The sequence below is a fragment of the Cetorhinus maximus genome, chromosome 11, assembly GCF_964194155.1.
Source record: "Cetorhinus maximus chromosome 11, sCetMax3.hap1.1, whole genome shotgun sequence".
NCBI classification, from domain to species: domain Eukaryota; kingdom Metazoa; phylum Chordata; class Chondrichthyes; order Lamniformes; family Cetorhinidae; genus Cetorhinus; species Cetorhinus maximus.
This window is the reverse complement of record NC_135889.1, coordinates 31,286,055-31,417,112: the sequence shown is the minus strand read 5'-3', so window position 1 is coordinate 31,417,112 and position 131,058 is coordinate 31,286,055. Positions and strand designations below refer to the sequence as shown.

Sequence of the window (131,058 nt, the reverse complement as noted above, 5' to 3'; positions counted from 1 at the left end):
ACAGTTCACACGTCATCTATAGTTGGGAAAATGATAAAAAAAAATAGCTAGACAGTTGGCCACTTAAAGAACACACACGATATCAGGAATAATCAGCATGGATTTCAAAGATTAGTTTAGTTTCACTAAACGGCCAAAATTCTGGTAGAATCTATCCTATGCTTCCTTATGTCATGTTGACCATAGATGATTATTCATGTAAACACTTGTGATCTCACTAGAGAGGGCATAAAGGAGATTTACGAGGCTGCTGCCACGAATGGAGAATTTTAGCTATGAGGAGAGATTGGATAGACTGGCACAGCAGAGGCTGAGGGTAGATTTAATTGAGGTATATAACATTATGAGAGGCCTAGATAGAGTGAATGGGAAAGACCAATTCCATTTAACAGAGAGGCCAATAACCGAGGGGACATGGATTTAAAATAAATGGCAGAAGAATTAGAGGGGAGTTGAGGAGAGTTTCTTTTCACCTAGCAGGCGGTAAGGATCTGGAAACCCTTTTCCTGAATCACCCTTTACAAACCACTTGGACATGCACTTGAGGTCCTGTAACCTACAAGGCTTTGGACCAAGAGCTGGAAAATAGGATTAGGTTAGATAGCAACTTTTCAACTGGCAGTAGCATGATGGGATGAGCAGCCACCTTCAGTGCTGAAAATTTCTATGATTCCATGATGGTGGCCAGGATTTTCTGGTCCCGCCAGCAGCGGGCATCATCGTGGGCAGACGGGAAAATGAAAATTGGCTGTTCTCCAAATTTTCCTGTCCCACCTGTGATGATGCCCACTGCTAGCGGGACTGGAAAATCATTCCATATGTTTCAACATGCAAATATTTGCCTGACATAGCTTACTGATTTACTGAGTGTTGGAAAAATGATCTAGAGACATGAGTTCAAATCCCACCATGGCAGTCAATTCGGTTGATTAATAAATTTGGAATTTAAAAGCCATGAAACTATCGGATTCTCATAAAACCTCAACTAGTTCATTACTGTCCTTTAAGGAAGAGAATCTGCTGTCCTTACCCAACCTGGCCTATGTGTGACTCCAGACCCACAGAAATGTGGCTTACTCTTAGCTACCCTCTGAAATAGCCTAATACTCAATTATATCAAACTGCTACAGAAAATCCCAGTCAGAGTAAAACAAGATAACCCACCCAGGATCAACCTAGATATTGGATACAACAAAGGCACCAACTGCCCAGTTTACCCTGCAAAGTCCTCCTCACTAACATCTGGAAACTTATGTCAAAATTGGGAAACTGTCCCACAGACTAGCTAGAGCTGCTTCAGACCTCATTACAGCCTTGGTCTAAACATGGACAAAAGGGCTGAATTCCAGAGGTGTGATGAGAGTGACTGACCTTCACATTTGACTGAGTGTGGCATCAGGGAGCCCGAGCAAGATTGAAGTCAATAGATATTGATGGGGAAAACCTCTACTGGTTAGAGTCATACCTAGCACAAAGGAAGATGGTTGAGGCTGCTGGAAGCCAATAATCTCTGTCCCTGGACATCACTGCAAGAGTTCCTCAGGGTATTGTCCTAGGCCCAACCATCTTCAGCTACTTCATCAATGACTTTCCATTCAGTAGTGGGGATGTTTGCACATTGTTCAGTGTTATTCACAACTGCAACTCTTCAGAAACTGAGGCAGTCTGTGCCTGCATGCAACAACATTCAGGCTTGGGCTGAAAAGTGGCAAATGAAATTTACACCATACAAGTGCCAGGCAATGACCATCTCCAACAGGAGAGAATCTAACCATCTCCTCTTGACATTCAATTGCTGAATCCTCCACCAACAGCATCCTGAAGGTCACCAACTTAACTGAACCAATCACATAAGTACTGTGGCTACAAGAGCAGGTCAGAGGCTGGGAATTCTGTGTCAAATAACTCAAAAAAGCCTTTCCATCATCTACATGACACAATTCAGGAGTGTGATGGAATGCTTCCCACTTGCCTGGACAAGCACAGTTCCAACAGCACTCAAGAAGCTTGACACCATCCGGTACACAGCAGCCCGCTGATCAGCGCCCCATCCACCACTATGAACATTCACTCCATCCACCACTGGCGCATATTGGCAGCATTGTGTCTCATCTACAAGATGCACTGAGCAACTTGCTAAGGCTCTGACAGCACCTTTGAAACTGAAAAGTATGGGAAAACCGAATTAACCTCTCCCTCACCAATCTACCTGTTGCAATGCATCTGTCAATGAAATTTATTGGTGGGAGTGACCACCAACAGTCCTTATGGAGAGTAAGGACAAAGCAGCCCAATTGATTGGCATCCCAGTCACCACCTTAAGTATTCATTCCCTCCACCATCAATGCACAGTGGCAGAAGTGCGTATCATATGGAAGAATTACTGCAGCAACTTGCATGTGAACACCACCATCTGCAATTTCCCCTCTAAGTCATGTACCATCCTGACTTGGAACTATGTCGCTGTTTCTTCACCGTCACTGGACCAAAATCCTGGAACTCCCTTCCTAACAGGATTATAGATGTACTGGATGAGTGACGCTCACATCCCATGATAGAATATTAAAAAAACACCTGCAATCTCTACCACCTTGAAACGCCATGCAAATTCCCCTCCATGGCACATACCATCCCAGCTTGGAACTATTTTGTCATTCCTTCACTGTCGTTGGTTTAAAATCTGGAACTCCCTTCCAGGGAGGTAGTCTGGGAACACTTGCACCACATAGACTACTGCAGTCTGAGAAGGTACCTCAAGAGCAATTAGGAATGACAATAAATGCTGGCCTCAAGATTTTCAATTTCAAACCAAGTAAAAACAACAGTGGGCAAAGAGTCTGCAAAAAAGAGATTTAACTCTCTTTATGTAAACTACAAGGGTAAGAAGATCGAGCACATGGAAAAAGAGAAAAATTGGCTGCCGATTTGCTTTGAGCCCATTTTGGTCTGTTGGCATAAATTAATTTCAAACCCTTTATATTCCAAGTAATATTTTAAACTAAATTTTTTAAAATGTTAAAATCTGACAACATCATGATATTTATCAATAATATTTGTTGGCTGAATATCACTGGGATGGCAGGAGTCTCACTAACAGGGCAGAAAGAGGGGAGCAACCCTGCCTCAGCCAGGGCTGAGACCTGGTGAGGCACATTCCAAACAGTGGCCAATTAAGTGGCTCCCGCAGCAGCCACAGTCCAATTAAAGATAGGGCCCGCCCACAAGAGCTGCTAGTGCAATCAGAGGGCTGGTAGCTCAGCAGTCTCAGCCATGCCACTGCTAAACAGTGACCACTACTGAGGCTGTAGTTGCAGGGATAGGAGGCATTAATGGCTTGGGCCCTTGAAGGAGAGTAATCATAATGAAATGGCAGGGCCTGGCAGGCAGGCAGGCCCAGAAATAAGGGGAGGGATCATTAAGTACTGGCAGAACCCATGCTGTCTTCCTCACAACTTACTCTTCTACCCATTTTTGTATTGTCAGAAAACTGAGATACATTACTCTCTGATTCTGCATCTAACTCATTAATTATAGATTGTATATAGCTCAGACCCCAGCACTGACCCTTACAGCACTCCACTAGTCACAGCCTGCCAACTTGAAAATACCTCATTTATGCCTACTCATTGCTTCCTGTCCATTAACCAATCCTCTATCCATACTAATAAATCACCCCGAACTCCATGAGCCCTTGTCTTCCCTATTAACTTTTTGTATGGCAGCTTATCGAATGCTTTGCTGAAATCCACCATCTACTGGTTCCCCTTTATCTGACCTACTGGTTGCATCCTCAAAAACAATAAGTTTGTCAAACAGGATTTCCCTTTCATAGCACCATGGGGCTGAATTTTGTGTCCCGCAGCTGACTCAATCAAGCGTAAAATCACTCGAGAAGACACCAGGCGAGCGTCCCAATGTCATCGCGCACTCACGCAATAATTTGCTCAGCAGGGGTACTTCCGACTTCTGCGCGTGCCTGCCAAGCAAAATATCACACAATTAAGAGGGCAATTAAGCCCATTAATGGCACAATTGTCTCCAATTTTTCATGGTCCGTCCAACCTTACATTTGGCACACGGGCGAATTGGCCAGGGGGACTTTATATTTTTCATCAAACCTCATCCAAGGACAGGATGAAATTTCCGTTATGAAATAAAATTAAAATAAATATCTGTGCACAACTTTTTCATCAGCTATATTTTCAGGTGATTGATTGTAATGCAAGGACTTTTTTTGCAGCTTTTTAAACCTTTATTTGAGCATTTTCAGATCTGCAGCTCCCTGAGGCAGCTGTCTGCCTTCAGGGAGCTCTCTCACAGCGCTCACTCGCGCCCACAGAAACGTCATCATCCGCTCTCTTCCTGCCCCCACCCCAGCAGCGCTGAGCTTTTCAGTGCGCGTTTCACACTGGCTGGCCATTAATTGGCCAGCCAGTGTGAAGTCGCGGTCATGGGCCTGTTTCCCGACCTCTCCCGGGCCTGCCGATAGCGTGTGCCCGCCAAAGATAAATTCGGGCCCATGTTGACTTATTGCCATCGTACTATGCTTTTCTAAGTACATTGTTAAGACTTCCATAATAATAGATTCGAGCATTTTCCCAACGACTGATGTCAGGTTAACTGGTCTGTAGTTCCCTGTTTCCTCTCTCCCTCCTTTTTTGAAAAGCAGTGTTACATTTGCTAACTCTCAATCTGATGGAACCATTCCTACATCTAAGGAATTTTGGAAAATCATAGCTAATGCATCCATTATCTCTATAGCTATCTTTTTCAGAACCCTAGGTTGTAAACCGTCAGGTCCTGAGGATTTGTCACATTTTAGTTCCATAAGTTTCTTGAATACTTTTTCTCAGTTGACATTAACTACCTTAATTTTTTCACTGCTTTTAGCCCCTAGGTTACCCTCTATTTCTGGCATGCAATTTGTGTCTTCTACTGTGAGGTCGGACACAATTGTTTAATTCCTCTGCCATTTCATCATTCCTCATGATAATTTCTCTTGTCTCTGGTTCTAAGGGACAAACATTTACTTTAGCTACTCTCTTCCTTTTAATAAACGTATAAAAGTTCATAATCTGTTTTTCTATTCCTGACTACTCTCATTCTATTTTTTCCTGTTTTATCAACTTTTTGGTGGCCCTTTGTTGGCTTCTAAAACATTCCCAATCCTCAGACTTGCTACTGTTCTTTGCATCATTATAAATCTCTTCTTTTAATCTAGCCCACAGCCCTTCAAGATTTCTGTACAGCTCTAATTCTGTTCTTTTGAGCATCTCCAATTTTAATGTCTCCAACATTGGTGGCCATGCATTCAGTTACCTAGGTCCCAAGCTCTGGCATTCCCTCCGTACATCTCTCTGCCTTTCCATCTCCTTTTCTCCTTTAAGAAACTCCTTAAAACCTCACTCTGACAAACTTTTGGTCATTTGACCTGATGGCTGGGATTTTATGGGCTCTAGAGGAGCATGCTGGGATGTGTGGGAGGGCTTAAAAACTGGGAGGGAGCGTTGGGAGGGGAAGTAGGGGGATGGGCACAGAGTGCCCATTGTCTTCCCACCATCATGGCACTTTGCCAGCAATGGGGAAGATAGAGGATGGCCCTCTTGCAATTAAGGGCCTGTTCCTGGTGCTGTTGGCATTTTGCCAGAGACAGGTGAGCCCTTTGCCAACTGAAGAGACTGCATGGTAAACCTTAGTGGCCTCCTTGTGGGGTAGAGGCAGGGGCCCCTCCAAATTGGGAACTCTGTGGCCCAAAGAGCAGCCCTGCAACAACACACACCCTACCCTCACCAACCGGCCTCCCCACATCTTGGGGCTGCTTGTCTGGCTTGGTGACCCTGGTATCCAGCATTGAGTCTCTTGACTGAGTGCAGTCCCAGCTGTGGCCACCACTCCTAGTGACAGTGCTGGGACTGAAGAACTGTTGGCCCTCTGAATGACCAGTCACTCTTGGAGGTGGGCTCTCATCTCTTAAAGGGACAGCAACCCTGATGGCAGCTCATTAGCTGCAAGATTGACAGAAAATCAAGCTGGGGCTCCCCCAAATGGCCGAGACAGGGTTATCTCCAGCATTCCTGCCTGTTGTGGTGGCCACCACCACTCCGACAAACTCCTGGCCAATATCTCCTTATGTGGCCTGGTGTCATATATTGTTTCCTAATGCTCCTGTGAAGCACCTTGGAATACTTATTACATTGGAACTATATAAGTTGATGTTGCTTCAGGGCGAAACAGGTTCTCACTGCATGTTGCAGATGTCACACATAGCTGACAATGGGCGCAGGTGTTGGATAGATAATGTGGAAGGTAGTTGAAGGTGTGATGACCAAACGTGTAGCATTGCCCTGCACAATGTGTAATTGCTGCAGTACTGTTGGCACATATAGTTATATCCGTAGTTCATGAACCTTAAGTCATACTTCCTATGTGGACTTTGCCATCATGGGCATGGTTTAGCTGGGCACAAGGTGAATTTTTCTCCAGTTCTTTGATAGCCTCATACAGAAATGTGCATGGTCCAAGTTGTAAAGGACTTCTCAAGGTGTATCTGTGGACCATGTTGAGCTCAAGGCTGATGGTGGTGCTGGATTCAGCCATGCTGATGACACTGATTTTCTCTCTTGTTGGGGATGGGCACTCCCTTGAAGATATTTGGCTTCCATGTAAAAGGCCAATTATGTGGCTCCTGCTCACTGGGGACTGACTAGTGGACTTGGTTTGTGATCATCATGTGCCGCTAGGTGAACCTCCTCTGTATTAAGAGGTTTCTAACAATAACCCCCTAGTGCAATGTAACGGCCAGGAATACATGGGTCTGCCCCTCAGATGATCTCCCATTGGCCCCTCCTCCTCCTCCTCCATGTCATCTCCATCGCCTTGAATGGGGGTCTTCTCCAGCACCTTCTCCTCCTCATCCTCCTCCTCCAGTGAGCTAACTCTATCACCAGCTTCTGTCCCCTCTTTATCTAGAACCCTCCATTGAGACATATTGTGGAGCATGCAGTAAACGACTACTATTCTTGAGAGGTTGCAGGTGACTACTGGAGGGTGTTATGATCCCAGCTGATGTTACTGCTGGAGAAGCCTGATCCCAAGGTGGAACCCGGCTTGATAGATCCTAACTTTTACTTTTTTATTTAGCTACGTGGAGAGTGGCTACTGAACAGAGCCACAGGAGTCAGCTGATGAACTTTTAACAAAAGAATAAAACATTTATTTAACAAGGAAAGGTAAACTATATTATAATACTCCTTCACCCACAACTATACCTTTCAGATGTATACAGGTTTGTAAGGATAACGCAAGTTACAAAAGCTATCTTATACTCTAATGTTAACAGTAAATACACAGCCCATGTAAACCTCAAAGTGATCTGTGGTCAGACACACCACACTATGAAACCAAGTGACAGATGCCACACCAAACAGATGCTATGGATCTCTCCTCAACTCCCCCCAGATGCTTGTTACTCCATGAGCTAACCAGTCTATCTGAACTCCGTCTTTCATACGCGGATTTCTAATATCCACTCTTCACGAATTCGCCTTGGAATCTTCTCCCAAACCAATGCTTTCTCTCAGACACCTTCTGCAAAGGTTCACCTCCAGGGTTTCGAACTCTCCTTCCGATGTTCATCTTCCCTGGGTCACCACATGCATTTAAGCTTTGTTCCACGCATTCTCTCTTACCAACTCAGTCGTCAACAGTACACCACTGCTTCACTTTCCCCTAGCAAAGAGTTAAAGACCTTCAGTGGTCTCTTTGGACCTTCTGGCTTCCCACAAGCCTTTATATCACTTTAAATCTGCATCCTGCGGTGTTTGTCTCTTTAAGCTAAGCTTGCGCCTTTCTCTGCTCCTCACTTTTAGCTTCACCCTAACAGGACCTTTTCCAGGTTCCTGTCCTTCCTTTGGCTAGGAGTTTGCTTGGGACTTGCTCCTGTTCAGCTTCTGGATTTGGAGACTTTCTTCTTTAGCTTGGGACTTGCTATCTGTCCCCTTTGCTCCAGGATCTCTCTGACAGCTACTTTCAACCAACTTTAGCTTCGGACTGGCTATCTACCCATTCTAGGTTGCTTCTGCCTGGCAGCTGCTCCCAACTGAACTCAAAACTGCTGTTTCTTTTAGTTTTTTTGTGTGTGTGGGTGGGGTCTGCCTCTCTGGACTCCTGTTGCTAGGCAACAGCGCAATTTCTTTCTACTCTTGTGCTTGTTTAATTTCTCTTTAGGAGTTGTAAAACTCATTAGAAATGCAGGCATCTTTTAAAGTGAAACTAAAACTCAACTTGACCTTTTCTTAACACACAAATACAGAAATACAAATCAAACTAAACTTTAAAGCTAAAACTCATTCCTAACACCCACAAATACAAAAATAACTTACTTAAACTGTCTCTATTTCTAACAAGTGCTCCTCAGGGTGGGCAAGGCATCTTCAGAATGCCAATATCCTGCTCACTGCTGTTCCTGGTTTGCACATGGCTGCTATTCTGCTGTACTTTGGGCCATCTGTGCCCACCATCAGCCACGTCCTTAAAGGGTACATCTTGTCCCCCCAGAAACCAACCATCGACCTGTGTTGGGGAAGGGAACACAAGGGAGCTGTGAATTCCTCAGTATGAATGTGTTATGGCAGCTTCCTGGAAAACATGCAGATACATGCAGGAACATCTTGTTGTGGTCACACACTGACTGGGAAATCAGTGAGTGGAACAATTTCCTGTTTGTAAATGGATCCGGCTGATGAACTGCTATCCTTATAGCAAACCGTGTGTAGTCTGCAATTCCCTGAGCTTGCCAGAAGACTGCTTTGTGAACACAGCCCCTGGCCCCCTGCGATGGCACATCCAAGGGAAAGGTTATGTGCTCCCCCACAGTGAGGCTGTGACAGCTGTTACCTGTGGGCGATTGATTGGGAAATGCCGCAGAGGTCTGTGGCATACCCCAAGAAGGATCTGGCTGCATAAAAATTGAGGGCCACAGTGACCTTTGGTGCAACTGGCAGGGCATGGGGATCTTGCTGCACCATGGAACATATCTCTTCAACCATTTCTCAGAGACTGTAAGCCTTTGTGTATTCTGGGTCTCGGTCATGTTAGGATACGACCTTCTGATTGATAGACCCTTACCTCGGGGTAATATGTAATGATCCTCCTCCTCTTCTTCCTTCCGACTGCACTCTGCAATGACTCCACCAACTCCTGGCCATATCCCCTCGCCCTGGCAGTTCCTCCTACTGCCATGCCTCTATGGCCCGTATGGGATGGCGCCATACCCATTTTAACAAATTGGGCCTTAACCTCCATGCTCCTCAGTGGCGTATTGGGGGGCACCCGAAAGATATGCTGGGGAATGCCTTCGGAGTTCCCAGGTAAGGTTTGCGCAGCAATTATCCAGAAGTGCAAACTTCCACTGCACAATTGCCCTGCACTGGGAACCATCCAAAAACTGTGATTTAAATCGTAAACTTCTGACTGGGTTACACCAATAGTTACCCTGAAAAGGTTAGAAGGATTAAAACCACTTCTAACTTCTGTGTAAATATTGTACAGCCCAGACCAACCCCCCACGAGACTCCCCCCACACCCCCAACCCCATCAACTACTTTCACACGGGAATCCCCCAACCCACCGACCCTTCAGGGATCTTCCCCCACTCACTGACTACCTCCCCTAACGGGATTCGGCCCACCCTCACAGGACTCCTCCCCCACCCCACCCCCCTCCACCCCGGTGGGCCCGATTCTCACCTACACCCCCGCAACACCCAAGGCCTGACCTCTCAATGTGCTGATGGACCTCCTGTGGTATTTCTTTCAATTTCCTGCACTCTGCAAAATAGAAACACACCTTTCCTGAAACCTTCTGGGACCTTTATGGCTCTTTCAGAAATTTGTAAGTCCCACAAGGCAGGGCATTGATGAAAATCGCCTCTGCTTCACCCCAGTTGTTGTTTTAAATGTCTCACTGACAACTCCCAGCCAGTTCCCCTGCTCTTTTATTCAACATTTGCTGTTCAATATTCTTTCCCCTGTTTTAACAAAACTGATTTCACACTGGTTTATAAGAAATCCCAAAAGGGTATTGATGTGTTCCCTGTTCCTTAGGGAATTTCAAAGACTGAATGCATGAACCTTGAAATATTTGAAATATTTAAATATTGATGATTTCTCCCTCCACCTCATTCACCAGAGGAGGCTCTCAATTCTGAACATTAATATCCCTAGAATTCTGCTTTAATACTAAAATAAACACAAACTGTATTTTCAGAAGAAACTTATAGATTTTAATATACTGATAGTTTTCCTCCTTCTTTCTCCAGCAGAGCAGCCAGTGCACCCGAGACGAGTGTCATTCTTGCCCTCATTGCAACACTGCATTTACTACAGCTGATTTTCTTCAGAAGTACATCGGAAGAAATCCTGAACCCTGTGGACAAATTTCAGCAGGACAATCCTCTCCTTCCAGCAGAAAAGATCTTTTGCAACACCAAAATGATCAGGGGTCATTCACATAATCTGTCCAGGGGAGTGAATTTATAAAATCAGGTGATCATCATCTGCATCGGTGCATCCACACAGGAGAGAGGCTGCATCAATGTGCTGAATGTGTAATGAGCTTTGCTTATGTCTGTCAGCTGAAAGCTCACACTTGTTTTGAAAGCTGCTATCATTGTGCTAAAGTCTTCAAGGATTCATCAGCTTTCAAACCCAGAACAAAAAAAACAGGAAAACTATGAAATAAGAACACTGGTCCGAAATGGTCTTTAATACCTTAAAATGGAACACCATTTCCCAGTAAAAATTGGGAAATAAGAGTACTGATCTGAACCTTTTTTTCCTTCTGGGAAGTTCACTTGAGAAAATGTTTTGAAACCTAAGGAAGAGAACGGTAACAAATTTTTAATTTTCTTAAGTTTGAATATTTCTTCTTATTTAATTTGCCTTGAATAATCACTATTTATCTCAAACATTACTATTATTTAAGCTCTTAACATTTCATTCTTGATGATATTTTTATTGGACAACAATGGAATATAATGACTCCTCACTCCCAGTGAGTGCTGGAGATTTGAAGCTATGTTGTGGCAGTCTAATATCAGGCCCTCTCATTCTGAAATTGTATCCTCAGACCGGTTTTTCAAATTGTTTCTTCTGATATAAACTGCAGCATTTGAAGATTGTGTTTGATATCCATGGGCGGAATTTTACACTTAATGGTGGGGTAGGAGAGGCGGAAGAGGAACTTCGCGATCCACTTGCTGCCACCCATGAGACAGCCGGCCATTTAGCAGCCAGTCAGTGAGAAGCTGGCCAATTAGCATGGTGCAGGGGGCTCCGCGACTGATCAAGCACTTTGGGTGGGACATCCTGCGGGAGGGGAATCAGGCCATGAACTGGAAGTCTGTCCCAGCCACCAATTTAGAGATCCACTGCCTTCTCCCTCCCTCCTTAATTGTTCTGTCAGCTGCAGAACCTGGACAAATGAAGTACACTAAGAACTAGCTGTCACCTTAGGCAGCAGACTCTGCTGCTACATTCACCCATGGACCCACTTGCAGGCTTTTTCATGGACCCCTGTGCTGCCCCCACATACCTAGCGTAACTCACTCCCAATGCTTTTCCCATGTGCTTCCCTATAATGGAGTGAGTTAATAATAAACGGATTATTAGGTTTTTAATAAGTTCAATGGCTGGTTAATTGACTTGCTCATAAAGACAGACTGGCTTACAATTTCGGGACCCACTTGCCTTCTGCATTGAGGTGTCAGCTGTGGCTCAGTTCATAGCACCCTCGCCTTTGAATCAGAAGGTTGTGGGTTCATGTCCCACTCCCGGAAACCAAGAACTGTGATTGTACTCAAAAGAGTTGCAATCTGTGACTGTTGATAACTCGAAAGAGTATCAGGGACTGGCAGGATGACATCAGATTGCTGACACAATATCATCATGCCATATTTTGTGTAGTCACGGGAGTTAGGGAACCTGATTTGCCTCAGTAGAATCCATGGTTCTTTGTCACTGACCTGTCGCAACTTTTTTATTCTGATGGTGAAAGGTTGCTGGGATCAGTGATATCTTGATACAGTCTGATGCATCTGCGTCAGTATAGGTGCCTATCACAAAATACACAGTGTTAATAAATATAGCCATGGAAAATGTAAACATTTTTATTGTTGCCACAAGTGCTGGAATCTACTCTGTGCTGCAGACTCATTATCCCAATTACTTCTCTCAGTCAACTGTTCCCTGCGTATACCTCTCACTGTATAACAAGAAATTTCCTCAACAGATAATCAGGAAAATGTTGTTGTTGTAGCATTCAATGTTTAAGAAAATGTCAACAAAAGTTCAAGCAGAAGCAGTATTTAAAAAGTTGAATGTGTTGGCAGGTATAATTTATTTGACCCATGCTGAGCTGGCCAGAATGTGCTTTAATTTATATTATTACATCTTATATTTAAAATATTTCCTTCAAACTGATTGATCAGTGTTTACATTGTCCAAGTAAAATCTATCTCCTCTCACCCATTCTAATCTGTCTCTCTCTGAACTTACTGCACTCCGTTCTCTCAGGTCCAACCCCAACATTGTCATCAAACCCGCTGACAAGGGTGGTGCTGTTGTTGTCTGGCGCACTGACCTCTACCTCGCGGAGGCTGAGTGTCAACTCGCAGACACTTCCTCCTACCTCTCCCTGGACCATGACCCCACAACTGAACATCAAGCCATTGTTTCCAGGACTGTCACTGACCTCATCTCCTCTGGAGATCTTCCTCCCACAGCTTCCAACCTGATAGTCGCCCAACCTCAGACGGCCCGCTTCTACCTCCGACCCAAAATCCACAAACAGAACTGTCCCAGCAGACCGATCGTGTCAGCCTGTTCCTGCCCCACGGAACTCATTTCTTGTTATCTTGACTCCCTTCTCTCTCCCCTTGTCCAGTCCCTTCCCACCTACATCCGTGATTCCTCTGACACCTTACGTCATATCAACAATTTCCAGTTCCCTGGCCCCAACCGCTTCCTCTTCACCATGGACGTTCAATCCCTCTACACCTCCATCCCCCACTGTGATGGTCTGAGGGCCCTTAGCTTCTTCCTTGAACAGAGGCCCGAACAATCCACATCCAACACTACTCTCCTCCGTCTGGCTGAACTTGTTCTCTCACTGAACAATTTCTCCTTTAACTCCTCTCACTTCCTCCAAATAAAAGGTGTGGCTATGGGTACCCGCATGGGCCCCAGCTATGCCTGTCTCTTTATGGGGTATGTGGAACATTCCTTGTTCCAGTCCTACTCCGGCCCACTCCCACAACTCTTTCTCCGGTACATCGATGATTACTTCGGTGCGGCTTCATGCTCTCGTCTGGACTTGGAAAAATTTATTAATTTTGCTTCCAATCTCCACCCCTCCATCATTTTCACATGGTCCATTTCTGACACTTCCCTTCCCGTCCTTGACCTCTCTGTCTCAATTTCTGGTGATAGACTGTCCACCAATATCCATTACAAGCCTACCGACTCCCACAGCTACCTCGACTACAGCTCCTCACACCCCGCCTCCTGTAAGGACTCCATCCCATTCTCTCAGTTCCTTCGCCTCCGTCGCATCTGTTCTGATGACGCTACCTTCAAAAACAGTTCCTCTGACATGTCCTCCTTCTTCCTTAACCGAGGTTTTCCACCCATGGTCGTTGACAGGGCCCTCAACTGTGTCCGGCCCATCTCCCGCGCATCCGCCCTCACGCCTTCTCCTCCCTCCCAGAAACATGATAGGGTCCCCTTGTCCTCACTTATCACCCCACCAGCCTCCGCATTCAAAGGATCATCCTCCGCCATTTCCGCCAACTCCAGCATGATGCCACCACCAAACACATCTTCCCTTCACCCCCCCTGGCAGCATTCCGTAGGGATCGTTCCCTCCAGGACACCCTGGTCCACTCCTCCATCACCCCCTACTCCTCAACCCCCACCTATGGCACCTCTCCATGCCCACACAGAAGATGCAACACCTGCCCCTTCACTTCCTCTCTCCTCACCGTCCAAGGGCCCAGACACTCCTTTCAGGTGAAGCAGCATTTCACTTGCATTTCCCCTAACTTAGTCTACTGCATTCGTTGCTCCCAATGCGGTCTCCTCTACATTGGAGAGACCAAACGCAAACTGGGCGACCGCTTTGCAGAACACCTGCGGTCTGTCTGCAAGAAAGACCCAAATCTCCCTGTCGCTTGCCATTTTAACACTCCACCCTGCTCTCTTGCCCACATGTCTGTCCTTGGCTTGCTGCATTGTTCCAGTGAAGCCCAACGCAAACTGGAGGAACAGCACCTCATCTTCCGACTAGGCACTTTACAGCCTTCCGGGCTGAATATTGAATTCAACAACTTTAGATCTTAAACTCCCTCCCCCCATCCCCACCCCATTTCTTCCCCCTCCCTTTTGTTTTTTTCAATAATTTATATAGATTTTTCTTTTCTCACCTATTTCCATTATTTTTAAATCTACAACTAATACCTTGTCAGTCTTTCCACCCCACCCCCACTGGAGCTGTACCTTGAGTGTCCTGCCATCCATTCTTAATTAGCACATTTTCTTAGATAATATCACCACCTTCAACACCTCTTTGATCCTTTTGTCTGTGACATCTTTTGATTATCTGCTACTATCACTGCTTGCTTGTCCCTACAACCACCCCACCCTCAACTTCTCCCCCCCGCCCCCCACCTTAAACCAGCTTATATTTCACCCCTCTCCTAACTATACTCAGTTCTGTTGAAGGGTCGTGAGAACTCGAAACGTCGACCCTTTTCTTCTCCGCCGATGCTGCCAGACCTGCTGAGTTTTTCCAGGTAATTCTGTTTTTGTCAAGTAAAATCTATGTTGATTCGAACATTATTAGACAAGAACATAAGGATCTGCTTAGGATCAGTGAAATGTCACGGATGATTTAACACTAATGATGTCAGGTGTGATGTGAGGAAGCATTTCATCACGCAAAATGACATGCAAATCAGAAACCGCCCCCAAAAAGCTGTTTTCTTGACCAGCTTAATTGAAAACTTGGAAAAATTAGCATGAAAGATTTATGTGGGATATGAAAGCAAGTGGGCAGATTGAGTTAGATACAGATCAACCATCATCGAATTGAACAGCAGAACAGGCTCAAGGAGCTGAATGGCCTTCCATTGTTCCCATGTTCCTACTTTTATCAAGGATCAGAGACGGGGTAATATATTTCAGGTACTGATCAGCCATGTTCTAAACAAATGGTGAAATATGTTTTTGGAGTGGAATGTCCCACTGTTATTGCGTTTAAATGTATTAAACTACATAATATCAATGGCAGGAGACAAATAATCCCATCATTGTCCATCACCCACCATCCCCGTTCTCTGGAACGTGATCAAATGGAAAACTGTCATTACATTCTAGTGCAATAAGTCATTGTATCCTAAATGAAGCCCAAGGGTTTGGCAAAGACAGTTTCATCAAGATGTGGCCTCTTGAACTGAGGGCTCAAACTGTAACATCAGAGTGCAAGTCTCACCCTCACAATGCATATCACAGCGATATCAGACATCACAATACGTTTGTAAACTGGGTAAATTTGAAGCAGGAGGCCGCACAATCAGTGTGAAGGAAGTGAAGGAAATGAAGCTGTAATTTAAAATTCTAATGATATGTTAAGTTTTCATCTCAAAGTGACTGGAATACAAGTGGTTGGAAACTATACCACAGTTTTACAATGCTTTAGTTTAAACCACACCTGGAGGATTGAGTTCAGTTCTGGGTTCCACGTTCTCACAAAGGATATATTGGTCTGGATGGGGTGCAGTGAAGATTCACAAGGACAATGTGGAGATTAGTGGGTTAAATTAGAGGACATGCTGCCTAGACTAAGCTTGTATTCCCTTGAGTATCAAAGCTTCATGGTTGATGTAGTTGAGGTGTTCAAGATTTAATCATGATATGATAATGATAGATTAGATAAGGAAAAATTATTTTCTCCAGTGATGGAGTTCAGAGCAATGAGCATATTCTTAAAATTAGAGTTAGACTGTTCAAGGGTGATGTCAGGAAGCATTTAATCACAAAAACGCTAGAGGAATTCAGGAACTCTCTACCGATAAAGCTAATTACAAACATACAAACAAGGAGCAGGAGTAGGTCATTCGGCCCCTCAAGCCTGCTCCGCTATTTAATAAGATCATGGCTGATTTGGATAGTAACCTGAAATCTGCAACCCGCCTACCCCTGATAACCTATCACCGCCTTGCTTACCAAGAACCGATCCACCCCTGCCTTAAAAATATTCAAAGAATCTGCTTCCACTGCATTTTCAGGAAGAGAACTCCAAAGATTCACAACCCTCTGAGAAATTTTTTTCTTTTAACCTCATCTCCGTTATAAATTGGCGACCCATTATTTTTAAACAGCAATCCCTAGTTCTATATTCTCCCACAAAAGCAAACACCCTCTCCACATCCACCCTGTCAAGACCCCTCAGGATCTTACACGTTTCAATTAAGTCGCCTCTTAATCTTCTAAACTCCAGCGGATACAAGCCTAACCTGTCCAACCTTTTCTCATAAGACAATCTTCCCATTCCAGGTATTAGTCTGGTAAATCTTCTCTGAACTGCTTCTAACACATTTACATCCTTCCTTAAATAAGATGACCAATGCTGTACACAGTACTCCAGATGTAGTCTCACTAGTGCTCTGTATAACTGAAGCATAACCTCCCTACTTTTGTGTTCAATTCCCCTCACAATCAATGATAACGTTCTATTCACTTTCCTAATTACTTGCTGTACCTGCATACTAGCCTTTGCAATTCATGCACTAGGACACCCAGATCCCTCTTCATTTCAGAGCTCTGCAATCTCTCACCATTTAGATAGTAGGCTTCTCTTTTACTCTTCCTGCCAAAATGGACAATTTCACATTTTCCCACATTATACACCATTTGCCAGATTTTTGCCCACTCTCTTAACCTATCTGTATCATTTTGTAGCCTTCTTTTGTCCTTTTCACAACTTACTTTCCTATCTCTCTTTCTGTCATCAGCAAATTTGGCAACCATCCCTTCACCCAAGTCATTAATATAAATTGTAAACAGTTGAGGTCCCAGCACTGATCCCTGTGGCACACCAGTCATTACACCTTGCCAACCAGAAAAAGACCCATTTATGCCTACTCTCTGCTTCCTGTTAGCCAGCCAGTCTTCTATGCGTGCCAGTATGTTACCCCCATTCCATAAGCTTTTATTTTCTGCAATAACCTTTGATGTGGCACTTTATCAAATGCCTTCTGGAAATCTAAGTAAAGTACACCCACCGGTTCCTATTTATCCACAGCGCATGTTACTTCCTCAAAGAACTCCAATAAGTTGATTAAAATGATTTCCCTCTCACAAAACCATGTTGGCTCTGCCTGATTACCTTGAACTTATCCAAGTGCCTTGCTATAGCTTCTTTAATAATAACCTCTAACATTTTCCCTATGACAGATGTTAAGCTAATTGGCCTGTAGTTTCCTGCTTTCTGTCTCCATCCCTTTTTGAGTTACATTTGCTATCTTCAAATATAATGGAACCTTTCCCAAATCTAGGGAGTTGCGGAAAATTAAAACCAATGCATCAACTATCCCACTTCTTTTAAGACTCTAGAATGAAGTTCATCAAGACCTTGGCACTTGTCAGCCTGCAGCTCTAACAGTCTACTCAGTACCACCTCTCTGGTGATTGTAATTTTCTTGAGTTCCTCCCTCCTTTCCATTTCCTGATCTTTGGCTGCTTCTAGGATGTTACTTGTATCCTCTATAGTGAAGACTGATGCAAAATACCTGTTCAATTCATCTGCCATTTCCTTGTTTTCCATTATCAATTCTCCAGGCTCACTTTCTATAGGACCAACATTCACTTTGTTAACTCGTTTTTTTAAATATTTATAGAAACTCTTGACTATTTGTTTTTATGTTTCTGGCTAGCTTTCTCTCATGCTCTAAGTTTTCCCTCCTTATTAATCTTTTAGTCATCTTTTGGTGTTCCTTATATTCTGTCCAATCTTTTGACCTTCCACTTATCTTTGCACATTTATATGCTTTTTCTTTAAGTTTGTTACTATCTTTAACCTTACTAGTTAACAGCGGATGGTGTGTCCATACCTTGGACATTTTCTTTCTCGTCGGAAGGTGTATTTTGAAACATCCCCTTAAATCTTTGCCATTGCATCTCTATTGACCTATCCATTAACCTAATTTGCCAATTCACTTTAGCCAGCTCTGCTTTCCTGTCCTCATAATTGCCCTTATTTAAGTTTAAAAACATAATCTCAGACCCACAACTCACTCCCTCAAACCTGAAAGTAAAATTTAATCATAATATGGTCGCTGCTATTTAGGGGCCCCATCATATAAGGTCATTAATTAATCCCATCTCATTGCCAGGTCTCATATAGCCTGCTATTTCTTTTTGGCTAGGTTAATTGAAAACTTTAAAAATTATTGTGATAGCTTTAAGTTAGTTAGGACCTTGTGGGATATGAAAGCAAGGCGATTCAATTCAGTTAAGGTACAGATTAGCCATGGTGAAATGCAACAGGAAAACATACACATGGATCTGAATGATCTTGCCTACATGTGTCTTCAGATCCACAGCAATGTGGTTGGTTCTTAACTCCCTCTGAGATGGCCTAGCAAGCCACTCAGTTGTATCAAACTGCTACAAAGTCAAAAAGGAATGAAACCGGACAGATCACCCGGCATCGACTTGGACACTGGAAACAACAACAACAAACTCAGCCCTGCATCTGGAGGATAGTGCCAAAATTTGGAGAGCTGTCTCACAGACAAGTCAAGCAACAGCTTGACATAGTCATACTCACGGAATCATACCTTACAGACAACCACCATCGCCATCCCTGGGTATGTCCTGTCCCACCAGGAGGACAGCCCCAGCAGACGTGGCGGCACAGTCAGATTGGAGTTTCCTGGGAGTCCTCAACATCAACTCTGAACCCAATGAAGTCTCATGGCATCAGGTCAAACATGGCAAGGAAACCTTCTGCTGATTACCATGTACCGCCCTCCCTTGGCTGATGAATCAGTACTCCTCCATGTTGAACACCACTTGGAGGACGCACTGAGGGTGGAAAGGGCACAGAACATTCTGAGTGGGGGGCTTCAATGTTAATCACCAAGAGTGGCTCGGTAGTACCACTATGACCAAACTGGCCAAGTCCTAAAGGACATAGCTGCTAGACTGGGTCTGCGGCAGGTGGTGAGGAAACCAACAAGAGGGAAAAAAATTTTTCATTGATTCATGGGATGTGGGCATTGCAGGCTAGACCAACATTTATTTCCCATCCCTATTGCCCTTCAGAAGATGGTGGTGAGCTGCCTTCTTGATTGCTGCAGTCCATATGGTGTAGGTATACCCAAAGTGCTGTTAGGGAGAGAGTTCCAGGATTTTGACCCAGCGACAGTGAAGGAATAGGGATATATTTTCAAGTCAGGATGGTGTGTGGCTTGGAGGGAAGCTTCCAGGTGGCGGCGTTCCCGTGCATCTGCTGCCCTTGTCCTTTGAGATGGTAGTGGTCGTTGGTTTCGGAAGGTGCTGTCTAAGAAGCCTTGGTGAGTTCATGCAGTGCTTCTTGTAGATGGTACACTTTGCTGCCACTGTGAGTTGGTGCTGGAGGGAGTGAATGTTTGTGGATGTGGTGTCAATCAAGCGGGCTGCTTTGACCTCATCCTCACCAAACTGCCTGAGACGAAGTCCCAACTTCACATTGAGGATACCCTCCATCGTGCTGTGTGGCACTACCACTGTGAAAAATGGGATAGCTTTCAAATAGATTTAGCAACTCAAGACTGGGCAACTATGAGGCGCTGTAGGCCATTAGCAGCAGCAGAATTGTACGCAGCCACATCTGTAACCTCATGGCTCAGCATATCCCCCAGTCTACCATTACCACCAAGCGAGGGGAGCAACCCTGGTTCAATGAAGTGTGCAGGAGGGCATGCCAGGAGCAGTACCAGGCATACCTAAAAATGAGGTGTCAACCTTGTGAAGCTATAACACAGGACTACTTCCATGCCAAACAGCATAAGCAGCAAGTGCTAGACAGACCTAAGCCATTCCACAACCAATGGATTAGGTCCAAGCTCTGCAGTCCTGCCAAAGCCAGTCGTGAATGGAGGTGGACAATTAAACAACTCACTGTAGGAGGAGGCTCCACAAATATCCCCATCCTCAATGATGGAGGAGCCCAGCACATCAGTGCAAAAGAGAAGGCTGAAGCATTTGCAACAACCTTCAGCCAGAAGTGCCGAGTGGATGATCCATCTTGGCCTCCTCCGGAGGTCCCCAGCATCACAGATGTCAGTCTTCAGCCAATTCGATTCACTCCACGTGATATCAAGAAACAGCTGAAGGCACTGGATACTGCAAAGGCTATGGGCTCTGACAATATTCCGGCAATAGTACTAAAGACTTGTGCTCTAGATCTTGCTGTGCCCCTAGCCAAGCTGTTCCAGTACAGCTACAACATGGGCATCTACTCAGCTTTGTGGAAAATTGCCCAGGTATGTCCTGTACTCAGAAAGCAGGACAAATCCAACCCGGCCAATCACCGCCCCGTCAGTCTTCTCTCGATCATCAGTAAAGTGATGGAAGGGGCCATCAACAGTGCTAGCAAGCGGCAATTGCTTAGCAATAATCTGATGCTCAGTTTGATTTTCATCAGGGTCACTCAGCTTTTGAACTCATTACACCCTTGATTCAAACATGGACAAAAAGGCTGGTCAGAGATGATTGTATGGATTATGCCCCAACCTGTGCCATTGCAGTTAGCACCAATCAGTGTCAAATTGAGCCTGGTGTGGGAATAGGATTTTTTTTTGATGCCAATGCAATGACATGAACTCTAGATTTGAAATATCTAGCCTGGAACTGGGGGTGGAATTTTGCAATGAACAATAGAAATTGATGTCAGAATAAAACCTGGCAGTGATGATAATGATGAACATTAATGTGACGTTCGTGTCCAGAATACAACTCACTGCCTATAGGCAGCCTCTGCAAGGCCCTGCAGTCTAACCAACAAGTTTCACTATGTAAAATATTTATCCAACATTCCTATATAGATGCAATAGTCTTTGCCTCAATATTCCCTGTAACAAGGCGTTTGCAAAGTTCTGCCATTGTTAACTATCAACTAAAAAATAAATTAAAGGATGTGGAGCTGGCACTGAGAAATAAATAGGACACAGAGGGATGATGTGAGGAGAATTTCAGTTGGAATATTCCCTCCTTTGTGGTGTCTCTAATGGCACTGATTGGTTTCTGTTTGGGATTTGCTTTTTCTTGTATTAGATCAACTTGCCTTTGTTGTTTTGCTTCTCATATTGAGTGAGTAAGGTGTTTGAAAAAAATCCCAGTTTGTCTCACTCATCCTGACACCAACTGCATACTTAGAGCCATAGAACAGTTATGGCACAGAAAGAGGCCATTCAGCCCATCGTGTCTGCTCCAGAAGAACAAGAAATTAGACACAGAAAATATGGGATTGCAACAAGTTCCCCTCATATAGTAAAACTATTTAACCTATAAGTGCTGAATACAGATTCTGGGGGCAAAACTGATTTGTTTGTTTTCTTTCTCCTAATGTTACTAGTAGCAGCTTAATATTAAAAGCAGAAGACGCCACTGCTTCTGGAATTGGATGACTGAAAACATCTTTGAACCATTTTACCGTTTCTGTATCAATAACCACTAGTTCTAACCATTTGTGTGAAGAATCTCTTTCATTCCCATCCTTCATTCTTCAAGTCTTAACCCTGACCTCTCAGTGCTGGTGGATAATTTGAGAACTTGTTCACTCCCTCCCTCTCAGCCGCTGCCCTTAATTAGAACATAAGAACATAAAAAATAGGGGCAGGAGTAAGCCATTCAGCCCTTCAAGCCTGCCCCACCATTCATAAGATCATGGCTGATCTGCCGCAGGTCTCAACTCTTGATTAGTCATTCATTCTATCCCAAAACTATACTCAACACCAATCAGTGGTCTCAATGGCTCTCAACTACATGTATAAACTAAGCTTTTACAGCACCAACGTTTTGAGGGTCAGCTGGTGAGCAATATTTCCATTGTTCACGCTCCCTTTATCAAGCAAACTTTAGACTTTTTTTTTGTTCATTCGTGGGATGTGGGCATCGCTGGCTAGGCCAGTATTTGTTGTCCACCCCTAATTGCCCTCGAGAAGGTGGTGATGAGCTGCCTTCTTGAACCACTGCAGTCCCTGTGGTGTATGTACACCCACAGTGCTGTTAGGGAGCAGCATTTTGACCCAGCATATCCGCATTCAGTCCTTGAGGGATGAGCCAGAGAGAATAAGAGTCAGTGAGGCACTGAAAGTGATTGTGCAGCCTCCTGTCTCAAATTCTCCCAGTTTGCAAACCTACTGAGATGTCTGATCTCAGTATGATGGTCAGTGTGAGGGTGACACTTCCCTCATGATGTCATGGTTTCCTTCATCCTGTTAAAGGTCTCACCTTGATGAAAGTTTTAGGCAAACACCCTTGGATTTCATTTCAGTCACAATGACAGAATGAGTTAATGTAAAAACAGATTTCCATGTGATTACAAGCCAGAGAACAGGGCCCAGGGACAATGGGCAGTGATAAGAATGTTTGTTTCTTCAGTGCCCCATACTCTTGGTGGAGGATGGTTCCAACACTCCAATGTCCTTCTGAAACAGTGTTTGTCTTTCTTGGTTTTGGGCCGTTGTAGAGCTGAGGGCTCCAGATGTTTGATGGCCGGACACCATTGATCAGGATCCACTGATGCTGGGTTTGTATCAATAAAGTGAGGAATTGATAGGTACAGGCTGGGGCCTTACATGGAGCGGAATCCAATTCCAACTGCTCCAGGCGTATTGTTTAAGTTGAGGCTTTTCAACATGTTGAATGGCTGGGATTGATGAACTTGTTCCGTTAGGCTCCATAATGTATATGCAGGTAGCGGTGATGAGCAGGGCGGGGTGGGGGGGTGTGATGGTGGGGGGGGTTCCTGGGACTTCAGAGTGAGGCCCAGTAAAGTCTGGTAACTACTGCCCACCCTTCAGAACTGACACAAGAAATACCAAGAGGGATCTACCAATGATGTTAAGTAGTTTTATACATTTATAGAACAGGGAGTGAGCACCGAATTCAAGGACAGGTTGCAACCGGGTTGGTAAGAGACAACAGGGAAGTACATGAGAGTGGGGCTGTGTAACCATCGGTAACTAGACTCCAGAACTTAGACTACCTACGTGAACCAAAATTGAAGGTTTATCTCAACAGTAACTTCAACTAAACCACCCGACTCTGCATCAATATTACTGGGTGTGTTATAGCTAATTATATTGCTCGTTATGACATTCACAAATTACAATACAGGATAACCATGTTGAGACAAACTATTCAATGTCTGCAACCTCCTGTCTAATCCACGGATTGATGACATTGCCATTGGTCATAATCTCTTCACAAAGTAAATCTGTTCAGTTCATCCAGCCGATTACATTCACTCCTAGATAGATCAGCCAGTTAGTAACAGTCCAGGTCTTTCACTGAAACTAGTTCTGCAGCCTCCTGTCCCAAATTTACCCAATTAATGATATCTGTGATATCAGTGTGATGGTCAGTGTAAGGGGGAGACTCAATCAGCAATCTCATGGTTTGACTCAACTAGACAAGGGCTTCGTCTGGATGAAAGTTTTGGGCAATCGCCCTTTGGCTTTATTTAGGTCACAGTGACAGAATGAGCTGGAAAATAAAACAGGCTTCCATGGGGTTACAGCCCAGTGCAAATGGCAGGTAGACAATGGTAATGGGATTGTTTGCCTTCTCCATTGTTTATCAATGCTTCAATGTCATTTTAAAGAGTGCTTATGTTTCTTGGATTTGTAGCACTGTAGCACTGGACACTCCAGGCCATCAGTGGTGCCAGACACCATTGATTAGGATTCACTGATGTTGGCTTGGTTCCAGAGGCAGGGAAACCAACCAGTGCTATTGAAGGCCTCAGATGGAGCTGAGTCACTGGGTTATATGTGTTGTTGCAGCTGAAGCTTTTCAATGAGTCCTTGCTGAGTGAAAGGACAGCGGAGATGAACTAGCTCTGTTAAGCTGTATCCTGTGCATGCAGACACAGCAGGGGCTAAATCTCTACCTGGAACTTTAGAGTGGGTCTAGCAAACATTAATACTTTTTTTCCATCCTCTAGAACATTGCAAATAATACCAATGATGTTAGGTACTGTAGTTGAATATAGTGACAGAACAGGGCATGAGACCAAACTCACAGACTGGCAGTGAGATGGTCAGTCAGGGACTCCAAAGAAGGACCAGAGAGTGAGACTGATAAACCATCAAATATCAGGCTTTAGGCACCTGACTGACTACCTATGAGCAATGACATGGAAGATCTATGTTGAACAACAAATATAATGAATCCATCCCACCATGTATTGTAGTATATGCTTACATGCCATTGTAATGTAAAGGTGATCATCAGAGCAAGGGTTAATGTGGGACTGGAGAATAGCATTGCCCACTGTATGATGCATAGAGTCACATGGCAATAGACTGAGAGAACAGTCTAGAATGAACACTCTAGAAGCAACCTACTTACATGGAGTTAGCAGCACCATGCATGACAGTAACCTGGGACCTGTACATAGCTAAATATTAACAATTATTGGTTCATGTTTCAGCATACAAGTCTCAAGACTTCTTCATTGAGCCACCACAACTGGCACCATAATACAACATGGTGAGTAGTGGCAGTGATGTGAAAGGCGGCATTTTAAATGATCAACCCAGAACAGTATCCCAAGATATGAGAAATTAAAAGCAGCTGAAGCTGGGCATCCACCTTGGGACTGCACAAGAATATCTGAAGGAGAGAGATACTCCAGTACCCTGAGCAGGGTCAAGTCCTCTGAGGGTGACAACCCCAAATGAACTGGTGCCAAATGGCCTCTAAAGTTCCAAGACTGTGGTGGTATCACCACAGGGACAGTGGAAGTCTCTGCTGAAAGATTCACCAAGACTAGCAGGCAGTGCCTGGGGAACGTATTCTGGCACCAATTTGTATGGCCACCTCAGAGCCAGATGATGTCAGGGGAGGAGTCTTCCTCTTTATTGTCAACTTCAGTACAGATTGGAATGAGTGCCTCACACAATGGTGTAGACAGGGATGGCAGAAATTGGTTAATGAGGGGCATTAACCAGCCCATCTCATTCTACACCATCAAGGCAACAACCAGGGCACCTCTCTATCACTGAGGTTTTCCAGTTCAGAGTGGAACTTGCCAGGATCAGCAAGGTGAGAAAAGCAGGGAATGCTTACTCAGTGAAACTGTCAGGCAGGGAAGTCTTCAAACAATGACACTGAACAGCTGCAGGCATATCCAGGTGAGAGGCTGCTGCTTATAGCACTTCTTCTGAAAGTGCAATTTCATGGCTTAATAGGTGATTTCCAACTTCTTGGAAGTCAGTTCTCCTGTCCTGAACTTCATTCACCTTGATCTGCATTTCCCTGCTGTCAGCCCTCACCACATCATGGGATCAGCTTAGGTATCTCCATCTTGAACCTCTGATGAGGAGCAAAAGGAGCTGCAACACCATCACCAATAGCACCAGCAGCAGCAGGAGCAAAAAACCAGCAGCAGCAATGCCAGCTGCCTTCTCCTCAGCCACATGCTGCTCCACGCAACAGAGCAGATGGGCACTAAGATCCAGCTGGGAGTAGGTGTGTTCCCCCAAAGCAAGGTCTACAGAGGGTAAGCACTTTCAATATGTGGGAGCTCCAAGCAATTAAGCTTAATCAGGAGACTCGGGCTTTCATAACAGGTCATTGCTTACATCTGCAGCCTCCTGGAAGAAGACTTCCTTACCAGTGGAGCAGGTTGGGCACTGTCATGAAAGTGGATTACTGTCCCAAATTACTTATGGGCATATTGAACTTTTTAAGGAAGACGCGTTTTTTTAAAATGATATACAAGCCAAGACACTGAGCAAAAGCTGGCCAAGAATGTAAAGTAACCAGTTTTGGAAAATTCCTATGTGGATTATACTTGACCGACTAGTCCAGAGAGAACGTGGAATGTCGCACCTAAAAAGTTGTCAAGACAGAGACACTTGAAAGGAAGAGATGAAATGCAAAAGACTGAACTTTTATCTCCTTGCGTGGTTGCGGAGACAATGGAGACTGATTACCACATCTCAGCAGAAACATCTCCTGTTGAGTTATATCTCAGAATGTGAAAATGATCTGAGTTGAAAGAAAATGGGCTCTGGGTGAAAGACTTGTTTGTTAGTTCCCTTCCAGGAATACACAAGGAATTGGGTTAAAAAGCTAGCTGCAGGCCTCATCTGTGTGTTCTTGTTCTTGTGTGCTAGTAAGAGTCACAACAGAAGGAGATCAACTAGGCACCCTTTTGCAGCTCAAAGGCAAAGGCACTCTTTCTCTCTCTGCTGGAGGTAAGTCAGCAAAGCCACAGTCAAAAAAGAAATAGGATAGTTCTTCAGCTAATCTGCTGAAACTAACCTGAAGGACAAGGTGTCTCCAAATCAACAACTAAACAGCCAAAGTCAGCTCTCCCAGCATCATCCAACTTAACAGCCGCAACATTTCGCCATCTACGCCTCACGGACAAGACAAAGACTGATTCGTATAGCTTTTTCAACTTTTATTTTTGGACTCAACTTCACAATTTCTGAATTGTGTGTGCGTGTGTTGCGTTTTTATCATTTTTTTTCTCAGGTTTTTGAACTAATGAACTAACTTTTCCTTTGACTCAAGAAAGTCTGCTTAAATTGGCTCCTTATAAAATCTAAATACATTTGGACTGGGAAAAGGGAGCCACAAGGGAAGGGATTCCTTTTAAATTAACCTTGTTATGACTAACCGAGGTGTTTGAATAAAGAAGGGGAGCCAGCTCATTCGTCCTCACCCGGGAGCATAACAAAATTGGGTCCCTTTGGGAAGTTACAATTTGGGAGACCTCGTCGGGGATCATAACAAATTAGGGGACCTCGCCCGGGGACTGGTCATAACAAATTGGAGGCTCGGTTCCAGAATAGTTACCACAGACAAAACAAAAGAATTAGAGTGGGGAAAGCAAATTGTTCCTTTGAAACCAATTTTAAAAACTGCAAAAAGGTTTTCTTGAATCTGTACTAAGTGTAGAAATGACCACATTTGATGCCAGTGCTTTTGCAGGAGAATTTGGGGAAGTTACTTTTTAGGATTTAAAAGTTCTGTCCCTCGAGCCGTTAAAAGAGCTAGCGAGGCACTGAGGATTAAAATTTCGCCCCAAAGCCAGAAAATCCGAAATTTTAAAAGGGGTGGCCAACAGTTTACTGATGGAAATCAAGGATGATGAAATGGATAAAATAGCAGTGGAGAGGTTAAAATTGGAGCTGTGGAAAATAGTGTTTCGGGAAAGAGAAAGAGAGAAAGAAAAAACAGAGAAGGTAAGAAGAGGAAGCTTTCCAAAAAGAACGGAGAGACAGGAAAGAGAAAGGGAAAGGGAGGCAGCTTTCCAAAGAAGACTGCATGAACTGGAAAGGGAGATAGAGGTCTCCAAGGCATCCTGTAAAATACTACTCCTGAGCAGTTAGGAAAAACCACTTGAGTTAAGAGAAGCTGAAAGGGCTGGAGGAAACCAGCTGGGATCTGTAGGAGTACAGGGAACCCAGAATGGTTCAGAGGTCTTGAAGGGGGCAATAGAGCCTATAAGGGTTGGAGTAGCGAGGCAGGGGCTACTTGCAATCAAAGAGGCGAGGAACACGCAGCCAACGTCTGCAGATCGTTCAGGGGCCCAAAAGGAGGCGATAGAACCAGTGAGGGTTGGAGTAGTTAAGAAACAGCTTCTTGAATTTAAAAAGGCCAAGGTTAGGTCTGTAGAGTTAACAAGGGTCCAGGAAAGACCAGTGGAATTTAAAACAGGCAGAGAGGATGACCTGGAAATTGAGTTATTAGGCACAATTTTGCAGAATTAATCAGGGACCAGGAGAGTTCCAAGACAAGTAAGGCGACAGTGAGAGAGGTGCAACACCTGGCTGCAGAGCCACTGGAAGCTAAAAGGGCCAAAGGGAGACCTGCAGAAGTGCAAAGAAACAATGTAGAACCTGAGCAAGTTTAAAGGATCAAAGCTAGACCAGCAATAATAAAAGAGGTCCATTAGGGACCCGTAAAGGTTAAAAAGGAGGATAGGAATAGGCCAAGGATCTGTTTGGCAAACAGCTTCATGGCAAATTTAAATGGGAACGAGGAGAGTTTCCAAACAGAAAGGCAGATAGTGAGGGGGATGCCTCACCTGGCTGAAGAGCCTCAAGAGAGTATGGCAGGAGCTGAACATCCACTTGGCAGCGGTAATGTTCCAGGAGATGTGGAACAGGTTAGGGGAGCGCAAATTCCCAATGCAACGGAGTGTTATTGAATCAACATTATGTTTGCTCACTAGCTTCATGGCAGATTTAGACAGGGACAAGGGGAGCTCCCAAACACAGAAACTAATAGTGAGGGAGCTGCCTCACACATTCAAAGAGCCACATGACAGAGCAGTAAAAGCTAGCCAGCCCGATGTGAGCTGGGGCGATCCAGAGACAATCGACAGAATAGGGATTGGCCCACCCCTACAGTAACTACATTGGGGAAGTCATTACCCTGTGAGCAAGCCCACGCTTGCCACCACCCAGGAGGCAGAGCAAGTGTTGCAGCTAACTCCCAGGCATCCAAAACAGGTGGACAGAACTCTGTTGAGGAGCCAAGGGGAAGAAAAAAGACTGGGATGGGAGGACCAAGGCTGGAGGAGATGCAGTCAATGAGAGGCTAGCAAAATTTTTCTCTGTGGAGATAAATAGGGGCACAAAAAGTCCCCAGGTCCAGCTAGCAAACTTAAAACGAAAGGAGCCCTGCTGAATGAGCAGGAGGTTGACAGAAATCTTTGTATCCTCACTGGCTATGGGTGAGGTCCCAGAGGACTGGAGAATGGCCAATGTTGTTCCATTGTTTAAGAAAGGTAGCAGGGATAATCCAGGAAATTACAGGCCGGTGAGCCTTACGTCAGTGGTAGGGAAATTATTGGAGAAGATTCTTCATGACAGGATTTACTACCATTTGGAAGCAAATGGGCGTATTAGTGAGAGGCAGCATGGTTTTGTGAAGGGAAGGTCGTGTCTCACTAACTTGATCGAGTTTTTCGAGGAAGTGACAAAGATGATCGATGATGCAAGGACAGTGGATATTGTATACATGGATTTCAGTAAGGCCTTTGACAAGGTCCCTCATGGCAGACTGGTACAGAAGGTAAAGTCGCACAGGATCAGAGGTGAGCTGGCAAGATGGATACAGAATTGGCTTGGTCATAGAAGACAGAGGGTTGCAGTGGAATGGTGCTTTTCTGAATGGAGAGCTGTGACTAGTGGAGTTCCGCAGGGAACAGTGCTGAGACCTTTGCTGTTTGTAGTATACATAAATGATTTGGAGGAAAATGTAACTGGGCTAATTAGTAAGTTTGCAGACGACACAAAGGTTGGAGGAGTTGCAGATAGTGAAGAGGATTGTCAAAGGATACAACCGGATATAAATCGGTTGGAGACTTGGGCGGAGAAATGGCAGATGGAGTTTAATTCAGACAAATGCGAGGTAATGCATTTTGGAAGGTCTAATACAGGCAGGAATTATACAGTAAATGGCAGAACCCTTAAGTGCATAGACAGGCAGAGGGATCTGGGTGTACAGTTCCACAGGTCACTGAAAGTGGCAATGCAGGTGGATAAGGTAGTCAAGAAGGCATATGGCATGCTTGCCTTCATTGGCAGGGGTATTGAGTATAAAAGCTGGGAAGTCATGCTGCAGCTATATAGAACCTTGGTTAGGCCACACTTGGAATATTGCGTGCAATTCTGGTCACCACATTACCAGAAGGATATGGAGGCATTGGAGAGGGTGCAGAGGAGGTTTACCAGGATGCTGCCTGGTCTGGAGGTTATTAGCTATGAGGAGAGGTTGGAGAAACTCGGATTGTTCTCACTAGAGCGACGGAGGTTGAGGAGCTACTTGATAGAAGTTTACAAAATTATGAGTGGCATGGACAGAGTAGATAGTCAGAAGCTTTTTCCCAGGGTGGAAGAGTCAATTACTAGGGGACATAGATTTAAGGTGAGAGGAGAAAACTATAAAGGTGATGTTTGGGGCAAGTTTTTTATGCAGAGGGTAGTGAGTGCCTGGAATTCGTTGCCAGAGGAGATGGTGGAAGCAGGTACGATAGTGGTGTTTAAGAGGCAGCTTGACAAATACAGGAATAGGATGGGAATGGAGGGATACGGACCCCGGAAGTGCAAAATATTTTAGTTGACGGGCAATATGATCGGCGCAGGCTTGGAGGGCCGAAGGGCCTGTTCCTGTGCTGTACTTTTCTTTGTTCTTTGTTCTTTGAGGCCTCGCTAGCCCACACCATTTTTCCAACTTTAGAGGGAGAATAGGGAAGGACCCAAGTAAACATTAAGATGGTGAGGGGCAGTGCCTCACCAAGTTGATGAGCTGCAGGGCACTGCAGCAGATGCTGAACCTCAACCTGAGGGCAGTAGTGTTCCTGGGCACATGAGAGAGGCTAGGGGAGACACCTCCTAAAGCAAAAGAGGAAGAGAGGACAGTATACCCTAAAGTAGGCAAATCATGTGGAAATCGCATGCAGGATAGCAAGGAAACCCATGCAGGAGTCAGCTCTGGTAACCAGATGAAACCAAACAAGCTTTAGACCTCAACCAGAACAGTGTTAATGAAAAACTCACTAAGAGTGAAGTACCGGAACCAGAACCCCTACACGAGGTGGAAGTCACAGCACAACCCACTGACACCCTGACAATTAGACCAATAAAAGTGCCTGCGTCTGAGCCAGTAAATGGGTTACAGAGGTAGGCAAAGAGTTAAATCTGACAAGAGCAGCTCAGCACAGCAGCCAAATGTGCATAGTAACAGCCTCTGTGAAAGACAGTATGAGGCTAGTACCAGAGACTCAGAATCACAGAATTTTTCAGATTTCTAATGGCACAGAAGGAGGCCATTCAGCCCATTGTGTCTGCACCAGCTCGCCAAATGAGCATTCTGACCTAGTGTCATTGCCCTTCCCTTTCCCCGTACCTTGCACATTGTTTCTATTCAGATAATCATCTAATGTCCTGCTGAATGCCTCGATTGAACCTGCCTCCACCACACTTCCAGGCAGTGCAATCCAGACCCGAACCACTCATTGTGTGTAAAAGTTTTTTCTCACGTCACACTTGCTTCTTTTGCAAATCACTTTAAATCTGTACCCTCTCGTTCCTGATCCTTTTACGAGTGGGAACCATATTATAGGAAGGATGTGAACACATTGGAGAGAGTGCAGAAGAGAGACTAGGACCCGAGGGCACAGCCTCAGAGTAAAGGGAAGACCTTTTAGAATAGAGATGAGGAGAAACTTCTTTAGCCAGAGAGTGGTGAATCTATGGAATTCATTGCCACAGAAGGCTGTGGAGGCCAGGTCATTGAGTGTATTTAAGACCGAGATAGATAGGTTCTTGATTGATAAGGGGATCAAAGGTTACGGGGCGAAGGCGGGAGAATGGGGTTGAGAAACTTATCAGCCATGATTGAATGGCAGAACAGATTTGATGGGCCGAATGGCCTAATTTCTGCTCCTATGTCTTATGGTCTTATGGTTTACAAGAATGGTTTCAGGGATGAGAAACTTCAGCTATAAGGATAGATTGGAGAGATCGGGACTGTTCTCTGTCCAGCCCCCTCATGGTTTTGAACATCTCAATCAAATCTCCTCTCATCCGCCTTCTCTCCAAGGAGAACAGTCCTTAAGACCTTTTTTGAACAAGGGCATAATGTTTGCAATTCTCCGGTCCTCTGGCACCACAACCTGAGTCGAGGGAAGATTGAAAGATTATGGCCAGTGCCCCTGCAATTTCTACTCTCAATTCCTTCATATCCTTGGATGCATCTCATCCAGTACTGGTGCCTTGTCAACTTTAAGCACCAACAATCTATTCAACACTTCCTCCTTATCAACTTTGAACTCTTCTAGTGACAGAGTTACCTCATCTGTCACCATGGCCTGGGTAGCATCTACCTCTTTGGTAAAGATGGATGCAAAGTATTCATTTAATACCTCAGCCATGGCCCCTTCACCCATGTGTAAATTCACTACTTTGTCCATCCCCTTTAGCATCTTATATACCTCAATTTGATTTCCTCTCATCCTTCTAAACTCTAGCAAGTATAGGCCTAAACTGCTCAATCGCTCCTCATAATACAAACCCCGCATCCCTGGAATCAATCTAGTGAACTTCCTCTGAACCGCCTCCAATGCAACTACATCCTTCCTCAAGTGAGGGGACCAAAACTGTGCACAGTACTTCATGTGTGGTCTCACCATTGCCTTGTACAGTTGCAATAACACTTCCCTATTTTAATACTCTATTCCTTTAGCAATAAATGCCAAAATTCCATTTGCCTTCCTTATTACCTGCTGTACCTGCATACTAGCTTTCAGTGATTCATGCACGAGGACACCCAGGTCCCTCTGCACTGAAGCATTCTGAAGTTTCTCTCCATTTAAATAATAAGTCGCCTTTTTATTCTTCTGACCAAAATGGATAACCTCACACTTATCCACGTTAAACTCCATCTGCCAAATTTTGGCCCATTCACCTAACCTGTCCATATCCATTTGTAAATTTTTTATTTCTTCATTGCAACTTACTTTCCCACCTATTTTGGTGTCAACTGCAAATTTAGCTATAGTACCTTCTATCCCTGAATCCAAGCCATTAATATAGATTGTAAATAGCTGGGGCCCAAGGACCGAACCCTGTGGCACCCCACTAGTCACAGCTTGCCATCCAGAAAAAAATCCATTTATCCCAACTCTCTGCTTTCTGTTGATTAGCCATTCCTCTATCCAAGCTAATATTAGCTTAACTCCATGTGATCTTATCTTTTGTATTAATCTTTTGTGCAGCACCTTATCAAAGGCCTTCTGGAAGTCCAGATATACTATGTCTACAGGATCCCCATTATCCACTTTGCTTGTCACATCTTCAAAGAAATCTAGCAAATTAGTCAAACATGATTTACTCTTCATAAAACCATGCTGACTCTGATGGATTCCATTTTGGCTTTCCAAATGCCCCATTACTACTTCCTTAATAATGGATTCTAACAATTTCCCAACAACAGACGTTAAACTAATTGGTCTACAGCTTCCTACTTTCTGCCTCTGCCCCTTTTTTGAAGAAGGGCATTATATTAGCATTTTTCCAATCCACTGGAACCTTTTCAGAATCCAGGGAATTTTGGAATATTATAGCTAATGCATCCACTATCTCCACTGCCACTTCCTTTAAGACCCTGGGATGTAGGCCATTAGGTCCTGCGGACTTGTCACCCTTTAATCCCAATAGTTTGCTCAGTACTTTTTCTCTAGTGATAGTGATTGTTCTAAGTTCCTCCTTCTCTATACCCTCTGCACTACCTGTTACTATTAGGGTAGTACTAGTGTCCTCCACCATGAAAACTGAGGCAAAATATTGATTAAGCGTCTCCGCCATTTCTGCGTTCCCCGCTATTAACTCCCCAGTCTCATCCTCCAAGGGACCACCATTCATTTTAGCTACTCTCTTTACTTTTCTATACTTGTAGAAGCTTTTGCTTTCAGTTTTTACATTTTGCACTAGTTTTCTTTCATAATTTATCTTTACTCTTTTTCCCTACAGATTTGTTCTTCTATATCCTTCTTATAATTTGTCGGTCTATAGGCTACGCCAAGCAATGTAATTGCACCCTTTTTGTTCCTTAGCTCCAGCCAAATTGATTCTGTCCTTGAACCATTTGGGACATGCCGTTTCTCCAGAACTGCATTGCTCTTCTTAACCAATACCGCCACTCCTCCTCCTTTCCTTCTTTTCCTATATCTTCTAAACACCTTGTACCTGGGAATATTTAACACCCAGTTCTGCCCTTCCTTGAACCAGGTCTCTTTTATTGTCACAATATCATATGGCAATCTGCACCTGTAACTCCCCAATCTTATTTATTATACTCCATGCTTTCACAGTGGACTCGCTCAATGAGTCAACCTTTTTACTCTGTTAGTTTACGGGCACCAAGTGTGAAGTCTGTTGAAATTAGAGGAGAGGTTTTTAGAGCAGAAGGAGGACGTCTCCATGTTAGACTACGTAACCGTGTTTTGGGAGCAACTCATGAGAGCCTGTGAGCTGGCCCAAGGACACTTAAAATGGTCCCAGAGAAGTTTGGCTATTAGCAATTTGGGAGCTAACAGTCAGGTAAAACACCCAAACCCCATTGATGTTACTTAAGCCAGTGTCACAGCAAGGGTCGGACACAGGGTTACTGACCAGAGATGACTATAAGTTAAAGCAACTTTGAAACCTTGATACCAAGCTAATCCGTAAATGAATGTAACCTATGTGGAAAAGTTTAACACAGACTGCCAGGTTTTTCATTGGAGTTTGTTTCTCCAACAGAACCACCTAAAAATCATTCACATTGCCAAGAAATCAAATGTGATTACAGATGCCCTGTCCAGAACTTAAAGAGAACAAGTTAGGACTGAAGAGATAATATTGACCAAGGCTAGGAGAATGAATATGTGTGTGAGTATGTTTGTTGTTTTAAATTTTTTTTCCTTATGTAATGAAATGAGAATAAATCTAATTTCATTCGTTGTGTCGGCAAAGTATCACTACAGTGGATTACAGCCCCAAATTACTTATGGGCATATGAACTTTTTCGGGAAGACATGGCCAGAATCTTCCGTTCGGTATGCGGGGGCAGGCCTCCGACTCGTAAAATGACGCGCAGTGATGTTGGGCGTGCGTCCCAACGTCACCGCACGTCATTTGGATCTTCAGTTTGGCGGGCACGCACCAGAGTCGGCTGCGCACCTGCTGAACTGTCAAAGGCCTGTTAAGGCTATTAATTACCTGATGAAAGTCATTGTCAGGGCTGCCCGTCCAACCTTAAGGTTGGCGGGCAGGCGAAGAGCCCAGGCGGCCTTCGCATTTCTCATGAAACCTCATCCGTGGGTGGGATGAGGTGTCTTGAAAGGTTTATAAATTAAATTAAAAATGTTATTAAAATTCATAAACATGCCCCAGCTCATGCAACACTGTCACATGAGGGGACATGTCTGCATAATTTTTTTTTATTTTAAACATGTTTTGAGCTGAACTTAATCTCCCTGAGGCAGCTCCGTGTCTCAAGGAGATTTCTGCGCTCTTTCGCGCACATGTGCGAAAGAGCGCAGGCCTCAACTTTCCCTCCTCCCCCCACCTGCACAGGTAGCGCTGAACACTTACGGGTACACATCACGCTGGGTGGGCCTTAATTGGCCCACCCACGTAAAATGGTGGCACGCAGCCGATCGCAGGCAGCAATCGGCTCCGCACCCGCTCCTGACTGGCCCACCCAGCGGGGAGAAAATTCTCCCCCATGTGTTTTTTAAAAAGACATACAAGCAAAGACACTGAGAAAAAGTTGTCTGACGAAGTAAAGTAACCACTTTCTGAAAAATTCCTATGTGGATTATACTTGACCAACTAGTCCAAAGGGAACATGGAATGTCGCACCTAAAAAGGTGTCATGACCTGCTTCAGACAGAGACACTTGAAAGAAAGAGATGAAATGTAAAAGACAGAACTTTAATCTCTTGTGGTTGTGGAGACAATGGAGACTGATTACCACATCTCAGCAGAAACCATTTCCTATTGAGTTCTATCTACAACATGAAGTCACCCTCATATCTCCAGGAGATTTCACTATTCAGACTGGTATTCTTGGTAATACCTTATCAGCTGACTTAAGTCTCAAATCCCATACAAGTGCCTCCTCCATTCTTGTCCTCAGTATCACTTGGTTAGTTCCCAGCATTCCATACAGAATACTTGAATGAGATACAGCTCCCTTGTAAATTGATCCATTGTAAAATTCTGTTCATTCTGCAAGTAATGTAGCATTTTCCAGTCGCCTGTTTGTATCCCTTGCCCTAGTGGGGTTTGTTTGCGAAGTATCCTTTCTTCATTCTAGGTTGTATGTATGTGTCAACAATCCGCATTCTAGGGTGTACTAAAAGTTAACAATCAACAGGAGTCTCTGAGGTTGGGGAAAACATGTGGGCGTGCTCTCCAGAGTTAGGCCATTTAAATAAAATGATCATTGAAACTTAGATCATGCCTGAAGAGAATTTCCCGAAATAAATAGTGCCGTTGCATCCCAGTGTTCAGATCCACATTCTGTTCCTTTCAGCCAGTCTGAAGGCTGTAGAGCTGTAGCCATTTCCACGTGAGAGGTTGCTACTCAGAGCATTTTTTCTGAAAATGTGCTTTCACAGCTTGACAGACGATTTCCAATTTCTTAGAAGTCAGTTCTCCTGTCTTGAATTTCGCTCACTGGATCTGCATTTCCCTGCTGTCAACCTTCACTACTTCTCGGGAGCAGCTTAGGCATCGCCACCTTGAACCTCTGATGAGGAACAAGAGGAACTGCAACACCAACAGCAACAGCAGCAGCTACCTTTCCTCAACCACATGCTGCTCCATAGGGCGGAGTTGATGGACACTGAGATTCATCTGGGAAAGGTGAGACCCTCAAAACAGGGTCTAAGGGCAGAGAGTCACCTCTTTCGACATGTATGAGCTCCAAACAGCCTGGGCCTCCTGAGAAATCCTTCCTTTGACAGATTCAGGGCATCAGCAAACCCAATCCCTCTGATTGGCAGGAAAACAAAGAAGCAGGATATTGATGTCACGTCTGAGTAAAATAGCCTCGGTAAAATCCACTGCTGAATCAAATGGGTTCCTGACCTATTACTGACCTCACTGCTGTGTGCAGGTCCATTAGGATAAGATTCCACCCATTGTTACTTGAACCACGAAGTGAGATTCCTGGTGCCACGTTTAACCAGAGTGGGAACACAACAGTCAGGACAATCAGCTGCCCTGCAATCCACCTTGACCAGTGGATGATCCACACTGAGGTAGTCCAGATGCAGCAGAATGTTGAAGCAGAAGGTGGCTCTAAATAATACTTTACTGGCCCACCAAGCGTCATCCTCAGACACCCCTGGTGTTGAAAGCTGCCAGTCTGAACTCAGGGACACACTGAAGATGCCAAGTCATTTGTAGAGTAAAGATGACCCTCTTTTAATTTAGGGAATCTTTAGTTTCTCAAACATTGTCCAACTGTTAATCAGGATAACAAAGGCTTCTCCTGCTAGGCCAACTTGTTAATCATCTTAATTTTCATTTTCAATTGATGCATAATGTTAAGTTGAATTTCTTGAATTTGGATCTTGTCAGTGTCTGATTAATGGCCTGCAAATTGAGATGGAATTCCTATTAGATTATTGTACGCCTGCAGTGTGATAACTGCCATGGTGAATACACTACATGTGTCCCAAGTACACCTACAACATGGAGTCATCCTCATATCTCCAGGAAATATCACTGCTCAGATATGTATTCATGGCTAATGATCACGCCATCATGTTTGTCCTTGTCATTTATATCTCCATTTCCATACAAATACCTCTACCATTCTTTTCCTAGGTGCTACTTGGTTTGTCCTCAGTACTACTCGGTTTGTCCTCAGTAGTCTGTTCTGACTACACGTTGTAGGACCACCAAGTTGTACTATTAGTGATAGAGTTGATCTGCAGACAATTCTTGTACTCAGCAGCAACTACACATGTGCTTTCAACTCCAACTCTATCTCTAAACTGACTGCTGAGGTAGCCTGTACTAGCCTCCTATTGGTTACAACAGATCATGTGATCTCCCTTAACAAGTATTATTCTTAAAAGTACATTACACACCAACTAAAACAATAATTACTACATTCCTCCCCCTTTAACCCAGCTATACATATTATATTTACCGGTACATATTTTTCAAGACAACGTAATATTTACACTGGTAAGGGATTTACAAGTTCAGTCTTTCAGGTGGTTTCCTGGTACATGTGGAACATCGCAGCTCCACAATTTCAGATTATTTGTCAGGTTACATCCTTTTCCAGAGTTGCCTGAACACCAGGTGCTTCAGTGGGCACTTACAGTTCTGTATCCTCAACTCTTATAGGAACATCGGACATGTCAGTCCTGGTTTGAGTATCCTCAACAGGAAACGCAGACCTGGTCATGATTACTGGCAGAACCAAATCTTAATGATTTATCTCTCTCTTCTTTAAATGGTCCACATGTTTATAGATGATCCAGCCTTCCACCTCCACATACGATAGAGGTCCAGTCTCCGCACTTATTTCATCTGGTAACCACTTTGGCTCTTCCCAGGAATTTTTCATGTATACCGGCTCTCCATGGTAAATTTCCTCTCATGACTATGCTAGCCTGCTATCTTATTTGCCAAGGAATTGCCAGTTAGCTTTTTCATGCCTGCCTTGAGCATTTGAACTATCCTTTCGGCCAGTCCATTTGAGGAAGGGTGGTACGGTGTAGTTTTCACATGAGCGATACCATTGAGGCTGATAAATGGTTGAAACTCAGCACTCGTAAATGCACTTAGTCATCATCGGAAACATTACTTCTGATAGTCCATGAATAGCAAAACTCTGACGCAGTTTCACAATTATAGAAGCCGACATTGGTGACTTCACCTCATATACATCCAGCCATTTTGAATGGGCATCGACAATGAGCAGAAACATTGTTCCCAGGAAAGGTCCAACATAGTCAATGTGTAACTGCACCCAGCGTCTACCTGGCCACTCCCATGGGTGTAATGAGCTGTCACTTGCAACTTTTGTAGTTGCTGACATTGCACACAGTGCTTTACTAAATCGTTTATTTCGCCATCCATCCCAGGCCACCATAGATAGCTGCATGCTATGGTCTTCATTCAGGAAATTCCTGGATGGGCACTGTGTAGTTCAAATAAAAGTGGCTCCCTTCCCTTTGGAGGAACTATCACTCATGCTCCCCACAATAAGATGCCATCCTGGCTGGTTATTTCATGTCTTGTTTCATTTCGTCAGATACAGGCTCCTGTGACAAACCATGTGGCACTTGATCTCGTACTTGAGATAGGACTGTGTCCCGACTTGTCCTGTCTCTGATCTGTCGAGCACATACCAGTGAGGAATCTAAGGAATTTAACAGTAAAACAAGTTCCTGTGGAACTGGGATGTGCTCATCATTTTCTTGTAAAAGCAAATGACTAATCGGCATTTGTGATTGGATTGCCGGGTCTATGTACAAAAGTGTATTCATATGCTGCCCAGAATTAAAGCCCATTTTTGCTGAGGCTTTGGGTGGTATAGCCTTGTCCTCACTAAACAATCCTAGCAATGCTTTGTGGTCTGAAATGATTGTAAAATGGTGGTCGTGCATGTACTGGTGAAATTTCTTGACAGCAAAGATGATGGGCAGGCCTTCTTATTCTGTCTACGAGTATCCCTTTTCCACTGTGGTGAGCATTCGTGGTACATAACCTATTGGCTGTTCTGTGCTGTCGTCCGATGAGAGAGCACAGCTTCCACTCCATAGGGAGGTGTGTCACATGTCAGCACCAATTATTTCGCCTGGTCATAATGCACTACTAGATTGGATGAGTGCAACAATTATTTCACCTTTATGAAAGATTCTTTCTGGGGCGCCTCCCAAGACCAACGCTGGTTCTTTTTGAGTAGAGAATGCAGGGGGGTTAGCACTGTAGACAAATTGGGTAAGAACCACCCATAATAGTTGATCATTCCTAGGAATGATTTGAACTCTAAGCATTCTGTGGCGCAGTGCCTCTCTTATGGCTCTCACTTTCTCACCAACAGGGTGGAGGCCCTGTGAATATACCTGGTGACCCAAATAGATTACTTCTCTCGCTTGGAATGGCACTTATGTTTTTTTTTAAATGCACTCCAACTTGCAAGTTATATTTTAAGACTTCTTCTAAGTTTGCCAAATGCTCTTTTTCAATGAATCCTGTCACCAATTGCCTTAAGCTCCAAGGGAGTGAGGCAAGGCTGGATGGCCTCTACTTTAATGCCAGGAGTATTACAGGTAAAACAGATGAGTTAAGGGTGAGGATTGACACGTGGAATTGTGATACAGTAGCCATCACTGAGACGTGGTTGAGAGAAGGGCAGGATTGGCAGCTCAACATTCTGGGATATGGAATCTTCAGGTGAGACAAGGGAGGGGTAAAAGAGGAGGAGGCGTTGCATTATTAGTTAAGGAGTCAGTTACTGCAGTAAGGAGAGATGATATCTTGGAGGGAGCATCGAATGAAGCTCTATAAGTAGAACTTAGGAATAAAAAAGGGGCAGCCACATTGTTAGGTGTTTATTATAGACCCCCAGATAGTCAGCGAGAAATTGAGGAGCAAATATGTGCACAATTTGTGGAAGTGTGTAAAAATAATAACAGTAGGGTAATTCTATTAGGTGATTTCAACTTTCCCAACATTAATTGGGATAGACATAGTGTTAAGGGCTTGGATGGACTGGATTTCTTGAAATGTGTACAAGAGAACTTTTTAGGTCAAATGTAGAGGGTCCAACAAGGGATGGCGCAGTGCTGGACCTAATTCTGGGGAATGAAGCTGGACAGGTGGCTGAGGTGGTGTTGGGTGAGCATTTTAGCGATAGCGACCACAACATTGTACAGTTTAAGTTTGTTATGGACAAAGAAATCCTCAAGTTGCAAAAAAATGTTTTGGATTGGGGGAGAGTGGATTTTAGTAAAATAAGGCGGGATCTGGCCAAGGTAGACTGGGAACAGTTACTTGTGGGGAAATCTACAGAGGAACAGTGGGGGGTGTTCAAAAAGGAACTGGGGAGGGTACAGGCTCAACATGTTCCCTCTAGGGTGATAGGAAGGAGTAACAAGTCCAGAGAACCATGGATGACCAGAGATATTCAGGTTACGATGAGAAGGAAAGGAGAGGTTTTTAGCAGGTGCAAGGGAAGCAAATCAGCAGAGGCATTAGTGGAATACAGAAAGTGCAGGGTGGAGCTTAAGAAAGCAATTAGGAGAGCAAAGAGGGGATATGAGAAAGCACTGGCTGGTAAAAGTAGGGAAAATATAAGATATTCTATAAGTATATCAATGGGAAGAGGAGGATAACCAGGGAAAGAGTAGGGACCAAGGGGGCAATCTATGGGTGGAGCCAGAGGACATCGCGAGAGTTTGAATGAATACTTCACATTCGTCTTCACCCAAGAGAATGAGGATGAAGGTATCGAACTCGGGGAGAGAGACTGTGAGGTTCTTAAGCAAATTGATATAGGGAGTGACAAGGTGTTGGAGGTGTTGGCAGTCTTAAAAGTGGACAAATCTCCAGGTCTGGATGATTTGTGACCCAGAATGCTGAGGGAGGCAAGGGAGGATTTGGGCTTGACCCAAATTTCTAATTCCTCTCTGGCCACGGGGGAGGTGCCAGAAGACTGGAAAACAGCTCATGTGGTTCTGCTATTTAAGAAGAGTTGTAGACATAAGCCAAGGAACTACAAGCCAGTGAGTCTCACATCAGTGGTAGGGAAACTATTGGAGAAAGTTCTGAAGGAGAGAATCTATCTCCACTTGGAGAGGCAAGGTTTGATCAGGGATAGTCAGCATGGGCTTTGTCAGAGGGAGGTCATGCCTAACAAATTTGATTGAATTTTTTGAGGAGGTGACCTGGTGTGTAGATGAGGGTAGTGCAGTTGATGTAGTTTATATGGATTTCAGCAAAGCCTTTGACAAGGTCCCACATGGGAGACTTATAAAGAAGGCAAATGCACATGGGATACAGGGTAATTTGATAAGGTGGACTCAAAATTGGCTTAGTTGTAGGAGGCAGAGGGTGATGACAGGAGGATGCTTTAGTGACTGAAAGCCAGTGTCCAGTGGCATACCACAGGGATCTGTGCTCAGTCCCCTATTATCTGTTATTTATATAAATGACATAGATGACTATGTGGGAGGTAGGATTAGTAAGTTTGCGGATGACACAAAGATTGGCCGGGTGGTTAGCAGTGATGTTGAGTGTCTTGGGCTACAGGAAGATATAGACAGGATGGTCAAATGGGCAGCTAAGTGGCAGATGGAATTTAACCCTGAAAAGTATGAGGTGATCCACTTTGGAAGGAGTAATTTGACAAGGAAGTATTCAATGAACGGCATGACACTAGAAGGTTCTGAGAAACAAAGGGACCTTGGCGTGTGTGTCCATAGATCTCTGAAGGCAGAGCGGCATGTTAGTGGGGTGGTGAAAAAGGCATATGGGACACTTGCCTTTATCAAACGAGGCATAGATTACAAAAGTATGGAGGTCATGTTGGAGTTGTATAGAATCTTAGTGAGGCCACAGCTGGAGTACTGTGTGCAGATCTGGTCGCCACATTATAGGAAGGATGTGATTGCACTGGAGAGGGTGCAGAGAAGATTCACCAGGAAATTGCCTGGGATGAAACATTTAAGTTATGAAGAAAGGTTGGATAGACTTGGGTTGTTTTCGTTGGAGCAGAAAAGACTGAGGGGCGACCTGATCGAGGTGTACAAGATTATGAGGGCCATGGACAGGGTGGATAGGGAGCAGCTGTTCCCTTTAGTTGAAGGGTCAGTCACGAGGGGACATAAGGTCAAGGTGAGGGGCAGGAGGTTTAGGGGGGATGTGAGGAAAAACTTTTTTACCCAGAGGGTGGTGATGGTCTGGAATGTGCTACCTGGGAGGGTGGTGGAGACGGGTTGCCTCACATCCTTTACAAAGTACCTGGATGAGCACTTGGCACGTCATAACATTCAAGGCTATGGGCCAAGTGCTGGTAAATGGGATTAGGTAGGTAGGTCAGGTGTTTCTCACATGTAGGTGCAGACTCGATGGGCCGAAGGGCCTCTTCTGCTCTGTGATTCTGTGAATACATCGTCTAAATAGACTGCAACCTGGGCAGTCCTTGCAGTAAGCTTTCCATTGTTGCCTGAAAGATGGAAGCAGAGGAGACACTGAAAGGCAATTAATACTCACAAAGGGTTGTACCAATAAACACGATTGTGTTTATTGGTACAACCCTTTGTGAGTATTAATTGTGACAAATTCCCGGGAGGCAGTATCCAACTCTAGTTGTTGATAAGCATGACTCATGTAAAGTTTTGTGTATGTTGTCCCTCCTGCCAGCTTGGCATACACGTCTTTGAATTTTGGAATGGGGTGCCTGTCTAGCTTAGCTACTTTATTAACCCTCAGTTTGTAGTCTTCACAAATTCAGATGCTTTGGTTGGGTTTAAGGGCGGGGACAATGGGCGTTGCCCATTCCGAGAACTGAACAGGTTGTATAACGCTCAGTTTCTCTAGTCTGTTCAATTCAATGTCAACTCTTTCTCACAAGGCATTTGGCACCTGTCTTGCCTTCATGAAGTGAGGGGTTTATTCCGGATCCACATGAATCTTAGCCTGCAGGCCCTGGATTTTACCCAGTTCACCCTTGAAGATGATGGCATACTTTCTAAGTTGCTCTGGTAGCCCATTTGCTCTCAGCTGGAAAATTACAGCCCATTCTAACTTAGGGCGGGATTTTCCAGTCGGTAAGCGGGGGATAGGGCCCGCTTGCTGACGCGTAAAACGATGCGCAGTGATGTCGGGCAGAACTCCCAACGTCACCGTGCCCCATTTAAATTTTCCAGTAGACGGGGGTGCAGCAAAATCAGCTGCGCGCCCGCCGATTTGTCAATGGCCAATTGAGGCCATTGACAAGAGTCATTTAGCTCATTAATGGACCTGCCCGTCCAACCTTAAGGTTGGCGAGCAGACCAGGAGCCCCAGCGGGAATTAGAAAAAGCACGAAACCTCATTCACGGGCAGGATGAAGTTTCATGTAGGTTTTAAAAAATTTTAATAAAGTTTTTGTTAAAATTGTGGACATGCCACAACTCATGTGATGCTGTCACATGAGAGGACATGTCAGGAATTTTTTTTTTCTATTTTTAATTTCTGTCACAGAACAGCCGATTTCCCTGAGGCAGCAATTAGCCTCAGAGAGATGAGTGCGCTCTTTCGTGCGCATGCGCGAAAGAGCGCACTCTCGATTTTGGGATTTCCCACCCCCCGCCCGCACAGGGAGAACATAGCGATTCCCTGCGGACGTCATGCTGGGTGGGCCTTAATTGGCCCGCCAACGTAAAATGGCACCACGCCCCCAATCTGGGGCGCCAATCGGAAGCGCACCTGTGCGCGCCCACCCTTCAACTTCACCCCCGACAGGGGGAAAATCCTGCCCTTAATCTCCTTTAATCAGTTTCGCCCCAGGAGACATGGCCCTTTACCTGTTACCATCATCAAGGGTAGCTTTGCCAATTGGCTTCCATAATGGGCAGTTACTCTGTTTATGCCTTTTACCTGAATGTCTTCACCCATATATGTTTTTAGCTTGGCATCAAACTTAATTGATGTTCACCATTTTTCAAATATCTGAAGGTATATTCCCCAATTACTGTAGTGGAAGCTCCCATGTCGACTCCCATTCCTGCCATTTAGTTTCACTGTGACAAATAATGGTTCTGTCTTTCCAACTTTCAGATTAAACAACGAATAAAAGTCTGAATTTGTTGTTTCAGGCTCTTCTGCATTGTAGATTCATTGGACTTTTTCTTTTGTTTACAAGCCTGCTTGAATCCTTCCTTGCATTTCCTCATCATGTGTCCATTTCTATGACAATAATAGCATACGATTTTTTTAAACTGCCAATCACTAAAACACTGTTTGTTTCCACCTCTATTAAAATTATTCTTTGAATTCACTGCTGAGTTATTTTTCTTTATTCTTCAGTTAGCTGTTTCCCGCTTCTCGGCGGATTCTTGCTTTTTCGCGCCTCTTTCAGCTGAGGTTTCACGCCCGATATGGAGGTTGGCGCCATTTTGCATACCATGTATTGCTTTTGAATCTCTTACTGTGCTTTCCATGGACAATGCTATCTCTAGCGCCCATTTGAAATCCAAATTTGCTTTGGATAATAATCGTTTCTGAATAAAGTCCTCTTTCACACTACACACTAAACAATCCCTGAGCATGTTGTTCAGAGTCATACCGAACTCTCAATGTTCCATTAGCTGCTTCAAGTTTGCCACATAGCATGCAATTGTCAAACCCGTGGCCTTATTTCTCAAATTAAACCTGAACCTCTGCATCATGACTAAAGGCTTGGGTTGAAAGTGACCCTTCACGAGGTCCACCAATTCATCAAATCTTTTTGAATCTGGGGCACTGGGTTCTGTCAAACTTCGAATAAAACTGTAGGTTTTTCTCCAGCCACTACTAAAGAGGATTGCTCGCCTCTTCTCTTCCCCCGTAATCTCATTCGCTTGAAAAAAAAAATGAGGCATTCTATGTATTGAGACCAATAGTCTGTGGCAAGTTCTAAAGGATACATTCTCCTAAACTGTGGCACTTTGAAAGAGGATAGCTTCTTCAATTCTACTTAATGCTACTTACGATCACTGGGCGAGATCCTGTGCCAATTTTTTTCTAACTTGATTTCTTCTGTTCAATCCTGTTTGATCCTTATCGCCAGTTTGTTGTAGGGTGGCAGAGTTGCACTATTAGTGATAGAGTTGATCTGCAGACACTTCTTGAGTGGAAAAATTAAGTTTATTTACAATGTACTCAGCAGCAACTACACGTGTGCTTTCAACTCCAACTCTATTTCTACACTGACTGCTGCAATAGCCTGCACTACTCTCCTATTGGTTACTGCAGATCATGTGATCTCTCTTAACAAGTATTATTCTTAAAGGTACACTACACACGAAATAAAACCATAATTATTACACATCACTTCCTGGGACCAGATTGGTTGTCTGCCTTCTGTCTTGCCTCCATTAAAATCAGGAGTGAGCATGTGGAGGTCTGGCTGGGGTCAGGATTTAGATTTTTAACACTTTAACTCCCAGCTGACCAAAACTTGCCTGTATTTTGGATTAAAATCCACCCCCAAAGGGTTGGAATCCCAACTGATGTATTTTGGTCCATCCTCTTAGGTCAGGCTAACTCAGTAGAGTACAGAAAACAAGATTAAGATATTCCTGGTTTGTCTGCTACATATCCATCCTGGGCAATGTCTCTGTAAAAATGCTAAATGAAATATTTTTAATGAGTGACCCAAATTCCAGCACCACAGATTAGCAGAATAAAGGTTTTCAATCTCATCAGTTTTAGGCCTGGATTTTTGCTCCTGAGGCTGGTGCGCAGAGTTAGGAAATTTTCTAACTTCCCGAACCCACCATGGGACCAAGTGCCTCAATGGCAGGATCTTCCTTCCCGGGTGGGATGGAAGTGGTGTGGGATAGAGTCATGATCACCACACCCAGACGCAGATTGAAAGAAACAACAGGAGCCACCAAGTTCCAAAACCAGCTGTTTAAAAAGCCCACCTCGGTTCTCTTGAGACTTTGTCCCACCTGTGTTGCTAAATATTAGGCCTTCTTAACCTCACCCCTCACACTCCTTCACCCTCGCCCACTCTCCATGCCAATTCAACCCAAACTAATGTCCTTTAGGGAAGGAAATCTGCTGTCCTCACCTGGTCTGGCCTACATGTGACTCCAGACCCACAGAAATGTGGTTCAATCTTAACTGCCCTCTGAAATGGCTTAGCAAGCCACTCAGTTGTATCAAGCCACTGCCAAGTATAAAATGAATTACACTGGATGGACCCGCCATCTGTAGTATAAGGGTCTGGCACATATATGGTTAATGTGGGACTGAGTACAGTACCACCCATACAGTGATGTAAAAGAGCACATGATCTGCACCCAGGATCAGTCGAGTGTTAGATAGAGCCATGTGTACCAGTAAGCATGGAGACAGCTCCTAGCTTGTACCTGTTACTGTATGTTTGTAAACAGCTCTAAGAGTCAGTAAAGATTTATAGCTAACCCACATATGACTATGAAGACTTCTTGAGACCTACTGAACTGTAACCAACACCCTAAAACAGCATCAACCTAGGCACCGGAATGGCAACCCCAAACTCAGTCCTGTCAACCATATAAAGTCTTCTTTACAAAGAACTGGGGGCTTGTGCCAAAGTTGGGAGAGCTGTCCCATGCACTATTGAAGCAACAACTTGACATAGCCATGCTCATGGAATCATACCTTACTGATGAAGTCCCAGACACCACCATAACTATCCCTGGATATGTCCTGTCCGACCAACAGGACAGACTTAACTGAAGAAGAGGCACAGTAGTATACAGTAGGGAGGGAGTTGCCCTGGGAGCCCTCAATATCGACTCTAGACCCCATGAAGTCTCATGGCATCAGGTCAGATGTGGACAAGGAAGCCTCCTGCTGATTACCACATACCACGCCCCTCACCCAACTCCCCCCACCTTAGCTGATGAATCAGTGCTCCTCCATGTTGAACCAATTCAAAGAAGAACTGAGGGTGGCAAGGGCACAAAGTGTACTCTATGTGGGGGACTTCAATGTCCATCACCAAGAGTAGCTCGGTACCACCACTACTGACTGAGCTGGCCGCGTCATTGTGGGCATCGCTGCTAGACTGGATCTGCAGCAGGTGGTGGGGGAACCAACAAGGGGGAGAAACCTACTTGACCTCATCCTCACCAATCTGCTTGCTGCAGATGCATCTGTTCATGACGATATGGGCAGAAATGACCACCACACAGTCCTTGTGGAGACAAAGTCCCATCTTCACATTGAGGATACCCTCCACCGTGTTGTGTGGCACTACCACTGAGCTAAATGGGATAGATTTTGAACTGATCAAAAATGGGCATCCATGAGATGCTGAGGCCATCAGCATCTGCAGAATTGTACTCAAACATAATCTGTAACCTCATGGCCCAGCATATCCTCCATTCTACCATTACCATATAGCTGAGGCATCAGCTCTGGTTCAATGAAGAGTGCAGGAGGGCATGCCAGGAGCAGTACAAGGCATACCTAAAAATGAGGTGTCAACCTGGTGAAGCTACAACACAGGATGACTTGGATGCCAAACAGCAGAAGCTGTAAGACCCTCTCCCTGGTCTAAAGGTCCTTGTTGTGGATATCAACAGCACACAACAACTTGGATGAAGTTCAACCAGAGGTGATACACCTTTATTAAACCACTAAGCAAGAGTACATACTCGTGATAATATTTGTTTAGCTTCGCTGCGAGCCGCAGTCCACCTCGGTGGTCAATCCGATGTTGAATCCTCCGTGCACGTCTTCTGAGCAACTGACCGAATCGCTCTAACCACTGCAGCCCAGATTGTTCTGTGGACTCTTTCTTTATACCTTTCTTTGCTGTAGCCCTTTGCCATATAAGGTAAAGCCTGCTTTTAGTCCATTTACTTTGGCATTCAATTACATCAGTGTTCATCTCCATGGCCAGAATTTTATGTCCTGAGGGCAGGCGCGGACCCGACCCATCCAGCCATGAAATAGCACGAGATGACATCGGGCAAGCATCCTGACATCACTGCGCACTCGCATGATATCTCACTCGGCAGCCAGCTGCTAACAATTAAGCATGCAATTAAGCCCATTAAGGAGGCAATTGGAAACGATTTTTCGTGGCCCATCCACTTTTACAGTTGGCAGACGTCCAATTGGCCAGGCAGCCTTTACATTTTTGGTCAAACCTCAATCCAGGCAGACGAAGTATCTGTGAGGAAATAAAATAAAAAGAGATATCTGGGGACTGTTTTTTTATGAGGTATGCTTTCAGGAGCTTGCTTGCGCTGCATGGACATATTTTGAAGCATTTTTGTTGCTTTGTTTATTTTGTGGAGGTCTGCAGTTCCCTGGGGCAGCTGTCTGCCTTCAGGGAGCTCACTGGAAGTGCTCACCAGCACCTGAGGTGATGTCGGCACCCACCGTCTTCCTGCCCCTACCAGCAGTGATGAGCATTTCCCAGGGCGTGTTTCACATTGGCTGGCCGTTAATTGTAAGTATGAAATTGCAGTCGGGGGCCCATTTCCCATCCGCTCCTGGGCCCGCCAATCGCCAACCTCCTTTGAAGGTCACACTTGAGTTACCATAGCCAGCTTGACTCCACTTTATTATCTCCAAAGCCATTATCAATCTCCAGAGCTGGGAGAAGGCAGCCCCTTAATGAAGTTCAGTCTGTATATCAATACTGGTAGAAGACCTCCTACAGGTTAAGTCATTTTGCAGAACTTGCTGATTCTAGCAAGGCTTTGACTTGACAAAGTTAACCATCATGCTTTGTGTTTTGAGCCCACAGTGCAGTTCAGTACAGTTCCTTAGATATAACTTTGGTCTGGGTTCTTCTCATATCTTGATGTTCCATGTTACCACCATGAAGCAGAATCCACACACAGGGTTGCACCACAACCAGTCTATATTAATTAATGTAAAGGAAGTAAAGAAACAGCTACATAGTTAAAAAGTGATTGTATATTAAAAATGTAAATAACACGTTGTCTTACAAAGCAGCATGAGATAGACAGAGCCAAGCAATCCCACAAACAATGGATCAGATCTAAGCTCTGCAGTCCTGCCAAATCCAGTCTTGAATGATAGTGGACAATTAAACAACTAACAGGAGGAGGACCCTACCCTGAGGAACCTACCCTGCAGCAATATCCTGGGACTGAGATGATTGGCCTCCACCAACCACAACCATCTTCCTATGTGCTAGATGTGACTCCAACAAGCATAAAGTTTTACCCTAATTCCCACTGACATCGATTTTGCTAATTTCCCTTGATGCCACACTCAGTCAAATGCTGCTTGATGTCAAGGGCACTCACTCTCACCTGCATGCTGGACTTCTTCTTCCATATTTGGACCAATGATGTTATGAGAACCAAAACTGGCATTTGTGAGAATGTTAATGCTAAGGTCAGTGCTGCTTGATAGCACTGTCAATGACACATTTCATCACTTTGCTGATCATTAAGAGTAGATTGATTGGGGGGGTAATTGATTGGAATGGATTTGTCCTGCTTTTTGTGGACAGAACATACCTGAGCTTTTTCCATATTGTTGGGTAGCTGCCAGCATTGTAGTTGTACTGGAACATATTGACTAGGGGCCCAGAGAGATTTGGAACACAAGCCTTCAGTACTATAGCCAGTATGTTGTCAAGGTTTGTACCCTTTGATGTATCCAATACCTTCAGCCATTTCTTGATGTCATGTGGAGTGAATTGAATTCTCTGCCAACTGTGATTGTGGTGACCTCAGGAAAAGGTCAAGGTGGTTCATCCACTCGGCACATCTGGTTGAGGATGGTCGCATCTGCTTCAGCCTGGTCTTTTGCATTGACATGCTAGGCTTCCCCATCATTAAGGATGTGGATGTTTTTGGAGCCTCCTTCTCAGGTAAATTGTCTAGTTGTCCACCACCATTCATGACTGGCTGAAGCAGGACTGCAGAGCTTTTATCTGGTCCTTTTGTTAGCTGAGTGTATAGCATACTGTTTCTGTTGTTCAGCATGCATGTAGTCCTGTGTTGTGGCTTCACCAGGTTGACATGTCATTTTTAGGTATGCCTGGTGCTGCTCCTGACATGCCCTCCTACATTCACCTTTGGACCAGGCTTGATGGTGATGGTAGAGTGAGGTTTATGCAGGGACACGAGGTGACAGATTGTTGTTGAATACAATTCTGCTGCTGCTGGCCCACAGTGCCTCATGGATGCCTAATTTTGAGCAGCTTTACCTGTTCTGAGTCAAACCCATTTAGCATGGTGGTAGTGCCACACAACATGATGGAGGATGTCCTGAGTATGAAGAGAAGACTTTCAAATTGGAACAGGTAATACCAAACATCCAACTCATTGAAAGGGTGGAATTGGAAAAGATATTTTTGTTTTCATTGATTATTCGCAAAAAATTTCCATCAAGATAAAGCTGTTATTAAAAAAAAAGTCTTATTATTCTGCGAGTTGACTCACTACCTTTTATCTACTTACATAATAGCATAACCCAGCGGTATAATAATGATAAATTAAAACAGAAAATGCTGGAAAAACTCAACAGGCCTGGCAGCATCTGTGGAGAGGGAAATGGAGTTAATGCTTCAAGTCCAATATGACTCTTCTTCAAAACTGGAGAGAGGTAGAAATGTGATGGATTTTATGTTGTTGAAAAAGTGTGGAGGGACAGGTGGAGCGAAATAGAAGGTGAGGAATATGTTGGCCCTATTCAGACCATGGCCGGATATTCATGCCATTCCCACGTGTACATCCTCAAACTCAATGAAGGCAGACTGAGAAAATGTTAGGTGAGACAAGTCCAATTTACAAACCACAAATCATAGCAACATGAATGCACAAAACAATTGTTATGCTCAGACTCACTTTGTTTGATTTGTATAACTTAGCTTTGCATAACAATACAAAGTAAAGAACGTGCCACATAAACCCAGATCAGTGGGTCCTCTAACTTTAGGGGGAGGTGGTGGAGTAGTGGTAATGTCACTGGATTAGCAATCCAGAGGGCCAGACTAATAGACTAATGCTCTGGGCAAAAACAGAATTACCTGGAAAAACTCAGCAGGTCTGGCAGCATCGGCGGAGAAGATAAGAGTTGACGTTTCGAGTCCTCATGACGCTTCAGCAGAACTGAGTATAGTTAGGCGAGGGGTGAAATATAAGCTGGTTTAAGGTGGGGTGGGAGGGGGGGGAGAAGTTGGGGGGGTGGTGGTTGTAGAGACAAGCGAGCAGTGATAGGAGCAGATAATCAAAAGATGTCACAGACAAAAGGAACAAAGAGGTGTTGAAGGTGGTGATATTATCTAAGAAAATGTGCTAATTAAGAATGGATGGCAGGACACTCAAGGTACAGCTCTAGTGGGGGTGGGGGTGGGAAAGACTGACAAGGTATTACAGTTGTAGATTTAAAAATAATGGAAATAGGTGGGAAAAGAAAAATCTATATAAATTATTGAAAAAAACAAAAGGGAGGGGGAAGAAACGGGGTGGGGATGGGGGGAGGGAGTTTAAGATCTAAAGTTGTTGAATTCAATATTCAGCCCGGAAGGCTGTAAAGTGCCTAGTCGGAAGATGAGGTGCTGTTCCTCCAGTTTGCGTTGGGCTTCACTGGAACAATGCAGCAAGCCAAGGACAGACATGTGGGCAAGAGAGCAGGGTGGAGTGTTAAAATGGCAAGTGACAGGGAGGTTTGGGTCTTTCTTGCGGACAGACCGCAGGTGTTCTGCAAAGCAGTCGCCCAGTTTGCGTTTGGTCTCTCCAATGTAGAGGAGACCGCATTGGGAGCAACGAATCCATTGTCAGTTATTTGTAGATAATTATTAACTGAAATCACTGGTCACTATGAGATGCCTATTACTGTTCCAGATCTTTTCACAAGAATCCAAAAAGTGTCAAAATCAGTAAAATTGCTGATGATCAAGTAAATTTTATTTCATTTAAATTCAGAAATAATTCAACTGGACAAAATCAAAATTTGAGAACAATCTAGAAATCCCTCGTGCGCCTGAAAGATCCGATAGTTGAGTTGTAACCGCCCCAGTCACCGTATCTCCTGTATTCACCGGGTCTCATGAAGTACTGTCGGCCTCTGTAGTTGGGATGTTCATAGAAGATCCAGTAACCGTCCATCACATGGCAGGAGTGAATGTCATGGTGACGGAAATGATCATAGACAGATGGACAGTCATCCATGAATTCCATCATCTGTCCTCCAAAGTCAGGCCTCTCGTAAATCCTCATTCTGTAGTTTCCATCTCGGTACTATAATAGAAAGAAAAGCAAAGTTAAAATTACCCTCAAATATGCAGTCAGCTCCTATACAAGGATAACAGATTGTGGTAGCAGATTCTGTTCCAAGCAGCAGCTGAATATGCTATTAGAGTTTTACTATGATATCTCATTAATTTTCATTCTGTAGGAAGCTTCCTTTACTGTGATATAAAGAAAGTCATACTTTTGATAGACCTGCAAATGTACATTTTTTACAACTATAGATGACAATTCAGAGAGAGGGAGTTAATCAATGGGTTCAAATGATATTGGTAAAAATGAAAGTAAAGAATAATCAATATGGCCTTGCTAAATGGCACTTGTATAGTTTTTGTAAAACAAACAGGAGAATATTTTTAATAGTTTTATGCTGATTTCAGTGGACCTGTATAGACAGTTATTTCTTTAAAGTCTGTGAAGTCTGATGTGTGAAGTAATCCTTCAGAACTCATGCACATTCTACTTTAGATAGAAATCTGTTGGGGGCAAAACATATCCACTAGTGAACGAGACCAGAACAACGGACCATAAAAACAAGATTCAATCATGTGTGCTCTGCCTGAAGGCAGGTTGTTGGCTCAATTGTCTGCTGATACTTCATCCTGAAGCTTTTTCTTTGCACTTTTTGTCAGTGATGGTTTACCATTGCCTTCCACTCTAAGGGGCTGAGTGAAGACGCAGGTAACAGGTCTACCTCAGCTGGGAAAGGAATTGAACCACACTGTTGGTGTTATACTGAACCTTACACTAGCCTTCTAAGCTAACAATACACTGACAAATCCAACAACAAATTTAGAAGTAATATCTTTACCAAGAGGGCGATTAAAATATGGAACTAATTACCACAAGGAGCAGTTGATGTGAGAGCACACATGAATGATTAGATAGATGAATGAATAGACATAGATGAATGCATGGGGAAGAATGAAATAGAAAGATAACTTGATGGAGATAAATGAAGAAGGATGGAACGAGGCTCTTGTGGAGAGTAAACACCAGCATTAGTCCTGTTGAGCCAAATGGTCTGTTTCAGTGCTGTCAATACAATGATATACTATATATTAGAAATGCTGATGACATTTGTGTCAGCAGATTCTAACTAAGGTATCCATCGATCAGCATTGAAAACATTCACTCTGAAAATTCTAATCCAATAATTTAGTTTTTATTTCTCAATACTTGATTGATCTGAACAATAAAATCATCCCATTGAATGATTGGATTTTATGGATGTGAAATTTGGATCCATAGTGCCACTGGAGAAGAGACTATGGAGGCCAAATGCCCTTCTGCTCATGTTGGTGGCACCTACATTCACTAACAGCGCTATGTTGAGAAGGGTGCTCACAAAAGTATCTCCATCATGCAACAGCATCAGCTGAATTAGTATTTCCAGCTGTTCTGATGCTCTATTTCCACATTTAGAGCACATAGTCGATTCAAAAAAATCACACATCACTCAACAAACATTAAACATTCAACTGCAAGCAAGGCCCAAAACCAATGTTACTTAAAGGACAGGCAGCCAGCTTGCAATTAAGATGATTTTGAAGCACGCATGCAACCGCAAGGTCTCTGAATGTACGAGTGTTTTTGAAGTTTAATAACTCTTAGAAATATAAGGTCAACTGATTGCAACACACACAGAGACATATACACGCTTTCACAGGCAATATATACAGCAACCTCAGCACAGTAGCCAATTTCTAGTCCTAAAATGAACACACAAATCAGCGTACAATGGAAATTGGTAACAATATCTGAATCTGACAAAGCTGACAATAATCCTTCGTAAATAAATACCAACTTACATATGGGTAGGAGCGACATGACCTGATGTGGTCATTGAATCCCATCCAGCGCTGGTAGTCAGGATATTCTCCCCTGCCCAGAACATACTGGTATCCCATGTAATTGGGTCTCTCATACACCACCCACCAGTCACTCTCAACACGGATGGAGTTACAGCGGCTGAAGTAAGGGGACAGGTCAGCACAGTCACTACTGCATTCATAGTGCCGACCCTGGAAGTTCCTGTTCTCGTAAAAGATGATCTGGGGAAAGAAATATGTTCAATTACTTAATTGTCAAAGTAAGAAATATTAAATGAAGCATTATAATGCAATAAATACAAAACCCTTACCTTTCCCATTTTGAGCCCACAGTTAGCTTAGTAAGTCCTGCATCACACAGCTTGCTATTTATATGCTGCTGTACTTTTGCCGTTCTAACGATTGAGAACTGAAAATCAGCAAAAAAAGCAACAAAACACATATCACATGCAATGCAAAGAGAACCACCTCAAAGACAAGTGATGTGCTATTGATTCTTTCCCTTTTGACAACATGCAGTTTTAATTGTTGCCTTAAAAATAAACAGAGAATGAGAGGATTCTGCGCTTTCCATACCCTGGTTCTGCTGAACTTTTGGAACAGTTACTATTCCAAAACAGCCTCATTTGCAATGGTGCAGCATTGCCACTGCCAAACTGACCAAGATGGGGATAAAATGTCCACCAAAAACTGGCTACATTATACAATGGGGGAGATCCAGTGTGGCATAACCATAAAAAAAATTGATCTATGAATTTAGAAATATTGGGACCAATTTTAAATCATTCCGCTAGGTGGTAACGAGGCATTAGTGGCCCTAAATTGGAATGTTGCACCTACCATCCCGTTCACATTCCGAACCTGTCTGCTGTCATTTTGCCCAGAGCATTTCAGGGGTGGCTCTGTATCAGGTGGGAGCCTCAATACACACTATCCATTGAGAGCTTATGTTTTTGTCCTGAAGACGTGCTTATGTCAAATATTGCACTTTTAAAAAGACAGATTTTCTCTGTGATGCACTAACATGATTTCAAATTAACAGAAAGATGGCCAAATTTAACTACAACAGTACATCAAAGACAAGTCTATGAATTCCATTCCAGACAATGATATCCCTGGGAATTTCTAAACAACCCTTTTCCCGGCCTTATCAAATATAACGATGGAGGCATCCACAGTATTTCACAATGGAAAATGAACCATTCAAAGACTAAATGCTTGGTCAAAAAACCTTTTTTTTTTCTGAGATAGCTCTTCAGATGAGCTGATTTAATTATCATTGGAAAAAGGCAATTTTTTTTTAAATAGTAGCAGCTGGACAGAAGTCATGTGAACAAAATCTTTTTGTGTGTGCTTGAAGCACATGCTTGGGGCAGAACATCAGCAGTAGTCGAGTGAAGGAAAGCCTCTTGTTCTCTCTCTCCATCTAAAGACTCAGCCCTATCTACTATTGTGACTGCGGCTGGTATTTCCTTTGCCCGCTGGCATCGCGCATGTTCGGTGGAGTGAGCGAACAATATGGCAGGAAGGCCAAAAATCAGTTTCACAACATCGTGAAACCAGTTTGCGATCATCCACTCCACCCACCGATGACCAGTCATGTTCCCCACCATTGGACATCAGGAACCTGATTGTAATACATCATCATTATAAGGCCAGCCCGCCAGACTCACCACCACCCACCCCCACCCCCAACCAATCACTGGATCATCCACCTACGTCATTGTGCATTTCACAACAGCATCTATAAGGCGTGCACTTGGCGGACTGCACTTCGCTCGGCACTTCAAGGTTTGTTTGCCTACCTTGCTTCGATCAGCACTCGCAGTCATCAGCGCCAGCTTTCACAAGCAGCACCGCATCACATTTAAGGGGGCTCATGGGTAGGTCTCTACCTACCAGATCAGCCATATGTGGGTGGCTTTTCAATGGTTGCAGAGCTAGGGCGTGCTTGGGGAAGAGGGAGAAGTGGCGTCAGGCAAGGGAAGAGGCTGCAGGGCAAAAGCTGTACTGGGGAAGAAGGGTATCCCAGGGTGTGTGTGGGGGCACATGTTGATCTGTGCAAGGGGCCTCAAGATGGTGAGAGCTGAGGAGGCAGTCTCCAGAGAAGATAGGCCAGATGGACATTAAGGGTACTTTGTACTAGCACTACTCCCCGCGTACTGCTGGATGCACATTCCACATGGCCAAGCTGCATTGACATAACTTCAACTTTATATAAAGTGTTTACTACAGTCACTCACTAATCATTCCCTGTTTTCAGGACCTCATCCCTTTTCATACCTATGTCATTGGTCCCAATGTGGTCAACGACCTCTGGCTATTCACCGTCCCCCAAAAGAATGTCTTGCAGCTGCTCTGTGACATCCTTGACCCTGGCATCAGGAACCCAACATACCATCCTGGAGTCACATCTACGTCTGCAGAAACGCCTGTCTGCACACCTAACTATGGAATCCCCTACCACTATAGCTCTTCCACTCTTCCTCCTCTCCTTCTGTGCAGCTGAGCTGCCTGTGGTGCCATAAACTTGGCTTTTGCTACAGTCCTCTGAGGAACCATCTTGCTCACCAGCATCCAAAATGGAAAAGCAGTTAGAGAGCAAAATTGTCTCGGGGGATTCCTGCACTACCTGCCTGTTTTCTTAGCTACTCCAGCAAACGCCCATTCCCTCTCTGTCTGTGTCCTACTTAGCTACGGTGTGATCATTGCTCTAAAGGTACTATCAACGTAATCCTCAGCCTTGCAGATGCACCACAGTGACTCTAGCCACTGATCTGCAACCCGGAGCAACATTTTCTGCAGCTGGTGACACTTTCAGCACATGTAGTCATTAAGGGTACTTTGTACTAGCACTACTCCCCGCGTACTACTGGATGCACATTCCACATGGCCAAGCTGCATTGACATAACTTCAACTTTATATAAAGTGTTTACTACAGTCACTCACTAATCATCCCCGCTGTGCGGGGCCAGAAAGGCTTATACTTACCAACCAATCAACCTATAGGACCCTGTGACGTCACTTCTAGATTTTCTTTCTCCACTCGCGCTGCTTTCAACCTCCCGACTGCCTCTCTACTCAACCTGCTTTCAACCTCCCGACTGCCTCTCCACTCGCGCTGCTTTAAACCTCTCGACTGCCTCTCCACTCGCGCTGCTTTCAACCTCCCGACTGCCTCTCCACTCGCGCTGCTTTCAACCTCCTGACTGACTCCTTAATCATATCATTCACCAGGGCCATGAAAAATTTCCTTTTCAGTGGTGATGCCACTATACTACTGCATCTATTCTACAGGCCACCAACTAGTGGGAAAGATATAGGGGGGCAAATTTGCAGGGCAGTTTCAGAGAGGTGCAAGTACTAGACTCATGATAGTGAGGGCCTTTAATTATCCTTATCTAAAATGGGATAGAAAGAGTCTAAAAGGGCAGAGAAGGGCAAGAGTTTTTGAAGTTTGTTCAATAGAATTTTCTTGATCACAATGTTTCCAGCCCAGCAAGGAAGGATGCATTGCTGGACATCATTCTGAAGAAAGAAATGGGGCAAGCGGATCAGGTGTCAGTCAGGTACCTTTTTGGGAAGGGCAACCTTAAAATTAGGTTAGCCATGGAAAAAAACCAAGAAGCAATCCATGGTAAAAATGTTTATTTGGGGGAGAGTCAATTTCAGTGGAGTGAGTTGGAATCAAAGATTGGCTGGAAAATTTATGATAGAACAAGGGGCTACCATCAAAGAAGAGATGGTTTGGCTAAAGTCCCAGTACATTCCCATGAAGGGAAAAGGTAAGACAAAGCCAGAACTCCCTGGATGATGAAAGAAATAGAGAGTAAGATGAAACATGAAAAGGGTGCGCCTAACAGATGACATGTTGATAATATAACCAGGCTGAATATAAAACGTTCGGAGAGAAAGTGGAAAAGGAAATCAGAGAGACATTGGACGGAATTCTCCGTGCCCACTGGTGTCGGGCGTGTTCAGCGGCGTGAGCAGACAATATGGCAAGAAGGCCAAAAATGGGTTTCACGACATTGTGAAACCAGATCGCGATGGCCCACTCAGTCCATCGATGATGGGCCGCATTTCCTGCCATTCAACATCGGGAACCTCATTGTAATGCAGCAGCATATCATTATTAGGCTAGCCCGCCAGAATCGTCCCCCCACGTCAGTGGGAAAACACACTGATATGTATCACAACAGCATCTATAAGGCGTGTACTTGGCGAGCTGCACTTCGCTCAGGACGTCAAGGTTTGTTTGCCTACCTTGCTTCGGGCAACACTCCCAGTCATCAGCGTCAGGCTTCGCAGACAACACCACATCACTTTTAGGGGGGCGCTCACGGGCAGGTCTCTACCTACCAGATCAGCCATATGTGGGTGGCTTTTCAATGGCTGCGGGGCCTGGGCTTGCTTAGGGAAGAAGGAAAATTGGCCTTAGGCAAGGGAAGAGGCTACAGGGCAAGGGCTGTACTGGAGAAGGAGGGTTTACCAGGGTATGTGTGGGGGCACATGTTGATCTGTGCAAGTAGCCTCAAGGTGGTGAGGGCTAAGGAGGCAGTCTCCAGCGGAGATAAGGCCAGATGGACGTGTGAGGTTATGTGTGTGAGAATAGGTGGTGATGTCCCTTGAGCTGGCAGTGAGTGAGATACCAGTAAATGTGTGATGGGCTTGAGTGTGTGAGTTGAGTGATGAGATGGTTGCTATACCCTGGCTGCACAGGATGAGATCATTCATCTTCTATCTGCATTGGATGGCCACCCTCTTCTGTGTAGCATTGGTATTGATCATCACTGCCACTGCCTACCGAAACAGAGTGGTAATGTTGCTGCTCCTCCTGCGGCCAGAGTGTGGGCAGATGACAGCGGCCTTCCACGGCATCCAAAAGGCGCTCGAGAGATGCATCCCTAAACCTGGGGGCTGCAGTTTTCTTGCCTTTGTTATGATGTGGCAGATTATGTGTGTCAGGTGGATCAAATCCACAGGGGAAACTTGATCATGTGGTCGCAACGATTTTGCAATTTGTATTTTGTTTCGGGAGATGTGCCGTGAATTCAGAAGTAATAAGTCCACCAAGACTCTCGAGATTTTTTACAAAACTAAATTAAACATTTATTAACAAAAGAAAATGTTTCATAGGTCTACAAATTGCTACTATAATAACTTCTAAAACCCCTAATTACTCTGGCTTCCAGTTACACCCCCGTTAAGGCAATGGTAAAAAATAGGTTTAAACAGATCCAGGCAAATCAAACACAATACCCTGGACAGTGGAATTCAAAGTGGCTTTTCCCAGCTTTGGTTTCTGTAGACAGCAGCTTAATGCACAAATACTGGAGGCATTTCGCACTTCTGTAGATCATGCAATGCCTTCCCCTCTGACACACAGCTTCTTCTCCTTTTTACATGTTTCTCCCTTTTAATGCAAATTCCATTGTTTCCACATGTCCTTGGAACTTTATTTTTCTCATAATATAAATCTTTTCATGGTGCTAATATTATCAGTAACCTTTGGGAAAAATCAACACACTGCTTGGCCTACCTTCCCTGGATAGGTGTAACATCCTACCATCTCTTTGAAATTCAAACTACCCTGATTTATCCAAAAATGCAAATTCTCCTCACTTCACCTTCTAAAACCTCAGCCATGTTTATGTTTAGCATTTCAAACCTAGCTTCCTTTTGATAAGTCAAAGCCTCCAGTCCAGCTGTCTCCAATTTAGTTAAATCCCATGCACACAGACACACTCAGAGAAACTATCCAAACTCCACTGCTAACCTACTTTTACAGTAGTATTATGAGAATTATTATACTTTTGGCTAGAGGATTTGCTAACCAACAGAAAGCAGAGTGTCAGGATAAATGGGTCTTTTTCTGGATGGCAAGCTGTAACTAGTGGGGTGCCACAGGGTCCAGTCCTTGGGCCCCAATTATTGACAATCTATATTAATGACTTGGATTCAGGGATAGAAGGTACTATAGCTAAATATGCAGATGACACCAAAATAGGTGGGAAAGTAAGTTGCAATGAAGAAATAAGAAATTTACAAACGGATATGGACAGGTTAGGTGAATGGACCAACATTTGGCAGATGGAATTTAACGTGGATAAGAGTGAGGTTATCCATTTTGGTCAGAAGAATAAAAAGACAACTTATTATTTAAATGGAGAGAAACTTCAGAATGCTTCAGTGCAGAGAGATCTGGGTGTCCTCAGGCATGAATCGCTGAAAGCTAGTATGCAGGTACAGCAGGTAATAAGGAAGGCAAATGGAATTTTGGCATTTATTGCTAAAGGAATAGAGTATAAAAATAAGGAAGTGTTGTTGCAACTGTACAAGGCATTGGTGAGACCGCACCTGGAGTACTGTGCACAGTTTTGGTTCCCTTACTTGAGGAAAGATGTAGTTGCACTAGAGGCGGTTCAGAGGAGGTTCACTAGATTGATTCCAGAGATGCGGGGCTTGTCTTGTGAGGAGAGATTGAGCAGTTTAGGCCAATACTTGCTGGAGTTTAGAAGGATGAGAGGAGATCTAATTGAGGTATATAAGATACTAATGAGAATAGACAAAGTAGACATGGAGCGGATGTTTCCCCTTGTGGGGCATTCTAGGATGAGAGGCCATAGTTTTAGGCTAAGGGGTGGTAGATTTAAATCAGAGCTGAGGAGGAATTACTTTTCTCAAAGGGTCATGAATCTGTGGAATTCACTGCCTCACAGTGCAGTAGATGCCGGGACGCTGAATAAATTTAAGGAGGAGATAGACAGATTTTTAATTAGTAACGGGTTGAAAGGTTATGGGGAGAGGGCGGGAAATTGGAGTTGAGGCCGAAATGAGATCAGCCATGATCGTAATGAATGGCGGGGCAGGCTCGAGGGGCTGAATTGCCTACTCCTACTCCTAGTTCTTATGTTCTTTTGTTCTCATGTTCATGACACGTTTCAGGGCCATGTCTTCTTTGAAGCAGTCCTGGGCTGGAAGCAATGAGAGGTGTGCATGTAGCTGTACTTTAAATGTGGTGCCTGTCGCGATGAAGCGGCGAGGTGACGGCATGGCGGGTGACAGCATGGCATGGCCTGCCCACCGTCGAAACAGCGTGTTTCCCAGGAACACATAATAAATGCGCAGGATTGGGACAATACGGCATGAGAAGCCACCATTGCGGTCGACAGGTAAAACATCACTTAGATAGGAACAGATTAATCAGGGATAGTCAGCATGGTTTTGTTCAGAGAAGGTCGAGTCTTACTAAGTTAATCAAGTTTTTTGAGGAAGTAGCAAGGAAGTTTGATGAGGGTAGTACAATGGATGTTGTCTACATGGATTTTAGTAAAGCATTTGACAAGGTCCCATATGGCAGACTGGTCAGAAAAATAAAAGCCCATGGGATACAGGGAAATATGGTGAATTGGATCCAACATTAGTTCAGCAACAGGAAACAAGGAGTAATGGTTGATGGATGTTTGTGCAAATGGAAAGCGGTTTCCAGTGGTGTTCCACAGGGCTCAGTCTTGGGTTCCTTGCTGTTTGTTGTATACATTAATGATTTGGACTTAAATGTGGGTGGCATGATTGGGAAATTTGCAGATGACACAAAAATTGGCCATGTAGCTGATAGTGAAATGGATAGCTGTTGTCTCCAGAATTATATCAATGGCTTGGTTGAGTGGGTGGAAAAATGGCAGGTGGAATTCAATCCAGAGAAGTTTGAGGTAATGCATTTGGGGAGGGCAAACAAAGTTAGGAAGTACACAATAAATAAGAGGATTTTGGGAAGGGTAGAGGAAGTGAGAGACCTTGGAGTGCATGTCCACAGGTCCCTGAAGGTGGCAGAACAGGTGGATGAGGTGGGAAAAAAGCATATGAAATGCTTTGATAAAAGCAAAAAACTGCGGATGCTGGAAATCCAAAACAAAAACAAAAATGCCTGGAAAAACTCAGCAGGTCTGACAGCATCTGCAGAGAGGAGCACAGTTAACATTTTGAGTCCGAATGACCCTTCAACAGAACTAAGGAAAAAATAGAAAAGAGGTGAAATATAACCTGGTTTAAGGGGGGTGGGACAGGTAGAGCTGGAGAGAGGACCAGTGATAGGTGGATATTGCCAAAAGATGTCATAGACAAAAGGACAAAGAGGTGTTGACGATGGTGATATTAGCTAAGGAATGTGATAATGGTGACATTAAGGGTAGAAAGCAGGACGAGCAAGGTATAGATAACCCTAGTGGGGGTGGGGTGGGGGGAAGGGATCAAAATAGGCTAAAAGGTAGAGATAAAACAATGGATGGAAATACATTTAAAAATAATGGAAATAGGTGGGAAAAGAAAAATATATATAAATTATTGGAAAAAAGGGGGATCAGAAAGGGGGTGGGGATGGAGGAGAGAGTTTATGATCTAAAGTTGTTGAACTCAATATTCAGTCCGGAAGGCTGTAAAGTACCTAGTCGGAAGATGAGGTGCTGTTCCTCCAGTTTGCGTTGAGCTTCACTGGAACATTGCAGCAGGCCAAGGACGGATATGTGGGCATGGGAGCAGGGTGGAGTGTTGAAATGGCAAGCGACAGGGAGGTCTGGGTAATACTTGCGGACAGACCGAAGGTGTTCTGCAAAGCGTTTGGTCTCTCCAATGTAGAGGAAACCGCATTGGGAGCAGCGAATGCAGTAGTCTAAATTGAGGGAAGTGCAAGTGAAATGCTGCTTCACTTGAAAGGAGTGTTTGAGCCCTTGGATGGTGAGGAGGGGGGAAGTAAAGGGGCAGATGTTGCACCTTCTGCGGTTGCTTGCGAAGGTGCCGTGGGAGGGATTTGAGGTGTAGGGGGGTGATGGAGGAGTGGACCAGGGTGTCCCGGAGGGAACAATCCCTGCGGAATGCCGCCGGGGGGAGGTGAACGGAAGATGTGTTTGGTGGTGGCATCATGCTGGAGTTGGCGGAAATGGCGGAGGATGATCCTTTGAATGCGGAGGCTGGTGGGGTGAAAAGTGAGGACAAGGGGGACCCTATCATGTTTCTGGAAGGGAGAGGAAGGTGTGAGGGTGGATATGCGGGAGATGGGCCGGATACGGTTGAGGGACCTGTCAACCACAGTGGGTGGAAAACCTTGGTTAAGGAAGAAGGAAGACATGTCAGAGGAACTGTTTTTGAAAGTGGCATCATCAGAACAGATGCGACGGAGGCGAAAGAACTGAGAGAATGGGATGGAGTCCTTACAGGAAGCCGGGTGTGAGGAGCTGTAGCCAAGGTAGCTGTGGGAGTCGGTAGGCTTATAATGAATATTGGTGGACAGTCTATCACCAGAAATTGAGACAGAGAGGTCAAGGAAGGGAAGGGAAGTGTCAGAGATGAACCATGTGAAAATGATGAGGGGTGGAACTTGGAAGCAAAATTAATAAATTTTTCCAGGTCCAGACGAGAGCATGAAGCAGCACTAAAGCACATCGATGTGCTGGAGAAAGAGCTGTGGGAGGGGGCCGGAGTAGGACTGGAACAAGGAATATTCCACATACCCCATAAAGAGACAGGCGTAACTGGGGCCCATGTGGGTACCCATAGCCACACCTTTTATTTGGAGGAAGTGAGAGGAGTTTAAGCAGAAATTGTTCAGTGAGAGAACAAGTTCAGCCAGACGGAGGAGAGTAGTGGTGGATGGGGATTGTTCAGGCCTCTATTCGAGGAAGAAGTGGAGAGCCATCAGACCATCCCAGTGGGGGATGGAGGTGTAGAGGGATTGGACGTCCATGGTGAAGAGGAGGCAGTTGGGGCCAGGGAACTGGAAATTGTTTATATGATGTAGGGTGTCAGAGGAATTGCTGATGTAGGTGGGAAGAGACTGGACAAGGGGAGAGAGAATGGAGTCAAGATAGCAAGAAATGAGTTCCGTGTGGCAGGAACAGGCTGACACAATCGGTCCGCTGGGACAGTTCTGTTTGTGGATTTTGGGTAGGAGGTAGAAGCGGGCCGTCCGAGGTTGGGAGACAATGAGGTTGGAAGCTGTGGAAGGAAGATCTCCAGAGGAGATGAGGTCAATGACAGCCCTAGAAACAATGGCTTGATGTTCAGTGGTGGGGTCCTGGTCCAGGGGGAGGTAGGAGGAAGTGTCTGCGAGTTGACGCTCAGCCTCTGCAAGGTAAAGGTCAGTGCGCCAGACAACAACAGCACCACCATTGTCAGCAGGTTTGATGTCAGGGTTGGACCTGAGAGAACGGACTGCAGCAAGTTCAGAAAGAGACAGGTTAGAGTGGGTGAGAGGAGCAGAGAAATTGAGAATGAAATGCTCTCCTTTATTGGACAAGGTATAGAATACAAAAGCAGGGACGTAATGATGGAGCAGTATAAATGCTGGATAGACCACAGCTGGAATGTGTACAGTTTTGGTCACCACATTACAGGAAGGACATAATAGCTCTGGAGAAAGTACAGAAGAGGTTTACAGGAATGTTGCCAGGGCTTGAAAATTGCAACATGAGGAAAGATTGGACGGGCTAGGGTTGTTTTCCTTGGAACTCAAGAGGCTGAGGGTGACCTGACTGAAGTGCACAAGATTATGAGGGGCCTAGATAGAGTAGACAGGGATGTCCTGTTTCCCCAAGCGGTGAGGCCAATTGCCGGGAGCACAGATTTAAGGTGATTGGTAGAAGGATTAGGGGGAACATGAGGAAAAACTTCTTCACCCAGAGGGTGGTGGATGTTTGGAATTCACTACCTGGTTTTGTGGTGGAGGCAGAAACCCTCAACTCATTTAAAAAGCGCCTGGATCTGCACCTGAAGTGCTGTAACCTGCAAGGCTGCGGACCAAGTGCTGGAAGGTGGGATTAAAATGGGCAGCTAGTTGAAGCCCATGGAATAAAAATGACAGTAGCAACACAAATACGAAGTTGGCTGAGTGACAGGAAACAGAGTAGTGGTGAATGGTTGTTTTTTGGACTGGAGGGAGTTATGCAGTGGGATTCCACAGCCGTCGGAATGAGAACCACCACTTTCCTTGATCTATATTAATGACCTAAAGTATGCAGGACACAATTTCAAAATTTGCAGATGACACAAATCTTGGAAGTATTGACTGTGAGGAGGATTGTGATAGACTTCAAGAGGACACATACAGGCTGGTGGAATGGGTAGACACCTGGCAGATGAAATTTAATGCAGACAAGTATGAAGTGATTCATTCTGGTAGAAAAGATTGGGAGAAATAATATAAAATAAATGATACAATTCTAAAGGGGGTATTTGTGCATAAATTATTGAAGGTGGCAGGGCAGGTTGAGAAAACCATACAGGATCCTGGGCTTTATGAATAGAGGCATAGAATACAAAAGTTTAATATAAGAGACTGGCACATTGTGGGCATAAATGTGTTAATAAGCCTGGCAACAGCATCCTATACATTGTTGTTAAACAACAAATAATGTGGTTTAGTTGTCAGTAAATGTAAAGAATAATACCTGTAACTTAACCACTGACTTTTGCAATATAGAAATAGAACAAGATCGCGATGAAATTGTCAGAATGGAACTTGCCCAGCATTTGCTGGTACAGATGTTGATATTTTGATATTGATATTTTTGTAGTTTGTTTCTTTGATCCACATTTTTGAAACAATATACGTACTGGTTTTCTTTGTAGAAACCATACTAAACATAGTATTAAAGATTGAATAAATTAGTTTTAATATAACACAAAATGGCTGCTTGGTGGACTGAGAGTTGACAGGAAGAGGGTTAGGCTGTTGGCACACTACAACCAGAAGAGAGAGAACATGCTCAGACATGTAGGCAGAAATGAGTCAAACTGCACCTACACACACAGAACCCTGGAACGAAGGACCAGTCCAGCGTGGTTTGAATGCTGCAATCAGGATGCGGGCAGTTGTGATGACCCCAAGGGCCCATCATCTCATTGAGGCGTAACTTGAAGCTGAAAGTCCTGTGCCAATGAGAAAGCAACGCAATGGCGTTGTATGTACAATTGTTGTATGCAGGTCCTTCAGAGGGGTATAATAACCGGATGTGTAGGAGACTCGTGGTTGAAGTAGGGAGAGAGGATAGCCTGGTCAGCTATCAATGTGAGTTACAGAAGAGGACGGTTTGACCACCCGATCTTGTCTGTCTCTCAATAAACCAAGCAATCGGATTGTGAGTATATATTAGCAGGTATTTGTATCAGTATTTTTACATTGACATGGATTTATATGCTAAGGGATTTAGGTTAATAGAAGTGTTGCTTGTAACGCAAATAAAGTGTACATTGAGTCATTGATATTCAGAGTAGACCTCTGAACCACAAGGATTAAGTAGCTGATCCAGGGAAGGGGATAGCCTACAACATTTAGGGTTAACATAGGACTGAGTACAGTACTGCCCACATAGTGATGTAAGAGAACACATGCAAGGCCGGGGGTGTGGGATGGGGTTGGGGGGAGGGGGCAGCATTGCAAATGGTGCTAAACACTGGGGCTTGGGGCTTCAGGGAGCCCGGGCTCAAGTGTTCCTTTTCTACATAAAAAGGCATTGCCGTGCATCATTGTCCCGAAGTGAACTCCTATTTCTTCCCATCTCCCACAGCGGACAGAGCCATTAGCGTGCTGGATACACAAGATGAGGCACTGGGAAGGCAAAATATAACCAAGAGTCTACAAATCTGGTTAGTTCTTTTGAACTTCAAATTAACTGCTTTGTGTATGGAAAGAATTCAAGGAGATTCTGGAATTTCAAAAAGTATCATATTTGATTCACTATTTTTCCTCAAATTCCTCACCTATTTAGGCCTATAAAATGTAACTTGCTGTTACATTTGTACCATACCGAGCATATTCCAAGTAATACAAATTATATTTTGAGATGATGGAAGGTTTTTTTGTATCAATTGGACAACACTGTAGAGTGATTTTTAAGTGATCCTGAACACCCGACTCTTGTAGGTAACTGTTGATTATAATCTTATTGACTTCAATTCAAAACCTGCAACTTTGAAAGCCCTCACTGAAACAGTTCCCAAAACTAAGTAAAAATAGCTCTATTTTTTAAAGAAGGCAAATAACTGATCCTCGGCTGATTGCTGCTGTTCTTTTATACATGCAGATGGCTTGTGTTATGGGAGTGCTATATCGAACCCAAGCAGTGGAACCCAGGCCATTGTTTAGTGGATAAAAGTGCAATGCATTCCCTTTTGAAGCTGTGTTACAGTTAGTCAGAAAGTTTATAACATGTATAATTTATACAATGTGGTATCAATTAGGTACTTTGTGATGGATCACTCAGTTCAGGGTTAAATAGGACACTGAGCTTGCAATTTGGTTCAGCCTGAGACAGTGAATAGGGAGAGAGATGGAATGGTGCTTTCTTAACATACCTAACTGGAAGATGTTACCGCTCATTTATTACCGCTCATTTAAGACTGGATCTCAAATGAGAAGGCTGGAAATACAGAGCAGGTGGAGATGGAGATGGAGTGAGAGCTGGTGGAGAGGGTAGAGCTGGGTGAGCTCAGTCAATATACTTGTGAATGCTAGCATGTACAGGGGTGGGAAGAGAAGCCATTGTTGGGGAAGTTCTTGCTACGATCAAGTAGGTAAAACTGGGACCAAGTCAGGGAAATCTCACTGAGCTGGTTGGCAGCGAAAACGAATTAGAGAAATGATGTATTGGTGGGAGCATGTCAAAAGCTCAAGGCCAGACAATGCATTTCGGTCACATTCACAGAGGATGTGACTGCAACTTGGCTAGAAGTTGTTTCAGTGCTGTGGCAGTGACGGAATCTTGATTGGAGAGATTCAAAAATGGACTTGCAGGAAGGATGCACACAGGAGGCAACAACATTTTCAGAGGAAAACCACATTGGAGATAGAGCAGTAATTTGCAAGGACAGAGGGATTGAGAGTTGCTTTATTTAGGGGAGGACTTTCGGATATGGAAGGGATAGTACCTGAGGATAGTGAACTTTTTAATCCACTTCAACTAGCATAGGTTGAGGAAAGGAAGTTAGGTGGTCAGCAGTTTAGTGGGAGTTGGGTGATTAGAATGCAAAAGTCAAGAAGTTATTCAAATTTCTATAAAACACCAGTTTACCCCACCTAGAGTATTGTGTTCAATTCGGGGCACCTCACTTCAGGAAGGATTTTGGAGAGGCTATCGTAGAGATTTACTAGAATGGTTCCAGGGATGAGGGATTACATCTACAGAAGCTGGGGTTGTTTTCCTCAGAGCAAAAAAAGCTAAAAGGAGATTTGATAGAAGTATTTAAATCATGAAGGGTTTGGATAAAGAAAATAAAGAGAAAATGTTTCCAATAGCTAAGGTAATTGACGAAAGAACAGAGGTGATATGAGGAAAAGCTTCTTTTTTGCAATGAATGATTGGAATGTTCTGTCTGACAAGGTGGTGGAAACAGGTTCAATAGAAGTTTTCTAGAGGGAATTGGATAAGTAGTTGGAAGGAGAGAAACATTTACTGAAATAGAGAGAAAGAGTGGAACTAGCTAGATTACGCTTTGAAAGAGCCTGCCCAGGCTCAATGGGTCAAGTGGCCTTCTTCTGTGCTATACTATTTTATCCACTTTATAGATTCCATGGTGTGTGGCTCTCTGTGTGGAAGGATGGTTCATGATTCCAAATTACAAAGGTTAAAACTTACAAATGACAGATGGACAGCCATACACCATCCTCTAAGTCAGAGCATTTGAAATGAAAGATTTAGCTGTTCAAATGATTTCTGGAAAGACTTTTGAACAGGACATGAAAATGAATATGGTGTTTTGATGAGCTGATTGTTCAATCGTTGCCATTTAATATATATATATATATATATATAGATGTGTGTGTACAGTTTAACATAACATATTCAATTGTATTTAAGTTGGTATTGTGTGCAAAGAAATTGAAATTCCAGAACAAACAGAATTGTTGAACTTATTTAAAATCAATGATTTTAAATTGTTACTTAATGTGATCAGTGGGCCCAGAAACAGGAGAAGCACCAGGGCCTATAATTTCTCTCCCTGGCCCTGAACACATGACACACACCTAGAGATCAGTCAAGTGTTGGACAGAAATAAAAACAGAAAATGCTGGAAAAACTCAGAAGGTCTGGCAGAATCTGTGGAGAGAGCAACAAAGTTAGTGTTTCGAGTCCATATGAACCTTCTTCAGAGCTGTGTGCACCAGCTAGCATGGAGACAGCTCCTAGCTTGAATCCATTATTGTAAATATGTATATAGTTCTTGTAGTTAATAAATACATAGAGTTACCTATGTGAAGACTTCATTAAAACCTACCGAATGTTATGCAACACCCTACGGCATGGTGGCAGTAAATGGAAAGCTCAAAACCTCGCAAAAAATGCAGGGAAAAACTAAAATCCTGCAAGACTACAGACAAATTCAAAGAAGCATTCTGACCTGAAGGAAAGCTCAAGAAGCAAATGTGCAGAGGAAAATCACCAGGGAAAAGCTCCAAAGATTCTCCAAAGAAAGGCTTGGAAGCTGAAGGCAGAAATTTAAAAATCCTCACTTCAGCAGAAGACGCCATAGGATCACCTGGAAGCCCAACTTCAACTCTGAGAGTGCAGAGTCAGCAGACCTAGCAAGGGTGGACTAAAACTTTTAAATTCCAGGACAAAGCAAGTCCTGAGAAACTTTTAAATAGTTCAATGGTCTGAAATTTCCTTCTAAAAACTCAATCAGATGAACCAGACTCTCAAGTCAGCATCTGAAAATGTGATGTCCAAGCTCGGTCTGAAAGGGAAAAAAAAATTGAATTAATCCAGAAGAATCGCGACTAAAGAGTCAGCTTGAAAAACCTGCAAAGGCCAGGATTCAACACTTTTGCAACACATACAAACATACAAACAAGGAGCAGGAGTAGGCCATTCAGCCCCTCGAGCCTGCTCCTCCATTTAATAAGATCATGGCTGATCTGATAGTAAACTGAAATCTGCATCCCACCTACCACCGATAACCTATTACCCCCCTTGCTTACCAAGAATCTATCCACCTCTGCCTTAAAAATATTCAAAGATTCTGCTTCCACCATCTTTTCAGGAAGAGAGTTCCAAAGATTCATGACCCTCTGAGTGAAAAGATTTCGCCTCACCTCTGTTTTAAATGGTTAACCCCTTATTTTTAAACAGTGACCCCTAGTTCTGGATTCTCCCACAAGAGGGAACATCCTCGCCACATCTACCCTGTCAAGACCCCTCAGGATCTTACATGTTTCAATCAAGTTAATCTTCTAAACTCCAGCGGATACAAGTCTAGTTTGTCCAGCCTTTCCTCATAAAACAACCCACCCACTCCAGCTATTAGTCTGGTAAACCTTCTCTTAAATGCTTCCAATGCATTTACACCCTTCCTTAAATAAGGTGACCAGTACTGTACACAGCACTCCAAATGTGGTCTCACCAATGCCCTGTACAACAGAAGCATAACCTCCCTACTTTTGTATTCAATTCCCCTCACAATAAGTGATAACATTCTATTAGCTTTCCTAATTACTTGCTGTACTTGCATACTAGCCTTTTGTGATTCATGCGCTAGGACGCCCTCTGCACCTCAGAGCTCTGCAATCTTTCACCATTTAGATAATATGCTCCTCTTTTATTCTTCCTGCCAAAATGTATAATTTCACATTTTCCCACATTAAACTCCACCTGCCAGATCTTTGCCCACTCACTTAACTTATCTGTTTATAGCCTTCTTATGTCCTCTTCACAACTAAAGCACTAAAGCATAACACTGAAACGGAGAAGCCTGCAGCTAGTCGATCCAAGAAGCCTTTGTTCAAACATTTTTTCAAGGCTGAACGCAAGCACCATTGTAGCAGCAGCCTGCCAAAACCAGCAAATTCAGGTAAATCTTTTGTCTTCAAACGAATTGCGGTGTCATCTTGAATTTCAGCAACTTCTTAAACCTGAAACGTTTTAACCATGGATCAGAAATCTATTCTTCCAGATCAATTTGGACATATCCAAGGCCCAGATCAATCACATAATTGGGGACTTTGGAGAAAAAGATTCCCTAGATACATGGTTGCTTCAGGTCTGGATAAAAAGATAGAAGCTAAACAAGTTAACACACTGCTTTATTCGGTAGGCCCAATAGCAGATGACATTATTGCTAGACAAGGAATCAGTGAATCATCTGCTAAATTTGAAGAAGTACTAAATTAATTTGATGCTTATTTCAACCTAATAAGTAACAAAATCCTCAAAAGGGCTGAATTTGATAAGTGAGTCCAGCAGCCAGGAGAACTTGCTCACTCATTCATTAATGATCTGTACAGGATGGCTGAAGACTCCAAATATGGAGACCTAAAATCTGAACTTATCAGGGATAGAATAGTTATGGGATTAGCGAACAACGCACTCTCAGACATGCTGCAAGCAAAAGAAGATCTAACCATTGAGAAGGGTATCCAGATTGTTAAGCAGTCTGAACTCTGTGTGCAATAAAGGAAAAAGTAAACTGTGGTATGAAGGAAATCCCACAGTCCAATTTGTTAAACAACACCGGAACAGCGACACTCCAGGCTAAGGGAAGCAGTAGAGCGACCATGCCAGTGCTGTGGAGCAAAGCACCCCCATAGCCAAGGTCAATTTCCTGCAACTTCAACTCAATACTTCCAATACAGTCTGTGCAGGGCCTAAACATCTAAATGCACAGAAGACCCAAAAGATGATTCATGAGGTCAAGACTGCACACCAAGAGGACACACAGCTATGCTTCTTGGGTAAGGTCAAAATTCCTGGTTTTTGCATGAAAATGCTTCGGTTAATGGCCATCTCACAAACTTTAAATTGGACATGGGAGCCAATATTACAGTCCTGTTGAACAAAGAACTGTGGCTAAGAGACCTGTGGCTTCAAACAACAGACAATCTGACTTCCAGCCATAGGCATGATTCTGGAACCACTAAGGTATGGTGGCAAACAAATCTTTGAGCTGCTGTACGCCATCTATAACCAGTCTTTTTCTCTCTTGATCAGAGATGCCTGGGTAACCTTGAACCTCCTCAAATCGGCAGAAGATGTAATGACAACCACGGCCGTAAATTTTACAGAACTGCAAGTTCTCAAGAGTTCAAACAAGAAAGCATATCCTGACTTGGACTTCAGCTCTGAACTGTCTGCTCTCTTTGTACAGCAGGTTAATTAATTAATTTATTAAATAGTTCTAGAAATGGCAGTTGCTGGGGTGAAGTGCTTCACCTGTGGGATGTGGGAAATCTTTGACGCTTCAAGTGTCCCGGACAACTACACCTGCAGGAAGTGTACCCAATTGCAGCTCCTCACAGACCACATGGATCGGTTGGAGCAGTAGTTGGATGCACTTAAGAGCATTCAGGTGGCGGAAAGCGTCATAGACAGGAGTTTTACAGATGTGGTCACACCCAAGGTACAGACAGATAGATGGGTGATCGCTAGAAGGGGCAGGCAGTCAGTGCAGAAATCCCCTGTGGCTGTCCCCCTCTCTAACAGGTATACCGTTTTGGATACTGTTTGGGGGGATGGCCTATCAGGGGAAAACAACAGCAGTAGCCAGAGTTGTTCAGCAGGGGGGGTCAAAGCACAGAAGAGCAATTGTCATAGGGGACTCTATAGTCAGGGGCTCAGATATTCGCTTCTGTGGTCGTGAAAGAGACACCAGGATGGTATGTTGCCTCCCTGGTGCCAGGGTCCAGGATGTCTCTGATCAGGTACGGGACATTCTGAAGGGGGACAGAGAACAGCCAAAGGTCGTGGTAAACATTGGTACTAACGACATAGGCGGGAAGAGTGACGAGGTCCTGCAGCGGGAGTTCAGGGAGTTAGGCAGAAAGTTAAAAAACAGGACCTCTAGGGTTGTAATCTCAGGATTACTCCCTGTGCCACGTGCCAGTGAGGCTAGAAATAAGAAGATAGTGCAGCTAAACACGTGGCTGAACAGATGGTGTAGGAGGGAGGGTTTCCGATATCTGGATCATTGGGATCTCTTCCGGGGCAGGTGGGATCTGTACAAGAAGGACGGATTGCATCTAAACTGGAGGGGCACCAATATCCTGGCTGTGAGGTTTGCTAGTGTCACTCGGGAGGGTTTAAACTAGTATGGCAGGGGGGTGGGAACCAGATTAATAGGTCAGCAGGTGAAATAAATGACTGGGTACTAGTGAATATGGCCAGTAGGACTAAGAGGAAGAGCAGGCAGGGAGAAATTACTGAACACAGTGGGACTGGGGGTCTGAAATGCATTTGTTTCAATGCAAAAAATATAACAGGCAAGGCAGATGAGCTTAGAGCTTGGATTAGTACTTGGGTTCTATGATGTTATTGCTATTACAGAGACTTGGTTGAAGGATGGACAGGATTGGCAGATAAACATTCCAGGATTTAGATGTTTCAGGCAGGATAGAGAGTGATGTAGAAGAGGTGGGGGAGTTGCACTGCTGGTTAAGGAGAATATCACAGCTGTACAACAGGAGGACACCTCGGTGGGCTCATGCAGCGAGGCAATATGGGTAGAGCTCCGGAATAGGAAGGGTGCAGTCACAATGTTGGGGGTTTACTATAGGCCTCCCAATTGCCGGCAGGAGATTAAGGAACAGTTATGTAGGCAGATTTTGGAAAGATGTAAAAGCAATAGGGTTGTTGTGGTGGGTGATTTTAACTTTCCCTATATTGACTGGGCATCATTTAGTGCTAGGGGTTTGGATGATGCAGAATTTGTAAGGTGCATCCAGGAGGGCTTCCTGAGACAATATGTAGATAGTCCAACTAGGGAAGGGGCAATACTAGAGAATGAACCCGGCCAGGTGGTCGAAGTTTCATTAGGGGAGCATTTCAGGAAAAGTGACCATAATTCAGTAAGTTTCAAGGTACTGGTGGATAAGGATAACAGGAGTCCTCGGGTTAAGGTGCTTAATTAGGGGAAGGCTAATTATAACAATATTAGGCAGGAACTGAGGAATCTAGACTGGAGGCGGATGTTTGAGGGCAAATCAACAACTGACATGTGGGGAGCTTTCAAAGGTCATTTGATAAGAATTCAGGACAGGCATGTTCCTGCTAGGATGAAGGATAAGTATAGCAAGTTTCAGGAACCTTAGGTAACAAAGGATATTGTGAGATTAGTCAAAAAGAAAAGGGAAGCATTCGTAAGGGGTAAAAGGCTGGGAACAGATGAATCCCGTGGAGAATATAAAGAAAGTAGGAAGAAGCTTAAGCAAGGAGTCAGGAGGGCTAAAAGGGGTCATGAAAAGTCATTGGCATCCAGGATTAAGGAAAATCCCAAGGCCTTTTATACATATGTAAAAAGCAAGAGGGTAACCAGGGAAAGGATAGGTCCACTCAGGGACAGAGGTGGGAATCTGTCTGTGGAGCCAGAAGAAATGGGAGAGATACTAAATGAGTACTTCTCATCAATATTCACCAAAGAGAAGGACTTAGCAGTCGATTTGTCTAGGGAAGAGTGTGTAGATAGCCTGGATCATGTTGAGATCAAAAAAGAGATGTTAGGAGTCATGAAGAATATTAAGGTGGATAAGTCCCCAGGGCCAGATGGGATCTACCCCAGAGTACTGAGGGAGGCATGGGAGGAGATTGCTGGGGCCTTGACAGAAATCTTTGTATCCTCACTGGCTACGGGTGAGGTCCCAGAGGCCTGGAGAATGGCCAATGTTGTTCCATTGTTTAAGAAGGGTAGCAGGGATAATCCAGGAAATTACAGGCTGGTGAGCCTTACGTCAGTGGTAGGGGAATTATTGGAGAAGATTCTTCGTGACAGGATTTACTACCATTTGGAAGCAAATGGGCGTATTAGTGAGAGGCAGCATGGTTTTGTGAAGGGGAGGTCATGTCTCACTAACTTGATTGAGTTTTTCGCGGAAGTGACAAAGATGATCGACGATGGAAGGGCAGTGGATGTTATCTACATGGATTTCAGTAAGACATTTGACAAGGTCCCTCATGGCAGACTGGTACAGAAGGTAAAGTCGCACGGGATCAGGGGTGAGCTGACAAGATGGATACAGAATTGGCTTGGTCATAGAAGACAGAGGGTAGCAGTGGAAGGGTGCCTTTCTGAATGGAGAGCTGTGACTAGTGGTGTTCCGCAGTGATCAGTGCTGGGACCTTTGCTGTTTGTAGTATATGTAAATGATTTGGAGGAAAATGTAACTGGGCTAATTAGTAAGTTTGCAGATGACACTAAGGTTGGAGGAGTTGTAGATAGTGAAAAGGATTGTCAAAGGATACAATGGGATATAGATCGGTTGGAGACTTGGGCGGAGAAATGGCAGGTGGAGTTTAATCCAGACAAATGCGAGGTAATGCATTTTGGATGGTCTAATACAGGTAGGAACTATACAGTAAATGGCAGAACCCTTAAGTGCATAGACAGGCAGAGGAATCTGGGTGTACAGGTCCACAGGTCACTGAAAGTGGCAACGCAGATGGATAAGGTAGTCAAGAAGACATATGGCTTGCTTGCCTTCATCGGCAGGGGTATTGAGTATAAAAGCTGGGAAGTCATGCTGCAGCTGTATAGAACCTTGGTTAGGCCACACTTGGAATATTGTGTGCAATTCTGGTCGCCACGTTACCAGAAGGATATGGAGGCATTGGAGAGGGTGCTGAGGAGGTTTACCAGGATGCTACCTGGTCTGGAGGTTATTAGCTATGAGGAGAGGTTGGAGAAACTCGGATTGTTCTCACTAGAGCGACGGAGATTGAGGGGCGACTTGATAGAAGTTTACAAAATTATGAGTGGCATGGACAGAGTAGTTAGTCAGAAGCTTTTTCCCAGGGTGGAAGAGTCAATTACTAGGGGACATAGATTTAAGGTGAGAGGAGAAAACTTTAGAGGAGATGTACGGGGCAAGTTTTTTACGCAGAGGGTAGTGAATGTCTGGAATTCGCTGCCAGAGGAAGTGGTGGAAGCAGGTATGATAGTGGTGTTTAAGAGGCAGCTTGACAAATATATGAATAGGATGGGAATAGCGGGATATGGACCCGGGAAGCGCAAAATGTTTTAGTTTGACAGGCAATATGATCGGCGCAGGCTTGGAGGGCCAAAGGGCCTGTTCCTGTGCTGTACTTTTCTTTGTTCTTTGTTCTTCAGATTTGTCCATTTTTGTTACAGGAGCTGGAAAGCCCTCATTTGTCAGACCAGCCAACCACTCAGGTGGTTACCATGATGCCTTCCGTAAAGGATGGACAAGAGAGCAATCAACAACCAGAGGAGCCTCAACCTCCAGCTCTGACGCCTGTTGATGGGGTTGGCACTTCAACCACAGAGCAAACACTGTAACCCTCGGCCAGCATGACAGGGCCACAGATGATGCTGGAACCAAGTAGCAGCCATCCATTGCTGACAGCACACCACACAGCCAAATGCAAAGGTGAGCTTACTAAAAAACCACATCCTTATAACACAAAAGGTCATCTTCCATCACAGAGAACACCGCGATGACCCACATGATGAAAGAATAAGAGGAAAAAAACACACTGAGATGAGCACAACATTCATCAACTCCACAGGAAATAGGATAAATCAACAACCAGCCATCACCACAACTGTCGAATCTGACAGTGGTGTGAACGAGAGATGGAAGGGTTATAAGGCCTCCAGACCACCTGAACCTATGAACTCAGAGACTCGAAGGTAGGAGATGGGGTAGTAATAACAATGTAAATACATGAGGAAAACTAGAATAACTTGAAATACATTGGGTAAAGACTTGGGGGCAGATGAGTATAAGGGTCTGGCACATATAGGATTAACATGGGACTGAGTACCGTACCGCCCTCACAGTGATATAAAAGAACACATGGGTCAGTCTAGTGTTGGACAGGGCTGTGTTTACAAGCAGGCATGGAGACAACCTCTGGCTTGAACCCTTTGCTGTATATATGTATATAGTTCTTGTAGTTAATAAATATACAAGTGCAAAGACTTCATTAAGACCTACTGAATGGTAGCCAACACCCTTCAACAAAAAGCATGAAAGTTTTGGTAAACTCTATAAAACACCGGTTTGGCCTCAACTGGAGTATTTTGTCCAATTCTGGGGACCATACTTTAGGAAAGATATGAAGGCATTATAGAAGGTGCAGAAAATATTGACGAGAGTTTTTCTAGGGACGAAGGACTTCAGTTATCTGGATAGACTGGATAAGCTGGGGGGTGAGGGGAGGGGATGTTTTTCTTGTTGAAAAGAGAGGTGAGAGGAGATTTGATAAAGGTATTCAAGATCATGAGGTGTCTGGAGAGAGTAGATAGGGACAATCTATTCCCATTGCCAGAAGGGTTGAAACCAAAGGACACCTATTTAAGGTGAATGGCAAAAGAAATAAAGGTGACATGATGAAAGGCTTTTTTACGCAGCCAGTGTTGCGATCGGCAATGCACTACCTAAGAGTGTGATGGAGGCAGATTCAATCATGACTTTCAAAAGGGAATGGAAGATCACCAGAAAACAAAACATTTACAGGATACAGGGTAAAGGGAATGAGACCAGCTGAGCTGCTCTTGCAGAGAGCAGGCACAGACACGAGGGATTGAATGGCTGTAACCATCCTATGATGGCAAACTGTAAGTACAGGCCAGTCACTTTAACCTCGGTGGTGGGAAATCTTTTCGAAATGATAATCAGGGAAAAAATGAAAGCTGCTCGAACAATTATGGATTAATTAAGGAATTCCAACACACTCTTATTAAATGCAAAGCATGTTTAACTAACTTAATTGAGATTTTTTATTAGGTAACAGAGAGGGTTGATGAGGATAATGCAGTTGTTATGGTGTATATGGACTTTCAAAAGGGCGTTCGATTAAATGCCAGCTAAAAGGCTTGCCTGCAAATTTGAAGCCCATGGTATAAAAGGGACGGTGGCAGCATGGATTAAATAGTTGGTTGAGTAATAGGTAGCAGAGAGCAGTAGTGAATAGTTGTTTTTTGGGACTGGAGGAAGGTTTATACTGGAGTTTGCTAGGGGAATACGGAATCATGTGGAATCCTGGGTTTTATATATCAATGCATGCAGCACAAAAACAAGGAATTCATGATGAACTTTTATAAATCATTAGTTTTGCCTCAACTGGAGTATTATTTGCAATTCTGGGTGCTGCATTTTAGGAAGAATGTGAAGTTTTTAGAGAGAGTGCAGAAATGATTTATGAGATTGGTTCATGGATCAGGGTCTTCGGTTACATGGATGGATTGAAGGAGTTGGAGTTGTTGTCCTCTGAGAAGAGCAGGTAGAGAGGACATCAATGGAGCTGTTCAAAATATGAGGGAGAAACTGTTCCCATTGGCAAATGGGTCAAGAACAAGGGAACACAGATTTAAAGTGAATGGCAAAAGAATACACTGTAAGATATGGAAATACCTTTTTACACAGCGAGTGGTTGGAATCTGGAATACACTATCTGAGGTGTGCTGGAGGTAGATTCAATTGTGGTTTTCAACATGGAAATGGATAAGGACCTGAAGAGAACCAATTTGCAGAGAAAGCGCTGGAAATCAAGTACAACAAGCTGAGACCAAATGGCAGCCTTCTGTGCTATAACCATTCTATAAATCGATGATTTTGTTTTTTCCAATAATTTATATAAATTTTTCTTTTCCCACCTATTTCCATTATTTTTAAATCTATAACTGTAATACCCTGTCGTCAGTCTTTCCACCCCATCCCCACTAGAGCTGTACCTTGAGAGTCCTGCCATCCATTCTTAATTAGCACATTTTCTTAAGATAATATCACCACCTTTAACACCCCTTTGTTCCTTTTGTCTGTGACATCTTTTGATTATCTGCTCCTATCACTGCTTGCTTGTCCCTACAACCACACCACCCCCCCCACAACTTCTCTCCCCCTCCCCCGCCCCCCCACCCCCCACCCCCCCCCCCCCCCCCCACCCCCACCCCCACACCCCCAACCTTAAACCAGCTTATATTTTACCCCTCTTCTGCCGAAGGGTCATGAGGACTCGAAACATCAACTCTTTTCTTCTCCGCCGATGCTGCCAGACCTGCTGAGTTTTTCCAGGTAATTCTGTTTTTGTTTTGGATTTCCAGCATCCGCAGTAGTTTTTTGTTTTTATCACACTTATCCATGTTAAACTCCATCTGCCAAATTTTGGCCCATTCACCTAACCTGCCCATATCCATTTGTAAATTTCTTATTTCTTCATTGCAACTTACTTTCCCACCTATTTTGGTGTCATTTGCAAATTTAGCTATAGTACCTTCTATCCCTGAATCCAAGTCATTAATATAGATTGTAAATAGTTGGGGCTCAAGGACCGAACCCTGTGGCACCCCACTAGTTACAGCTTGCCATCCAGGAAAAGACCCATTTATCCTGACTCTCTGCTTTAGCCAATCCTCTATCCAAGCTAATATATTACCCCTAACTCCATGTGACCTTATCTTGTGCATTAATCTTTTGTGCGGCACCTTATCAAAGGCCTTCTGGAAGTCCAGATATACTACATCTACAGGATCCCCATTATCCACTTTGCTTGTCACATCTTCAAAGAACTCTAGCAAATTAGTCAAACACGATTTACTCTTCATAAAATCATGTTGACTCTGATGGATTGCATTTTGACTTTCCAAATACCCCATTACTACTTCCTTAATAATGGATTCCAACAATTTCCCAACGACAGACGTTAAACTAACTGGTCTATAGTTTCCTACTTTCTGCCACCCCCCACTTTTTTTTGAATAACGGCGTTATATTAGCATTTTTCCAATCCACTGGAACCTTCCCAGAATCCAGGGAATTTTGGAATATTATAGCCAGTGCATCCACTATCTCTGCTGCCACTTCCTTTAAGACCCTGGGATGTAGGCCATCAGGTCCTGAGCACTTGTCACCCTTTAATCCCAATAGTTTGCTCAATACTTTTTCTTTAGTAATGGTCATTGTTCTAAGTTCCTCCTTCTCTATATCCTCTGCACTACCTGTTGCTATTGGGGTGATACTAGTGTCCTCCACTGTGAAAACTGAGGCAAAGTATTGATTAAGCGTCTCTGCCATTTCTGCGTTTCCCACTATTAACTCCCCAGTCTCATCCTCCGAGGGACCAACATTCACTTTAGTTACTCTGTTTCCTTTTATATATTTGTAGAAGCTTTTGCTATCAGTTGTTACATTTTGCGCTAGTTTTCTTTCATAATTTGCCTTTGCTCTTTCATTATTTTTTTTAGTAACCCTTTGTTGATCTTTAAAAGTTTCCCAATCTTTCAGCCTGCCACTGACCTTTGCAATTTGGTATGCCTTAGTGTTTGCCTTAAGTTATCTTTAACTTCCTTGCTTAGCCATGGATGCTTTTTCTCCCTCTTACCATCTTTCTTCCTCACTGGAATATATTTTACTTGGGAGGAATTGAATATCTCCTTAAATATCTGCCACTGTTCATCACCTGTCCTACCTTGTTGTCTTCCTGCCCATTTGAAGATTCAAGATTTTTAATAATGTATTTGAAACTGATTTGGTTGACCACTCTGTTCTTGGATGCTTAAGCTACAATAAATACACAAGTTGTTGTCTGATTCTTTATTCCACATGATTCAACTGTTTAGCCCCTTCCTTGCAGTGCTGGTTTCAAAATCCAGGCTGTAGACAATTGTGTTCTTTCAACATTAATTTAAAGGGATTGGGAAAAAAGACTCAAAGGATTCTAAATGTTTTATGCTAGTCTTAAAGATCAGTTTAAACTATCAGGGATGTAAGCATTATATTGGTCTAATTCTACTGACTTATCTTGTTTCTATATAACTACATTTCTTAGAATTGGATCTAATTGCTTTAGTGAAGTAATGGTTTAGCTGCCGATATCCTGCTTACCTGTAATCTCCTATGCCTGTCGAAGAGATCAGTGCTTTTCAGTGGACTATTTACAGAATGACCCAGTGGTAAAAGTGTAGGTTATTTGTCTGGAGGCTTATAATAACCCATTCACAACTGACATCGGTTAAGATTCAAATCGTAAGAGGCTGCATATGTGAGCTATCTTTTGAGGCATGCATAAGAAAAAAGTATTGGGTGTGGTCCAAATTGTAACAGTGTGCTCTTCACTCTTCCTACCCTTGCCTCCCTTTACACTCTGTTCCATTGCACCTTGGGCTTCAGAGATTTTTTTTATCCCCCTAAATCCCCCAGCCCAGATTGTTCTCTGAAATCATTCAACTGCTCTCCCCTCCTTCAAAAGCATTTCTCTAAAGCTTGACTACGCCTTTTGGAAATCTTACCCCCCCCCACCCCGCAAACCCACCTTGATTATTTTTTGTCTCTGTGAAATAATTTTGAATGTTTTATCACGTTAATGGTGCTATGTTAATGCAAATTGTCATTTGTCTATGTTACAGTGCACAGTTATGATATTACAATTTTTTTAGAAAAACTGTTTTAAAGTTACATTTAAAGAAAAACCTTGGACTGAGTTTAAAGACTGTTTCAGAATGGATCCAAGCTACCAGACAGAATTGTGGATTTCAGACTTGGTTTCCTCTTCCCAGAGGACAAAACACAATCCTTAATTTAATTCTGGTTCACTGTGGTCTCATCCAGGAGATAACGAAGTTTTGTTGATGCCTCATTGTAAGAATGTGAATTGTGCCTTGACCAGGACAGAAATTAAGAACCACAGGAGGGAGAAGGGCCGTTTGAAGTGTTGATGCCTTTATTTGGGAGATGGCGTTTGTACAGGTCACATAACAGTGGCCATCTTAGATTATCTGCAAAAAACATTGAAAAGGGCAGGAAGCTGGCAAATCTTAAAGAAGCTTCACGCAGGGAGAGACAGAGTAAAGTATCTAGAAACCGTCACAGCTTCTGCTGTATGTAACTGGATAGCTTGAATGTGCCAAGCCAACAGAACCAGAAGGAAAGAACCTTCTCTCCTCTCTGTAAACCCTGATTACACCAACTAAGCTTACCTGTTAAAGCAACCTCCAGCAATTCGACAGTGCAAGCCATCACAGCTGCAGAGACAACACTACAACCTCAAGATTTTCATTTCAGACAATGCAACAACTCGACTTCAAAGCATATCAGGCCTGCACCCTAATAGGGATTAACCTTGATTTAGATCTATGAGTATCATTTTATCTTCATTTGTAACTAAACTTTGCATGTGTCTGTGTTGGTAACTATCTTTTCTTAAATAATTTCCAGAGCAATACTGTTGGGTTATTTTTTAAAAATTGAATTACTCATTCCAGGGGTAAAGTAAACACACTCACATATAAATACATTGTTCACAGGTGACTTTGGGGAAATACCTTTAAAGCATCCATGACAGACTGTAAAAACAATGGGCAGAATTTTACATTCGGCCTACAGGGGCGGGCCCCACATGCTAGAATGTAAAATGACGCGCGATGACATTGGTCATCGCACTGTCTTGCGATATTTCATTCGGCAGGCATGTGCCAGAGTTGGCTGCATGCTCGCTGACAATTGAAAGGCCTATTAAGGCCATTAAGGAACTAATTAATTTCAAATTTACGCTGCCCGTCCAACCTGACGGTTGGTGGGCAGGCGAAAAGGCCAAGCGGCCTTTACGTTTTTTAGGAAACCTCATCCACAAGTGGGATGAGATTTCCTAAAGCTATTACAACTTAAATAAAAACTTTCTTTGAAAAATGAAAACATGTCCCATTTCATGTGACACAGTCACATGAGGGAACGTTCCATTAAATTTTTACTATATTTATTTATTTTTTTAACAATCCCTCCAATCTCCCTGAGGCAGCTCCGTGCCTCAGGGAGATTGAAGCACTCTTTTGTGCGCACGCGCAAAAAAGCACTGGACCCGACTCTCCCTCCTCCCCCTGCCCACACAGGTAGCGCTCAGCACTACCGCTCACGTTCCACGCTGGGCCTTAATTTCCCGCCTGCGTGAAATCACGGTGCGGAGCCGATTGCGGGCGGCAGTCAGCTCCGCGACCGCTCCCGCCAAGCCTGCTCGACCAATGAAAAGTCCTAGCCAATGATACATTGCACCTATTTGACTGGTATATCATTTTAAACATATCTAGAAATATAACAAATAAAGATTTTTTTATTCTTACACGGAATGTGGGCTTCACTTGCAAGGCCAGCATTTATTGCCAATCCCTAATTGCCATTGAGCTGCCCTCTTGAACCACTGCAGTCCATGTGGTGTAGGTACACTCACAGTGCTGTTAGGAAGGGTGTTTGAGGATTTTGACCAAGTGACAATGAAGGAACAGCGTTAAATTTTCAAGTCAGGATGATGTGCGGCTTGGAAGGGAGCTTGCAGGTGATGGTGCTCCCATGCGTCTGCTGCCCTTGTCCTACTAGATGGTAGAGGTCATGGGTTTAGAAGGTGTTGTTGAAGGAGCCTTGGTGAGTTCCTACAGTGCACCTTGTAGATGGTACACACTGCTGTCATTGTACATCGGTGGTGAAGGGAGTGAATGTTGAATGTGGTGGATGGGGTGCCAATCAAGCAGGCTGCTTTGTCCTGGATGGTGTCAAGCTTCTTGAGTGTTGTTGGAGCTACATTCATCCAGGTGAGTCGAGAGTATTCCATCACACCTGTGTCTTGTAGATGGTGGTCAGGCTTTGTGGGGGCCAGGAGGTGAGTTATTCTCCACAGAATTCCCAGCCTCTGACCTGCTCTTGTGGCCACATAATATGGCTAGAGCAGATCAGTTTCTGGCAAATGGTAACCCCCAGGATGTTGATAGTGGGGGATTCAGCAATGGCAGTGCCATTGAATGTCAAGGGGAGGTGGTTGGATTCTATCTCATTGGAGATGGTCATTGCCTGGAAGTTGTGTGGCGCAAATGTTACTTGTCACTTATCAGCCCAACCTGAATGCCGTCCAGGTCTTGCTGCATTTGGACATAGACTGCTTCAGTATCTGAGGAGTCGCAAATGGTGCTGAACATTGTGAAATCATCAGCGAACATTCCCAAGCCAATTTGTTTAAACTTTCTAATTATCATTTATAGGATTTTTTTTATATTATCTACAACTATCAGTTTAAGTTGTATCCAAGTCAAATCATTCTGATGAAATTATTAGCAAAATATGGCTATGAAAATTCAAAAAATGCAGGAGGCTGATAGATAGCTCAATGGTGTTTACTTTATTTGTGTTCAGAAAATCATTGGCTACACAAGGTAATGCTTTACAACACCAGTCTAGAAATCCCTCATTTGCCTGAAGGATCCAATAGTTGAACAAGAGGCGCCCCAGTCACTGAATTTCCTGTATTCACCGGGTCTCATGAAGTACTGTCGGCCTTTGTAGTTGGGATGTTCATAGAAGATCCAGTAACCGTCCATCACATGGGAGGAGTGGATGTCACGGTAACGGAAACGATCATAGACAGATGGACAGTCATCCGTGAATTCCATCATCTGTCCTCCAAAGTCAGGTCTCTCGTAAATCCTCATTCTGTAGTCCCCACCTCGGTACTGTAATGTAGAATGAGAGAATCATAGCATAGTGCAGCAAAGCAAAAAGCCATTCAGCCCATCAGGCTCTTTCCAATCACAATTCAATTAGTCCTATGGCCCCCGTCTTTCCCCACATTGCTGCAATTTTTAAACCTTCCAGTATTTAACCAATTACCCTTTGAAGTCAACTATTCAATTTATATCCATCAGCCAATCAGGCAATGAGCCTGAAACCTGTTCGGTGGGATTTTCCGCACCCACCCGCCGTCGCGATCTTCCAGTCCCGCCACAAGTCAATGGACTTTTGGCTGGGGCGCCGCCTTGCCCACGGCAGGTCCTGCCCGCGACAGGGCCGGAAAATCCCGGCCGTTGTTACATATACAAAGTTTATAAGAGTGTTATGTTTTTGGGCTGTATACTTAATTTATGATGAAATGGAGGAATGATGGGGTATCATCTGACATGTTCTGAATTCTACTGACAGAAAGCTTGGGTACTTTGATTGTTAAAGGTTAAATGGGCGGGCTATTTTTTTACTGGGAAGAAGGTGCAAGGCATTCACACTTGTAGACAATGGCAGAAGCATCTGTACTTACAATTGTTAGATTGTTAGTCTCCAAAGTCCAGGAAGGTGTTCAGAGTGTCAGGTTTTGTAAATGGTTATACTTTAACTGTCTACTTAGCTTAAGAGAGAATGAAATTGGAAGTCTAAAGGGTAGCTAATTAGTAATTCTATCTGAATACAAGACCTGTGTGATTCATATTGCTATGGAAATGGGCTTTGAGAGGGGAGGGTTCATAGGAAGCCATTTGTAGGATTGGGTTACAGGCTTTGCAAAAAATATACTTAAAACTCACAGACAAATCAGTCTGCCAGAATCTGGGAGTGAGAGAAGGAGAAAGATCAGTTAGAGGCAGCAGTCTCTATTGTTCATCACTCAGGAATGTAGGTGGGAGCTCACGCTCAGACTGAAAAGACCAAATTCTCAAGGATTTAGAATGAGGCTGCTAGATTCACCTAACTTGAGCTAAAGAGAGAATATCTAGGAAAAGTCCTCACCATGAAAGACAGTCCTGGGGTTATAATTCACCAAGCTGAGAAAGGAACATAACAGAAGTAAACCCTTAGGAGCTAAGAATCACTTTGGATGGCTTCTGGGGAGAATAGAGTGTCTACTTACTAATGTGAAGTATAATCATAGTATGGGATTTTTGGTGTGGTATAAGTTAAGGGAGAAATTAATTCTGCAGTTTAAAGTATAAGTTGCCTAAGACAAAATGTTTAGTCAATGTTACTTTTGGTTTGTTTGTTACAGTAAAAGTGTTGAAATGTGAAATTTTGTTGTATCATCCCTTCAGCTATTCACTGGATGTTTGAATTTATTTTTAAAAGTTATTGGTCTCCACAGAGATTATAACATTGTGAAAAAAAGATTTCCCTCTTATCAACTCTGGTTCTTTTGCCAATCACTTTAAATCTCTAGTTATTGACTCTTCAATAGTTGGAAATAGTTTGTCTTTATTTACTCTAGATAGCCTTCATGTTCTATCAAATTTCCTTTATTCTTCTCTGCTCCAAGGAGGGTCACCCCAGCTTCTTCAGTCTCCCTCCCCTGGAGTTATCTAGTGAATTTCATCTCTACCCTTCAAAACCCTTCATTTCCTTCCTAAAGTGTGGCATCCAGAACAGGATACAATACTTCAATTGGGACCAAATTAGTTTTTATATAGGTTTAGTATAAATTTCTGACTTTTACACTCTATGCCTCTATTTATAAAGCCCAGGATCTCATAATGCTTTATTAACTGCTTTGTTAACCTGCCCTCCACCTTCAAAGATTTGTGCACAAACATCCCCAGGTCTGTGTTCTTGGATTCCCTTTAGAATTGTACATTTAGTAAGTATGGTCATGCCCCCAACCAAAATATACCACCTCACACTTTACTGCATTGAATTTCATCTGCCATGTGTCCATCCATTCTATTAGCCTCCTCAGGTCCATAACTTCCTTCCTCACTGTTTATTACAATTCCAATTGATTACAATTCATGTCATCTGCAAATTTCAAAAATGATGTCCCATGCCCTCCCAGATGAAAGTCATTAATGTATATCAAAAATAGCAGTGGCCAAAGTACCTAAAATTGGTTAAGGGATAGAAACCAGTGATGGGGTGAATGGCTGTTTTTTTGGACTGAAGAGAGATAGTCAGTGCCATTCTCCCCAGAATGCCACTGAATATCTCTCCCCAGTCCAAAAACCAACCATTCACCCCATCGCTGTTTTCTATCCCTCAACCAATCTTGCATTCATGCTGCCTCTGCTCCTTTTATCCCATGGGCTTCAATTTTGCCAGCAAACAATAAATAAGATCATATCTGTGATGACACTGTAAGTATATAGAATAATATAAAATGAACCATTTCAAAGGAATAACAAGATTATTGTAAAAGTAACAGTGTTTAGAGGACCTAATTTGTCCTTGTTTTAGTGAACTCTGTTCAATTGAAGCTATTCATCCTGAGAAGAAAGTGCAGATAACTGAGTAACAGATAAATTGAAACTATATGGAACCTCACCAGTGAGTGGAAAAGTGCAACTATTGATTTACATGTAAGGTAACCGGATCTGGTGTGGCATCAGTTGTCTCCATATTTTCAGCCTGGCATTACTAATCCTATTCCAACAGGTTAGTGAACTTCAAACCCAAGAGTCTAGTAAAGCTGCTGCCTTTATTTAACATTTTTACCTTTCCTCTAGCACTGATATTTTGCAGGCAAGTTGGAGAACAGCAAGTTGAATCGAACATTTGCACTGTCATTTCCATTTCATCTTGCCATGATGTGGAGATCAACAGCAGGAATAGAAAAAGCTATTGGGGTAAATATAGTGTGTGGCTATAGAGAAGAACATCAGTATCACTGCAACCAACATCTGCAATCAATGCAATCTATTAGTTTTGTGTCTGAGATATGGCACCGGTATTAAAACTTCTCTGATACAGCCATTGGATGAAGGAGATGACCAGTTTTAATAAAATATCATTAATAAAGAGAGGAAATATCAGTGCGAAGAAAAATAAATCACGTAAGCAACAAAAAATTTGATCAAATTTGTATCTTACGTGTGGGTAGGTGCGACATGACCTGATGTTGTCATTGAATCCCATCCAGCGCTGGTAGTCAGGATATTCTCCCCTGTTCAGAACGTACTGATATCCCATGTAATTTGGTTTCTCATACAGCACCCACCAGTCACTCTCAACACGGATGGAGTTACAGCGGCTGAAGTAAGAGTGCAGGTCAGCACAGTCAGTACTGCACTCATAGTGCCGACCCTGGAAGTTCTTGTCCTCATAAAAGATAATCTGTGGGAAACAGTTGAATTATAGATCAATAATTTAACAAGGTGAGGTACTTTTGCATTGTATAAAAATGGAAAATATCATGTGTGAACTGAAAGTGTGAACCTTACCTTTCCCATTTTGAGTTCACTGTTAGACAACTGCTCACTGAATGTGCCCCTGTTTCCCACAGAATGGTATTTATATTCTGGACTGGAAGGTCAATGTAAAGAATGCATTATTATTCTGATGACTCAGAACTGTACATCAGTAAAAAAAAAACAATAGCAATGTCGCATACTATGCAAAAGCTACTCCAGTATATGTAGTTAAAGGCCAGTCATCAGATCTTTTCATTTTGCTTTTGCCTCGTTTTAATTATCCTGTCACCGCATAAATGAAGGAAAGAGAGTTCATGATGTTTCTCAGAGATAGTGGTATGACAGGCATTTAAAATGTCGAATGTCCAACTCTTTTTGAATGTGATGAAGAGATCATACATTTAATTTTAGTTCCCTGTTTCTTTCTTTAAAAAAAAAATACTTTTTTCCTTTGTGTTTTCCAAAGATTAATGTAGAACAGGCATGGGAAACTGAATAAAATTGGCCTCAGCAGAAGCAAAGTCTATGCAGACATCACAAAGTTAATTATGGTGGTTTATAGCTTCTGCCACACTTCTCAATGCTTTCCCACTGCTGTAATGAAAACATGTTTTATCCTGGTCCTCGGCATTCTAATCCTGAAATAATTTTGCGATATGGAGCAGGTTGTTGCACTGGAGTTATGCTATCTCTACAGATTTATTTCCATTCTATTTGATGGGGGTCAGCAGATGCATCCACACCTTAAGTGGTTGGATAATCAGCACTCCCTAACAGCACTGTGGGTGTGTAGACACCACATGAACTTCAGCAGTTCAAGGCCGTGACTCACCATCATCCTCTCAAAGGTGATTAAGGACGGGCAACAAAAGCTGACCTAGCCAGCGACGCTCACATCCCATGAAAGAATAAATAAAAAAATAAATAAAGTTAAGAGTGGGAACATTTTTTTTTAAATTAGAAATAATTTTGGGACCAGCCCTGGAAGCTAAGGCTGGACAAAGCATTTACAACCTACTAGAACCATGGAACCATAGAAAAGTTACAGCACAGAAGGAGGCCATTTGGCCCATCTTGTCCTTGCCAGCCTGAGGACACCCAGCCATAGCCTTGCAGCTTACAGTACTTTAGGTGCAGATCCAGGTACTTTTTTAAAGGGTTTAAAGTTTCTGCCTCTACCACCAACTTGGGCAGCGAATTCCAGACACCCACTACCCTCCGTGTAAAAAAGTTCTTCCTCATGTCCCCCCAACACCTTCTGCATCTTATCTTGAATCTATGTCCTCTGGTTCTAGAATTCTCCATCAAGGGAAACAATTTTATCCTGTCCACTCTATCTATTCCCCTCGTAATTTTGTACACCTCAATCAAGTCACCTCTCAGCCTTCTTTGTTCTAAGGAAAATAACCCCAACCTATCCAATCTCTCCTCGTAGCTACACTTTTCTAACCCTGGCAATATTCTTGTAAACCTCCTCTGCACTCTCTCCAGAGCTATTACGTCCTTCCTGTAATGTGGTGACTAGAACTGTACACAATACTCCAGCTGTGGCCTCACCAGTGTTTTATACAATTCCAACATTATATCCTTACTTTTATATTCTATACCTCTGCCAATGAAGGAGAGCATTCCATATGCCTCTTAACAACCTTGTCTACTTGAACTGCTGCCTTCATGGACCTGTGTGTACTTGTACACCAAAATCTCTCACTTCATCTACCCCTCTTAGTATATTCCCATTTATTTTGTAATCCCTGTAACTGTTTGACCTCCCTAAATGTATGACCTCACACTTCTCTATGTTAAAATCCATCTGCCACTTTCCCGCCCACTTCACCAACTCTTCTATATCATTTTGGAGATTATGGCTATCATATCCTCTACACTATCCACTACCCGGCCAATCTCTGTGTCATCTGAAAATTTCCCAATCGTGCCCCTCACGTTCACGTCCAAATTGTTAATATATAACACAAACAGCAAGGGTCCCAACACCAAGCCCTGTGGAACACCACTTGAGACAACTTTCCATTCGCAAGGGCATCCATCGACCATTACCCTTTGTTTCCTGTTACAAAGTCAACCAGTTTGCCACATTACCCTGAGTCCCATGGGCTTTTACTTTCCTGACCAATCTACCATGTGGGACCTTGTCAAATGCCTTGCTAAATTTCATATACACAACATCCACTGCACCACCTTCATCAACCCTTCTTGTCACTTCCTCAAAGAATTCAATCTAATTTGTGAGGCAAGACCTTCCTTTAACAAATCCATGCTGACCATCCCTGACTAGTCCATGCCTTTCCACATGACAGTTAATCCTGTCTCTCAGGATTGATTCCACTAATTTGCTCACCACCGATATAAGACTAACTGGCCTATAATTGTTTGGCATTTCCTTTGATCCCTTTTTAAACAATGGAACTATGTTTGTATTTCTCCAGTCCTCCAGTACCTCCCCTGTATCTAGTGAAGATTGGAAAATCATCCTCAGAGCATCTGCTATCTCCTCCCTGACTTCCTTCAGCAGCCTCGGAAACAATCCATCTGGCCCTGGTGACTTATCAACTTTCAAGGATTTCAACCCTTCGAGTACTTCCTCTCTCTTTATGACTATCCCATCCAATATCTCGCAGTGTTCCTCCTGGACTACTATATCTACATCCTCCCTTGCCTTTGTAAACACAGAGTCAAAACTACTGGGTGAGTTCCTTGAAAGAGGCAGAAATTCCACCAAGAACCAAGTGGCAATATTCAAATTACATCAGCCCGAGGACATTGTTCAGGGTCAGGGGTGAGTTGTTGAGCAGGGAAAACTTCCACCCCACCAATCTTGCAGGTGGAATTCTGCAAAAGCAGAAAACTAGGGCAACAATACATTTCAGAATAACAAATAGCACAGATAAGAAAGAGAAGTTAGTATCCTTTTAATTTGAGCAGTGAGCATTGAACAATTGCAAAATTCACAAATTTTGAGCAAAAGTTGAAGTAGAATATTTTCACCACAAGTAGTCAAGCATGGATTATTCAAAGCCCATGAGCTAGATAACAATTGTCGAGTTAGGGAGTTGAGGGTTATACAGATATTAGAAGATCTGCTTACTTACATGGTAGTTACATCAAAAGTACTGAGATCTCAAATAAGGGCTAAGGCCTCCCATGATCAAAAGCAGGCATCTGGAAGGTACATTCCACCTGCCACTTTCCCATTATCCATCTATTGATAAAACCCTGGCATCCTCCTTTTGATAGATTGGCTGTTGTAGAGTTGCGTGATTCTGGATGCCTGTGATGAGTCATCTTCTTGTCAGCTTCTTTATCTTGATGTCTTCTAGCTTCATCCTAACTTATTTAACATGAATGAAAAATTATCTCTCTGAATTGTAAACTGTTGATGTACTGGGTTCAGAAATGTAAGATATTAACTAATTGCAATTAACTAATTCACAGATTTTTACTTCTGTTCAATTAAGCATGAACATCACCTCATCATTATTCCACATGGTGTGTAATATTGCTCATGCCCATAACTTTTACTTACATAAAATAACATCAGAGGTCATATGTGTATGACAAGCAACAGTGTACAAAGGAATTTATCCAAACATTCTCCAATGCATAAAAAGAAAAAAAATGGCATGCCCTATCATTTGCAAATTATTCAACATACATAGTCCATAAAAAAAATCATCACACATGAGCAAAAACCGTTTGTTCTTTCTAGGCTGTTCTAATTTCGTCTGTCCCTACACACATATTGAACACAGAGGACTGAATTTTCACTCCCAAGGTGGGAAATTTCCTGGCTCAGTACATGCGCCGTAGGAAAAGGTGCCAAGTCACCGTATGGAATAACTTTTGTTAAGCACGTTGAATGTTATCACTCCAACCTACTCTTCGACTCTTAATCCTGGCAATAATTTGCCATCTCTGTCAAAGTGGAGTTTGGCTTTCTGTCAAATCAGCCTGATCTTGTCACTCACTCCTGTTACTACTTCTGGCTTCAGTAGTTTTCTATTGTTTGAAGCATAGTCTGGGTACAACGTGACATTAGGTACTGGACTGGAATATTTTCCATGCCTCCAGTAGGTGCGTCTCTTCACTTGATGAGTGCTAGCACATCTGTGCTTAATCTATTGATTTTTTGATGATCCCATTGGCAATTTTCACCACTGCCTCAGCCTTTCCATTTGACTGGGGATAGTGTGGAGATGATGTGTAGTGTTGAATTTCCTAATCATTCATGAAGCGCCTGAATTCTTCACTCATGAATTGAGGGCCATTGTTCCTCATCACAATGTTGGGAGCGCCATGACAACTGAAGTGTGCTTTCAGGTGTTCGATGATCTCACTGGTAGTCATTGACTCCAGCTGGTCTAACTCCCAGTAGTCTGAATAGTAGTTGACCGACGAGATTATTTTTTATTCATTCATGGGATGTGGACATCGCTAGCTTGGCCAATGTTTATTGCCCATCCCTAATTGCCCTTGAGAAGTTGGTGGTGTTACAACCGATCCCTGGGTGAGGTTCCCCCAAATTGTTATGCTCCCGGGTGAGGGGAAATTAATTGGCTCTCTTTCTTTATTCAACCCCTTCAGTTGGTCGCAAAATGGTTAATTTAAAAAGGATCCCTTCCCTCTTGGATACCTTTTCCCAGCCTACATGCATTTATGTATTAAAAGGAGCCAATTTGATCAGGTTTTCTTGAGTCAAAGAAAAATGAGTTTATTAGTTGCTAAAACGCGAGAAAAGAAAAAAATGCAACACACATACACACAGGTTAGAAATGAGAAGTGAGTCCAGAAATACATGTTATAAAACGTATACAAATCAGTCTGGCTGATCTGTGAGGAGTAGATGATGAAACATTGTGGCCATTAAGTTGGGTGATTCCGGTAGAGCTAACTTTGGACAGTTGAGTAGTTGGTTTGGAGATTCTTGGTTCAGCAGGTTAGCTGAAAGGAGTTGACCTGTTTCATTTTCAACTGTCGCTTTGCTGACTTGTGACTTGCTCCCAGCACTCAGAGAGAATTTTTTTTACCTGCAAGCGCAGGGATGCCTAATTGATGTTCTTCAGCTGTGACCGCCATAGTACACACTCGCACACTAGGCCTGGAACACCAAAACTAGCACACACGACTAGGGTTGCAGTTGGCTTTTTAATCCCTTTTCTTGTGTGTTCCTGAAAGGGAATAAATTTTTCACCCAGATCTTCTTTCTTTTCAACTCACACCATATCCACAGACTGGAATAAAACTCACAGGAGGTGTTTTCTGCTAAAGAGGTAATCAGTCTTAATTATCTCCGCAACCACAGGACATTACAGTTCAGTTTTTGCATTGCATCTTTTCCCTTGTAGTGTCTCTGTCTGAAGTAGGCCATGTCACACCTTTTAAGTGCAACATTCCATTTTATGGACTAGTTGGTCAAATGTAACCCACATAGGAATTTTCCAGCAAGTGGTTACTTTACAGTCTTGGCCAGCTTTTGCTTGTATATCCTTTTTTTAAAAACACATGACTTACCTAAAAGTTCAATATGTCTGTAAGTAGCCTGGGGCTATGATCTGTGGTCATGACAATAGTGAGGTGCCTTCTTGAGTTGCTGCAGCAGTCCATGAGGTGTGGGTACACTCACAGTCTTGTTAGAGAGGGAGTTCCAGGATTTTAATCCAGCAACAGTGAAGGAACAACTAAAGGAACAATGACAGTGAAGGAACGGCCAATTACTGCTCCATCAACCTACTCTCAATCATCTGTAAAATGATGGAGGGGGTCATCAACAGTGCTATCAAGCAGCACTTGCTTAGCAATAACCTGCTCACTGGTGTTCAGTTTGGGTTCCGCCAGGGTCACTTGGCTCCTGACCTCATTACAGCCTTGGTTCAAACATGGACAGAAGTGCTGAACTCCAGAGGTAAGGTGAGAGTGACTGTCATGACTTAAAGGCAGCATTTGATCATGTGGCTTCAAGGAGCCCTAGCAATACTGGAGTCAATGGGAATCAGGAGGAAAACTCTGCTCTAGTTGGTGTCATACCTAGCACAAAGTAAGATGGCTATGGTTGTTGGAGGCCAATCATCTCAGTTCCAGGATATCACTGCAGGAGTTCCTCAGGATAGTGTCCTTGGCCCAATCATCTTCAGCTGCTTCATCAATGACCTTCCTTCTATCATAAGGTCAGAAGTGGGGATGTTCACTGATGATTGCACAATGTTCAGCACCATTCGCACCTCCTCAGATACTGAAGCAGTCCATGTCCAAATGCAGCATGATCTGGACAATATCCAGGCTTGGGCTGGCAAGTGGCCAGTAACATTCGTGCCACACAAGTACCAGGCAATAACCGTCTCCAACAAGAGAGAATTTAACCATCGCCCTTTGGCATTCAATGGCATTACCATCGCTGAACACCCCCACTATCAACATCCTGGTGGTTACCATTGACCAGAAACTGAACTGGACTAGCCATATAAATACTGTAGCTACAAGAGCAGGTTAGAGACTAGGAATCCTGCAGTGAGTAACTCACCTCCTGACTCCCCAAATCCTGTCACCATCTACAAAGCACAAGTCAGGAGTGTGATGAAATACTCTCCCCTTGCCTGGATGAGTGTATCTCCCACAACACTCAAGAAACTTGACACCTTCCAGGACAAAGCAGCCTGCTTGATTGGCACCCATCCACAAACATTCACTCCCTCCACCACTGACAGTAACAATCCGGTGATCTAGCTCTGAAGAAGAGTCATACAGACTTGAAAGTTAACTCTGTTTCACTCTCCATAGATGCTGCCAAGCCTGCTGAGTTTTTCCAGCATTTTCTGTTTTTATTTCAGATTTCCAGCATTCTCAGTATTTTGCTTTTATTCCAGTGGTTAAGTTGAATTGTGAATGAAGGAAAACAAAGAAAAAGATTACGATAATAGAAATTGCTATTGTGGATATGTATGTGTATTTAAAAGAAAACAGAGACAAATGAAAGTTGTACACTGGAAATATTGTATTGTAACCTTTTCATTAAGGAGGGAGGAGTGGAATAGCATCATCTCGTAGCTATTTGGGTATTCACTTATACAAGAAAAAACAGACAAAACCAATTTCACTTTTAACCATCCTCCATGTTGTACACAGCAGTGATTTTATCTGTAAAGATATGACATATTCATTTTTTGGATGTGAGCATCACTGCCAAGGCCAACATTTATTGTCCACCCCTAATTGTCCCCAGGAAATTGATGGTGAATTGCCTTCTTGAACCTCTACAGTCCATGAGGTGTAGCTATGCCCACAGTGCTGTTAGGGAGAGAGTTTCTGGATTTTTACCCAGCCATAGTGAAGAAACAGGAATATAATTCCAAGTTAGGATGGTATGTGGCTTGGAGGGGAACTTGCAGGTGGTGGTGCTCCCATGAGTCTGCTGCCCTTGCTCTTCTAGGTAGTAGAGGTCAGAGGCTTGGAAGGAGCTGTCGAAGGAGTCTTGGCAAGTTGCTGCAGTGCACCTTGTATATGATACACGCTGCTGAAACTGTGTACCAGTGGTAGAGGGAGTGAACATTTAAGATGGGTAGGGTGGCTATCAAGCAGGCTGCTTTATCCTGGAGCTTCTTGAGTGTTGTTGGAGCTGCACTCATCCAGACAAGTGGAGAGTATTTCATCACACTCCTGAGTTGTGCTTTGTAGATGGTGGACAGGTTTTGGGGAGCCTGGAGGTGAGTTACTCACCACAGAATTTCCAGCCACTTACCTGCTTTTGTATTTATATGGCTGGTCCAGTTCAGTTTTCGGTCAATAGTGACCTCCACTTTAAGAATCTGCATAAAGGGGACTTGAACTCTCAACTGTTAGAAGCATTTGCTTGATACAGTTTAAACATTGTGATGTGCTAAAACAGACTGAATAATGACAAAATGTGCCAGCATAGAGGGAAAATATTACTCACACTGTTTGTAGTAAGTTAGTTGTTAAAATGTGCAGAATTTTATAAGTTGTTACATTTTGAACAGTGTTTTTGAAAACTCATCACTAGGATGATGACTTTTCATCTGACAGTAAACCTATGTACTTTAAGTGTTAAAGGTTGAAGAGGAGCCCAGGTTGTTTTGCTGTGAAGAAGGTGCAAAGTATTCACACTTTTAGACAATGACAGAAGCATTTGTGCTGACATTGGATAGACTGCTCATCTCCAAAGTCCCATCAAGGTGTTCAGAATGTCAGAACTGTTTTGTAAACAGTTATGCTTTAGCTGTCTATTTAGTTTTAAAATGCAATGGAGTTGGGAGTCTAAAGGTTAGCTAATTAGCATTTCTACCTCGATACAAGGCCCATGAGATTCACAATGCCATGGAAATGGACTTTGAGAGGGGAAGGGTCATTTGTAGAATCGGCTTGCAGGCCTTCAAAGGATATCCCTGAAACTCACAGCCAAGTCAGTCCACCAGGATGAGAAAGAGAGAGAGAGAGAAACGATAGAGAGAGCAGCTAGATGCAACCAGTCCCTATAGTTCATCGCACAGGAATGCGGATGGGAACTCACACTCAGACTGAAAAGACCAAATTCATGAGCACTTACAATGAGGCTCAAAGATTCACCTAACTTGAGCTAGAGAGAGAATCTCCAGGAAAAACCCTCACTTTGGAAAAAAAACTCCTGGGGTTAAAAATTACCAGGCTCAAAAAGGAAAAGAATGGAAGTAAACCCTTGAGAGCTAAGAATCACTTTGGACTGGTTTAGGGAGAGTTGAATGTCTACTTAAAAGACTGGAATGAGGTATAACTGTAGCATGGGGTTTTTGGTTGTGGTAAAAGTTAAAGGGGAAGTTCTGTTCTGTAGTTTAAAGTATATGTTTCCTGCTGAAATAGTGTTTAGGTAATGTTGCTTGTTTGTTATCATAAAAGACTTAACACGTGAAGTCTTTTCATGTCATCCTTTCAGTTATTCACCGGAAGTTCAATTTTTTTTAAAATTATCAGTCTCTAAGGAGATCATAACAATGTACTTGATAATCCAGTTCAATCCAATCATAAATTATAGTAGGCCAAGTAGTTTTGTTGTTGTGGCATTGCTCAGATGTTGACTTTGGGATATCTTAAGCCGAATTGCACAGCCAGCTAATCATGTTACGTTCAGTAATTGTTGAAATGAGCAAGATTTGTTGTGGGTTGTCATGCCATGCCCAATCATCTACCCCAAATATGGGAGCTGGTCCACTATTGGTGACTGAAGGAGCAGTGAAGCTGAACATTCCATGATATAAAGAACTACTTACAAAATTGAAAGTGAGTTTTATGACATAGTTGTGGCACTTTCTTATTGTCAAGAGAATTATGTAATCACTGTCCTTATGTAAACAACTATTCCACCAAATGTTCGTCAAGCCAAATTACAACATAAAATATTATCTTTTAGGTTAATTACCTCAATGTAATTATTTTTCTACATCGGGGCTCCCCAAGATGTGGATTGCGACCCCCAGTGGGGCTGCAAGATGAGATTTTGGGTTCACAAGCTTTGAGGCAACAATGGCTGCCATGGAGCTTGGACTGAATGCTAACAGCTGTGAGGCCCCTTTAAAGCCTCGCATTTTTTCTATTGATGGGCACGGCCTAATGGACAGACCTTTGAGGCCAGATTGCCGGTGCAAAAAAGCCTATGGAAAGGTGGGTGTTTCTTTTCTTTAAAAAGCTGCAGTTTAAACAATTTCCACTGCACTAAACACTTCCATCACCAACACACCCCACCCACCAGCACTCAGGAGCTAAACCCCAGCCCCCGCCACTCCTGCTCAGGAGATAACGACCCACCACTCCCCCAACCCCAGCTGCTGAAGCTAACACCTCACCAGGATCACACAAAGACTGAGGCATTAAAATGGGGGGTCACACTGGGGAAAAAAATTGGAAAATACTGTTCTAACTAATTCTATCAGAATCAGAAAAAAATGAATAAAGATGATAATGCAGTGAAACATATTTTATTCTGCTCAGTAATGTTTCAATAAAACAATATTCAGCATTTCAGCAGTAATTTAGAAATCTCTCATTCGCCTGAAGGATCCAATAGTTGAACAAGAGGCGCCCCAGTCACTGAATCTCCTGTATTCACCGGGTCTCATGAAGTACTGTCGGCCTTTGTAGTTGGGATGTTCATAGAAGATCCAGTAACCGTCCGTCACTTGGCAGGAGTGAATGTCACGGTAACGGAAACGATCATAGACAGATGGACAGTCATCCATGAATTCCATCATCTGTCCTCCAAAGTCAGGCCTCTCGTAAATCTTCATTTTGTAAGAATCACCCCTGTACTGTAATAGAAATAACAATGGTATGGCTGTTAATGTAGCTGCAGCATACTTCGGAAAACAGGCTGCTGAAAGCAGCACAATGTTAGAATAAGATGAAGCAATAGATTAAGTTATTAATCATTAAAGTAAGTCATAAGCTAACTATTAAAATATTTGGAACTTTTGATCCAGTTAGGATATTGCAGCTCCTTTTTTTTTGTTCATTCACAGGATGTGGGCATTGCTAGCAAGGCCTACATTTATTGCCCATCACTAATTGCCACTGGGAAGGTGGTGGTGAGCAATCTACTTGAATGCAACAGAGTATCTTGCTGGGACGTTTCAGAGGAGCAGTTAAAAGTCAACTACATTGTGCAGGTGTGGAGTCAGACCCAGGCCAGGCATTCCTTAAAGGACATTAGTGAACTAGATGTATTTTTACAACAAGCCGGTAGTTTCTTGGTCATCATTACTGCTTTCATCTTTTTATTCCAAATTTGTTTGATTGGTTTTAAATTTGCCAGTTGCCAAGGTAAGTTTTGAACTCATGCCTCTGGATCATTTACCTCATATCTCAGATCACTAGTCCAGTAACATAACCACTCTGCTACCGTACCAGCATTGACCATATTCCTTTCTGCTGTTGGGTTTGTTGATCCGCAATGTAACATTTACAGTGAATTTGGGAGCTGATTCTAGACAGTTTTCAGGAGCTGTGTTTTCATAACTGGGAGATTTTTTAGGCAAGATTTCAGTGAATGCTCTCAGTAAAATGGCACTGGTGTTGTATTTTAAATCTTTCTTTTCCTCATTGGCATTAAAGGAGCAAAACAGCAGTACTTAACAAAAGGGATCATTCAGAGATTTCTATGCTTTTTCTATTTGTGTGCAGTTAAAGTAATTATTGCGGATCCTTGGGGGCCAGATATAAGGCTTAAATCAGAATCCCTCCTATCTTCATACCTCAAGTCACTAACAAGATCATGAATTTCCAAGTTAGGACTATCTACAGGGAGCAACAGCAGTAGGAATGATCCTTTGGAAACCTCTTGGCTTGCAAAACTCAAACAAGTTTAACCAGAGAGTAAGAAATGTAAGCACAAAAAGAACAGTTGTTCGGGCACTCGTCACACAAGTAGCCCATAGGCCACAGGTAGGACACTCTGGATTAAGCAGATGACCTGCAGAAAAAATTTTGCTCCACTACATCATTCTCCCTTGTGACTGGGACAGAGATAAATAAACCAGAACAATTACAATTAGACATTTTCTATGACTAATAAGCCTGCAACTAGACTCTGCCATATTAATCAAGATTTCAAGACTTTGGCCAGAACTTTCCGGTGCCACCCACCACCAGGATCTTCTGGTCCCGCCAAAAGTCAGTGGACTTTAGGCTGGCCCACTGAATCCCCTGCGGCGGGTTCCGCCACTGCAGGGCTGGAAAATCCCGCCTTTGCCTTACAATCACTGTTCAGAGTATTATACTATCCTCTATCCCTGCACCTTAGACACAATTGTGTGATTCAGCAATAATATAAAGCTAGCTTTTAGTTTAAAATGTAAATTCACCTTCAGGAGCATAAATTGTCACTGGGCTGTTAAGTAAAAGATCAAAAGATTTTCATTGAAAATAATGAAGGAATTAGAATGGAAGTGTTTAAAGACAGCTGGCAACGAAAGCCTACTGATGTCCCAACAAGATAAATCATAGAAGAAAATGTTTTCCATCTGGCAACTTACGTGTGGGTAGGTGCGACAAGACCTGATGTTGTCATTGAATCCCATCCAGCGCTGGTAGTCAGGATATTCTCCCCTGCCCAGAACATACTGGTATCCCATGTAATTGGGTCTCTCATACATCACCCACCAGTCACTCTCAACACGGATGGAGTTACAGCGGCTGAAGTAAGGGGACAGGTCAGCACAGTCAGTACTGCACTCATAGTGCCGTCCCTGGAAGTTCTTGTCCTCGTAGAAGATGATCTGAGGGAATAACATATAAATTAACCAATAGTTTGAACAGTTTTGACTTATTATAAAATAGTTAACAGAATATGCAAAATACAATGGGCAGCCCAACCTTTCCCATTTTGACTTCACAGTTGGATTCGACTGTCTGTTATTGCTTCATACAGCGTGGTATTTATACGCTATACTGAAAGGCCACGGTAGAGAATGCTTTTGTTATTTTAATGAGAGAACTGTATTTCAGCAAAAAAGGAACAAAGGCATGTCATATACATTGCAGAGAAACACCAGCATTCAAACTGACAAATGTGCCATTCATTCTTTTCATTTTGCCTTCATTCACTTTTATTGTTCTGTGACAAAAAGAAAATGAGAGGATGAGAATCCACAGAGCTTTTAAGAGCTGGTGTCATCCAAAGCTCACATGTTTCATTTCCAACTTTGCTGAGTCAAATGAAAATGTTTTAATGTTTCTCTTACACGTACAATATATATAATCACAACATTTCTGATGCAAAACTGCTGTGTTTCTGATACTTTTTTAATCATAGGTTTGCCTACTAGATATAACTTTCAAAAACTAGTTTGATTTTTCATTATAAACTATATTAATACCACGCAGTTGGTTAAGAAGCGATTGCTGATGCATTATTTTTTTGTTAATATTATTTTTATCATCTTATTCTACTGTTGCTGTGAGTGTTGTATTCAATTTTTTTCTAAATCAGAAATTGCTTAATTACAGAAAACAATATTTAACTCATCATCTGAAAAAATTGATCAAAATATTCAACTTTTCAAAGAATAACCCAGCTTCTCAAATTCTTGTCATTATTCATTTTAACAACAAAAATAATTATTTTAAAGTGTATCGACATTTAATGAATTTTAGTTAGTTCGATACAGTTCTAAATACATATATATAGGGCAGAATTGCCATCGTTGGGCGGGCGCGGCGGGCAGGCCCTGGAGCGGTCACGAAGCTGACCACCGCCTGCAATCAGGCCCCAACATGGATTTCACGCTGGCTGACCAATTAACGGCCAGCCAACATGAAACGCGTGCTGCAGTGCTCAGCTCTGCAGAGGTGGGGGCGGGAGGAGCATGAGCGCGGAGATGTGCGCATGAGCGGGGGTGCACGCAGTAAATTCTCCCTGATGCACAGAGCTGCCTCAGGGAGCTGAAGAGTTTTGAAAATAAAAAATAAAGAATTTTAAAATGTTAATAATATGTCCCCCCATGTGAATCTGTCACATGAGCAGGGACATGTTAGAAATTAGTCTTTTTAATCACTAAGCGAAACTTCATCCTGCTTGTGGATGAGTTTTTGTAAAAAAGACGCAAAGGCCACTTGGCCTTTTTTTAAATTCATTCATGGGATGTGGGCTTCTCTGGCTGAGCCAGCATTTATTGCCCATCCCTAGTTGCCCTTGAGAAGGTGGTGGTGAGCTGCCTTCTTGAACTGCTGCAGTCCATGTGGTGTAGGTAGATCCACAGAGCTGTTAGGGAGGGAGTTCCACGATTTTGACCCAGCGACAGTGAAGGAACGGAGATATAGTTCCAAGTCAGGATGGTGAATGACTTGGAGGGGAACTTCCAGGTGCTGGTATTCCCATCTATCTGCTACCCTTGTCCTTCTAGATGGTAGTGGTGGTGGGTTTGGAAGGTGCTGTCGAAGGACCCTTGGTGAGTTCCTGCAGTACTCTTGTAGATGGTACACACTGCTGCTACTGTGCGTTGGTGGTGGAGGGAGTGAATGTTTGGATGTGGTGCCAATCAAGTGAACTGATTTGTCCTGGATAGTGTCAAGCTCCTTCAGTGGTGTAGGAGCTGCACTCATCCAGGCAAGTGGGGTGTATTCCATCACACTCCTGACGTGTGCGTTGCAGATGGTGGACAGGCTTTGGGGGGTCAGGAAATGGGCTACTCATCGCACAATTTCTAGCCTCTGACCTACTTTTGTAGCCAAAGTATTTATATGGCTAGTCCAGTCCAGTTGCGCGGGAGTCAGCAGCGCACCCGCCAACAATTAACAGGTCTATTAAAGTAATAATTAAATGAAATTTTTCACTGCCCATCCAAACTTACGGTTGGCGGGCAGGTGAAAAGGGCAAGCAGCCTTTGAATATTTTAGGAAACCTCATCCACAGGTGGGTTGAGGCTCCCAACAGAAAATAAAATTTAAATAAAAATTTTTAAATTTCATTCATAACAGGCCCTTGCTCATGTGAGAGAGTCACATTGGGGGACATGTTTTTAACATTGCTCATGTTTTTAATTTTTGAATTTATAAATCTTCAGCTCCCTGAGGCTTGTGTGCTAGTTGCGGCTTCATTGTCCGCTCTCAGCTTGGAATGGTCTACTACTTTACCTTCAATCCAAGCTAGATGGCTCAGCACTGCCACCTGCTGTTACAGTTTGGGTAATGATTTGGCTTTTCAAAAAGATCTATGTTTAAGCCTTCCAGCTGCTTCTCATCCTCATCTTAATTCTGCACTAAACTCTTTGGCTCGTGCACTCCATTGCACTGACATGGTCTGCCACCATCGTGTTATTTGCTTGGGTAATGCCTTTTACTGTTCACTACATTCTTGGGGTTGTTCTAAATCTCTTTTTAAGCTCCACATGCTCCACAACTTGAAGATTAAAATACTTGCCAAAGGCTTATACCTCATTAAGCTGGCTGAGGATTCATCAATGTCTTACATTAGAATTATTTCATCAGCAATTTTGCCAAAAGAAGTATAAAAACATATTAACTTGGCCTCCCTCTGATTTCCTACCGAATCGTGATGCGCTCCTGTAATTTAAACATTTTCTGCTCCGTGACGCCCAATTTTGTATCTGCTTTGTCCCTTGCATGTGCTCATATTGGTCTGCTGATTTTAATTTACAATCCATGGCCATTTTCTATGAGGGGACTACTGCTTTAATTTTTTTGTCCTCTCTTCCAAGATGGTGACGCTGTCACTGTCCTTTGGTTTCTTTTTCCCACATCTGTCGGACCTTGGCTTGCTCCAGCAATAATTACAGGCCTGGTTCTTTAAAGTAATTGATTCTTCAAGAAATCTGCAAATAAGCCGTCTGGGCTAGATCCTTGTTTTTTCAAAGCTCAAAAACCCGATAGGTGGTTTTAGGCCCTGGCTACTGTTAGAAAAGCTTTTTTTTTTCAATGGAGCTCAGCCACCATATGGTTTGACACCGTCTCCGAACCCGGGCTGGCCGGAGTAATTAAAGAAATCAGATTACTCTGCCTGATTCATGCCCTGAGACTTTTAAAGGTTTGGGTTTTAAATAATTTTGCCCACCCTTTCTGATTTGGCTAGGTTCTCTGGCTGAGCATTGGATCAGATAAAAGTAAAGTACTGCAGATGCTGAAAATATGAAACAAAAAACAGAAAATACTAGAAAAACTCAGCAGGTCTAGCAGCATCTGTGGAGAGAGAAACAGAGTTAACGGCCGGGATTTTCCGTGACCACCAGTATCGGGCATGTTCGGTGGCATGAGTGGACAATATTTTTGAGTCCATATGACTCTGCTTCAGAGCTAAAGAGAAGTAGAAATGTGATAGAATTTATACGTTTAAGGGGGGGGTGGAGCAGGTGAAGCTGGATAGAAGGTCAGCGATAGGTGGGGGCTAAGGAGAGATTTACAAAGATGTCATGGACACAAGACAAAGGGAGTGTTAATGGTAGTGGTGATGACTAAAGAAGGTGCTGATAGTGGAATAAAGGTAAGATAGCAGAATGTGTTAATGGCAAAACAAGGGTCAGCGCTCTGTGAAAGAACAACATAGAAAAAAGTGACAAATGGCCCTGTTGGTGGTGTTGGGGAGGTGGTTGGGGAAAAATGATTAAAATGAATGAATAAATGAATATAAATAAATAAATACAAATTTGAAAAAGAGGTAAAGATAGAGGAAGAGCTCATGGTCTGAAGTTGTTGAACTCAATGTTAAGTCCGGAAGGCTATAAAGTGCCTAATCAGAAGATGAGATGCTGTCCCTCCAGTTTTCATTGGGCCTCACTGGAACATTGGAGCAGGCCAAGGATGGACATGTGAGCATGAGAGGCAGGATGGTGTGTTGAAATGGCAAGCGATAGGAAGTTCTGGGTAATGCTTGCGGGCTGAACAAAGGTGTTCCACAAAGCGGTCACCCAGTTTGCGTTTGGTCTCCCCAGTGTAGAGGAGGCTGCATTGGGAGCAGTGAATGCAGTAAACTGAATTGAAGGAGTTGAAAGTAAGAGCTGCTTCACCTGAAAGGGGTGTTTGGGCTCTAGGACGGTGAAGGGGGAGGAGGTAAAGGGCAGTGCTTGCACCTTCTGCGATTGCTTGGGAAGATGCCATGGGAAGGGGATGAGGTGTTGGGGGTGATGGAGGAATGGATCAGAGTGTCCTGGAGGGAACGGTCCCTAAGGAAGGCTGACGGGGGGCGGTGTGAGGTGAAGATGTGTTTGGTGGTGGCATCATGCTGGAGTTGACGGAAATGGCAGAGGATGATCCTTTGAATGCAGCTGGTGGGGTGAAAAGTGAGGACAAGGGGGACTCAATCATGGTTCTGGGAGGGAGGGGAAGGGGTGAGGACAGAGGTGCAGGAGCTGGGTCAGACACAGCTGGAGGCCCTGTCAGCCAATGGGGGGAAACCTCGGTTAAAGAAGGAGGAAGACATGCCAGAAGCACCGTTCTGGAAGGTGGAATCATCAGAACAGATGTGACGGAGGTGATGGAGCTGAAAGAATGGAATGGAGTCCTTACAGGAAGCAGGGTGTGAGGAGCTGTAGTCGAGGTAGCTGTGGGAGTCAGTGGGCTAATAATGAATATTGGTGGACAGTCTATCACCTGAAATGGAGACAGAGAGGTCAAGGAAGGGAAGGGAAGTGTCGGAGATGGACCACGTGAAGGCGATAGAAGGGTGGAAATTAGAAGCAAAATCGATACATTTTTCCAGGTCCAGACGAGAGCATGAAACATCACCGAAACAGTCATCGATGTACCGAATTGTAGGAGGGGGCCTGAGTAGGACTGGAACAAGGAATGTTCCACATACTCCACAAAAAGACAGGCATATCTGGGGCCCATGCGGGTACCCATAGCCACATCTTTTATTTGGAGGAAGTGAGACAAGTAGAAGATGCATTTGCTCAGGTTTGGCTGTTCATCTGCACAATGGGTTCTTCTTCTGCCTTTCAGCCTATTTTTCTCCTTGCAATTTTGCTCAGCCTTTTGTGATCTGACTAGGTCCTTTAACTCTGTGTTCAATCGCGTCTGGGGATGGAGCTTCTTTTTAGGTGATCTCCAGCTTTGTCTTCGGATCAGGCGCACTTCAGTCAGGTCAGGGCTTCAGTTTCTTTGGTTTATCATGCCTTGAGATCTAGGGTCCTACTCCAACTTCTTTGGTTCTGGGATCATGCATGAGCTGCCATCATGCTGTAAGGGTTTTTCTGTGTCTCACAAAGAGGTCTGGAGGTTTCTGTGCTTGCCCATTAAGCGTTTTTGATAATACATAACTATATATATCTTGTAAGTATCTCCATTCTGGCTTCTGCTAGACTCTGCTACTGAGTGCACTATCATGTGACTCTACATCACACTGTAAATGCCACCATTTTCCCAGTCCCACATTAACCCTTGCTATGCCAAACACCCTTATACTATACAATATGCTGGGACATATTAAGGACATCTTTTAGAAAAAGGTCATGCTTGCAGATCTGATTGTAGTTTTTGAAGAAGCCAAAAAGATAGTGGATGAGGGAAGCCCATTACACATTGGGCTGGATTGTACATTTTTCAATGGGGTGAGGGAGGCAGAATGGAGGGTGAGTGGCGAGCTCGCTTCCTCCCCCACCATCTCAGATTGTCGAATCAAGCATCAGACGGCCAATTAGTGGTCGTCCAGCATCAAGATGGCCAATTAGAGGTGCAAAGGGTGGGTGGGTGGGGGGGGGTGCGTCATGCCCAATCGGGTGTCTAAGCCATGATGCCAAGTGGCAGAGGGGTTTTGCTGTGAATGGAAACTTGGTCATGGTTACAAATTTAAAGGCCCACTGCTCTCTGAATTTTTCTTTATTTTTTATTGAAGGCTCAAAAAAGTCGAAAAAATGAACTCGTCAACCATACAGACAGTGCCACCTTCACCAGCAGAATCTGCTGCTACATGCAGCCGTGGCAGGCCTTTTCTTCAGACCTTGTGCCACCTCATTATACCTGTCCTAAAGTACTGCCAATTTTTTTTTTACTGCCCGCACTCGAAAATACAGCTGGCAATGAAAAATTCCCTACAATTGGCTTTTTAACCAGGTCAATAACTTTTTAATTGGAGATTTAAAAATGGCGGATGGGTTTCTGACTTATGCACACACTCACCTTGTGCGTTATTTGGAGACTGGCATGATGACATCGTCATGCCACATTTTATGTTCATGCAGGGTAGCCCGCCCAATTTATGGCCCAATAAATCCAGCCCATTGTCTACAGTGTCCACAGGGAGTTCCAGAAAGCTTTTGGGAAAGGACTGTAAAAGAGGCTTCTCTACAATATCGAAGCCTTTAGTATTTGTGGTAACATATTGAGTTAGATTGGGAAGTGGCTGGAAGGAGGTAGGCAAAAAACCGTTATTAATGGAGTTGATCTGTTTGGAGACTGATCATCAGTGGTATTCCGCAAGGATCAATGGTGGGGCAGTTGCTCTTTACTATAGTTGTTAATGATCTAGATGTAAGCATCAGGAACAGGATCTTCAAGTTTGCAGATGATACTAAGATCTGTGTGAATGTTAGGACATTTGACATTGCTCTTTTTTTATTCGTTCATGGGATGTGGGTGTCACTGGCTAAGCCAGCATTTATTGCCCATCCCTAATTGCCCCTAATTGCCCTTGTTCAGAGGGCATTTTAAGACCCAACCACATTGCTGTGGATCTGGAGTCACATGTAGGCCAGACCAGGTAAGGACAGCAGATTTCTCTCCCTAAAGGACATTAGTGAACCCATTGGTTTTTACAACAATCAACAATGGATTTATGGTCATCATTAGACTTTTAATTCAAGATTTTTATTGAATTCAAATTCCACAATCTGCCATGGTGGGATTTGAACCCAGGTCCCCAGAGTATTCTGGGAGTCAGGTGGTCAGTGGGTGGCTGCAGGTTGTCAAGGGTGTCGGGGGGGGTGGGGGGAGAGTGGTCAGTCAGTCAGGAGGGTGGGGGGTCAGGTGATCAGGGTGGGGGAATAGTCAGGGCTGAAGGGGTATCGGGTGCTCAGGGCAAGCTGGGGGTGTAGTTGGGTGGTCAGGAGTGTCGTTAGGGGGTGTGGGATGGTTCGTTTCTCAGGGCGAGGTGGGTGGGTGGTAGAAGGAGGTGTAGCCGAGGAGGTCCAGTGGGGGATCGGTGGGTGGGCAGTACCATATTACCCAGGAGGTACAAGTGGTTTTGATCCTTCTAACGTTTCCTGGATGTTGAAAAGGTTTGTTCAGTTGGCCTCATGAAGAGGTTCAGACTTGTAAGGATGAACATTAAGGGCAGAATCTTCTGTTTGGTGAGTGGGGGCAGGGCCCGCTCGCCGATGAGTAAAATTACACGGGGTGATGTCGGGCGTGTGTCCCGATGTCACCCTGCGTCATTTAGATTTTCAGGTCGGCGGGCGCGCACCTGAGTCGGCTGCGTGCCCACCGACCTGTCAAAGGCCTATTAAGGCCATTAAAAAACTAATTGATATCATTAATGGACCTGACCGTCCAACCTTAAGGTTGGCGGGCAGGCCCAGAGCCCTGGTGGGCTTCTGAAAAAGCATGAAACCTCATCCATGGGCAGGATGAGGTTTCATGAGTGAGTTAAAAATCTCAGAATATTTCAAAATAAAAGTTATGGACATGTCCCAACTCATGTGACAGTGTCACATCAGGGGACATGACAGCGAAATTTTTTTCTCATGTTTATTTGAAGTTTCAAATCTGAGCCGATCTCCCTGAGGCAGCACTTTGCCTCAGGGAGATCTGTGCGCTGTTTCGCGCGCGTGTGCGAAAGAGTGCACTTCTGGCTGAGGGAGTCCCCCCCACCCGCACAGGGAGCACATAGTGCTTCCTGGCAGACATCTCACTGGGTGGGCCTTAATTGGCCCGCCCACGTAAAATGGCGGCGCGCCCCCGACTGGGTGCCGATCGGGAATCCACCCGCCCGCCCCCGCTCCCACACGTCCCCCCGATGGGGGGAAAATGTTGCCCAAAGTGTTTATTGGTAATACATAACTATATTCATGTGTACAAAGTATGGCTGAGCCTAGGAGCTAACTCCATGCTTGCTTCTACACAAGTATCTGGGCCATGTCTGCTTTGTGTCCTAACCTGTCTGCTCTGTGTCCAGGTCATTTGTAACGTGACTCCTTACTGTGGGCCATACTGTTCTCCAGTCCCACATTAACCCTTGCTATGCCAAATACCCTTATTAGTTACTGGATAACTATTCTCCTAAGAGAGTTGAACCATCCAAAATCTCCAATTTAAATCGGAGTTTCAGACAGTTCCAGGTGCAGGGTAATTGCCGATTGGAAGTTGAAACTTGCAAGGCAATTCTCATGCACTCCTTGCATGGGGACTTCCGGGAGGGTTCCCCCAGCGCATCTTCCAGGATACCTTCAGGGCGCAACCGGCCCACCCAGGGAATGGAACAGCTGGGCCATTGTGTTGTCTGCTCATTAATGTGATTGCAGCATGTAGGCAGTACTGAGTGCATTGTTGAATGGCTGCACACCCTGTCGCATGGTCACATGCCAATTGCACCTTTGGGGTTTTGGTTGAGATGTGGTACTCGCAAGGGCATGTGCTACCTGCACATTGGGGTAGAGCAGCATCCTGGCTAATCCACCTCTCTTCCTGCTTCCCTCTGTTTACAGAGTAGATAATAAAGCCCCCTCTCCTGGCGTACATGGCTTCTGTGACAGCCCAGATGCATTGATGGACGCGAATTGCAATATGTTGGCTAAGTTGCCTCTTCCAAGCTGGAAAAATCTGCTGGCTTAAAATTTCAGAGTCACAGTCACCTTGACAGCCACTGGCTGTGCTAATCTTACCCTGCTGTAAGGCCACAGGTCCAATGGCACAGTTTATGGCACTATATTGCTTATGTTACTGAACCAGTAAACCAGAGGCCTCAACTAATAAACTGGAGATATGAGCTCAAACCTCACAAACCAGCTGGGAAATTTAAATTCAGTTACTTAAAAAATATGGAATTATAAAGCTTGAGTTAATAATAATAATCATGAAAGTAACAGATTGTCGTAAAAAAACTGCTGGATCCTGGTCACTAGTTTAGCTGGACTAATGGATCCGCTTGTTTCGGGATGGCTGAGTTGGTACCATAGACAGAGTAGGTCAGCAGACAGTTCTCATGTAGAACACATTCTATTTATTTACAAAGGAACTCAGCAGCTACACTTATGTGCTTACAACTCAAACTCTGTCTCTACATTACAAACTCAAATTCTAGGCTTCTCCTACTGACTACTAATTACTAAGGTAGCCCATGTTACTCTACTATTGGTTACAAAGATCATGTGATCTTCCATTATAGCATTCTTCTTAATGGTATATTACACATCAGATTACCACAAAAAACATCAGGTTCACTAATGTACTTCAGTGAAGAAAATCTGTCCTTACCTGGTCTGGCCTGGCCTGCCTTGCTAGTGAAAATTACATCCAGAAAACTTGGGCTGAGTGAAACCATTTTCAAAGCATACTGGAATTTTTGACTTAGCGTGGTGGGGAAAGTTGAGCACACTGGAGAGCTGGGAGCAACTTTGTAATTATTCCTATAATGCTACATATCTGCCAGAAATGTGGTACACAGCAAAATAAGGCGTATTTGATTGCATTAGTCAGTTCATGCAGAAGTACCTTTTTTTAAATTGGTGTCCCCTGGTTCTCCACCCTTCCGCCAATGGGAACAGTTTCTCAACTCTCTCTAAACTCCTCATGATTTTGGACATCTCTATCAACTCTCCTCTCAACCATCTCTTTAAGCAGAACAGTCCCAGCTTCTCCAATCTATCCAGGTAACTAAAGTCCCTCATCCTCATGAGTCCTTTCTGCACCCTCTCTAATGTCTTCACATCCTTCCTATGGTGTCCAGAACTGGACAGAGTACTTCAGTTGAAGCTGAACTAGTGTTTTATAAAGGTTTATCATACCTTCCTCATTTTTATATTCAATGTGCATATTTATAAAGCCCAGGATCCCCTATTATTTATTAACCATTTTATCAACATGCCCTGCCATCTTCAATTATTTGTGCACATATATTCCAGGACCCTCTGCTCCTGCACCTCCTCATATCAAATGCCTTTTGGATGTCCATGTACACCACTTCAACCTCATTAATGTCGTCATTCCTCTCTAGCACCTCATCAAAAAATTCAAGCAAGTTAGTCGAACAAGATTTACCCTTAGCAAATCTGTGCTGGCTTTCCTTCATTAATCCGCATTTGCCCAAGTGGTTATTTAATTTTGTCACAAATTATCATCTCTAAAAGCTTTTGCACCACTGGAGTTAAACTGACTGGCCTGTCATTGCTAGGCTTCTCCTTACAGCCTTTTCTGAACGAATGTTTAACAGCTGCAATTCTGCAGTCCTGGCACCACCCCAGTGTCTAAGGAGGAATGGAAGATTATGGCCAATGCCGTCACAATTTCCACCCTTGCTTCCTTCAGTATTCTTGGATGTATTCTTCTAGCCCTGATGATTTAAGAACTTTAAGTCTATCTAATGCCTCCTATTTATAAATTTTTCACTCATCGAATGTGTCAACTATCTTCTCTTTCACTGTGACCTGAGTAGCATCTTCATCCCAAAGTAAAGACAGAAGCAAAGTATTCATTTATTATCTCAGCCATATCCCTGTCCTCTATGTGTAAAACCCCTTTCAGGTCCCTAATTGGCCCCACGCCCCCTTTTAGCACCTTTTTTACTATTTATATGCCTCTGGATTCCCATTTATGTTGGCTGCCAGTTTCTTCTAATGCTTTCTTTTTCCTTCTCTTGTTTTTTCACTTCCCCTTTGCACATTTTATATTCAGTCCAGTGCTCAACTATATTATCCACCATTGCATTAACAACCATTTAACCAGCTGTCATATGCACCCTTTTTCAGCTTCACCTTACTTTCTATCTCTTTTGTCATCCAGGGAGTTCTGAATCTGCCAGCCCCACCTTTCCCCCTCATGGGAATATACCTTGACTGTACCTGAACTCTCTCCTCTTTAAAGACAGCCAATTGTCCTATTACAATTTTACCTTCCAATCTTTGATTCCAATTTACCTGCACCAGATCCACTGTCAAAACATTGAGGTTTGCCCTCCCCAATTAATTATTTTTACTCTGGAGTGCTCCTTGTCCTTTTCCATTAAAAAAACTTTGATTTTTTAATGCTATGATTGGATAATTAAAGTCCCCAAATATATATTGTATAATTCTTGCACACCTCTGTAATTTCATTGCAAATTTGCTCCTCCTTTTCTTTCCCACTAGTTGGTGACCATTTGAATACACCCAGGAATTTAATGGTACCTCTGTTGTTTCTCAGTTCTACCTAAATAGATTCAGTCCTTGGCCCATCTGGGACATCCTCTCCCTCCAGCACTGCAATATTCTCCTTAATCAATATTGCTACCCCCTCCTCCTTTCTTTCCTTCACTATCTTGCCTGAACACCTTGTATCCAGGAATATTTAGTACTCTGAGTCCTTCACTTTTTGGGCCTGGTCTCCATTATCACCAAAACATGTTTCCATGTGGTTATCTGTGCCTGCAGCTCACCAGCCTTATTTACCACACTCTTGTATTCACATACATGCATAGTAAACCTAAGTTAGAACCTATTACATTCCCTCTCTCTTTGACCCCACCTAATACCTTACTATCGCCTAATCTGGTGATATCCCAATTCTCTGTGCACCTTGTTTATCCTCTCCAATATTGCCCCCTGATCTCCAAACCCCTGCTGAGTTATTTTAAACCCTCCCCAATAGCACTAGCAAATAACCTTGCAAGGACATTGGTCCTGGCTCTGTTCAGGTGCAATGTGTCTGGCCCGTACATGTCACATCTGTCCCAGAGTCAATTCCACTGTCCCAGGATACTGAAGTGCACTTTCCTGCATCATCTCCCCAGCCACACATTCACCTTCTCTATTCTCTTATTTCTATGCTCATCTGTATGTGGTATAGGAAGTAATCTGGAGATTATTACCTTTGAAGTCTAGCTGGGGCTGAACTAGGTTTAGCATAACTTCTTGCTTTTTGTACTCTATGCCTCTTTATAAAGCCTAGGGTCCCATACGCTTCGTTAACTTCTTTATTATCTTGTCCTATCATCTTCAAATATTTGAGCACAAATACCCCATTTCTCTCTGCTCTTCCATCCCCTTTAAAATTGTACAATTTAATGTGTATTGTCTCTCCTCATTCTTCCCACATTACCTCACACTCTTTTGGATTGAATTTTATCTGCCATGTGCCTATTCCATCTTGTCCTTCTCCATATGTATAAACAGAAAATGGATAGATATTTAAAACAGAAGAACAAGCAACAATAGATATTATAAAATGAAACAAAATAAGGGCAGAGAAATAGGATTAAGCTGGATAACTCAGCACAGTTACCATTAAATTCCTGGGTGTATTCAAATGGTCACCAACTAGTGGGAAAGAAAAGGAGGAGCAAATTTGCAATGAAATTACAGAGGTGTGCAAGAATTATACAATATATATTTGGGGACTTTAATTATCCAATCATAGCATTAAAAAATCAAAGTTTTTTTAATGGAAAAGGACAAGGAGCAATCCAGAGTAAACCAGCACACACAGGATGAGGCAAATGAGCTTTTTCTGTGCGCTAGTTTCTAGAATTCTATTATTCTATCACCCAGTTGTCACTCTCCACATGGATGGAGTTACACCAGCTGATGGCACCACTCCGCTCAAAGTGCCGACCCTGGAAAATTCTGCCCTTATATTAAAAAAAGCGATGAAATGCATTGATATGCTTGGAAAGTTTTGGGAACAAAATATCCCATGTAAAGACTTTCTCTCCCCTTCTAAAATCAATGCCAGAAAAGCAGTTGACTGCATGTGACATGGTTTGGCGTTTTGTAAGGTAGCATAGGACAGCACACCAAAAAAGAACCTTTGTTATTTTATAACTGAGAAGCTTAACATCAACAAAAGATTTAGTGATGTGAATGGCATTGCTTGTACAACATTTCTGTGTTTCACCATTATGAAAGATCCAAGATTTTTTTACTTGCTGTATTTTTTGAGTAAGACCATACAAATTAATACTGTGCATATCTCAAATAATTCAGATGTAATACTGCATACCGTGTTGGTTAGATCTGTACAGGAAACATTTGGGATTAAGCTACTGCTTTGCAGGTTTGCTTCCTATTTTCCAACCTGGCACTCTCTCATCTCTACATCCCCACTGTGTTGAATTAAAAACTCATAACTCATTCCCTATCTAAATTATTCTTTGCCAATATCTCATAACTGGAATTTTTCACTTCCTCAATGTACCCACCCCACTCCCCATGAGGTGCTACGAAAATGCAAATATTGATAGTAATGGTTATCTTCATTAAACTTCAACATTTGTAGCTATTTTTAAATCCAAGCTTCCACTGTCAACTGTGGCTCAGTACACTAAGTGTTGAAAATATTTGCAACTCTGTTGCTATCTATTTATATCACGTTAACCACATTTACTCTGCCAACTGTGTTTTCCCTGCCAGTGACAAAAATTGTGTCAACAGCATTAATCATAGCTCTCTTGATTGAAACATGACCTTGTGCTGTTTGTGTTTGGCTGACCCAATTATAAAAATGGTGTTCTCCAATAACTATGCCAGTCACATTTAGGTCAGTTTCAGATTCACTGCCAAACATGTGCACTACGCTTTCATTGACTGTTAATGAATCAATTCATTGTTGCCAAGTGATAACCTGCCAACCATATGATTGTTTAAAACATGATTGCCATGCCAATGGCTGTCCTCATATCAACTATTAAAAAATGAATGCATACGAAATCTTTATATTCCTACCTAGTAGATTGTGCTTCCCATACAGTTACTTACCAACCACACAATCCTTTCTCCCTGTGACAAGGATAAGGGCACAGTCTGCACATAACTCACAGCCCTTTTAGCAGGGCTTTGTGATCAGCCAGCAGGTATGTAATTCAAATAGAGTTTCACACGTTAGCTTTCTCCTGCAATATCACACTTCAGCTTTGTGCCATGTTGCCTCCAGTGACTGAGAATTAATGGCTCCACATTTACTAACTGGGACATTAGGTTGGAAATTGTGTAAAAATGGCTGGCTATTGTCAAGCTTCCATTCAAAATTGCCCAGCTGGGAACTAAGTGATCTTTTGCCAATGATGCCAGATTATCTACTTACTGTCTCTAATGTTACTTGGAATCTTTAACTTTCCCTTTTGCTTCTCACAACCACCAGTTAAACATACATATCCAATTTTCAGTGAGTCAACTCTTGATAATCTACTTCGGAATCAAAAATCCTAAATCGAGTTCACAAGGTATCTTACCTACTTTCTTACCTACACAGAAATTATCCTTTTGCAGTTTGCAATATTGAGGGGAAAAAACAGAAACCTCCTCCACAACAGAGACCATGGCACACATGCCCTCATGGATCTCCGCCAGATCCTCCCGCATATTCTGCTGGACATCCAGCATCTGCCACCTAATGGATGACTCCAGAGGCTAATCACCTGCCTTTGGCTCAGCATTGACCTGGTCTCCAGCAGTCCTTTGACTGCTGGCGCCCTGGGAACTCTCTGCCTCCGCCTGCACCTCAAGCGAGTGTGAAATGCCCTTACCACTGCGTACCGACATTCTAGCTGAAGATCTAACATGCACCAAGGTGCTGGTATCTGCACTGGTGCCTGCTTCAGACAGCAGGTGTGGCGCAGGTGCAGCTGAAGCTCTGTGGTCCTCTGGCATCAGGGGTGACTCTTCAGGGTCCTGCGAATGAGTGCCTTCTGGCGAATCTAAGGGAGAACAGTAACATGTCACTAGTTTAAGTCATTACACTGTCACTGTGCATGCCAGGTGCCCTAGTGACACAATGGAGACCTGCATCACAGTGCCATCATCTCTCAATGACCAATAGGGAATTCAGATTTAAGGCTCCCATTAATGATGAGACTACACAAGAATGTTTGCGCAATCTGAAACTCTCACTTCTGTGCTCTGCACTCTTACCCTTGTTTGACACCCCGGCCTCTCCACGACCGGCTGAATGAGTGGTGTGGTGGCTGTCCAGCTCCAAGGTGTCCTGCTCAAATCTGGTCAATATTAGGAGATTTGGGGGGCCTCTGCCTGTCTGTGACCTCTCAATGTTGTTATAGCTTGTCTCCTCCTGAAAGGAGAGAGGAGCATTGATTCGTCCACTCTCTACCTGCAGCGGTATTGCAGCTTGGCCAATCCCATCTGAGGAGCACCTTGCAGGGCACATCCAAGTGGTGGCCTCGAGCCGCAAGTCTCTCAGTCCAAGCAGCCAGGGCTCACCCCTTTGGCCAACTCTGGCATCATTGACAGTTGGCACTCAGACCCTGAGCTCCACGGGGGGGATGGCCAGACATTAACACTTCAACTTCAAGCCAACACATACTCACCCTTCCCGAGCACAGCAGGTCATTGAACCTTTTGCAACACTGCACCCATGTGCGTCACACAACGTTGTGGCTGCTGACCTCAGCTGACACCTCCTCCCAAGCCTTTTTTATCTGATGCGGTGGCCTCCTCCTTCCATCTCTGTGAACAAGGGCGTCCCTCCTGACAGCCACCTATCCAAGAGAACCTCGAGGCACTCGTCTGAAAACCAGGGGGCCGAGTGCCCACTGACCTGCCCTCCCGTCTAGCATCTCCAGTTGCTGTTGAGCTTCATTCTCCAGAACGCAGAATATATGATTCTTCCCTGGAAGCCTTCAAGGAGCTGCCTGTGCGATTTATAAACTGCCTGCCGGGTCGCTATTAGACCCAGTGCCCAACAGGCCCCTGCCTCTGCCCAGCCCTTCCTGGCCATTGAGAAGATGCGTTTCATGCTGGGCAGGCCTTAATTGGCCAGCCAGTGTGAAACTGCAGTCATGGGCCAATCGTTCCCGAGCCCACCAATCGCACACACACGCCAAGGGTAAAATGCAGGCCTAGGATGTTGGATATAATTAAGTCAAATGCAGAAAGGCCTCAATACGCCTCAATGCTAGAGTTAATCACTGCATTCAGATGCAAAAAAAATCCCATCTGTCAACTAAGTGATGAACCTAAAATTTTAGTATAATTCACAGATTTTAGAACACCAATATTTTAATTTGATTTAATTAGTTATACAAACTGATGTACCTCTATAACATATAAATGAAATAGCCTCAAACATAGGATTGCACTTATGCTAATAACTTTTTTCTAGCCATCTTTGCGTTGTAGGAAAGTGACATTTTCGATATTCCTGCAGAACTCTGGAAAATGCAGAGTTAATGCAAAGAACCAAGAGTGCTTCAAAACAGTACTGTGAGCACTAAAGTTTCTTTCACAGCTTACCAACTCATCCACATCAGCAGCTAAAGCTAGGCACACCCAGGCTTGACAAGTTGAATGGATGGTTATTTTAAGGTAAGAAAAGCCTAAAATGACTCGAGGCATTCTTAGTTTCTGCTGTCTTGGGCTATTATTTAAACCCAGACAAAATAAAATGAGTTTTCACAATTAGACATGTGAGTGACCTGATCCTTATTCAGATTGTCCTGCCATAATTATTTAAAGCCAAAGTATAATGTTTTGTATTTAATGAACAGATCTGGCTTTCTTAAATAATTAAAAGTGTGCTCATTTTAAATGTGCTTCAAAATAAGGGAGTCTTTGCCATGAGGTTAACCTGTGTATAAATAAATGGTACTGAAGGTGTTGACCCTGGGAATCAAATATATAACAGATGGTGCTTTTAGCACAAAAGACAGAAAAACCAGAGAAAAGATAAGTAGTGAATTTTCTATAAAGGTTGTACAGGAGTTCAGGGAATGTTAAGAACTCTACCAGACAGAGATAGGCAAATAATCCAATGTACTACTTGTTTATAAGCGTTAAGCTCCTGAGAACAGAAAAAAGTTTATTGCTATCAAGAGAGAATAAACATTGGAAGAAAACTGAATTTCATCATGCTGACAGACCAGAGGGAGATCTGAATGGCCCTGAGGGAAATATGCTCACCAACAATATTGCATCATCTCAGAAGTACAGCTTGTATATGACCTGGAAATTATCGTTAAAGATATGATCTTATCAGCAATAAGCTGAACTAAATGGACTTTAAATTATCCAACAGACCTGTTGTTCAGAGATATTAACTTGTCTGCAAGATATGAAGCCGAATCTAAACTAACCTTGTTGTTATTATGTCAACCTTGGATGTTGAGTATATTTTCAACTGAAACTGATGGTAAGTTACTGTGACATACATGGACTGCCTTTGTAACCTCATATATTAAATCCATCAGTTAATAATAACTGTTATTTATTTATTTAGTGAATGCAAATCCCCAAAGCCAAGCGATAGCCTCCTCATTTGTTGAGTTTAAGGTGATTAGTCCACCATTAGTCTGTAGACGGAACACTCTTCGATAATGTGCAACATTGTTTGTGTCTTTCCATAAGTACATGAGGGGTTTGTATTGAGGTGAAGATTGACTGCACAAGGGCCCTGGTCTGTCCTGAACCTGTTCAGCATAGCATTCCATTCAACAAATGGGGTTTGTCACCAGGAACTTGTTAATGACTTCCCATGTTTCCCACTCCTTGCTCCAAAGGATGTCTGCTGGTAGATCTTGCTCAGGAAGGGTGCTCCATATGGGGCACTGAGATGGAAGGTGGTCAGTAGGTAGGTTGAACAAATCCATCATAGGCTGAATTTTGTCCTCGTTAGGCGAGCGCGGCGGGTGGACCCGGAAACGGTCACGAAACCAACTGCTGCCCGCGATCGTGCCCAGACCACGATTTCAAGCTGATTGGCCAATTAACAGCCAGCTGGCGTAAAAGGCACATTCAGAGCCTCAGTGCTGCTGGGGTGGGGGCGGGAGGAGGGCTAGCACTGAAGTGTGCGCATGCACACGGGTAAGCGCACTGAAAGCTCCCTGAAGGCACAGAACTGCCTCAGGAAGCTGGATATTTAGAACAGTACAAATCAAGATTTAAAAAATAAAGTGAACATGTCCCCACTCATGTGACTCTGTCACATGAGCAGGGACATGTTTTATAAATGAGATTTAAATATTTTTATTGTATTTTTAATTCCTGTTATAAACCTTATCCCATCCGTGGATGAGGTTTCATAAAAAATCTAAAGGCCACTTGGCCTTTTCACCCGCCAACCAAACGACTAGACGTTTAATTGTTTAAGGGCCTAATAGGCCTCTTAATTGTCAGCGGTCGCACTGCCATCTCTCGTGCGCGCCCACCAAGTGAAATATTGCAAGAGTGCACGATGAAATCGGGACACTCGCCCAACGTCGTCGCGCACTATTTATTCTCGTTCGGGTCGGGCATGTGCCCGCCCGACGAGAGAAAAATTCTGATCCATGAAGTGATAAGTGAGGTGCAGCACAGATGCTTTAAATAAGCTTGTCGGCATTCGTCAGCCAGTAGATATGCAGCAGGGTAATGTTTGCAAGGACACAAATCATTGGACGGGTGTCAAGCGGCGCGTTCCAGTTCTGTTGGACATTGTTGCATTCAACTGAGTGTCAACAAGATGCGTGTGTGATGAATTTTGTCAGATAATGCACAGTACTCTGCTGCCGATTATGATAAGGCAAGTGCTGAGGTGTGGAGTACTTGGACAGCACCGCCCCATGTAGATGCAGCAAGTTTGGTTAGTAGGTTGTTTCTGGTTTTGACCTTTTGCTGCTGTTTTCTTCATATGTTCCCAGAAGGACAGAGTCCTATCTAGAGTCACTTGCAAGTATGTTTGGTTGGGACCATGCTTTAGTCTCTGACCATCTATGTGGATATGCAATTCTTTTTTGGCACTGGCATTGTGGAGGTGGAATACGCTGGATATGGTTTTAGAGGGATTTAGAAACATAGAAACATAGAAAACAGGAGCAGGAGTAGACCATTCGGCCCTTCGAGTCTGCTCCACCATTCATCATGATCATGGCTGATCATCCAATTGAATAGCCTGCTCCCACTTTCTCTCCATATCCTTTGATCCCTTTCGCTCCAAGAGCTATATCTAACTCCTCCTTGAAAACATACAATGTTTTGGCCTCAACTACTTTCACAGAATTCCACAGACTCATCACTCTCTGGGTGAGGAAATTTCTCCTCATCTCAGTCCTAAATGGTCTGCCCCGTATCCTCAGACTGTGGCTGCTGGTTCTGAATTCCATTTAACGTCAGACGCCATGTCCTGCAGTAGTCTGTCAACTTTGTAATGTCTTTGTTAACGATCTGGTCCAGAGTGCAGGAGGATGAAACTTGGGTGACACAAAAGCTGCCATCAACATACATGAACTTGCAGGACGTGGTTGTTGGCAGGTCATTTGTATATACATTGAACAGTGTTGAGGATAGCACTGAGCCTATAGTAGTCTGTTCACCTGTCTTCGCCATGCACTTCTCCCTTGCCTAAGGCGGACTCTGAATTATCTGTTATGAAGAAGTGTTTAAACAACTGCCCCAACCCAGGTAGTTTTAAGAGCAGGCCAGTGTGCCACATTGTATCATAGGCAGCTGTGAGGCCTTCAGATGGACAGCTGGTGGCGTAGTGGCATTGTCACTGGACTGGTAATCCAGAGACCCCAGGTAATGCTCTGGGACCTGGATTCAAATTGAATTCAATAAAAAATCTGGTCTTAAAAATATAATGATGACCATTGTTGATTTTTTAAAAAACCCATCTGGTTCACTTATGCCCTTTAGGGAAGGAAATCTGCTGTCCTTACCTGGTCTGGCCTACATGTGACTCCAGACCCATGACAATGTGGTTGACTCTTAAATGCACCCTGAAATGGCCTAGCAAATCACCCAGTTCTCAAGGGCAATTAGGGATGGACAACAGATGCTGACCTAGCCAGTGAAACCCATGAACAAATAAAAAAATGTTGATACCTTGAGTATTCCTACCGATTGATTTTAAGGTGCTGCTTATTCTATTAATATAAAGACTAATAAAGAAATGTTAGTTCATGATTTCATGGTCTGGCTTCCTTTTTAAAGATTTTGGCAGTGAGAGTTTAAGTTGTCTGCCCAATAGCATATAATTTTGCTAATAGGGGATTGATCATATGAGTGTTAATTTGGACTAGTTGATGCAAGATAGTTCAGGTGGGATAGCTAAGCAACTAGTTCTTCCCTAGACATGGATGCTGCATTCCTAGATGGTTCTTGAGGAATTGCAGTGAAATGCTTAAGAATTCATTTTGTGCCCTTGCAAAATTTATTGGTACACCAACCTCAATGTTTTTAAAACACAACTCTGCTTTTAGTCCTTCACAAAATAAGAATGCATAAACCTTATAGAATATTATTATCTTTATTACTTAATTACTGAGTAATTTCCAGCAACACAAATCTTTAATTAATGAATTAGAAATCCATTACACGGCGGAAGGATCCAATAGTTGGGCAGGTTGCTCCCCAGTCACCGTATCTCCTGTATTCACCGGGTCTCATGAAGTACTGTCGGCCTTTGTAGTTGGGATGTTCATAGAAGATCCAGTAACCGTCCATCACTTGGCAGGAGTGAATGTCACGGTAACGGAAACGATCATAGACAGATGGACAGTCATCCATGAATTCCATCATCTGTCCTCCAAAGTCAGGTCTCTCGTAAATCTTCATTCTGTAAGATCCTCCACTGGACTATAAAATTAACAAAATCATAAAATTAATGTAAAAATGTCATTTAATATACTAACAATGATTTTTCTTATTTGCAAATCTGCTGAATGTAAAATTCCTTTCCTAAAACACTATACAATAAAATCCACAATGACAACATAAACGGTTAGCTCTTGAAAATGCTAAAAATGTAAATAGGTAGAATCCATGGAAATAGAAATTCTAAAAATTGAATATTCCTGTAATTATTAATATGCTGTTGTTCTATCTATTGATAATTCTATACAATTTAACTTCTTTCTGAATAAAGAAAATTGTGACTTAACCTCTCACTCCAATCTGTTTTGATTACATATCTATTTTAGTTGTGAATAAAAATGCTGTCGATGTAAAGTCTGAATGCTTTTATTAATCATGTTATAAATTCCTGACTGCAACCCACAAATACTCTGGGAGTGTCTGTTATTTCTTATTTGCCTTCTGTTTCGAACAGGGACAGATAAAGGCGCATAGCTCGTCAGTGCTTTACTTTTACCTCTCTGTATCTACCTTCAATCGTAATCAATGATGCAAGCAGCTCCTTGCACAGTAAGTACTATGACAATCCTGTACATTATTGGTTATTGTGACATTCTGGGCAGTTTATTTCATATTAATAAGTTCCAATTAGATGCAATTTTAATTGGATGTTTGTGCTTCTACTTCAACTTTTAAAAAATAATTATATATAATTCCTTTATGAGCAAAATAATTAGCTGCTAATATATAATAATGTAGCGATTCTTAAAGCTAAGAGTAACTGATTACAGCTTGAAATCAAGCTTATCTCTTGACTACATGGTATGATATCTTTTCAGTTCACTCTTAAAATTAGATACTGTATATATTCAACTCTGTATATGTCCAGATATCATTCATGACAATCATTATGATGCAACATAAATTGTTGTTCCCTTTGAGATTTGGTATTCTTGCAATTCTGTCCTGATGAATGCAAGACAAAAAGCTTCAACACCATGTCTCGTTTCATCAATACTCAAAGACAATTTTGGCTACAGAAAGCAGAGAAAAGGACGCACAAGCTTGAAACTTACATATGGGTATGTCCGACATGACCTGATGTTGTCATTGAATCCCATCCAGCGCTGGTAGTTAGGATATTCCCCCTTGGTCAGAACATACTGGTATCCCATGTAATTGGGTTTCTCATACGCCACCCACCAGTCACTCTCAACACGGATAGAGTTACAGCGACTGAAGTAAGGGGACAGGTCAGCACAGTCAGTACTGCACTCATGGTGCCGACCCTGGAAGTTCCTGTCCTCGTAAAAGACGATCTGTATTGTTGCAGAAGAACAGAAAAAGATTTGATTTGTTTTGCTACCAACCAGAGCAGTTGTTTAAGCAAAAGAAGTCTTTGTTGTCCAGTAGTTGAGTAGGAGTGTTACTTCAATTTTCATATGGATTTCTAAATGAAAAAATTAGGGGTGTAAGCAAGTGTAGAGGCAGGAAATAGGAGAAGGGGAGGAAATAACAAAGTGAAAGGGCTGGAAGGCAGGAGAGAGTAAATGACAAATGACATGATGGTGCAAGGCAAAAAGTGATGGTAATGGGACAAGAAAAGAATCAAAAGATGGATCTAGACCAAGACCAAGTGTTCCACCTGTCACCATGCTCATGTTATTGTTGATCAACCATGAAGTGGCATTGATCATGGCAATGGACTATGCTATCATTCAAACTTTCCAATTCTCCTAGCTAGAGAAAACTGTATAGGAAGATCTTGTGGCACAGTGGTAGCCTCCCTACCTCTGGGCCAGAAGCTCTGGGTTCACAGTCCCTCTTAAGGACTTGATGGCCATAGGAAGTATGTTCACAATGTGGCCAAACAGGTTGATTATCAGCCTGTAAATCCTTCCAATATGCCTGATGGCAGGCAGTAAAAAATGGGACAGTTTCCTGGTCAGCCATACTGCAGAAGGCAACAGCAAACCACTGCAGCACTTTGCCATGCATAAGCATGGACCAATCCAATGGAAGTCCATGCTCGCCAACACCCTCTGAGGGCATAGTACCTGGAGGAGGAGAGAAGATTGTATTTTGGTGAACGTAAACCAAACATGTTGAGAGAATTTGAATCCTAAATATATATATATTTATAAATCAAAAGTTTAAAACCTTTATTTACCTTTCCCATGTTGAGCTCTCTGTCCTCAGCGACTCATGGATTCAGAGGTTTGCCTGTTTTATACTTGCCCTGGTCCGTTCAGTCAATAAAGAGCATTGACATTTAAATTAACTTTTATCTGAGTCAGCAAAATGCTGCTATATAGTATGTTCTATTTAGAAAAAATAACCTGACTCAAGAGGACAGTTTTTGTTTTCACTGCTGCCAGCTTTTATTTTACTGAATAGCAGTCTTCACAAATAGAAACACCAATGAAAGACTCGTAATCCCTGTATAAAGGCAACCAAAGTAGGTCTACAAATTAGCTAACATTACAAAGGTGGAGAATGCGTGGAAAACTCTAAAGTGCAAAAAACATGCAGTAATTGGTTTTACTCTTTGCAGGAATATCTTGGGAAATTAACTTCTTTTGATGGGAGAATTATATAATTGAGTGCAAAAACAACAAAACGATTGTCCAAATCCTGAAGATCTGGACCAAAGGAAACCAGCAGCTTCCAAGAACAAAACAGTAGCACCAATTCCAAAGAAACTATAAACAAAAAAATAGTTTGATGGAGGTCACACCAAAAGTGAATAATTTTAAATCACTTGCAATCTGTGTCACTCTTGCTGTTTATCTGTCTCCCTCCTGGTATTGTAAACAGTTCCAGAAAGCATGATAGTGGGAGAGAGACCAAAAGCTAGATTTTCATCAGAGAGGTGCGGGAAACAACAACCAGGACTCTCTGTAGGTCACAAAGCCCCCTCCAGGGAACACTAATTAAAGTTAAAATTTTCAAATGGGTGAGCCTTAAATTGGCATGGAGACAGGTTCCCTGTCCAATTAAGGGCGGCGGGCAGTCCCTCGAAGCTGGAGGACCATGATGCTTTCCAGCTTCAGAGAAGCAGCCACAGTACAAGGTAAGCAACAGGGAGTGTGTTTCAACAAGAGGCTGCTCTCTCAGCCACTTTTTAAAAGCTTTCGTAAAAAACAGAAAAAGCAGCCAGGCCACCACTAGGGGGAGCTGCTCTATAGTGTGACCTTTGGTTAGACCCCCACCCAGGCCTGCCTGGAATGCTTGCACCCTGCCATGGCTGCTGGTGCCTGCCTGCAGGCAGTTGATCTGTCTTCTGTCATGTTGAGAAACTGCAGGCTGACTGGAAAATTCCAGGCAGCCTCCTAAACTTACATTTAGAAGTTCCTTCATGTGGTCAATTGCTTTTTTGCCATGTGACCGGTCAGTGCCAATACTTTTTGAGGCCCACTCAGCCTCCATTCCTGCCTTCTGAGGCCCCAAACATTCAGCCTTTCTGGCTGGATTTTCACCAAGGTTGCAAGAACAGCAGAAACCGCCTACTGATTAAAGCTAAGATTTTCACACAGTTGAGCCCTTAATTGACATGGAAATGGGTTTCCTGGGCATTTTGACCCAGTGGGGATAGGAATAGAGGCAGGTCAGATGACGTGTGGGGCTGATTTTGACTCGATCCCCCACAGCAGGTATCACTGAGGCTGCTGATTGTCCTAAGAGAGAAACCTAGTGATTGTGTCAAAGCCTTCCAGGGCACCAGAGGGAAGCAAGATGACACAGCAGAGCCAGAGGCCTGGCATCTGGTTCTAGGCTGCCCCTCACTTCATCGCTGCCAACCTGGATTCAATGCTAGAGGCCATGAGGGAAAGGAGGGAGGTCCTCTTCTCCCTGGAAGGTGGCAGGAGGAGGCCACGCCATCGTGCAACAAGGATACCTCTCTGTTCAGTGTCATGTCCTCTGTCTCCTGTTCCTCCTCCTCTCTTACCTCCTCCTCCAGCTCTTCCCCAGTTGAGCTGTCTCCCTCCAGAGCCTCAATGTCCTCAAGGTCCACACCTCACTGAAGGGCAATATTATGGAGAGCACCGCAGACCACCACAATGACAGAGACCAAGTCAGGAGGGTACTGCAGTGTACCACCCAACAGGTCCAGGTGCCAGAATTGCTTCAGAAGCCTGAAAGCCTGCTCAATGGTTGTCCCGCTTAGCAGGTGGCGTTGGTTGTATTGCCATTGTGCCTCTAACTGGGGGTGGTCCCTCAGAGGGCTCAGTAACTATCTCTTGAAGGGATATCCTTTGTCCCCTAGGATCCATCTCTGCACCTTAGAAATTGGAGTAAAGATCCGAGAAAGCCTGGAATGTCGGAGGATGAAGGAGTCACAGCAGCTGCCAGGAAAGTGGGAGCACATGTAGAGAAAGTTCTGCGTGTGGCTGCAGACCATTTGGATCAGAAACCAACAGCTCCTGAAACCTGTATGCCTTTTTAAATATTCCAGCCTCCATTTCCAACAAGCTTTTTAAGAAATTGAATTGGCCTCAGTAATGGGGAGAGCAGAATCCCTGCCACGCCCTCCCCCACCCTGGTGAACATTTCTGGCAGTGGGAACAGTGAAACTGACACTCCGCCCAATGCCAGTTTTACAGTGCAGCAGATGATGTGTGGCGGGTGGATCTAATCCACAAGGGAACTTGATCCCGCTATCACAATGGTTTTGCAATTTGTATTTATTTTGAGATGCATGCCCTGAATTCAGAAGTAATAAGCCTACCAAGACGTCAGAGGATTTTTAGAAAACTAAGTTAAACATTTATTAACAAAAGAAGAAATTTCAAGAACATACATAGGTCTATAAATTACTATTACTCCTGACGTCACCGTGCGCCATCACGATATTTCGCTGGGTGGACACACGATGAAGTTTGACGCGTGCCCGCCATTAATTAACGGGCTAGTTAAGGTCCTTAATTCGTCAATCGACGACGATTTTTAGGCGCCCGTGCGACCTTCGGGTTGGCACACGGGTGCAATGGGCAGGCGGGTAGGAGACTTTTTAATAAAACTCATCCACGGGTGGGATAAGAGGGCTCAGTGGGGTTGTCAATCTGGTCTCTGAGTATTGATTGCAGAAAGTTTTTAAACTTGCCTGTGTGACCTGTAGCAGTTCAGAACAAATTCCAGCAGCTTTCTCTGTCCTTTGAACCTTAAGCTCGGGACTCTTTATCGGGCCTGCAGCTTTCCAAAGGCCTCCTTTAGCCTGGATATGGGTTCTGATGTGTCCACTGGAGGCAGCTCCTCTGAGGAGGAAGGGAGGGCTAGGATAAGGAGGAGACCAGGAATGCACAAACAGCCTCCAGTGGAGCCACCTTTGGGAGTACAGGTGCAGGCACAAGGGGCGCTGGGCCAAGAGGTAGTCCAAGGTGGAAGGGGCCGCAGAAGACGCCACTATTCTGCTGCCAGGGTATACAGGAGGCGAAGCAGCTACCTCAATATGACTGAGGTGCAGTGCCAAAGGAGGCTCCGATTGTCAAGGGAGACAGTCAACTATATCTGTCAGATGATTGGCCCTGAGATCTCCCCTAACTGTGTGGGTGGACACCCCATGCCAGCTGCTCTGAAGGTCACAGTTGCCCTCAACTGCTATGCCTCTGTCTCCTTCCAGGGCACAGTGGGTGATCTTTGCAGCGTCTCCCAATCAGCTGTCCAGACTTGTGTCAAGCAGGTCACAGACGCTCTGTTCAGGCGTGCATTGACCTTCATCCACTTCCGTTGGGACCAGGTAAGCCAGGCACAGCGAGCCAGAGGCTTCGTAGCCATTGCTGGCTTCCCCCGTGTCCAGGGTACAATAGTCTGCACACGTGTGGCCATCAAGGCACCAGCAGGTGAGCCCGGTGCCTTCGTCAACAGGAAGGGCTTCCACTCCATGAACGTGCAGATAGTGTATGATCACAGGATGCTGATTCCATGGAGGAAGCATGATGCTCTGACATGAGGCTCACGGCATCACTCATGCTCCGCGTGGACTCCTTCACTACGGACACCAAATGAAGCACACTCTCGTGCAACACTCCCAGACGCTCCCACACACCCGGCCGCATTTCCTGCAGCTGTTGCATCACGGACGACTCCAGAGGCACATCATCACGCCCCAACTCAGCATGTGCCTGGTCCCCTGCAGTCCTCTGGCTGCTGGCGCCATCAGCACTCTCTGTCTCTGCCAGCTCCTCCAGCAATTGTGAAGTGCCCTCTCCACTGTGCCCCGGGACACTAGCCGATATTACATTCCTCACCGATGTGGTAGTCGCTGCGCTGATGCCTGACTGGCTGAAATGGTGTGACGCTCGTGACAATTGACGCCCCTCAGATGTGGAAGGGGGACTCTGGACGTCTTCCTGGCGGCCATGCTGTAGTGATGCTGAAATTAACAACACGGACACTGCATCAGTTCGCTTTCAGTCAGTAACACAATTCATCCCTTTCCCCCCCCCAGCCTCATAATTCGCTCAACCTTCAAGAACCTAAGGAGACGAACATTGGTGGGGTGGTAAATAGTCAAGAGGAGGCCCAAACATTATAAGCACATACAGACAGGCTGGTCAGATGGCTTCAGGAATGCCACATGGAATGTTATGTGGATAAGTGTGAGGTTATGCACTTGGGCAAGACAAACAAGGTACAGGAATACAGGAGAAATGGTAGAACCGTGGAAAGTAAGGACGATTACTGGGGCCTTGCTGGGCAGACCCATTAAGGTATCAGAACAGGAACATAAGGCATTGAACAAGGTAAAAGCCTTTATTAGCTGAGGAATAGAATGTAGAAAAACGGAGGTCATGTTGCAAGTGCAGTAAACACTGTCGATGCCACAGCTACACTTCTGCATTCAGTTGTGACCTGCACTTCATGGGAGGGATGGCATTGGAGTGGAGACAGTGCAGAGGTTCCTGACCAGGATGCATGCTGGCCTGGAGATTGGAGTTATGAGGAAACATTGCATACACTTGTGACATTTGCCGTGGAGCACAGGAGATTGACAGGTCACATTATTGACCTTCATACCGATTGGAGGGGCATAGACCGAGTGGACAGAAAGCAACATTTCCCCTTGGCAGACGGATGACTAACCTGGTGGCATTTATTTAAGTTGAGTGCCATGAGGTTGACAGGTGAGCTGCTGAGGACCTTTTGCACAGAGTAATGTGGAACGCAGTGGCTGAAAGGGTGGTGGAGGTACAAACCCTCCTAAGATGCAATAAGTATTTGGATGTGCAGCAGCGATGCCATGGCATGTTAGGCCATGGGGATAGTGGTCAGAAATGGGACAAAGTGACTTTGGAAGGTGCTAGAGACGCACATCCTCAAGGGGCCAAGGGACTTTTGTGTATGACCCACACGTCTGACTGTATCAGTCTGTGAATGGTAAATTTTGTTGCATTAACGATTGCAGCAATCATCAGTGCTTTGGATGGTGGGAAAACAGAGTGGATGGGACTGTGGGCCTCAAATACCTGGCCGCTGCACCCCAGCCTCACTGACACCTGCCGACCTGGCAGCTTGGCTCCTTTCCAGCTCCATGGCCTGTTCTTCGAGTTGGGTCAGTATGTGGAGCATGGTCTGGCCACCACCAGTGCGCAAACGCTCCTGGATGTTGTGTGCATTTTTCTCCTGCAGAACAGAGAATACCATTTATTGGGGCTGATCACTCATGGACTCTGCAAGCACACGCCGCACCCCAACCACAGTAGCCCATCTGAGGCCTCCAGCGGCTCCTGATCACACTACTGGTGATCAGTCACCAAAAGATAGTACGCTGCTCTCAACCCCCTCCCCCAATGGCCACCTTGGACACATTTGGTGTCCATCACTTTCAATAACACACGGATCTTAGCGCCCATGGCAACTAGGTGTGGCGCCGAGGCCAGCAGATGACTCTTGGCCACGACACCTTGAGGCTCATTTTCCACCATCTCATCGCCATCAATAAGGCATGCATTGGAGTTATGAGTATGTGCCTAGCTGCCTCTCCTGCAGGTTGCCCCCAGGCTACTCAAGTGCGACAAAGACCAACACATGGTGCGGGGGAGAACCCATCTTCTCATCAACCGCTAAGACTGATGTAAGCATGGTCACTATCTGCTTTCCCACCCAGCGTGCACCAAATGCCCAAATGATTCAATCCAGTCATGACAGTAAGACTTTGTGAGGCGGGGGGGGGGCCTCAAAGGCTAAGGCTACCTGCTGGGTTAAATGCCCAACACCAACATGGTCCTCACCCTTCCAAAGCGCAACAAATCGTTGAAGCGCTTGCAGCACTGGATCCAGGTGCACTGCACCACGTCGCGGGAGCTCACCACCTCCGCCACCTCCTCCCAGGCACGCTTCGTCATGTGGGGGGGCCTCCTCCTCCCGCCCTGGGGAACCAACACCTCCCGCCGTGCTGCCACCTCCTCGAGAAGGGCAGCAAGGCAATCATCAGAAAAGCGAGGGGCACATTGGCCCTCCCGTTGTCCTCTCCTGCAGCCTGCCCTGCTCCTGGGGCAGGCCCTGCAGCCTGCCCTGCTCCTGGGGCAGACCCTGCAGCCTGCCCTGCTCCTGGGGCAGACCCTGCAGCCTGCCCTGTTCCTGTGGCAGACCCTGTACCCTGCCCTGCTCCTCTGCCCTTCCCTCCAGATTGCCCTGCTGAGCAGACCCCCTGCGGTTGGATCTCCAGGTGGCCATTGCGAGCAGCCTACAGGAGGCTGCCAGGCCTTTTAAACAGACTGCTGGGTCACCATTGGACCCGGTGGTCTGTACACGGCCGCTGCAACCTGCACACTCCCGCTCTCCACGGGAGTCGGAAATGTGCTGGTCGGGCCTTAATTGGCCCGCCTGCGCAAAATGACGGTGTGGCCCTGAACGCGGGTGCTGATCGAGTCCAGACCCGCCCACGTCCGCTCCTGCACCAGCCTCCCACCAAACGGAAAGTTTTGGCCCTAAAACCCCTAATTAGTCTGGATTCCAGTTACACCCCCATTCAGGCAACAGAATTAAACAGATTCCAGCAGGTTAATACAATGCCCTAGACAGTAGAATTCAAAGTGGTTTTCCCCAGCTTCAGTTTCTGTAGACACCAGGCTTAATGCACAAATGCTGGAGGCTTCTCACACTTCTGGTAGATCTTACAATGCCTTCCCTAAGACATAGCATCATTCTCCTTTATATATGTTTCAACTTTTTAATGTAAATTCCCTTGTTCCTATATGTCTTTGGAACTTTACCTTTCTCATAATATAAATCTTTTCATAGTGCTAATATTGTCAATAACCTTTGGGAAAAATAAACACACTGCTTGGCCTAGCTTCTCTAGCTGGGTGTAAACATCCTACCATCTCTTTGAAATTCAAACTGCCCTGATTTATCTAAAAATGCAAATTCTCCTCACCTTATA

At 43.8% G+C, this 131,058-nt stretch overlaps 3 protein-coding genes across 7 annotated transcripts; all 3 read right to left on the bottom strand.

Annotated features, from left to right (window-relative positions):
* Positions 1 to 52,434: 52,434 nt before the first annotated feature.
* On the bottom strand, positions 52,435 to 123,955 carry LOC144686474 (gamma-crystallin S-1-like). Of its 4 annotated transcripts, XM_078551735.1 has the most exons (4): positions 123,844 to 123,859; positions 123,465 to 123,730; positions 122,750 to 122,992; positions 121,329 to 121,676 (listed from the first exon to the last, which is right to left on the bottom strand). In XM_078551735.1, the coding sequence occupies exons 2-4, from the start codon at positions 123,723 to 123,725 to the stop codon at positions 121,401 to 121,403; spliced, it is 780 nt and encodes a 259-aa protein (XP_078407861.1). In that variant the 5' UTR covers positions 123,726 to 123,730; positions 123,844 to 123,859; the 3' UTR covers positions 121,329 to 121,400. The 4 variants fall into 4 exon arrangements, with proteins under 4 accessions (XP_078407862.1, XP_078407864.1, XP_078407861.1 ...); XM_078551736.1 differs by lacking the exons at positions 121,329 to 121,676; positions 122,750 to 122,992; positions 123,844 to 123,859 and adding exons at positions 52,435 to 52,785; positions 54,606 to 54,848 and having other exon boundaries at positions 123,465 to 123,724; XM_078551738.1 differs by lacking the exons at positions 121,329 to 121,676; positions 122,750 to 122,992; positions 123,465 to 123,730; positions 123,844 to 123,859 and adding exons at positions 52,435 to 52,785; positions 54,606 to 54,848; positions 54,938 to 54,995.
* On the bottom strand, positions 84,711 to 88,555 carry LOC144686478 (gamma-crystallin M2-like). The gene is made up of 3 exons (XM_078551742.1): positions 88,513 to 88,555; positions 88,163 to 88,405; positions 84,711 to 85,056 (listed from the first exon to the last, which is right to left on the bottom strand). Exons 1-3 carry the CDS (start codon positions 88,519 to 88,521, stop codon positions 84,781 to 84,783), a joined length of 528 nt encoding a protein of 175 aa, XP_078407868.1. The 5' UTR covers positions 88,522 to 88,555; the 3' UTR covers positions 84,711 to 84,780.
* On the bottom strand, positions 98,444 to 100,957 carry LOC144686476 (gamma-crystallin S-1-like). 2 transcript variants are annotated; one of them, XM_078551740.1, is made up of 3 exons: positions 100,852 to 100,957; positions 100,512 to 100,754; positions 98,444 to 98,789 (listed from the first exon to the last, which is right to left on the bottom strand). In XM_078551740.1, the coding sequence occupies exons 1-3, from the start codon at positions 100,858 to 100,860 to the stop codon at positions 98,514 to 98,516; spliced, it is 528 nt and encodes a 175-aa protein (XP_078407866.1). In that variant the 5' UTR covers positions 100,861 to 100,957; the 3' UTR covers positions 98,444 to 98,513. The 2 variants fall into 2 exon arrangements, with proteins under 2 accessions (XP_078407866.1, XP_078407865.1); XM_078551739.1 differs by lacking the exon at positions 100,852 to 100,957 and having other exon boundaries at positions 100,512 to 100,769.
* Positions 123,956 to 131,058: the final 7,103 nt, after the last annotated feature.

Coding starts and splice junctions, on each gene's coding strand:
- LOC144686476 (XM_078551739.1), bottom strand. CDS start 100,769: ATGTTATTCCCTCAGATCATCTTCTACGAGGACAAGAACTTCCAGGGA. Junction 98,790..100,511: donor CTTGTCGCACCTACCCACAC/GTAAGTTGCCAG, acceptor TTTCTATTACAG/TACAGGGGTGATTCTTACAA.
- LOC144686478 (XM_078551742.1), bottom strand. Junction 85,057..88,162: donor CATGTCGCACCTACCCACAC/GTAAGATACAAA, acceptor TCTACATTACAG/TACCGAGGTGGGGACTACAG.
- LOC144686474 (XM_078551735.1), bottom strand. CDS start 123,725: ATGCCCTCAGAGGGTGTTGGCGAGCATGGACTTCCATTGGATTGGTCC. Junction 122,993..123,464: donor CCAGAGCTTCTGGCCCAGAG/GTAGGGAGGCTA, acceptor GCAACAATACAG/ATCGTCTTTTACGAGGACAG. Junction 121,677..122,749: donor CATGTCGGACATACCCATAT/GTAAGTTTCAAG, acceptor TTAATTTTATAG/TCCAGTGGAGGATCTTACAG.